General features: G+C 46.5%; 1 protein-coding gene across 6 annotated transcripts; it reads right to left on the bottom strand.

Annotated features, from left to right (window-relative positions):
- Positions 1-14,068: 14,068 nt before the first annotated feature.
- FGFR3 (fibroblast growth factor receptor 3) lies at positions 14,069-70,101 on the bottom strand. Of its 6 annotated transcripts, none has more exons than XM_066995584.1 (18): positions 69,951-70,101; positions 68,816-69,051; positions 49,486-49,749; positions 44,922-44,975; positions 38,803-38,972; positions 34,087-34,210; positions 33,402-33,592; positions 29,572-29,722; positions 25,601-25,794; positions 24,637-24,782; positions 24,425-24,546; positions 23,100-23,210; positions 22,429-22,619; positions 20,969-21,091; positions 19,566-19,636; positions 17,914-18,051; positions 17,182-17,287; positions 14,069-17,102 (listed from the first exon to the last, which is right to left on the bottom strand). In XM_066995584.1, the coding sequence occupies exons 2-18, from the start codon at positions 69,000-69,002 to the stop codon at positions 16,938-16,940; spliced, it is 2,508 nt and encodes an 835-aa protein (XP_066851685.1). In that variant the 5' UTR covers positions 69,003-69,051; positions 69,951-70,101; the 3' UTR covers positions 14,069-16,937. The 6 variants fall into 6 exon arrangements, with proteins under 6 accessions (XP_066851685.1, XP_066851687.1, XP_066851688.1 ...); XM_066995586.1 differs by having other exon boundaries at positions 24,637-24,785; positions 25,607-25,794; XM_066995587.1 differs by having other exon boundaries at positions 25,607-25,794.
- Between the last annotated feature and the right edge of the window lie 60,190 nt (positions 70,102-130,291).

The following is a 130,291-nucleotide window of genomic DNA, read 5'->3' as shown; positions in this document are numbered from 1 at the left end:
GGTAAACTTGTCCTGTCCATTTGCATGGAGGACACCTGGAGGACAAAATGAGTCCCTCTGGGAAAAAAACAAGAGTCCCTATGAGGACAACCCAAGATTCCCTCCTTGGGCAACCCAAAAGCCTCTCCAAAGACAACCCAAGAGTTCACCTAGGACAACCCCTTAGCTCATTCTTCTCCTTTCTTCCACCTCTGCCCCAGGCTGTCTGGTCCCATGGCTCTCTGGTGTTGCCAGCATGCTCTCTGAGCTGCTCAGTCCTAGCCCAGCAGTGAACTGCCCCTTCTTTAAGAGGTAGAACAGTCTTCTAATGGTTGGATGCATTGAACTGTCTCATGGAGGAGTCCCTTAATAGGGAATAGAGTGAAGGTGTGTGGCCAGGAGAGGAGAGGTAGGGTGGGAGGTAGATGTCATGGCCCAGGGTTTCAAAGATCGCGAGTGTTTAAATCAGCTTTGTCTTCTGGCATCGCAACCCGGGAACTCCAGCTTACTGAGAACTCTGTAGACCTCTTGGTAAGGTTTGATACCTGTTACGGGGGAAAGGGCTTGCAGATATAAGAAGGGTTAATGTTAGAGAGCAAAAGGAGATAATTGCCTGCAGGGGCTGTATCCATACAGCCAAATCTTGTCTTTTAATAGCAAGGAATGCAGAGGTTACTTATTTTTATAGGCAGAAAGAATTCACAAAGATTTGTAGAGGTCTTTCTTTCCTGTAGGGTCCACAGACGGGATGGTGGTGCATGGGGAGAGCACAGAGGAGGAGGAGTACACATGAGAAAGCAGCAGCATCCCCTGTGTGTAGGTATTTAGGCAGTGTACTCAGTCACTCCACTGTAGAGGAAAGATGGATTTGGGGTGATGGTCCTGAAGTGATGCTCAGTTGAGCTCCCATCTTCGCTCCTGCATCTACAGGCTCAGTTAGAGTCCATGGTCCTTTATTTGGTTTAGCCTATGCTTTAATTTGCCATCTTTTCAATAGGGTAAGAGAAAGCATTACGCAGAGCTTCTGATGAAGGGACCCATGCAAACACCTGGGGTGGCAGATAAGGCAAAGTTTGAAATCTCTCCTGACTGTGATGGAAAGGTAATTTCTGCTCTATGGACTTCCAAGGCTGCTGGCCAAGGCTCTTTGCCAGGGCAAATCTTTCTGAAACATTGAATTTCATGTCTGATCCCATGGTAGTTTTCCTAGGCAGCTGGGTAGGAGTCAGTCGGTCAGAGCAGCCATACCAGCTGCTCTGCTCCACTATGGCTATGCAAAGCAAACCAGAAAAACTGGCTGAGCTGCCAAGAGAAAGAGTTCCCATGCACTGGGGAATCCTCTGGCAGGGCAGAGTCAGTGCAGGACAATTCCCACTGCCAGCTCTGGGACTGGATTACAGCTGGGGAAAGTGTCAGCAGTGCCTGTATCCAGAGTTTGCATCAATCTAGCTCAGAGCAGCCTTCAGAGGCCTCTGAAGGTGGCATGTGCATTGGTGGAGTTGGCTTTGCATATCCTATAGCTCATTGAGTGATGCCAAGAAGCTGTGATGCTCATCGGTTGGGTCTCCAATGCTGTGCTGATGGACCTATGCTCGTCTCTGCCATGGCTGAAGAATACTTATCTATTTATTTATTTATTTTTATTTTCCCCTGTCATAATGTGCTTTTATGAGCTTTTACCCCTCTCTACATCTCCTGAATGGCTTACAGTGTGTGTGTGTGTTTGTGTATTTGACCTAGCAGACACTTTTAACTTTTTTATGTGTAGAGCATTAACAGCAGCTTGAGAAAACATCCTACAGGCACAGCAATGTTTGCTAGCTCCATCAGACCAAGAAGCTACTCCTGAGTATGTAAGATATTCAGCTGGAGCACTTACACCCCATCTACCATGTCCTTACACAGACAGAGTGCTTGTAACCACTGGAGAGGGAGCATGTGAAAATAAGAAAGCATTTTAAGTGAATAAAGACAACATTTTCAACTGAAACCTTCACAACATCAGCTCTGAGGAAGTATGACAGGAGTGGAAGGAGCGCAGTCTGATGGAAAGTGGGGTGCAGATAGCATCCCTGGGTCTGGGGAAGTCCTCGGAGAAGCGGGACAGGTCCGGATGGGCTATAGCCAGTGCACATAGACCAATCTTGTGTCCTGTTGTAGCGGGTGTGAGTTGCTAGTTCAGCTGGAAACCAGCCTCCAAGAGCTCCCAAGACAGCTGAGAGCTCCCGGCACTGCCCAATTCCATATTCCAGACTTTGCTGGGGGGGTGCAGAGCTCCCGTTGGTGTGGGCGGTGTGGTGCTCTAGGGCTTGTTCCCGTGAGCTGCCATTTCACAGGACTGCCCCTGCTGTGAGAGGCAGCTGCTGGGCTGGGTGTTGACCCATCCCGTGTGTCTAACCTCAGAAAGACTTTCTTTCATTCGGTGACCACTGAAACTGATTCCTTTGCTATGGCTTGTCTGTTGTGGGAGACTGCCTCGTGTTGGAAACTGTATTATCTGACATGCCTTAACTAGCATGATGTTAAATGTTGTTTTGCCCAGATGTCCTTGCTGCTGCCAAAGGCAAAGTAATATTGAATATTGTGGTGGTGTTGATCTAATCATGCTAACGAATGTGTACTCTAAGACGAACTTTTCCACCGTAGACACAATCTGGAGTTCCAGACAAGTAAAAAGTACAAAACTGATTCATCACTGGTTGGTGTCTCTTAGTTATAGTTGTAATTACCATCCACTTTTATGAAGATTTTTGTTAGAGAGGAGAGCATTAACCCATTTATCTCAAAAAAGTTGTTAGTGGGAACAGTGGGGAACCCAGAGAAAAACTTACTGATCCTTCAATTTTTCTTCCAACATCAGTGCAGGTTGGAAGCAGATGGCAAGGAGGTGGCAAAGGCCATCCTGGGCACAATGTGAGAAGCTGGGAATTGCTTACCCTCTTACTTTTGTTGACCTGACTCTGTGCAATTCATATATATCTAAGAGACTAGGTAAATCTTCTATCTTGAGTCAGAAGAATGGGCTTGGAAGGCTGTTCTGACAAACTATCTCCCTATCCAAAGCCAACAGGATGTGATGGCCCCTAGATGCATCTAGAGCCTGTACCTGGATAGCATTTATCAGCCGGTCAGCCCAGTTCATGGCTGAGATCCCAGTGTTACCACTGATAACAGGGAAGCCAGAGAGCACTGTGCATAACCATCTATTTAATCTTATAGAGGAATTAAGCAATTTATGGAGGCTATTAAATGTGGCAGAGATGGAGCTGGAACCCAGTTCAAACAACTCGATAGCAGTTCTTCAGCCTTAATTTTCTCCTTCAGGCCAAGATCAGCACATGGCTTCCTACGGGAGTCACTTCTGGGAGTCACAGGGGAAAAGCATGGCTGATAAGGCACACGGATGATTTAACAGCACTTGCCTGCATGTGGAGAGGTTTCAGGGTAGTAGCCGTGCGATCGCAAAGGGCTTTTCACAAGCTGGTCTGGAATTTGAGGGAAAAAATGCTCAGCTTCTGGCAGCCACCCAGAGCGTTTTAGGAGCTGAAGATGGTGAAACAAGTGAGCAAGGCAGTCTGGTGAGATCTGAGGCACTGCCATCACTTATGCATGGATGTGCTAATTGGTGGAAGACTGGAGGCAAATTTAAATAAAAACGCACTGCACAATTATGAGAGATTAAATCAAACCGGATTAATTGAAACTTCAGGAGCAGAGGGAAGAAACACCGTGCTGCAATTTGAACAGGTTTTGCAGAAACTTTGTCCACCAACTTCCCTGGCACCGAGCATCCAACCAGAGGCAGCTCTTGAGTAACCAGCTCTTTGAAGGTAGCTCCTACAAATGGCCCTTTTTGCCTAACACTCGGACCAGCCATGTAACTCTCTGAAGGACTAAGTAAAGGGATGTTTCTTTTGCATTAGAATTGCAGAGACGAAACTGGAGGGGTCTGGAGTCAGAGCTGGTCTTTTTGGGTGCTGGAGAACCTGCACTCTTCTCCTGCCTTGTCTACAGCCTGTTTTTCTGTCTCAGCCCCTGCCAGAGCAGTCATTTGGAGGGCAGGAGTCGGGTGCCAGGCTTTTGTGCAATGCTCAGTGCCATATCTCAGTCTTGTGAAACTTAACTACAGTAGTGAGACTGAAAACAAGAAGCTGAGGAAAGGCTTTCTGCCTCTGTCTAGTCAGACGGAGAATTCTGTTTGCATTCTGATGAGAAAAACACACAGACTCTGCAAGCTCAAAATGAAGATCCAAAGAAGAGCGCTGGGTCATCGGGGAGAAGACGTTTTAGCAACAAATCCAGTACGGCTAGCCACAAAATATTAAAGTAGTACTCATTTGCTTTCATATGGCTGAAGATCAAGTGTGAAGCACAGGAACAACTGCAATCTGAGCTTTCACAGGGGGTTTTAAAGGCCAGCCACCACCATGTGTTTAAAAGGTCATTCTACTCCCAGTAACACCAGCATTGTCAGAGTGAAGGAGAGGGGGGGACAAGTGCAGTCAGAACTGAACCATTAGCTAGATTTTCAAAATTTACCAAGTATGGGTTTAATTCAAATGGGGTATATGGTTCCTGGGGTGACACTTAACCCAGTAGTGACCAGCATTCAATATAGTACTTGGGTACATTGTCCTAAATGTTTTTTGAAGCTCATTATGGAGAAGAAATGGCAGGTATTTCACCTTAACTGACTCAGTCAGGATCCTTTCCTTTTGCAAACAGGTTTCCTAAAGTACAGGACTGTTAGTTTGTGACTCTTCATCCTGCAGCGAGAATAATTTACGAGGCAAGCATCCTTACCCCACCCCCCACCCCCCCCGTTAAATACTTTTTCTTAGCATGTCAAGTGTGTGTATTGCTGTTGGCAAGAAGCAACCAGATCTGTAGAAAGAGAAATTTCTGAAGAATGTGTGGGGTGTTTGGGTGGAGCACAAATGAGCAGATGTTCCCACAGAACAACAGGGTTTTATGGTGAATGAGCACAGGTAAAGCCCTGGCTCCAGGGCAGCTGGATGTGTTCGGTGTACTCCAGAGTAAGAGTCGCAGAAGCAGCAGGACTGCAGAAAAAATAACTGCTGGGATGTGCCCAGAGCCTTGAAATGCTGCATATGAGGGTTTCCTGCTGCAGGAGCTGATGGGGATGGTTGTACATGGGATTACTGGGATAATCTACATCCATATTTTATCCTCCCTTGAACAACTGTGCTTGGCTTTCTGGGGCAAATGGGAGGTTTAATGGTTTAATGTCAGGTAGAAGAATGGCTCAAACCTGAGCATCTGAAAATGAGACAGCTAAATCCACGTTAGTTGGCAATAGTCAAATGCCTTTTTTTTTTTTTTTTTGTATTGTAATTATTATATTCGTCAAGAGAGTGGTGAAAAAAATGAACTACCTTTGCTGTCTGATCCAGGCAAGGGTAAGGCCGAGGATCCCAGAAGTTAATCCTCCTCTGGATGCCAGTGGTCCTCAGCTCCCAGGGTTACTGCTGCAATGTGTTGTATGACACAATAGTTAATGAAACTATTGCTTTAATTCGCACCATACTGGGGGGCTGAGCTCTCAGCCCTTCTGAAATTGCCCACCTTAATTTTAGTGTCTGTAAACTATGTTAATTAGCTGTAGAATCTCAGCTGTCAAGCTTGGCAGCTTTGGCACCATTCTAAAAGAATTTGCAGGAATCTGAAAAGCCCTTTTTTTTTTTATCCCCCTTGTCACTTGACCCTATCTGTCTCTGCCTAGCTGGGGGACATGCCACGAACTCACCCAGTTCCTCAAGCTTGCATTGCTCTTGTTGAATGAATTTGCAAAAGTCTTTCTCACTTCAGCAGCTTGGGGTGTTAAGATGTGAAAATAGAGAGGTTGATCATTAATGCTTTATTTCACTACTTCTGTGCATTAGGTTTCCCACCCCAAATCTGCTTCATTGGTGCCTGGACTTCAAGGTACCTAAGACAAATGGAGCAGGTTATGCTCCTTGAGTGTCACTGAGAGCTTGGTGATACCTGATTTCCTGTGCCTTGGTTGTATCTTGCTCATGCTTGAATTCTGCAGAGAAATCAGACAAATGCATAGCCAGACCAAACTGAGATGTTTTGCTTATCTGATATTTACTGTGAGCCATTGGCTTCTTGGAGGCTGGAATTAAGCACTCTAATTAACATTTGCTTGAAATGTTAGTGAAATCCATTTTTGGAGCCAAATGAATCACTCAGACATTGAGGAAAGAAAAATAAACAAAGGTCAGATTAGCAGCAGATATGACCACTTGAAACAATGTACAAAATGCACTGGGAAATTTGAAAGGCACATGGATGTGGAAGACCTTTCTCTTCATAGCCATACATTTTGTTTCAGTTTCTCAAAAAGCTCTCACCATAAACAATGGTGCTGTGCTTGCCCTGGCTGTATTGCACAGCTGAATCCTGAAGGATGACGCGAGCTTTGTAAGGGACTCCCTGCAAGCCAGTTGGCTTGGTGTGTGTCAGCCACGAGCAGCATCCTAGAGCAAGAGCCAGAAATCAGCTAATTACTGGGAATAATGAAGAAAAAAGTACTGCAGTGTGGGACACAGCTTCCAGAGGAGATGCTGCATAGGAAGGGCTGCTCCCATGACCTGCTGTGTGCAGGGCTGTGTGTGCAGAGGGATGCCCATGCTGCGGCATCTCAGAGCCCCCAGGCAGGACACCCAGCTCCCCAGCATGCATCTGCAGGAGCTAAAATCAATGGTGATGGTTTCAGAGTCTTATTGGACTGCTGGGCTTCCAGAATGAAATGCTTTGTGGTCAGCTAAGTTATAGTCTTATTTCAGATATAATTCTCTGCTGCTGAGAGTACGAAGTGACCCCTGCACCAAGGCACAGCTCGCAGGGATTGAGCTCAAAGTGTGGGGGCATGAGGGTGGTGAGGTCTCTTGTTAAAGCCTTGTGTTCTAGTTTTTTGTTTTTGGCAGGATAATCAAAGGTTGTCTTGTCACTGAACAGCCCTGGCATATTTCACAGATCCTGCCCTGCCACGGGAAGCCTGCCTGTTGCATCTATCCATAACAACGTACAAGCACATCGCTGCTCAACCCTTTGTACCCTTTGTGTTGGGAGGCAACATTACAGCTGAGCATTCAACCCTAACGCTGCATTTCTCGACTGCTTCATTTCTCAATTTTAATGTTGCATAAACAACTGTTTTTCTGCCCTCTTCTGCATGCTCACGCATGCACGGAGGCCCTGCTTCTCTGGTCCCTCCCACACAAGCAAACCTCCCTTGGCTTTGCTGGAAATTTTGCCTAATAATTAAAATGTCACCTTTTACATGGTTTCTTCAGATTGACTTTGATGAGGAGGATGAGTGTACCCGTTTTGGAGAGCTGCCCACTCTCCTTGGGCTCAGACTGCACTTAAATTCTTCCCCGTTAACAAAATCTATGCAATATACTGATCCAGGCAAAGCAAATTTGAGCTGGTACCACCTACATGAGGACTGCGTCGCATTCAGGAAAATTAACCAGCTTTGGGTCAGCCAAACAAAATTTGGATTCTGTAACCTCAAAACATTTTGCCAATTATTTTTTGCCCTTCCTCAACCTTGTAAAAATTTCTTAAATTCTATATTTAAGCACAAGTCTGACGGAAAAGTCAAGAGTATTTCTCTGCCAACATAACATTGTAGTGTTGTAATGAATACAGCTCTTACCTTTCTGTTTTCTGGATATCCAATAACAGCCTTGCTTTTGGAAACCTAATTCCTGAAAATGTCATTAAAATCACTCTCAATGACTGAAAGTCGATAGCGGGGCATCGTGTGAAGTGGCTATCATCAGTCGTATCTGAGGGCTGCCACTGGCTCAGGTTACTTACCTCCTGTTTATTTTTCAAAAAGAGAAAAAAAAAACGTGAGCCTCACAAATAAATAATAATTCCTAATAAAAGTAAACTGTGGTGTGAATGTGCACATATCTCCTACACTCTGAGACCTTTGTGACAAAAAATTCTTATCACAAGTTAATTAGAAGGGGCTTAAATGGAGGTGGAAGGGGTGTATCCAGCATGTTTCAGCCCACCTAAGACTTCCCTCAGTTTAAGGCAGAGTTCTGACCTTAGTAGTGAACATCAGTAAAAGTGGTAGGCAGTTTTAAAAGCCTCCATTTTACCAGCAAAACTCTTCATGTGCTGAAATTTGTAAATTGCAAGCATATGGTTATAATGATATGTTAATAATAAAAAGGGAGGGATGCCCACCTGGCACAGCTCCAGGTACGCTGGCCTCTCCACAGGCTTTGATCTTAGGTGAAACACCATTTTTTGCCATTCTTGGACTGGAGGAGGTCCAGAGCTTGGTCAGCTCCGCTCACACCATGAACGTCTCTGCTCAGCCTGTGCAAAGAGCTGGAAGCTCCTTTGCATCCCTCACTTACAGCCAAAGACCTGCGCCCCTGTCTGGATCTCCGTGCTCACCATCAGCCTCACAACGTGTGTCGTGTTTATCTGCATTTTTTATCTAGTAGTCACCATGCTGTTCGGGAGCCAAGTATGATGGTTTCAGACCTTGGTATTTGCTTTGCCAGACAAAATTCCCTGGTCATTAGGGGTGTATTGCATAGCCTCTCCTTTTCTCTCCTGGGCTATTTGGAAGGCGATAATGCTTGCAAAATCATGATCTAAATTTTCAGGAGTTTCTGTCACTTCTCCAATTGGGGCAGAAACATTTCATTGGGTAGTTTGAAGGGCTATTTGACAGATGATTTTTATTAGTTGGGTGTTTATACACCCCAGGCTGAAGCAGTGAGGGTTGTTCTGAATGGGACGGCCTTTTTGAAGAGAGAGACTGCAGGGTCTCATTAAGATGGTCCAATTCTGGATTTTCCAGGTGTTCGCTGAGATTTTGACCATAAATGCCTTTGGGAGGTATTTGCAGAAGTTTTTCATGTGCAAGGCATAAACCTCCAACAGAAGCATTAGATAGGAATGTACATACTGACAAGGGTGCTTCCACAAATGCATTTTATAATGCCCAGATCAATCAGCCCTAAAATTCTCCTCCGTCTCTTTTGTGGGGTAGAGTTGGCTACATGGTTTCTGTCCAAGGGAGAATAAACACCAGAGATCTGCATTACTTATATAACAAGAACTCTGAGACTCAGACTGCCACAATTTTGGACACTTCACATGCAGGTTATATATGATTTCCCCTTTCTGACAGTAGGATCGTAGAATCAGAGAATACACTGAGTTGGAAGGGACCCAGTAACACATTCCCAGCGTGTGAACTTGTAAGCACCTGGAAAGGGATTGTATCCACCTCGGAAAACCACTGGGTCCTTTCCCTGCCTGTACAAATGTGACTCAGCTTTCACCATCCTCGTGCCCATCTCTGTTCTTCTCCTTTGGTTTTTTACTGCCCTCACCAACCAGACATCCCCGAGCCTTTCTGCTGTTGTGTTCAGCAGGGCCTGCTCGTGGTGCATGGTCACGGAGTTAATGCTCTTCTGTAATTCCCTTCAAGCTGTGTAGTAGAGGCCAATTTTCTGTCTGTGAAGACAAGGCAAACTCCTCATTGACCTCAAATGAGAGAGAAAGTCCTCTAAAAGACTGTGTTAGGCAAAAGAACCTTAAGAGTAGAAGAGAACTGGCAGTCCTCTGAAGCCACTGGCCACAGTGAGCCACCTACACATTTTCAAGAGTTGTTCCTGTCCAGCTGCCCAGCCTTCACGGTGGTTCTCAGTGAGGATGTGAGCATCTTCCACATAACGTCAGTACCTGAGTGTCTTCCCATGGGGAAGATGCATACAGGTTGCACTGGGACAGGAAGGCAAAGGGTTGTTTTAGGACCCTATAACGGAGGTGTGCAATGAACAGGGGTGACTGCCTACCACTGCTTGTTGAGTCTGCTCCTCCAGAAGGGCCTCAAACACCAAAATGTGTGATTCTGTGATCTTCGCCCGGACAGAAACGGCTGAAGGAGCCAAATGCTCCAGGGAGGCACAAGAGAATGAGAACAGGTATCCCTCCCCTCTGAGCATTAATAACAAGGGATTACATGACGGTACAACTAAAGCAGATTTAATACCAGGGGCCGCTTGAAAACAACTTGTACAAAGACTAGCTAATTTTTGCTTTTGGAGAATATTGCATTTGCCTGCCTCCTCCGTATTGATGGTGTGGAAGGGGGAAAATTGACATTGACTGATTGGAACCAATAAGTAGATTTTCTGCTTTGCTGAGCAGACTAGCTAAGTGTCTGATGGAAGGTCAGCACAAAGAATCGTTTCCTGAACAAGTTATTGTCTATATTGGGGAAAAAATATACATATACCCCTGGTGATACCCAGGAAGGACATGGAGAGATTTCTCTTGGATTGGGTTCAGGATCTTTTGGTAGGACCAGAACTATCTGATAGAGCAAACGTTGGCTCCCAGGAAAGCACAAGCTGCTGGCTGTCTGGGCAGCCTTTCTGGATGTGCCTGAATGCACCACGTGTGGCACGATCGTGCTTCTCCGCAGAGCTTTATGCTCAGATCTGAGCAGCCTGTGATCACTCTGGGGTTGTTACTCTCAAAACTGGATGCTTCCCTGAGGCAGCTTCAGTGAGGGCTTGTAGGAAGACATTTGTTATTTTTGCCCAGCTCTACAAGTCTTGAAGAGGCTTCAGGGCATGTGCTGTGTTTTATATTGCCTTTCTCAGCCTGGATTTTCTCTCATCAGTACGTTCAGTTCTTCTCCTCTCATATTAAGAAGAATGAGTCAAAAGCTAACACTCACCACCCCTGTTTGCAACCTGTAATCCCCCTCTGCTGTCTGGAAGGCTCTGATTAGCATCCAGGCTGACTTTAGCTCAGGGCAGACTGAGCCCAAACACTGTGCCTGCCTGAGCTGGGTTTGATGTCAGGCAGTGCTACCATGCCCCAGGGGGATGCGGAGGGTGGTGAGGGAGCCCCAGGGGCAAATGTGCATAGCATTTCACTAAATGTCTCTAATATCAGCTAGACGGGGTATGTTATCACTGGAGAGGGTTTATCCATGGCATATCTTGTGCTGCTCAGCATCAGTTTTAGTTTGTGCTGCCTGATTTTCTGACCTGACGCATACAGCCATAGCAGGCACACATCCCTCTGCTGATGCCAAACATCCCCCTGCTTTCACTGCTTGACTTTGGTGCCCAGTGCCTGCTTGAATGTAGCCCTCGGTTGGAAATGGGAAGCTGCACGTCAGCCCAGCCCTGTTTGAAAGCAGCACTTGCCCCTTTCCTGGTGTTGGCACGTTCCCTGGGGCAGATGCACTCGTTCATATTCCCTCATTGGTGGGGCAGGAGCTGGATCACCCTCACCCAAGGGGTTTCTTCCACCTCTTGGCATTGCAGTCAGAGTTGGGGACAGGCTCAGCAGAAAGCAGAAGTATCAGTGACTCTGCCAGCCTAGTGCTTCTCCATCTTCAGAGCAATGGCATTTCATTCTTCTGCCTTGTGCTGGGCTTGTATTTAGGAAGGGACACCGAAAAAAAGCGTAATTTCACATTAATCTGTTCCCTAGTCATGCCCAAACCAGAGGCCAAACAGTGGCACTTCTCACGGGCAGAGAACTGCCGCAGACTGCCAAAATATCTGATTTTCCTGCCTGCTTTGCCTATGCCAAGGTGGGGGAAGCAGGCGGATTGTGGCCTTTAGCAAAATCATTCCTGGACCAGTTCCACTCACACATTCAGTAAGATATCTTTCTTCTCCTTGCATGCTTTTTTTTTTTTTTTTTTCCCATCCCATGCTCCTGCATGCTGCTGGCCCCAAAAAAAGTCCTGGGACAGGCACAGTGATTATGGTCTGTTCCTTGGTGGGCACCAGAAAGTTGAGCTGATCCCCCAGCAAGCAGTGTGTGTGGGTACGACTATCCCTGCAGGGCTCAGAGCTGATGGCATTGCTGTCTGCTGGACACAGACTTCTCTCCTGGTTTTAGATAGTGATCTTCTTGGGGCAGGGTATCGTGCTGCTTCTGCTCTGTGTGTTGGCCTACACCCAAGATGCTGCTTGTGAAAGTCAACACGATGGTGTTGAAACAGAGAAATGAAATCAGAGGTATGAGAAAGTGAAACCATGATCACAAGGGTACAGGCAAGCGTGACAAATCCCTTCCCTCTCTTCACGGTCCTGGGTCCAGATCCAGCACTCACCTTTTCTATTCCCTTTTCATATCAACACAACCCACGTCTCCGTCTTCCCTTTCTGCAGGTTGGGTATGCTCTGGGAGGAGCTAACTTGGAGTCCACCAGCAGGAGACACTGCCTTCAAGGGTTTTAGGTGGCACCAGGAACCAGGAAACTTTGCTATTTTAGTTCTAGCTGCCTCCATCTCCTACTGACACCTGCAGGGCTTCGGACTTTTTCTTCCTTTTGCCAAACCCTGCCTGGCTCACCATGAAACCGTGACCAACGAGAACATGTAAAATATGACAATATTAGTCATTTGTTTGAATGTTGCTATGAAACGGGTCACAGGGCCAGCGTGAGGCCCTGTTTGTGTAGTCACCCGCAGAGGAAAAAAAAAGACATTTGTTCTGTTTTGAAAAATACCTCTTTCATGTGGAAGGGGAGCAAGGTTTGGGTGGAAAGCTGCGGCCACTGACGGGGAGGATGAGCTGCGATGGCTCAGCCACGCAGCCGGGGCAGCTTCACAAACGGTCCTTGAGCTTGTTTTGCACATGGCTAAATGCACCTCGCCCGCTGCAGCCAGCCAAAAATTCATCCTCGGCTAAGGGCTGGCTGTGTCGTAGGGCAGTTGAAGTAAAATATTACCCCCCCTCCCTAACCCACAAACAAATAGCTCCGCGCACGGAGGCCGGCAGAGGAAGAATGACATCATGAAACCCAAGAGGGAAAGCAAACATCCCGCCAGCTCCGTGCGCAGGGCAGCCACAGACGGACTTTGTCTCCTCTGCTGTGTGCTCCGAGGACTTTTCTCGGCAGCTATAAAGCATGGGTGCGCTGCACACCACAACCTGCCCTGCTCCTGCTTTTGCCATCCCGGTGGCCAGCGGTGCGCAACACCCTCAACGTGATGAACGAGCTCGTGATGAACGAGCAGAGAGCATCCCTCAGCCCGTGGTGCTCCTGCAGGGCTCGGGGCTGGCCATCATCAACGCGTGTCCGGGAAGCGTGGAAATGATCCACTGCAAGGAGCAAGGCTTCTCCTCCCACAACGCAGCGCTAAAAAAAAAGGTTTTTCCTACAACGGCAAGGAAATGACCTAAATGCCATACAATCTATCTTCAATAAATAAATAAATAAATAGAACGTAAATCCTAGGAAGCAGCAGGAGCAACAGTGCTTCCAGTGCTGTGGATGTAACCAGCAGAGATGCATGAACCCCCCCCCCCCCATGCCACTTTCTTAAAAATAGGCAGGCTACATGCAGTTGGATAAACTTGCATGCAAAAATTGAGGTTTCTGGGAAGCAGTTCAACAAGATCACTCGCAGGGGTATGTTATATGGCTGTGCTGGGTTGGCCCAGTGCTCCCCAAGCTGCAACACCCCGTCTGCTGCTGGCAGAGCGAGGATTTGTGGAGCTCCCTTGCATGCTCCTCCGGAGGTAAAGGAGACAAATGTGGGTCTGCTCCTTGGATGCTGGGCAGGATGAGGTCCCTCGTACCCACCCTGAGAGGTGCTGGGTGCCTGCTCTGGATAAATCCCCATTCTCTTTCCTAGCAGGAGCTTCCCTTGTGCATGGTGGGACTGAACACAATGTTTGCACCACATCATGCTGGGAGACTTCCAGGTCTGAACAAAATCCACAGCTAAGGTTTCATCAGCAAATCCTGCCCTTGTGCTAGGGGCAGATGCTTGGTCCTGTATGGGAGAGGGAGCAAAACGCCCCTGTTCCTGCATGCACGCAATGGCCTGTGTGGACATAAATACACCCACTACTAAAGAAATAATCCTGCCCTGCTAATCCATAACTTTTAAAGTTATAAATATAAAACCTGTGCTGGCCAGGACTTGTGAAGTGCTGTAAAATACACCCTCCTGGCACAGGTTTGGTCACTACAGACCCCACAGACTTTTTTTTTTTTTTTTTAAAGGACCCTCACAACTGGGAATAAACCCCCAAATTTAACAACTTGTTTATCTTTATTATTGTTATTTTTCTTTTGGTAAAAGTAAGTTTGCCATGTTAACAAAAGCAGAATAGTTTTATTTAGTGTTCATCTCACACCTTCGACAGCTGCAGCTGTCAGGCACAGAAATACAGTATTAAAATAAACTGAACACAGTTGCTCATTGAAAAATCACGCTATGCAAACCTGTGGATTGTAACATCAACAGTATAAAATGTAACAAAATTGGAATTTTTTAATTTTTTAAGCTTTTAAAGATAATAGTCCAGGCTATAAAACTATATAAGCATTGAATAAGAAATGTTAAGTCAACAAGTCTACAACAGATACATCTTGTAAAAACTCAATAAATTATATATATATTTATAATATCTAGTAACATTTGAAATCATGCACAGTTTTGTACATTTTCTTTTTTCAGTACATGAAACTCAACGCTTCGAGTACTTGGAATGTACACAATTAGCAGACATTTGTAAGAAAATACCAAAAAATTCTTTTTTTTATTCCAACACAACAAAACAAAAATCTATAGAAATCTACCTTCTCAAACTTCCATCGAAGTAACCTCAAACTATAAATTATTTATTTTAGGATAAGGATTTTGTGGCTCTAAGAAGGAAAAAAAAAAAAAAACTTAAAATGAGATGCTGCCATCCTGGTATTCTGAAACATTGATATGTAATATGCACCAGAGAAAAATGTAAAGAAAATTCAGGATGCAATTATCCTTGCCTCTTCATGGTAGTAGACAGTCTTCTGGACAAAAACAAACAAACAAACAACAAAAAAGCCAACCCAAACCTCCCCCCTTGTCAGCTTGAGCCACAGTAAGATTCTCTAGTTCACTTGTGTGCTTTTAAACTGCTATCTGACGTACAGGAACTAAACAGCACAGCACTCTGAACACAGAAAATTAGGCATCACTGGCATTTTTCAGTGTGTTAGATGCAAAAGAAATATGCAGTCATTGCATCTCCCCTGCAAACAGTGTCACTTCTCTTGCTATTTTGCCCACATGGGTATTTCTTAAGCCCAAAATACAACGGTACTGGCAAAGGGGGGAAAAAAAAATAATGCGCATCATCCAAAGTCAACATTTCGCTTTGCTGCGTACTTGTTATTAACTCGACCACAAAGAATACCTTCATTCGAAAATAGAAAAATAAACACCCACACCCCCCTTAATGCACAGTGGTTAAACTGATGGAAGAATTCTTGGCCCTATTTTTCTGAAATATGTAAAAATCATCTCTCTGCTGCTATTTGTTTGGTTTTAACCACTGGTGATGTATTGAAAAATAAACTTACCTTTGCTCACTGCAATCCAGGATAAACTAATATTTTTTTAACGAATACATATATATATATTTATAACATTAAATGTAATTTGTTAAAGGACTGTACATCTATACATTCTTTCAATATTTCCCATAAACACAAAAGAAAAACTTGATTAATATATTTTTTCTCCATTTTTAATAAGTTAAAAAAAACACCCTTAAACTCAGTGAAATTTAAAGTTTACAGTAACGCTACGCTATTTAAACCGATGAACAGATATGTTAATGTCTATAAATAACTTTACAAATATACATGTTAAGGTACAATTTTTAAAACAAAACTGTGAAGATATAAAACAAACAAAAAAATCTTCTCTTTCACCCAGATCAGTATATCCTAGATTGCAATGCTCATATTTTGAGACTCTCTCTCAGTACTGCTTTATGTTGCATTAGTATTATACATTCTTTTTTTTCCCATATATTTATTTATATATATACAGGATATATTTATAGATATATACACAGATTCTCTGGAATAAACCTTTTTGATATAAGTTAAAGGCTCTTGCCTACAGGTACCCGTAACTTCTTTCTCCAAGTCACTGCACGTAGATGGAGCCAAACCGCTGGCGCCAAGGGCCGGAGGAGCTGCTCCCCTCCAACTCGCCCTTTGCAAGCAAAAGTATGCAAACCCCCATCTCCAGAAAGCAAGGTTCCCCCAAAACGGCTGCTCCCGCAGGTTGGGACAGGGCTTGAGAAGCAGCATGGGTGCTCGGTCCCCGTGGGACCCGGCTAGCGGCAGGGAGATGCTCTCCTCCAATTAGGATGACTTGACTGTTTCTTTTTTTTTTTTTTTTCTTTTCCTTTCTCCGTGACGATTTGCATTTTACTCTTTTTTCTTCTTCTTCTTCCAAAAAAGATTCCTTCTATGTAGCTGGGTAATAAGATCATGAAGCTATAAAAACGACGACAACAAAAATATAGATATTTTTATAAATATATGAATCCCTGCAGGCAACGTGGCTTTTCAGCTCCACCAAAAAGGTTCATGTACAGATTGCATAAGCAAAGAATTTCTACATTCTTTACACTTTTTTTTTTCCGTTAGCTTTTTTTTTTATAAAAAAAAAAGGAAGATTTTTTTTTTCTCTTCTTCGTATTGCAGGCACAGATCGGCTACTCTGGCACTCGGCACACGACCGTGGAGGCTGGAGGTCAGCACCCCCAGGTTTAACATTCTACTTAGGAAAAAATAAAATAAAAAATACCAAAAAAAAAAAAAATCATACAAGATAGATCATCTTGGCAAGAGATTAGTTCCTTCAGGCCAAACAGTGCTTCTTGACTTTTTATACAGCAAATGGGAAAATAAAAAATAAAGATTTTTCTTTTTCTTTTTTTTTTTTTTTCTTTTTTACCCTGAACAGCTCAACAACACAAATCCTCCAGCGTCGCCGAGCAGTTTCACGGAAACATCCTTCACTACGGGTTTGTCCTCGGCGCCCCACGCTCGCGCCGGGGTGGGCGCGCTGCCTGTCCATCCATCCGTCCGTCCATCCGTCTGACCGGGGGTGCCGTCACGTCCGGATGACGCCGTTACAGGGGGGGTGCTTGGGCAGGCAGGGCTCATCGGGCAGCAGGTCATGTGCAAAAACCGAGTCGTCCCCCGAGGAGCAGGTGCTGTGGGTGTCCTGGCCAGCCGGCGAGTACTGCTCGAAGGGCACCGAGAGGTCCAGGTACTCCTGAGGGGGTGACAGACCCGTCAGCACCCTTGGGGACAAGCCACCCCTCCCCGCGTCCCCCCACCAACACCACACTCACGTCGGTGGACGTCACGGTGAGGACCCTGTCCAGGTCTTCCACCAGCTGCTTGAAGGTGGGTCGCTGCGAGGGGACAGCGTGCCAGCACTCCCGCATGATCATGTACCTGTGGGGCATGACAGGGAAAGGGAGATCGTCACCTGCGGTAAAGCTCGCCCCCAAAACCCCGTCTGCCTGAGAGAAAAGCTATGGCAGAGGGGAGCAGCACGGCTCAGCCCCGGCTGCCATGTCAGGAAGCAGCAGGGATGAAGCCCAGCGCTGAGGGGATGGCGGCAGGTCCCTGCTGAGCATGGGTAGGAGAAGCCTCCTCTGCTCACATTGACTTGAGGAGTCACTGGAGCTGAAGTAACGAGGAGGAACTGAGCGTAATTGTGTCATTTTCTGGGACGCAAAGCAGGCTGCGGCCCCAGCTCCTAGGACGGCGTCCCTCAGGCATGAGGTGAGGAGGGTGTGAGGCTGTGGTGTCGTCTCGGGGAGGGGAGGAGGAGGGTTTTGTGGAGCCAAGCCCTCATTACTGATCACCTCAAGCCTATACGCGCTCTCAAAGCAGGACAAGGACCTGTGCTAAAGACGAGACACCAGAGCTGTGCCCCGAATTGCCACCCATCGAATGAGGCAGGTATGTGATGCCCCAGCAGCCCGAAGCAGGCCATTTGTGGTTGTGGCCACAGAGGGAATGGGGAGTGGGGAGAGGTGAGGGGAAAGCTGCTGGGTCACCCTCCTTCCACTCACAGGTCATGGGTGCAGTTGGCAGGTTTATCCATCCGATGGCCTTCTTTCAAGAGTTTGAAGAGTTCCTCGACAGGAATTCCTGGGTATGGAGACCCTCCCAAAGTGAAGATCTCCCATAGTAGCACTCCAAAGGACCAGCTGGAAACCAAAGAAAGATCTTTAAAATTCAATGAGTTTTTTTTTCCACCCCCCATATCCCCTCCCCCCTGCTCTGCTTTATTTCTGTGCAGCCATGCATAGCTAACAAAGTCATCAATAGCATGACTAATTGCCTAGGCCATTTTTACTAGTTACTTGGAGATCTCCGCTGATCCAACTCAATAGCAAAGAAATCCCAGGCACCAAGTCTGAAATTGAAATGAGCATTTAATCAGATAGGTGACAGCCCATCTATTACCCCCAGCTCTTTGTTAGGTCTTCCACCAGCTCCACTGAATGGAACAAATCAAATTATTCATGCACAGCTTCACTGAATTGCAGGCTTGGAACCACAGGCCACTAATTGTGCAAGCTGATACCAAAACTTGCTTGTTACAACACTCATTTCACTGGCCAAGCTGGGAGAAAAATACCCCAACAAAAATCAGCAAAGCACTAATGTTACACACTCCAGTCCTGCAGCTGTGCTCTGGTTAAAAGTCCTCTTTTCAAAAATATCTTTTGCCTTCTTCGTTTTCTTTTTAAAAACAGGGATTATCTGTCTCTGTTTCTCTTTCATGCATGCTCTCTCTCCTGTTCTCTAGCTTTGATTTATCTGTCATGCCCAATGCAGCATTACCTAAGCATGGAAACTATGATTTAAGATCAATAAAGCCAAAGTATGTGAAATTTACAGAAATAGAAATGATTCATTTGTCCAACTGCAAGCAGTGAGCCTTGGGGAGCCGGCAGCCTGTCTGCTAAATTACTGTAAAAAGCTATTATCATCCAAATATTGAAATAAAAAAGCCGGTGTGCATATTGAGCTACTTCAGTCCTTGCAAAGTTTAGATGTGATCTGAAACTGCTTCCCAGACTGCTCTACTTTCTGTTCAAGTCAGGAAAAAGAAAAAGAGATGTTTAAGGTAGCAGCCTGATAGATATACATTTAACATAGGCTCTGCTGTTTGCTTACAGTACAGAGACACTAAAACTGACAAGACGGGATTAGGAAAAATAAAGGTAAATAAATGAAGCAGCAAAATTAATCTGAGAATATATCTGTTGACTATTCTCTGATCACCTCTACTAATGCTGGGCAGAATATTTCAAGCTCATCCCACGTACTCAACTGAAGTGTAACTGTCTGGGTCAAAGTCTGGAAGAAGTCAAGGGTAACTTTTTAATGGTTTTTCTTTTCATGTTTTTTTTTGACTGCAGGATGAATCTCCTCATCTATAAACTGCACAAGAAATACCTGCCTGCCTCCCAGTAATTCTTCAGCAGCCTACTGGAGATTTATCCTTAGTTAAAAGCAACTAGATAACAGAAAAACAAAACCACGTGTGCAAAGCTGCAGCTTGAAATTGAATCATTTGTGTTTTCATCCCCAGGCGCCCCAGCACTGAGCAAGCCCTGCTTGAGTTTAGCAGTACATATGTTTTTGGGATAGTATGGGTGTTTATTTTACTGTTATTTTGTTTTATTTTTTAAAAAGTGTGGGTAATGCTTACACATCGCTCTGGTGAGTATAGACCCGGTCAAACAATGCTTCTGGAGCCATCCATTTCACAGGCAGCCGACCCTGTAATTAGGAAGACAATGGGAACATCCCATCAGCATATTCCCCCAGCCACAACGGCACCATCTGAATCTTCTTTTCTAATCCAGTTTGAAACATTTTCATTAACAACCACATCTGCCTTCCCGGTCACTGGGCAAAGCAGTAGTGGACACATATAAACAGATTACAGCATTTGATCCCTGGATCTTCGCTAACAATCTTTGCAGTAAATGCTCTCTGTGAACTGTATTTCTCTGCCAAGGCAGGTTTAACATATCAGAGCATCTAAATCTTTGTGTGGGAACAGCTTCTATTGCTCATAAATGCAGCTAGCTCAGAGGCAGAGAGCATAGGACAACAGTTTCAATCTCTTTGGTTGGAAGAAGCAGTTTTGATGCTTAGACCAAATTCTGCTTAGGCTGAACCAGAGGGGAAATTTCCTAGAGTGAAATCAAGGGCCAGATCCTCTGAGAATCAAATTCTAATCCCACTGAAGTCTGAAGGAGGCCTGAACCCAGGTTTCCAGGGGGCTATTCTACATCAGGGTCATAAACATGCACAAATGGGATTAGGTTGTCAGCTGTCCAACGCAGCTCAAATGGGAAATCCATCTGAGCTGTAATCAAAATTCCCAATAATTTTTTAAAAATATATTCTTTTGATATTGCATGGGATCATGGTGGGCTTTGTAGGACTGCCTGAGAATTGAAACCCCTTGCAGCTGCAAAGCTGCTGAGCTCCACAATACACTCAGCTCTTCCACTGCTGTCCTCTGCACCACGTTGTAGTTGTGGCTTTTGCTCTTTTGCTGCAGAGCACTGGGACGTGCTTTGTGCTCTGCAGCGTGGCAGAAATCTGAACTGCTTTGGGACTCAGCCCTTGGCTGGGACCCTCTTCTCACCCTTGGTAGCAGACCCATGGAGTTCAGTTGTAAAAAAGAGAGAGAAGTGCATGAAAGCCAGGTAGCTCCAGGAACACAAAAAGTGATATTCTTCACTCAAGGGCTCTGGTGGGGCCAGAGGTTGGCTCCCTGGGACCTTTACGAACAGTAGTGCAACAGGCTTGGAAAGGCTCCTTTGGTAAAAACCTTGGTTTCTTAGTCTAGAGCCTTCTTGGCAGAGCCGGGACCTCTCAACCAGCTGCTAGCACCAGCAGCATCTGTCAGGAAGAAAATGGATGGTGGATGGACTCGTGGGATCAGCCTGTCTGTGGTCCCTCACAGGCGAGGCCAATGGCAGATCTCTTCCTCCTAAGTCCCTCTAAAAAGGGAGGTGGAGTGAGGGCCACTTGCTGCAGGGACAGCAGTTCCTTGCCAGAAGGAAAACTACAAGTTCTTGGCAGTTCTGTACTTACATTGGTGGTTTTCTTGTAATAGTCGATGTTGTGAACGTCTCTAGCAAGGCCAAAATCAGCTATTTTCATCACATTGTCTTCAGTGACTAACACGTTCCTGGCTGCCAAGTCGCGATGAATGCACTGTGAAAGGTGAGCAAGTCAATAAATAAGGGCTTGTTAGCTGCTTGCGCCTGGAACTAACAGCAACGTGTGGTTTACGAGCTGCTGTTTCATTGACTCCCAAGCTCATAAAGCTGTGAGCACTGCCTAATTCCTCGCTCTCTGTGTCATCGCTGCATCATGCATGCTCAGTGGGAGCCACCTCTTAGCAACACCTAATCGGCAGCCCCAGTGCTGACACGGCCATGCAGCTTTTCCTTCTCCAAATGCATGGATGGGTGAGAAATCAAACTTTCCTATTCTGTGGGTGCCTACTGGGACATGAAGCTGTTCCTATCCCCCTTCCTCCACAAAGAGGACTGCAGGTTGATGTTTAGAGTAAAAAAATCGTCAAATTAAGACTCATCAATACACCCAAAACACATCATAGCTGTTAGCAGAGAAACAAGCTAAATTAGCCTGCACTGTGCAGAGGGAGTTGAAAGCTACCACAAAGCATCCACTCTGAACTGCACTCACAGGGCCAACACACCTGAAATCTGGAGCTGAACTTGTTCTTGCCTTTGTGTTCCCTACCCCCAGAAAGAGGTCACACCAGCTGGTGCACAGCTTAGCGAACTCAAAGGCCTGATCGTCCACTTGCTGGTGTCAGGGTAAATCAGGACTAATCCCCAGGGTGTGATGTAAGCAAACACAGCAGCCGGCTCAACGCCAACAAAGTACTCCCCAGGGAGCATCCTGGGCATAGCCATGCCAAATCCACTGCCAGCTCTGCTCTAAACTAGCTTACACGTGCTGGTGACAGCCGCAAACATGTGCACTGCAAGCGGGATCTCAGCTTCCTTTTAGGTGCAATCTTCAGCAATCCCAAAAGAGAGATGGGGGAAAGCCAGGGGTGCGGGGAGCTCCTGACTCTGTCATCTAAGGTAATGCCTCCCAGGGTGGAAGCTCACAACTTTGTGTGATGTCCACCCCGACCACTGCTGGACGAGCCCCAGGATCACACATCTGAAAACCAATTACTTCTACAAGCGGTAGAGGTTGAACTGCTGAGGACATGCACCAGGGTCTGGGCTGCCTGTGTTTTTGCATGTCCCTTTGGAGATGCTAACGGGCCTGCAGGGGACAGCCAGGGCTGTTCAGCTGCACAGCTCACGAATGCAGCTTGCACACAGGGAACAGGCTTCTACAGCTTCAGCCTTCTGCAAAAATACCAAGATCCTTTGTACTGAAAAATCTGGTCTCTAAAGGGAGAAGCCTGTGTAGGTAAATTTGCCTGAATTTGCCTATACACACACACGTCTCTGAACACACAGGGCTGACCAGCATTTTTACCAAATGAGACTTCTCAAACTCACTTTCTGAGATGCCAAGTACTCCATGCCCCGAGCCACCTGGTAGGCGCAGGAAACCAGGTCTTTAAATGTCAGCTGCTCCTCAGGCAGCTTGCAGGTGTCGAAGGAATAGTCCATGCCAGGTGGGCGACGTGCCCTGAGGTATTCCCGCAAGTTCCCCTTCGATGCATATTCCACCAGCACGTAGAGTGGTCCTGCAAGCAAGAACACCATCAGCATCCAGAAGAAAAAGAGGAAGCATGTGCAAGCTGACCCCTAAAATCTTATATTTTGAGACATTTTGGACAGTCAGTTAATAGAGGAGCTAGTCACAAACTTTGCCTCTCTCCAGGACATCATTTTATATCGATGAGAAAAGAATAAAGACGTACAGGAGGACCTCAGGGAAAGGTGCAATCCAGGCCAAACCACATCAGACATAGGCAGGAGTCTGTTGCTGATGCCAGCTATATGGCCGTCAGCAGGGCCTGGCCAGGTCTCACACAGTCAATGTGTGTGTGAGTGAGCCAGAGGAAGGAGGAAAAATCCCTCGGCACTGATCAAATACAGCGGGCAGGTCCTATTTGGGGTGAGATTAGCTCCAGAAAGCCATGCTGAGCACTAAGAGCAATGCTGTGGATGCAGGAGTGTGAAACACAGCACCCTGAGCCTCCCGTCACCCTGTGAGCTCGTACCGTCCTGCGTGCAGGCACCAAGGAGGTTGATGATGTTTTTGTGCTTCCCAATCATCTTCATCATTTCCATCTCAGAGACCAGGTCTGAAAGGTCCTTGTCTGTGGCATCATCTGGTGAAAGCAAGAGAGGAAGAGAAAGAAAACGTCAGGATGAAAATAAGTGTTTTGTAAAATACTGCTGCACAGCCATGCAGGGTTTTAATGGGGAAAAAGTATGCAAAAACTGTCAGTATTTGTTTTTCTTCTACTTTGGAAAGAAGAATCAAAATAAAAACAAAAACTATTATCCAAAAAAGAGAGTATTTGTTCAAAAATAAAAATGGAATAAATTGAGAGAAATATTCCTATGAAAATCAGTAATACCTTTCATCTTCTGTTTCACCCTGATGAACATTAAAGAAAAAAAGTCAGTCTGGGTACTTGGCACCATTTTTCTGTACTGATTTTTTCTCTCCCTTGTCTTCCAGGGAAAAGGGTTAAGGATGGGGGAAGATCAGATCTGGGATATAGGATAGAAGAAGGAATGTAGTTTTTGCACGGAAACCTGTAATTTTTCAACAACAGTAGAAAAATCAGGGAAAAGCTCCCCAGACGAATGCTTTGGTTTGGAGAGATGGGAATGTTCCTGCTTCCAAAAATAACTTCAGAACGGACTGAAGGAAATCTAAAGAATCCTTTTCTGATAAGAAATAGTTTTGTTTAAAAAAATGTCACCCCGTGTAACCTCAGACCTGGGCTGATCACTGACAGAGCGACTGCCCTGCCTGTTCCACCCGAACTCCACAGGGGGATTTCGCTTGTGATTACCAAAAGACTGCATGGGGGCAGGATGGGAAACAGGGACTCTTATGGAGGTGCCCAGTGCATCCCCCATTTTGGCCTCCCTTCCACCTCTCAGCAGTTTTGGATTGATTTTTTTTAAGTGAGGGGTCAGAAGGAGTTTGGCAGATTAATTTCTGCAAGCTCCACTTGAGCTTGCTGAAAAATGTTTGTTAAAATAGCCAGCGTTGGTTATGGGGGGAGTAAAGAGCAGACTGCTTCACGGAGCTGGCTAGAAGTGAAGGTGCTTCCCCTTCTCCTCAGCGATCATATTACCCCTTGGCAGAGAACCGGGTTAATTCCCATTGCCTTTTCCTGACGGGACTTACATCTTTACATCCTCTCGAAGGAGACAGCCCTCCCCCCCAGGCTATGTGGGTGAAGCGGAAGGAAGGCCCCTTTTGCTTTCTTCTATTGGATCTGTTTGTACAAAAGACTTAAAAGAGAAGGAAAGAGAGGAAACCCCAGTGCAACATGCCGCTCCGCCCTCCGTGGGCTCCCCATACCTTTCAACATCTTGACAGCCACTGTGATGGCCTTGTTTGGCTTGTCCTTATCAATCCCAATCGCTTCTGCCATCACCACCTGGCCAAAACACCCCTCACCGAGCGGCTTCCCCAAGGTCAGGCTGGAGGGAGGAATAACAGGCGTGTTAGTGGGTATCAGGATGGTGACACTCCTGGGAAACGTGGGGACCCGGCCCGTGAGTTTGACTGACCGAGAGCGTGCCAATTCCCACTTGGGATCTGGAGGCAGTTCCAGCTCGGAGACGTTGGCCAGCATTGGCCCGTCGCTGGAGGAGAGACGCGTGATCCGGACCAGGGGTGTGTTGGAATTCATGGAAGAGTTGGACTCCAACGACACCTGCTTGGGTAGAGCAAATGAAGTGTTATTGCCAACTGTAGTCCCAGCGGGCAAGCGGGTGGGAACATGCCCTAGGTGGGTCACTGAGGGGTTTTGAGCTATCTCTGACATCTCACTGGTGATTTTGAAACGGGAAATCCCTCCCACCCCCCATCTCTCATCTGTCCCACCCTTGCAGAAATGAGCTGATCTTGGCACACGTGGTCACCGTCTTCGCTGGTGGGAAGGAGGGATGGGTCAGCCAGTGCTCTCCAGCAGGGAAGAGTCCTGGCAGCGGTGATATAAGCCCTTCATTTGCTCTGTATGCTTCTACACAGGTGTACATGTGCACGTACAGGCTGTGGTTCTATCCTGGCACTGCAACTGCCCACCACGAGCTGTGAAATCCACGTACTTCACCATGTGGCTTTACGTGGTGCCTTTTGCCCCGCTGCAATGGCAGAAAGTGCATGGAGAAAGATGACCCTCTTTCATCTCCATGAGAACGGAAGGAACAGGCACATTTAACGTGCTCTTGCTCCCCAAATTACCCCTCTGCCAGGGAGCCAGGATTATACTGCTCCCCTGCAAGACCTGCTTTCTGTGGCAGCCAAGCACTGGGAGCTTGAACCCAAGGCAGATGCCACCAGCTACTGCTCCACTGGAACAGAAACAAGTGAATAAAAGGGCGTTAGACTTCTAGACTGCAGCCAAGTTATGTCCCTCTTGGGCAACATCTTTCTGGTAGAGTTTCTCACCTAGAAAGGAAATCTCAAGGAAAAAAAAAAAAAAAAAAAGGAATGACCATAGGGGGGAATAGGAATCTTGTATCTACTTTCTGTTACCTGTCTCTTAAGTGGAAATTTGGAGACTTTCTGTACAGTGGTGGTGTTCATGGCCTTTTTGTTTGGCATCTTCATCCTGCAGATAATCACAATGACCAGCACCAGGATGAAGAGAACTAAGCCAGTGCCGTAACTGAGAATGCCAGCATACACCGAGCCTGAATCGTCCATTTCCATTAGCTCCTCTGCTGCAGGGTGACAAGAGACAGCAGTCAGGATGGGGCCAGCGGCTGCCCGCACGCAACCACACACACGCAGCACAAAGAATTTGGGGAGGACCTGCTCATCCACACCGATTTTCTGACTGACTTCAGCGAGGGGTCCCTCCTAGGCCAGTGGTTTTCCACCTGTGGCTGTAGCTACAATATTTGCTTGGTTTGCTTTTTGTGGGGGGGTGATTTTACTGCCCTTTGATGTGATCCTGGAGGGCCTTCAGCCACAGGTTGAAAACCACTGCTCTAGACTGAAGGCATCTCCACGTGCCTGTGCTGTTCCTCTGAACCGCATCGTGCTCCCTCTGCACATCCAAACCACGTAACTGGGTGCACCCAGAGCTCCAGTGAAGATCTCCACTGGACCAGTGCCTGCCCTGACGGACAAAGGGGCTCAAAGGGCACCCAGGGGTAAGGTACCACCACAGGAAAATGTCTCACAATAGAAAGCTACATAATTATTTTGTGAAAACTTCGTTTTTTTGGGAGGAGGCCGGAAGGTCTGGCCTGGAGAGGTGGCTGAGCCAGGAGGACAGTGGCATGAGCCCATCAGCAGTGGCCACCTGAGAGCAAGGCGTTTTTGGGACCAGCAAGGCTCGGTTGCAATTCTCCCCTTGTTCCCTTCAGGACAGGCACTTGGACCAGAGGAAGGAGCCATGGTGGGACCGGTTTTCTGTCCCCCAAAGGCAGACCAGCATCAGAGGAACAGTCAGCAGTAGGAAACTTTACAGCGAAGTCACGCCAGCGTGGGCAGCTTGCTAACATCCCATGTCCATCAGCGGCTTCAGCAGGCAGCAGGAGCCTTTCTGCTGGCAGCAGCAGGCTCCAAATCAGGTCTTCAGTGGCTGTTTCCAGGGTGCATATGGAGAAACGGTCATGGGTGAGCACAGGGTTCACACCAGAGCATGTGGGCCCATGTGCCAGCTGTGCAGGGCCTGATCCTGCCAGGCGGTGATCTCTTCCTGCAGGGAAGGGTTACCAGATCTTTCGGGATCAGGCACTAGGTTGGTGCCACAGCTCACAGCACGTCGCCCTCTGCTCCACGAGGACAGGTTCACAAAGTCAGGTTCCCCAGCAGGGTTGGATCCTGCACCTCCCTCCCTTTGGGCAGCGCTTTGGAGCCTGCTGCTGCACAGACAGCTGTACTTTGCTGCACGGGACTTCAATATAAAGTTCCACTTCAGGTGTTTTTCTTTTTCTCCCGTTTGTTCTTTGCTTAAATCGGAGGTGTGAGTTCATACATTATAAAAACAGCGCAACGGTTGAATGAGACAGGATCAGGAGATTCTTAAATAACAGGGATATTAGTGCTCTAACCAAAGGAAGTGATTTGTCATCCAGTGGATGGCAGAAGCAGAAACAGGATAGGATCAGCTATTTTAGAGCTGGCAAATAAACAGAGAAAAGACCAGCAGATCCCACCGGCAGCAGGGTCAGGCATGGAGGAAACCCTCTTGAGCCCCAGGAGAAGTGTTTACGAGCAAATCACCCACACAGATAAAGTCAAGCTTAGAAATGCCAAAGTTCCTGGTTCCTAAACATATCCCAAGACATTTGTGGGATAGAAACAAATGTGGTCTATGACTCGGTGAGCAAAAGCTGTGGGTATGGGATGCTGAACATACTCCAGGTCTGTTCCCGCAGCCTCTGCAAGGCACAGCACCCACTTAGCTTTACTGTAAAACACTACTGGTGCTTTCCTGGGCTGTGCTCATGCTGCCTCCATAGCTGGAGGCAGATTTTGCAGGTGAAGGCACAGCACAGCTTCGGCCCTTTCTTTTGGAGGGCAGACCCCTCCTGCTGCATATTCTGCGCTGGCTTCATTGTCAGCGAGAGCTTTGCACATGAAAGGACCACAAAATTGAGGTCACTCTGGCCTCGGGTTTGAAACCCGTGGCAGCTTTCATCGGTTTCAGCTGGAGCAAGCAGCATTCAGTGCCCCTGGGAGCCAGCACTCCTGGGCTCTGTCCACAGATGACTCCGGTCGACCTCCCGTCCGAGATCGCTCTCTCCGCCTGTTCATCCGTGAAGTGGAAATAAAGCTACAGGCAGGGACGGGGGTACTCACACCGACTACTTGTGCATCTGATTTTTGGTTGAGATATGAGGTTGGACAGAAAGGTTTCTCCATGAGATGATCCACGGTACACGGCCAGTGCAGGTGTCCTGGATTGTCTGATGGGGAGTTTCCTTCTCCCATCGGGTACACTTGCAGCATAAGGAGACAAAGCGACTGATTTTGGCACCTAGAGACAGCCTCCTAATGCAGAGGCTGTGAGCACCTCTGAGTTATTGACATCTAGAAAGATACTGGGCAATTTGTATCATTGCTGCAACAGCAATTTAAATCCCGAGATGAAATGCAAAATCTGCCAGCTGTGAGTATGCAACAGGGGTCTTCTGCTACACCGGTTTGTCACTGGCATGGCAAATCCCAGAGGGGAGCCCTCCCTGGGTAACGTGTCAGCAGGAACCTGGCATTTCTACAGCAAACATCAAAGCACCCTGGAGAAGGAAGGAGAGGCCAGCACAGAAGGAAATACCTGGTAGCACCGTCAGCCAAGCAGAGTGATGTGAGAAACCAATAGAATTCCCTGCGAGACAAGTATATTCCCCAGCATCCTCAAAAGTAACATTTCGCAAGTACAGAATCTCTAGCTCCTTATCCGTTGTGTTAACACCTGCCGTCTACGGGGAAAAAAAACACACACATATAGAAAGAGGGAAAACAGAGAATAAGCCACATTCCCAGCAAGTGTGAGGACACCACAGGCAAATTTCAAAAGCAGATTAAAGTGTTTTTTCTTTTTTCTTTTTTTTTTTTTCCAACGGCCCATCTTCCACATTTATTCATTCATTCCCCTCTGCAACCTGTAGTCAAAAGCAAAAAAGTTCCCTTCACCAGGTTCTTACTCTGTCCCACTAAAGAAGCATGCAAGCAAAAGCATCCAGACGAAAAATTGCCCCCACAATATGACTGACCTTCAGTTAGTAGGGTGAGTACAGGGGGGAAGAGAGAGAAAGAAAAAGGAAAGAGGAAAGAAGGAAAGAAATGAGAAAGGAGGTGAGAGGTAGTGGGGAAAGACTCAAGTGCTGATCAGACGAACGTACAAATACTGAGTTCATTGAAGAATATTGAATTGTCAATTTTTTTTAAGAATTATTTTCAGAATGGCCATTTCTAAGCCATATATTTATCATACAGCCTTTGATACTGCAATGTGACTCTGGCTGATCCCAAGAAGGTGCCAAACCCTCCAGGGGTGCAACAGCTGGAGTCACACCAGAGAGCTCACAACTCTGCACTGCTCTCTGCTTAATGTGCTTGCTCGTATGAGTCAACATTGACATTTATTTCCCAATTACTCCTCAAACGGACAGAAGTCAGTCCGTAACGATTGTATCAGTTTTACGGGCAAAAATCTTGGTTTTCCATAGCACCAAACGTCACAGGTCATTAGCATGCAATTCTGTTATCAGCACTCAATTGTAAGGAAGGGAAAGGAATAAAAGCATGAAGAGTTGATAGCAAAATTTGACAGTCATTTTATTGTGGGAATTTTTCCATGGCAATTGCTGTATAGGCGTTACATTCTTGTAAAAAAAAATTAGCAAGAAAATAAGATAAAGCCATTCAGCGTCAGTTGACAGGGTGTAATACAAAATGAATAGTAATTTTAATCACTAGCTTCTTAAAATGTTATAGCTCATTCTTGCAGTTGCCAGGGCCTTGGGACAGAGTCTGTGGTTTACCTGGTTTTGGTTTGCGAATGTGGAGCCAAAATGGTTTTTCGGCTATGCCTACGAAATTGTTGGCTCTACACAGATATTCTCCTTCATCTTGTTCTGTCACATTGAACAGATTTAGGTTAGCATCGGCTTCAGCGTTTTTACTGATCCAAGACTGCAGGAATAGACAGAAACCTGAACTTCAGTAAACCAAACAATACCTCCATCGAACCTATATCAGCTAGGATTGACTGTTCATGCCTATTTTCTTTCCAGCTATAGCAACATCCCCAGCTCGCCCTGTGGTGATAGACCTACCCAGGACTTGGGTGACAAAGTCCCCAAACCACACATAGGTGACCTCCCACCCCTTCACTGGTGTTCCTGCTGCTGGAGGCACGCGTGCCATTTCTTTCTTAGAACAATTTCCCACTTCTCCATCTGACAGCAGTCAATGGCCCTACAGTTCCCTAATAACTCCGCAGACAGGAGCACCAGAGAAAGGGCTTAAGCAGAGATTTGTGCTTGCAACCCGGCTCAGCAAATACTGTTTCAATTATCAGATTCCAAAATAGAATTTGGAAACAAAATATAAGCAGTGGCGGTCTGAAACTAGCTGCTGACTTTGCCTTTCAGAAATTAGCTGTAATTTTTTCCACTGCTTATAGGAGCCTCTTCTTCACTAAATAAAGTGGCATATGTAAATCAAACAAACTTCAGGCTGTTAAGCAGGGGTTTATTTCTCTTCTTCCAAGCTGCCACAACTGCGTATCAGTTTGTTCCTAAACAGTTGTTTTTATTTTGGTTGAAAACGCACACACCCAAAAAAAACACAACTGTTTTGGGTGGCCTCTGAAGTAGCCTAGGGAAGGTCCATAAAAATATCAGCTTCAATCCTGGAAATGAAAATAAACCGATTGCATTTCTCAGTTTTGTTCTTATGTCCTCCAGCTCCATCTCAGTGCTTTTGATTTCAGAGCCTGATCTTGCCAATGTGACCCTCAGCCCATGAAAATCAGCAGGGCTGCCAGATCTCATAGGTTATCGGAAGCCAAACCCAGAGGTGGCATCAGCAAGGAGCCCTGGTGTCCACGTCTGATGGCAAACCCCGCTGGCTTTGACCTGATCTCGTCTCTGAGGCTCACACGCTGCAAGGTCTGTCTGTCCTGACCAGTGGGGAAATGTGCCTGCCTGCTGCTGCCGCCTTGTTTATAATTAAACCAGGCATTTTTCAATGCCGAACGTACAATTTAGCCTTTGACAAAGCTCGGGCACCGTGCTGCCAGCCCCCTCCAAAACTGGAATGCATTTAGTGCTCTTCTGCAAAGAACAAGGGCTTTCCTTTGATCACAAATGAGCCTGGCTTTCAGGAGCTGACGCAGGTGATGGCTTGGTTTTGTCAGGCTGCTTAAAAAATAGGTTGAAAGTACAGCATTCAGTTTATCCATCTGGCCTGGGGTGGGTTTTGTCCCCATGATTTAGATGTGAGGGGGAATTTCACATGCTGGGCACCTCTCCTTCCCCCTTGCTCTGATGGAGACTGGGATGCTCCCCATATACAAACTGCCCCGCAGCAGCTCCTAGGCTCCACAAAATCTCCTGAAGGCAGGAGGGAAGGACAGGCTGATAAAAAAGCCTTATCTCCCTGCAGGCACCATACTGTGAGGCAGTGGGGAGCCCCTTCTAAAGCAGCAGAGGTCAGAAGGGCTGCTACCAGGACCCTGCTCTGGCAGCACGGCCAGGATCCTGGATCAAAGCAACAGCATCGCACGGCACAAGGGCAACGAGTCCATACAGCCAAAGGACTGGCCCCGAGATGACAGCGAGATCATCTTTATTTTTGAAAAAGCAAACAAGCACGTACACCAAAAAAAAAAAAAAAAGAAAAAAAATCCCTGCAAAGCTGGGCCTGATACAGCTCTGCGGAGGCCCAGTACTGGTGCACAAAAGATGCATCCCAAAATGGAAATGCTCCGTGCCCCAGTGCTGATGCCGGCATTAATACAATTCAAAGCATTCCTGATTAACCAGAAGTAGTAAATAGACGTGTGCTGGTCCTATTCAGCAAAAATAAAACCAAACAAAACTTCTGCTTTCAAACGCCTGCCTGTGCTCCCCTTCGAGGAATGCGGAGCCTTTGCCGTCCACAGAAGAGAAGGTATTTGGCAATTCTAATTACCTAGCCACCCCAGTGCCGCTCAAACGTAATTTTAAAACACTATTTATACGGACTATTTATATGTTCTTCGCCACAGCAAAATGGGAGCTTGTGCTTGTGACACAAGCCACTGTTCGCAGCGGCTCTGCAAACTTCCCAAAGGTAGCACTTTATCCCATGGGGACCACACACAGAGCTCGGAGACTATACGAGATGGCATGTGACACAGCCAGCTATTCAGAGCGTGGTACTGGGCTGTGAAACCAGGGGGAAATTCAAATATGCATAATTCAAACATATTTGGAGACACAGACAGAAAATAAAAAGTTTTATCAACTTGCGAGAAGCGCCTGCTGCCAATCCTGAAGAACTGTCTCCAGCCATTTCTTCCAACCAATCTGTTATTTCAATCTATGTAATTATTTCCAGGGTCTCTGGCTTTTATTATCATGTATCTGGCTGAGTTACAGTTTTGTAGATGCTGTCTGATAAGTTTTTTTTTTTTTTAATTTCATACAAAGAGATAAAAGGGTGCGTACAGCAGGATGTGCACGGGGAATGTCCATGCAGAGGACAACCTCTGCTCAAAAGTGCAGGGACAAAATCTGGTTTCAGACACAGAAAAACTGGATTTGGCACTACGTATTTTAATAAATACAATACAAACACAGGATGCCTTTAATTATTTAAAAAAAAAGGGAGGCTGGGGCTTAAAAGTTCGATTTGTTTTTCAATCTCTGTTCCTTACTTTTATATCTGTACTGCTTCAGAAGAAACCAGACCTGCTGGCTTTGCTCTGTCTGTAAGCTGGAAGATCCCTTTCTAGAAAGCATTTTAACAAAGTGGAGTTTTACTCACTGAGCTTTTGCTCAATAAAAAATAAGCTTTCCTGAGCATGGATAATAGCAATGCTCACAAATGTTAGTGGCTGGAACAACAAGACTGTCTTGGCTCTCAGGTGCTGGTCGTTGAGCATTATTTAGCACATGTGCGCTGCAGTATGTTTACTTGGAAAAGGAAAGAATGTGTTTTAGTTGGGAGCCTTTTATTTTAGTGAGCCTTGAAAATACCTCTTTTGAAGCTGTAAAAGAGAGTTATTTTTACAATTTTAGGTCAAATTCAATCTGACAGCTTCTCTTTTATTATGCTGCATTTCTCACAGTTGCCTCAGCCCTTACAACTACTTTGCTTATCTGTGCCACTACAGTAGTTGTGTTATCTCTGGCAAGCAGAAGAGTCTGGAACATCGACTTCAGGACATTTTTGCTGTACCCCCTCCAAAAGTAGAATATTCCACTGCACAGGCTTTAAAGGAAAGAACATTCCCAACAGGGGCTTACTCTCACTGTTTTTTCTTATAGATGTGAAACAATTACATAAAATGAAACCTGGAGCTCCCAAAGATCTGATTTAAATAATAACCACCCTTCCAGGAGCGGTGGCATTTAGCATATTCTGTTGGGAGTTTCTGGTTTGCACTGCAGGGCTAGTCTAGGGCTTATTTAACAAACATGAAAATAAAAGTTTATGGCTTCCATTGATGGTGAGCACCTCTATTCAGTGCTGATCTCTTTTGCCACAAGACAGTGGGCTTCTTTGAGAAGCATCCCCACAATGTAGCTGCTGTCCCTGTAACACTGAGACCACAGCAGAGGAAAGACTGCCCTGAGGGTGAAAAGAAGGAGCAAGTACCAACCTTCAGCACCGTGACATAGGGTGTCCCATCGGGGCCGTATTTGCTGCCATTGACTTCCACATGTTTCAGCCACTGAATGTGAGGCTGGGCATCGCTGTAGACCTTGCAGTGAAACTCCACATTGCTCCCAACCACCACAGTCTGGTTGGCAGGGAGCCCTGCTTGCAGGATCGGTCGGTGGGGTGACCGTTCTGAAACACAGAGGAGAAGGAAATCTTAATTTACCCGTCCTTCTTCCAGCAAGGTCTCCTCTCTGCAGCCTTCAGCGCTCTCGATGGGAGGGGACAACACCGCTCAGTGGTGGCAGCTCACAGTGACCTGGCAGGAGTTGTTTCAGATGGGGAATCTCCTTTGTTTTTCAGCAGAAAGGGTGCAAACTGGGATTGCCATCCCTTCCAGGTGTCATGGCCAAACAAGCCAAGGGAAGGAGAACCACCCGAGAGCAGAGGATCTCAGCCCCACTCATGCCATTCCTTCTCTGGCTCCTCTCTAGACCAGCTAGGTAATTTATTGATCGCAGATCCGAGGCTGAAGTGCTGGTCAAAAGGAGGCTTCCTCTTGGCTTCAGAAGATGCATGATTCAGCCATTTGTGAAAGAAACCAAGCTCCTGCTTCCTGTATCCCGTCATGTGCCTGTTCAACATCACCACAGATTAGTTGTTGAGGGAAAACAGGGAAATCTCACCTAATACATCAAGCTGGTACGTGTGCCTAATATTGCCGTATTTGTTCTCCACAACACAAGTGTAGTTTCCTCGATCCGACGGTACAACACTCTCCATCACCAGGCTCCACTGCTGGTGTCGCAACTAGAAGAAGAAATGAAACCATCAAGCCCATGGTCAAGCACTGTCGTCACCAGAGCCTTCAAATCAGTGAACAGTCAGGGACCTTCTACACACTCGGCCAGCATGAACAGCCCCCAGAGCTGGCCTGAACATCACAAGCACCCATTTCAAGGGTCATTAAAGACTTAATTTGAAGAGGAATTAAGACCAGTGCATAAACAGTGCCACACTGAGATTGTAATGGGGACCTGTAGATGCTTCCACGTATGAAATCAGCTGACAGTTGCACTGATTATGGTGCCTCTCATTAGAATAATGAGTTTAGAAGACATCAGCTAAGGTAGCTCCAATCCACTTGTCCCCTTTGTGAGACCACTCTGGTCCACAGACCGTCAGCCCAAAACATTGCACTCTTGTCTGCAGATCTTTACCAACTGCTACATATAACACGTAAAGATAACTAGAAACAATACAGATTATACTTCTTATCCCATCTATAAGGTATTTTGAACAACTATGCTATGGGAACAACATGGCATGGCATCTGTCTGAACAGAAATGGTTATCTACAACTGAGTTGGCCCCCTAAATTTTCTGTCAAGAACAGATGAGAAAACATGCCCAACCTCAAGTCCGGTCCTAGGATGCTTGGTCAGCCCTCCTCTTTCTGCCCTAAGCCTCATGCTACTTATTTTCCTGGATGGGGCTTATATCCAGAGCTATTGGTTGTGCAGTAGCAAAAGGTAAAGCACTACCCATGTCTCCAGCCTGACCCGCTGCCCTGCACTCCCCCTGGAACGTTTGTTTCTAATGAGTACAAAGGAAATAACGGATATGGGAAGTAAATCTTGAATTAATACAGAAAGCAACCAACACAAAGATGACTTCAGGATGCATAGCATATAAAAGCTCTGCAAATCTCTGGATATTCGTTTGATGCCTTCTGCTGCCCAGAGCAGCACATTTAACTTTATTAAACATGGTGAAGGTGACTCCAAGGACACAGAAGCAGGAGATTACAATAATGCTGTGCTAGAGAATGTCAAGGGCTGATGGAAAAAACAAGGGTGTAATTGCTCCTGGAGGTTTCTTGCTGCAGCAGGTGAACTCCAATATGAAGTCATTTAACCTCTTTTGCTACACATAAATTGCATCCACATGCTTTCCTTTAAAGGGCCAAGTCGCAATTAAAGCCAGAATTTTGGAAAGAGAAGGTTTGAAGCCATAGGACCAGACAGCTTAAACAACTTGCTTAGTTTCAACCCAAGCAAGCAAAAGCCATCTGACAAAGCCCCCTACTTTGTACATCCCTGGGATAGCAGTGCTGAGCACCCCACTTCTCAGACGTTGTGATTTCCTTTCATTTCAGGAGGCCGTGGCTGTTTTAAACAGCCTGCAAAGCGGTCTCGGTTGCTGCCGATGTCTGGTCAGGTCTGACTGTGCTCGTTGCCCACCCAGGGCACAGATGGAGCTCAGTGCAGAGCCAACAGCTCACCTTTTGTAACGCAACAACCCACTTGGTGCAGCTCTTCAACAGCGCTGCAATTACAGGGTAACAGGAGCGGTGAGAGCTGAGGGCCTGAACCCTGGGTTCACATCTGAACATACCAGACTGTCAAGGAAGTTTGAATGCAAATTTGTGGCTGCTCAGTGGCTCATTTCCATACTGGCTTGTCTCGTAGTTTTGTTTAAAGACTTCTTTTAATCCACTCTTCAGCACTGCAAAGTATTTGCCCGTGGAACCCCAAGGAGCTACTCCAAGGAAATGGGACTCCAGACACCCGATCAACTCCCTAGTCTGAACTGTATTATAAAATCAGGTCCAAATTAGGTATTTTACTTAGCATGTCTTGTATTTACTTTCAAGGAATGTCTCTTCATTGGGTTTGTGACAGGGACTTTGGACCCTGAACAAAGACATGATACTGTGGAACTGTGGGCATAAACTTGGGGAAAACTTGTTTGGGAACTTTTCTAGAAGCAACAGGACTTTTTTTTTTTAGGTTGAGACTGGGTCTAAACTTAAAGGATAATAAAAAGGGATGTTCCCAAGTTAGGATAATTGCTGTACTTGATAAAACACTAGAAATAAGAAGTGACTTAGTGCAGACATTAATCAAGTCAGTGAGATACTGGAAGTCCCTCTGGTTTATTTGGTGTTGTCATTCTTGGCTTCTTGTGAAACAAACATTTGCAGACACACTTGGAAACTCAGTCGGTGTTTGCCAGACTGGTATGTGCAATGGTCTGGGGAAGGGATAATCCCCTATCTCCCCTCCCCCTCGATCTTCCCTTCTAGGGTCATTTAACACACACAGGCTTACGATATTAGGGATTCCAACACGGATTTAACCATTAATGCTCTTTGGGAAATTTCATATGATAAGTCATATGAATTTCTTCTCTCTACCACTTAAGGATGAACTGTAAGAAGATCAGTTTAGCCTGGGCCTTCTCTTTAGCCTGCCCTTCTCTCTTGCAGACTTTACAAAGGGCTCTGACAATCACACAGGATCTAAATGCCATTTGTGAGAGGCAGAAGTGGAACAGTGGTCAGCTTTCATCTGCTGACCACAGTCCTTTCACAATCAATGTTTAAACTCTTCCGCACACTGAGAACAAATGAGAAAATTCCCAGCTCAAAGATTTCTGGGTTAAGACCAGATCTTGAGATGAAGCAAGCCAACCAAACTCTGCCAGATCTGGATCTTGCCCATTCTTTTCAAGCTGCCTAATCCTGTTATGAAGCTAAGTTGTAACAGGGAATTTAAATCTTAAATACATGAAATAGTGAAAAGGTTTTTGATTTATTTTTCTGGTTCAAATCTTGGTTGATATCTATCAGTATTATTTATATTGGATGAGATTTACATTAGACTACTTACATCTAACTATGGCTCAAGAGCAAAAGCGAGCAAATAAGAGAAGGAAAATTACAGAGAGAGAAAGATGTCTTTATATCAGGAAAGGGACAAAGAACTATACCTAGACAGACAGAGAGTTTAAACCAATCTTGCTGTAATTGGCCTGACGTTGCCTTCAACAGCACTTTAAGCATTGGCTTGTTGCTGGAAGGTGCCCCTAGAGAAACAAAGCACAGCGATGCCAAAGACTCACTACTGTGTTGCAGAGGATGAAATGTGTCAATTTAAACTCAAGGATAGATTAAAACCACCGGGAAGTGGGTAGGGGAATTGCTTTCAGCTTTAGATTTTATTCTGCAAGCATAATTTAGTGCAGCTGATGTCACATAGTCTTGTAAAAAGCAGTTCAAACAGCGCACGCAAGCCTGAAAACATTTCATGATGATCCTTACAGCGTGCAATTAGTAAAAGATGCTTGTGCTTTGTTATCTGCTGTAAGACTGTTTACAGACAGGAGTCTTTTCTCTCCTTAAATTTTCAGATCTAAAAGCAAGTGTGTCCTCAGCCTCATCCAGGCTGGAACGGGGACAGGGCTGAGGAGGGACCTTCAAAGGCTTCTCTGAAACAACCACAATAGGCTCTTTCAGGAACAGGCCTGAGCTAACAGGAAAGCAACAGCCCAAAAGCAGCGGGGAGGGAAGACTTTTTCAAATCCTTTTCTGGTTTCTGGAGCCCTGCACGCTCCGCATGCCTAGCCCCCTTTCACAGCATTACAGATGTGGTAGGCATCAGCACAGAGCTATTTAAGGTACTGATGAAGGTGTCTTTTGAAAAACCACCTTCTTTCCTCACCAGCAGCCCAGGGGGACGCCAGGGCTGGCAGAGTGCAGGCTGAAAATGCCTGCTCAGGAGTCCTTCCTGCTGCTCTAGTATTGTTCTAACCAGCTACTGCCAGCTTTATGCTCCCCAGATATGTTTGATCGTGACCTCAAGGGGACAAAGGAACAACAACAACAACAACAACAAAATCAGAGCAGCAGATTTTCTTGTTAAAGTCCTCCCATTTGTCATGTACAGTAGCACAGAAACTTCTAGATAATTTGGTCATTTGAGTGCACTTTTGGTGTCCACTTGAGCAAGAACATTTTCCAGAACACACTTGAGCAAGAACATTTTTCAGAACACCTTATGGTAAAAAGGGAAGAGAGAGAAGGAAGAAGCCAAGGAGCAGATGCTATTACTCTCGAAACAGGGTAATCCAACACTTGACCAAGGGTCAATGATTTATACCACAAGAATGTTAATGACCACCAACACAGCAGTCCAGCTCTTTGGTGAGGACCTTCCCACACCTTCAAACAACACAGAGTCATTTTTCCTTGAAAGCTGGGAGTAGCTATGGCTTGGTCATGCACATCTGAATGCACTGGGCTGATCTCCAGAAGTTAGGAGTATTATTACTTTCTCATTGCTGTCCACAACGCACCCATAAACTCAGCCTCTTTTCTACCTAAGCCCTGAATGGCCAATATAGACAAACTCAGAGGGAATTAAGCCCTGAAACCCGATGGACAGCAGCCCTATCTAACACTTTGGTGTCGAGCAATTGCTTGGACTGCCAGAAACATCCCCATTCCTATGAAGCTGGGACCATGCTCTTACATGTACCGACGTTAATTACAGTGAAATACAATTTCCTCCAGTCAGTAGAAAACTTGACAAAGCCACAGATCCAAACCGAGGCCTTACCTTGATGCCCCCAATCCTATGCTCTCCCTTGAACTCTTTGCCGTTCTTCAGCCAGTAGATGGAGGGAGTTGGGTTGCCACCCGCCGGACATCGGAAGCGAACGGTGTTGGCGGCGGGAACTGCCAGCAGCTTCTTCTCCATCTTATCTGGCCGGGTCCAGAAGGGGACACCTGAGAAAAAGAACAAGCTGAACAGGCCCGTTTCTGCTGTGGAGGATATCAGCTGGTGAGCAGATGCATTTGAGGAGGCTTTGGCATGTGCGGAGTGACAGTTAAATTGCTACCTGCTGCAGTTAAGATAAATGACACAGAAATGCTTTCCAGCTAAATGACTCTTATAGACGTAGACAGGGCGTTTGCATTTTAGGTTTGTGATGAAAAGTTCATGACCAGGTTCTTGTCTTGGTAATGCCGGTGTAAGTCTAGAGTAGCTGCTCTTAAATCAGCGGGGAGAGCTATCCCAGATCAGGATGAGGGTTTGGCCTCAGTGTGTAAAAAGATACAGATGTACCTTTGGGACAATAGTAGTCAGGAAGCATGAACAGCAGAAAGATGTTGGAACTGTAAAAAAATGCTGATGGGCCAGCAAGGGAGCAGAGAAAAAGTATTAGCTGAGTGCTTTGGAAAATTTTGCTCCTCAGTGAGCACAAACATAGTGCAGCCTCCTTAAGGGAAGGAAAGGAAAAAAAGACAGTGCCAAACTGGTTTATCATGTTTATGTTCTTAAAGTTCAAGTGATTTTAGTTTTAAAGATTCATGTTACCTTTGAACAGGGATAAGTTTTAAAATACCAGTGTTAGCATGAGATACTTTTTATAATCTGCCTTGAGTACAGCAATGTTTCTTGGCATCGTTACAAACATTACATATTAACTCCAAATTAAGGCAGCAGCGGCAGCAAACTTATTATTCTGGAAAGAAAGAAAGAGAAAGTTCTAAAAACAAGCCTCCCAAGCTTTCATTTCTGCTTAAGGAAACACTGCAGAGCTGCACTCAGGCTGCTTGCCCTACCAGCTCCATGCCCTGCACCGAGGCCGAAGGGAGATGGGGGCACACAGTGTGTGCTTAGGAAAATAGCAAAGAGGAGGCCAAGGAGTGTAACCAGTGCATGGGAAGGAAGCACCCACCAACACAGAGTACCCAAACCCACTGGCTGCAGAGCCCTGCGTGCTTCTGGCCAAGACAAACCGAAGGTGCTGGTCCTGAAAGACCTGTCTTGGAAAACATGGCGGCCACCAAAGCTGCTGGGAGAGCATCGCTGCCAGCCTCTCCCGCAGTGGTGAAGATCACAGAATCACAGAATGGTTTGGGTTGGAAGGGACAGTAAAGTGCATCCAGTTCCAACTCTCTGCCATGGGCAGGGACACCTTCCACCAGACCAAGTTGCCTAAAGCCCCATCCAGCCGGGCCTTGAGCAGATCCAGGGATGAGAGGCTCAGAAACACCACTCAGGATCACAGCTCCACCTCAGTGATGCCTCTGTAGCCCCTTCCTCTTCATTACAAGGGTGTACAAGGTTCTCCCTCTCCTTTCAAGCCTCTCGGAGCTGCACCCGAGCTGTTCCCTCTCTCCAGCGTTCACCAGCGCAGTCGGCCCTGACACGTCTGGTTCCTACCTGCTCCAGGTAGGGCAGTGGTGACCCCACCTTGCTTTAAAAACCACAGACCAGACACAAAAGTGCAACACAAACATTGCTCAGACAGAAACACGTCACAGCACTCTGTATTCCCAGGGGTGCGCGAGGATTACGGGTTTTGAAGGCATTTGATAAGCACAACCAGGCAGGCCTAGCACAACGAAGCAGGCCCGACGGAGAGTTTTACATCGTCTGCCTCCAATTAGGAGTGGCCTCCTCTCTTCCCAGCTGGAAATTCAATATTCAGTTTTAATGACACATCCCAGGCAGGTGGGAACCAAGCGGGCATTCGCCTGTTTGCTTCTGCAGAACCGGGATTTCCCTCATTTCTCGTAACATAAGCCTGGGTTTAGAGAAGAGCCGAGAGGATGCTGGCAAGCACCAACACCCAGCCCTTCCAGCGGATTCCCCCCTGCCCTGCAAGTATTACAAGGACAATTACAGCAAACACAGAGCAAAATATTGCCTTGGATCCACCCGCACGAAGAGGGGATTTTTTTTGACAGCCCTTGGGGAGGGGTCACAGAGGGGGCTGCTTCTGCTCGGATGAATCCCATAGATGTTTGGTGGCAAAGCTCACTGCCGTGCAACCCACCTCCGCAGCTCAAAGGGCTCAAGGGCTCTTCAATTCATGGCATTTCAGCCCCAGAGACTTTGCAGGCAGGCTCATATGGCTCAGCTAAAGCATGCACCATTTTAGCACCTGCTAACACACTCCACGTGGCCTGGTTTCCCTTTGGCGTCTGGGTGCGTTGCTGCTGCATCTCACGCTTTCACACCTCTGCAGCTGGATGGCTGGACACAGGTGCCTCAGTAGTGTCACAGCCTTTCCAGGGGGCAAAAATGAACATTAAGGGCTTGCATCTGCCCTCAAAATGCCTTGCACAACATGCTGCGACTCCTGTCAGTCAGCTCCATGTATCAGAGGAATGTGGTGTTCAACCGTGGCATGTACACCTAGGCATCTTTTAAAAAACAAAACTGTTTAAAGATCTTTTCTTGCTGGGCTCACACCAGAGAGGTGTGCAGCTGGCAGAAACGAAAGCAAAAGGAGTCCACGCAACTGCTCCTGCAAAATTCCAGGCGCAGCAAAGCTTGCTGTGAACAAACTGCACATCTGGGGTGGGCCTCAAATACTGCATGATAACATGGGCTAAACGGGAGCAGCCATTCACTTTCCAATATCTTAGAAAAACAGCCAAGAACTGCATGTCTCACACACCCGGACTTCCTGAGGACTTCACACACTTTTCCTGGGACTGAGGAGAGGGCTCAGGGAGAGGCCAGAAAAGTCCCCACGTGTCGCTGCAGAGAAGGGCAGCTCTATAACCTGCTGCTTGTTTTCCTGAGAATCTGGGGATATCCTCCATATGGAGCAAAAGCAGGAAGCGCTCCTCCCTCCTGCTGTTAGAAAAGGCTTCTTCCCTGAGTGCATCCCCTCCGTTTGGGTGCTCTCCCGTGCGACTCGGGGCTTGGCACCCTGGGCTAACATGCCAAGCATCCAACAACCAGGGCATCACGCACAGCGAACTGGAACTGGAAAAAAAGTGTCTGTGCATTCAAAATGGTGCCTTTGTTCTCACGCTCAGGAGTGGCGAACAAAAACATCAGCGCTTTTGGTTTACTGTGCCCTCTGAGTCCTTTCATTACCACTTTTTAAAGGGGGTGAAATTTTTTGCTCAAATCTTCTGTTCACACAAAGCTTGCAAAGCACCAGAGAGTTTTGGGAGTGAGGAAGGATGAAAGACAGCAAAAAAAAATAAATTCAGAGCCACTCTCTCTAAATTAATTACCAGCAATGATTCTGCATGTGCAGGTGTGAAAAAAGGGATCCGCAAACATTGTTGCCGGCCCTTTCCCATCATCAAGCACTAAGCCCGACCATCCGTTTTGTTTGTCAAAGACACCGGCCACCCATCCGCCTGGAATGACCAATTAAAAAACTGAGAGCGATACTTGGAATAATTAATACAGCCGAGCGCTCATTTAGCAATTAGGAGCTGCCATAAAATTCTGCAGCAGACAGAATCAACTCTAATTGTGTAATTTCCCCAGCTGACACCTCCGAGTACACAGCCAGATTTAATTGGAGATTATAGGGGCTCTTTGAAGGTGCTGGGGCTACGCAGCAGGGGCTCCAAACAAACAGATACAGAGGAGTAGGGAGCACTGGGGCAGAAGAGCACTGTGTGAAAAGGGAGTTTGGTTTTTGTTCCGGGGCCAGGAAAAACAGCTGTAGAGAACAGAGGTACTGGAAAGCCTCTTTTTGCAAAGGCGGATCGCAGTTCGTGACAAGGCTGCAACAAATGGGATGATGATTTGAAGTTGCTGAGGTTCCTCTTTCTTCTCTTTGGCCACCCATCTCTAAGGGATGCTGTCTCCACGCTCTCCAAGGGCTTCTGGGCCAAATACTTCGTTTCTGCTAGGTGAAACTTCTTCTCATCCCCCAGCTTTGATATTTCCAGCTTGGATTTCAACGATCTTGGGTGAAATCTCCAAAATTAATGAGATTGGCTTCAAACTCATACCACTACTACTGTTGTCTCTCCAAGTCCCTCTCTGTAAATATGAGGCTTAAAAACTCTTGAACAACACAAGCAAGCCAGAAAATTCACATAGCATCACAAGGGGCCTGGAAAAATTATTACTCAGTGATGTGCAAAACGTGGCAACATGCAGTAAGACAGTCCTGGACACATTATCTCCCTCTGCATAAGAATAACTCTTGGTTGTATTTTGCTTTTGCGTGAGAGGCATGTTTATTGCTCTCAGTGCTCTAACTCCTGACTGTGGGTATGTCTGATGGCCAGGCAATGGCTCGCACACCTCATTAGGGTACTTTTTGCCACAAGAAATGGAGGACACGGGCATTTGAGCAGTCCACAGGACATGGCACCAGCTATACCCACGCATCCTGCTTGGGATGGTTGAGCAGCCCCTGTCCCCAGTGAGATGTCCCAGTGGTGGTGCTGCTGGGGTTAACACACAGCTCCCCACACTCAACAGAAGATCTGCCAATGTTAACTTGGGGGGTCTGACATTAAACAAAGCAACATAAAGTACATTCATGTCACTGCACACCATGAGGCTTCATCGCTCTGGCACTTGAAGCTAATCAACTGTTTTTAAAGCAAAAGAGAATCCAACTTTTTATAGCAAGACCTTTAAGCAAAGCCAGTGGTTACCTTCGGGTCTAAAAAAAGAGACAGCCTTGAAGTCAAGAAGACCCAGAATACAGGCTATAAATACATGCGGCAAAACGTGTGTTTTCCCTCTCTGTGAAGAAAAACGTGTCTTTCTGTACCATAAAACAGCCCGTGTTTTGTGATACCTGTTGCTAAGAGATGAAGTTTACTACAAACCACATTAAAAAAAGCACAGAGCGATTAATTGTGCTCATCAGAAGTTGCTCTGTAGCAAGAGCAAACCCTGACCAAAACTGACCCTTCCCATGTCTCCAGCAGGCTTCAACAGGCATCGGGAGCGCTGAGCACCTCTGCAAAGGTGCTCTTCAACATGCGGGATCCAGCCCGTAATTAGAAGCTATCAGAAAACCACTAACTGCTGCCGATGGGTTGCCTGGCACCGTACCTCACAATTACTGTCCACATACTGCACGACACAGCGGCACAAATTTATTACAGTGGGAGACCTGTTTTAAAGAGTCCTCCAACGCTATGGGCAGAAGAAATTTTCCAGTCATGTTGAACTTCTGCCAACGTACATAGCTGATTTGGAGTTCAAATGCAAGACATTTATTTATTAAAAACACATATGCACAGGCAGCTCTCTTTGCAGAAATATAAAGAGCATAATAAAACACAACACTAACGCCTATGAAGCATGTAATGATCCTGATTAATGATATTGCACTTAAAGAAACAAGCACTGGGATTGAAAGAGACTCAGTGTAAAAAGCACTGAGGCTCTGTTCTGGGGCTCCCTTCCCCATGCGAGTTAAAGAAAAAGCCAGGAAAGCCAAAGGGGTTGCTCCTGCTTACGGCAGCAGTAAATTTGGCGCTTGGCTAGCATGAATTTTATTCTCCAAGCTGCCTCTGCCTCCAGCCAAGATGCTTGTAAGGACCAGAATTAAACCTGCTAAAAATAAAGCAGGCTAAGGTTTGCGATGTGTAACTGCAAGGTGTAACTTCAGCACAGTGAAAAAAGCAATGACAGAGAGGGCTTGGATGGATTTTACATGCAAGGAGAATTTATAGCTAGAGTTTGTCAAGTCAAACTCACAGAATCAAGCATCTGAAAAAATCAAATATCAGTAAGATACTGGAGCAGCTCTACCACTCTGGCATCTATTTCTAAATTTCTGCTGCCTGGTCCAAAGAGTTTGCACCCCTGTCTGAAGGACACCAATTTCAACGTGACAAAGAGCTGCCGTCAGTCTAGGCATATATCCAGGTGAGCTACTCCACATGGCAGCCACATCTCTTTTAAAGGAAAGATCTCTGTATCTCATAAAAACAAATTACCTGTATCTTCTGACTCATCATCGTCATCTTCATCATCACCTGATGATGGCGAATCTAGGAAGAGAAGAGGAAAGAAATGAAGCAGAAAAAAGATGGCACATGGGGATACTGCATTGGATGAGGCTGCTGGTGCCAGTCCTCTAGTGAGGGAGGACACCTGAGTGATGTGTCTCCCTCCCCTGTACCTCCACCAGCCTGGGATGACCAGCCAGGAGCTTTCCAAACTAGGAGAGGGGGGCATGAATTTGCCAGTGCTCTGCCACTGGAGAGCAGGGCTCCAGTGCCAACTACTGCTCCATGTGCAAAGGGCTCTCTCCTCCTAAATACAAAAGCAATTCCAAAAGGGGAGATTTATTTTTGCAGAACAAGCTCTCCCCGCTTTTTTTTTTTTCCCCAGCGTTCACTCTGAAGACTTTTTATTTCACCAAGTCTCAGAACGACAGGTCAGCATTTCTAATTCACTTTCTCTGTACTGTTCTTTTAGCTCAGCATATCCCTGCTATATCTCCCTGTGTTAATTCCTTGCTAAACTACTCAGACCAAGGCTTTTAAAACTTCCCCCTGTAATCAAAGCTCTCTCCAGATAGATATTTTGCTGGCTACTCCTTGACCCAGCTGCCTTCAGTTATATTCCTTCTACAGAGGCACCTCAAGGCTGTAACTGAATACAGGTTAACAGGTGGGAATTTTCCATCAGTATCTCTCTAAAGCTTCCTGTACCCATTCTCTTGATGTGGTCTAACATCTCACCTTCTCCAAGCTGTCCACAATGAAGCCTCCAACCCCCTCCATGCCCCTGAACAACTACTGTAAATGTAAATCCCATGATAAAATAGCAGCTTAGTGCTTGATTTAGTTTTACACAATTTAGTACAATTCAGTGTCTGGAAGATTTAGTGTCTCCGACTTTATATAATCTCCAGGAATTTATTTTTTAAAAGAAAGGCAAAATGCTAACAATGCAGCAGCCTTTATATTCTGAGACAGAGGTAAAAGCACTTGGCACGAAGCACAAGAAAACAGGAAACTATGAATGTACGACATGTGGCCAGAAAAGCAAAATACCGATTCAGACCAAGACTCCTTCCTATCAAGATGCACTTGATTTTTCTGCCATTCTCTAACCGGCCCAGCGACAAAAAGCTCGGAGGTAAAAACCAAAAGGGACAGGAAAGGTAATAACAAACATCACTTCTCTGCAGAATCTGGAAGGAACTTCCAAAGATACTCACTGCACATAGCAGCAAGTAACCCAGGAACCAGCTCCCTGCACCAGCCTGCAGTCGCGCATCGTGCTTTGCACCCTCTCTTTGGCATGGACTCAGGGCAGATGTGAAGCACGTATCTAACTGCAGATCCACGGCTAAGGTCCTGCTGGCAGCAGATCCAGGGAAATGCCACGGGGCTTGCTGAAAGTCAAGTGCCTCTTTAGGTGTTTCAGCAGAACCAGCAGGTTTACTCAAGTCCTGGTGAAGGCAGAAACCTTGCCAAATACCCACCAGCATCGACAGATGAACGAGTACATTCTCAGCCCCACACTCTGAGATTCGGTTACCTGTATATTAACACGTGATTGCAGTTTACTTCTGGTTTCAAATGAACCAATCGTGACCAGAGCAGCAGAATCAATTTTTAAACCAATTCAAAATGTTTGCACAAGATCGAGGGAGAGCTTTTGACCTTGCTTGTGTTTCATATGAGAGCTCTGCAGCTTGGGTTTTAAGACTATCCCATGCTCAGAGTTACGCTTCTGTTCAGATTACTAAAAAACCACCTTCAAAAAATGACCAAAAATGTGTCAGCTATTTGTTAATCATTCACTAAACCTGTAATCCTTTCCATAAGACAACACCTACTGGCATCAGCAAAAACGGTTAGATGCTATTCTAAAAGGGCTTTCTTTATGAGCAGGAAGGGCTTAACAGTTTTAGTCACTCGGCTTGAGAAGCTTGGTGTTGAGTACTTTGAAAGTTCTTTTTGCTGATACCAGCCTGCAGCCCGTGCTGCTCATCCCAGGGGTGCTGCTCGGCCACTAAATCCAAAGGGCGTGCATGAAATGGCTGCAGAAGCAGAGCTTCTGCCAACAGGCCTGGAGATCAGTTTGGGCATGCACTCTTCAGTTGTGATTCACATCAAGTGCTCGTGCTTTAAGAGGGCAGTACATTTCTTCTGGTGAACTAGTAAAGCAATCAAGCCCATGTCTGTCATTGGAGGCATTTTAAATAAACCAAAGCCTGTTACTAATCAGACTGGTTTTCAGTTTAGAGTAGCAGCTTCTCCCTTCTCAGGTACCTGATGCTTCCTAATGCTGCCACCAGCTCTGTGCAATAACCACCTTGGTTTGTACCCGCCAACTGAACACCCCCCAGAAGGGTCTGCAGGGACAGAAGTGTGTCCTGCCAGCACGGCCACACAGCGTGCCCACCTGGAAAAGCCCTGAAATGCCAGCTCCAGCATCTCCTTGCTCTACCTTCAGCATCAGCCATCTCACTGGGCACCCAAAGTTGCAGCAGAAGAGCTGGTTTGCTGTGAACTCAGAACTCAAGGTCCCAAACCAGAAAATCCTGATAGGATCTGGAAGCAGCTCTCAAAAAGGGACTTAGGTGTCTATCAGCTGCTTTGAGTATTACATCTTGTCAAGCCAGCCTCCTTTGCTCACTTACGGGTACAGATCAGAGCAATTCCAGTTCATTAGTACGGATTTAACCCAGTTTAACAAAGAGAACAACTCCAGCCCCGTACATCAGATATCCACATAAACACCCAACGAGACATCTGAGCTAATCGCTGGTGTTACCTTTAAGAAGTGGGAACGCAAACCACAGATCTCAGATAACAATCTCCTCTCCGCAGCGGAACACTGAGCAATCAATAACAATTATGAAGAAATATCTGAGCGTATGAGAGGCGCCACTATTGCCACACCGAGCAGGGCTTCAAAGTTTGAAACAAGTGCTGCTGACAACTAAAATGGAGACTCCCACATTACCAGCACTTTGGTGGTAATGACAGTGGGCTAATAGAATCAAAGACTCGTAATGCTGTCAGAAAGCAGGTTCAGGTTACTCGCTTGTTCTTAAGCTGTTATTAGCTATTATTAGAGAAGAGGAAAAACACAGGGGCTTAAACTTTCTAAAAGCAGAGGATTATCAGCCCTTCCACTATTAAAACAATTTCTCACTTTACAAACTTTTGGGGCTGGCAGCTGTTTCATTTGAATGTGTAACCAGCTGCCCTCTTCTGCCTCCCTGCTGCCCCTTGAACTCAAAAGCATTTTAATGTCACTTAAAAAAAGAGAGTAACATTTCTAACAACCTGCAGTTCCTTGGATAGTCCCAATAATCCTACCTAGTTAAAGAAAGCCTTTCAAGGGCCAAATACTTCTTTAACCATTTAATTGATATGACCTTGAAGCATTCACAGCAATCTCCAGTAACGTTCAATGAAAAGCAGATGTTGGTGAAGGCTTGCTGAAACGAGCTTTTATTCTCACGATGGTTTGATTCTCTCACTTACACAAAATCCTATTTCTGGCAAGAGAAAGACCTTTATGGAATGGATGTGATTTGCTATCACAGACATCTCTGTGTTTGGTTTTCAAATGGAGCCCCTTGCTTTTTGAGGGAACTCAGTTTTTGGAGGCAAGGACCTACTGTGTTGGGAATACTTGAGAAGGTTCCAACAGCACACAGGGGAAGAGAAGTTTTCAAAACCTTAGATCCACAAGGAGTTAATTCTTCTGAAAATTCAGGCCTTTAGTCTGTGTGATTAGGAGGCTTTTTATCAGCTCTCAGTGACAGATATCCTTCTACCAGTGCAGCAATGTGAAATCATGAAGATGATCTTAACGTTGTTTGTTAGCTATCTGGGAACAACATTTTTTTCTGGCACCCTCTGTTGAGTGATCCAAGCTTGGACAGCTTGTAGCTGTTCTGTCCTACTGTCCCCATCATGGAAAATATGGCCAAGCAAATGACAGCATGTGCTGTGCTAATGCATCACTTGCTTGCAATACATGGTTTGCAGTAAGTACCTCTGATGAAGCACATATTCTAGATATGCAGTCTGCAGATAAGCTACTTCTGAAACAAACTGGTCACTTGCGATACGTGGGGTGGAGGGAAGTGACATTTATCAGCTAAAATAGGGATGCAGTGTTCAGGAACCTCCAGCTTTGACATCCAATTTTGCCACTGATTTGCCACATAAGGTAGAAAAAGTCACTGAACTTCCCTGAGCCACAGTTCATTCACTAAAGACTTCAAAGGCACATGTAGCATTGCATCTATTTGAGTGTTAAGAAGAATCTGAGGTTTAATCTGACCAGCACCGTTTCCAAGTCTCTCTCTATCTTAACATCAAGTTTTACCACTTGGTACAGACGCGCAAGCATTCTTTGATTGTTTTTTTTGTTTTGCTAGACTAATTACTACCAGGAGTTGCTGGGGAGGTAAAGAACTACCAAGTATGGCAAAACACTGCAAAGCACCAGCTGCGCTGAACATGTGAAGGGGCAAAAATATAAAAAAAAAAAAAAGTGAAACAGCTGTATTTCTGCACGTACCTGTAACTCTGACTGTAAAGTTTCCCAGGACCTCATTGGAATGCCTTGGCTTGCAACTGTAGAGCCCCGAGTCATCATAAGACACATTGATTATCTTCAACAGTTTTTGTCCAATATGAGTTCTGTTGGTAGGTGCAATCCCAATACCATCTTTAAACCAGAAAACTGACACAGAAGAGCCTTGGGTGTTGCAGGAAAGTTCAATGGTATCTCCACTTCCAAACACCAACTCTTCCAGAAAGGCGGTCTCACTCCTCAAGTATTCTGCAAAGGGAAGAAGACATGGAAATGAGTAAAAGCGGGTATCAGAAAACAAAAAGAGCATGTCAAAACAAAATTTATCTTCTATTTGCCCTACAGATGCTTCTATGTACCCAGAGCTCCGTCTTGACAGAGTTGAAACTTGTGCACCCCTCCCAAGCAGGCAGTAATGCAGAAACACAGCTCTGCACAACACAGTCAGGTCTCTGGCTGATCTGTAGATCAATGCTGTAGGGACCAGAACATGAACACTCCACCAGGTGCATCACAAAATACAGCACAGATCTCTTTGCAGGGTCATTGCAACATACAACGTTGCATGTGGGTAGTGATCTGGCAGAAATAAGTGTGTGAGAAGAATAGTTTGGTCTCTGGATCTTGACTTCTCTACTCCTATGAGACTATCCACAAGTGCTGTAGGACTCAGCAAGGAGCAGGAATAGGGATTAACCCAATTTCTCAAGTGACTCTGGGTGGCCCGAAAGCAGCCTCTGAGGGCTGAAGGAAACGAGGGAGAAGGGTGGACAGCAGACAAGCTGGAATAGCTAAAATAATGTTCCCACCCACTAGCTCTCTGCTCTGTGCAATGAAGGTGTGCAGAACCAAAGACTGAACATGAAAGGTGAAATCCTTCAGATCAGCCTACCTACCAGCTGCAGCAGCCTGTTACACTAGGGATGACAGGGAATCCTGCTGTGGGCTGGGGAGTTTTGTAGAGTAACGACAAAAGGAAAGGTTCAGACTCAGAAGTCTTCCTAAGAAGGAACACGAGACATGCTGAAAGTGTGATTCCTCTGTTTCATGGTCCTCTGACTCACTTTGCAGTGACATATAAACTCACTTTAGACATGTAATAATTTCTTCCTCTTTTACACCAGTTAGAAAAAGAAGACATCTCTCTCCAGCTGCCCTCAACCCCCCTGTATGAACAGCATGAGCACTGGTTTCCTGCTTTGTCTATGCTAACCAACATTTTCACTTTGCAATGCTCCATCTGTTTCTTTCTGGCTTCTACCAGCTCTGAGATGTTGTGCTCCACCACACACAAGTCTTCTTGGTTTTGTACACTATGTATTGCACAGGATCCTAATCCACAGAGAAGACTCTCTGGTGCTAAGATTACCCAATTAACAAGTAAGAAGTAATGCAAAACAGACCAGTCTGAGCCTATTCCCATGATCCAAATTCAGGCAGCCCACAGGTGGTCCAACTTTACCTCTGATAGTAATCAGATATGGATAGAAATCCTAATTTTGCAGCTCAAGCACATGCATAATTAGAGTTTAACTGTCAAACCAACATTTCAGCAGCTCAGAACACCTGATTATGGGGCACTGTCTTCAAGTTGCTCTTTGCTATTAAGTGGAAGAATTGGAACAGGTTATAAAAGAAAAATGTATTACTTTTCTCCTCTTGTCATGCAGGTTTTCATACTTGTGGAACTTTAAAAATACAAAAATGCTTCAGTTGATAGTCTTACATGGTAAGATCGATGAATTCTAGGGGGCTGCAAATGTGGTATTTCATGGGAGGTATCATCCCGCAGTAGGCAAAGCCCACACACATTGGGGTCACAAGGCACCTTTCCCTAATACCCTGGCAGCAATTCCAACTCAAATATTTTTGGTTTTGGCCAGAATGCTGTGGTCTTCATACAGTTAAGGGTTTCTTTTTAATATATATTATTTTTAATGAAAAGATTTTCCCTTGGAAATACACACTGTTAGTAAAAAGAGAAAGACGAAGGAGCACCAGCATCTCTATCACCCCTGCTATCACGCTGAGTGTTTGCCTGCAGTCTCTTCCCAGCTGGGAGATCCTTGGAGAAATATGGTTGAGAAAAAGAAACGTGCAGCACCAGGTAAACAGGAATTTTCTGTTTTAAATGTTAGTTTCAGGGTTTTGCCTCCCTTCTTTGGGCTTTTTCAATGGTACCAACTTTGGCTTCCGATAAAAAAGCCCCGTATACAGCTTTGTACTTGCATGGCTGGCTACTGATCTTTATTTGTTGACTCGGATGGAAGCTGTTCCTAATTTAATCTACTGGAAAACAAACCCCACACAGCTGCACCATTCCTCCATACAAAACACACAGTTTTACCTGAGCTGTTTGCCCAATGATCAAGACTTGTATATTTTGGCTTTTGTATCGTAAACCTCTCAAACAAGAACAAGCCCAAACCAAACTGTACTGTTTAGCCATTTAAAAGGAAGTCATTCTTTTCTTAAAACCATAATGAACCCGTGCTAATGACAAAGTGACAAGGTAGCTTCCTGTGGAAAGGAGCCTCACCTCTTGTTCCTGACACCTTCATTTTGACATCTCTGCCCTCAATCTCCCCATGTGTTCTCCAGCAGATATCTGATGCCTGTTAAATACACACTTCAGTCTTACTGACTTTATTCCCATCAACTGTATGTAATATCTGGAAATTTGAAGGACTGGCAACTTAAAAGGAGAACGTTACTGATGGTTTTAATCTCAATTCTTTAAACAGCTTTTGAAGTTTCAATTTATATACCCATGGCTAAACAATAAACAGGACCTAAACTGAGGACCTCTACAAAGTACTCCCAACGTGCACTGAAGTGCCTGAGCCCTTTGCCTAACTGGGACCTTGGACAATGATGTTTTACTGTTATTATTCCTCAACTGGCCATCAGGCTGGCGGGCAGAAGTCTACATCTCCAACCCCATCTTGGTACAGGGTTTAATGCAGAGAGGCTGAGTCCTCCTGGGGACCTGGGGAGGGTTTGGCCTCCTTCTTCACCCTGGATCTCCCACTGCTAGCTGATAAAGAAGCCAGCAGGGGGAACAGGCACCGAACTCTCCCGACACAGTTGCTTCTTGCATCTGGACACGCACCTGACGTAGGCACTCACAAAACGTCCTGCTGCAAAGCGGCACTGCTGGGAAGAAGCTTTCAGACTTCAGATGGGCTTACAACACCCATCACCCGAGTATCAGTCCTGCGTCCTATGAAAACCATCCTCACTCTTGGCAAACAGTTATCCCCTTTGAACCTAAAGCGTTTCTACTGCAAGTCAGGTTATGAAGGTTCCCCCAAGCCGCCCTCCCAAAGCAAACTCCTATTGGGATTAAACCATCCTTAAGAGCATCTTTTCAAACCCCGCAGCAGAGAGCTGTAAGCATGGGCTTCCACAGGTAGGAAGGACTGGGGATCAGCTGCTGTGAGGGCTAAGGGAGGCTGCTCTGCCTCTTGCTAGCAGTGCTGGGATTAATGAGTTTGCAGCTTTAATGGATTCGTAGGGAGGAGGAGGCAATTCAGGCTGTGGGCTCCCAAGGTATGATTCAAATTCAACCACTTATTAGTTTAGCCGAAGCAGTAATGAGTCGAGAGTTACCAAGAGACACTTCCGAGGAAGATCTGCACTTGCAGCGTTACTGCTGTTGCCCATAGCACGCAGGCTGCAGAGGAAGAGGCAATTTTTGGACCTTTCACTGGAGCAAAAAGGCAGTGACTTGCTGGGAAGCACCTTCCACAACGAGAAGCAGCTGGCCCAGCTACACTAAAATGCTTTTGTGTGGATTCACTTATAAGGATAAGATACTTCATCTCTGTAGCTGCTTGGCTCATCCCAGCGATAATTCACTTTCTGTGTGGTTCAGAGCTCCACGTACTTAAGCGTGTCAGTATTTCCATCAGATGTCTGCTCCTCTTAGACATCAATACTTGTTTCGGGCTGAGCCTGGAAGTGTTTTATTTTGGTTTGAACGCAGGCACCTCTCAAGAGCTGAAGGAAGATATACTGGGATTTACTTCTCAGATATCAAAGGATGAGGAGGTGGAGGGGGGATACTCCTGGGCTGCCTACGGCTCCCCAAAAACTTGAAGCCAACCTGCACCCTGGCTCATGCCCCCCCTGGTATCGGGGACTATTTCCAGGTGCTGTGACAAAGCACCACAGCTTCTCCGGGCAGTGAAGGACGATGGTACCTGCGGGATGCTCAGTGGGGTGGGGGAGCCCCGGGATCTTGGACAGACTCAAAGCTCACCACCTTCAGTACCATGACCAGATATTCCTCACCCCGATCCAGAGCTCTGAAAACCCCAGGGAGGTTTTTCTGTGATCGTTTCACAGCTCAGCGGTGACATCAACCAAGCGGCTCCGGCGGCTCATGTGTAAGTGGAGAGCATTTTCCTCTGTTCAAGCTGTATTTGCTATGTTAACAAGCAGAAAGATAGCAGCACTCCACTCGTTTCCCTCTGTAAGTTAATTCAAAACTGTTTTCTCGTTCTATGTATTTTATTGCGCTAAATCCACCGTGACAGGATATATTATAGGATCACGGGGTAACAACCACACCGAGCTTTCTCCTGCAGAGGCTGGTGTCCTGTTCCCAGGGAAAACTGATTGCAGCCACCGAGCCTGTGGCTCACTGCTGTAGGGACATGGAAACTTCTCCAGGCCCTGTACTGCTGGGATGAATGAGACAGGTTATCCCCAGGCTCAGATCAGTGCTGTCTCCTCCTTGTGGGGTCAGTCCTGGTCACTACATAACTGTCCCGTGCTGTTACTGGGGGCCATGGTATTATTATATCCCCCCAACAGTCTGATGGAAAAATGCAGAGGAATAAAAGCACTTTCTGCTTTCAACTGTCCCACAGTAAAATCTGAGCAAAGAATCCTTTATTTTTTCTTTTTCCCAAAACCTACACCATGTTTTTCCCTTTCCCTCCATGCGGGCTGGCCAGTCTGCACCACGGCAAGAAGCCAGCTGTGTTGAGCCCAGTTTCTTCCAGCTGCAGCCCAGTAAGTCCTAGTATGAAGCTTCATCAGCCTGATCCCTCTGAAGAGGGCTACAGCTTGCTAGCTACACTGTGTCCCCCAATATATGTATGTCCTCCCCTTAGGGGCTTCTGTCCCGGGAAGAGCAAGCCCCATGGATGACAACGGGAATAAACCTCTCTTTTCTGGCTGCGCATTGTTCATTTAGGGATGTGCTATCATTTATAAGAGCAGCCAGGAGGGCTGGCAAGCAGTGACAAGCAGCCAGTGTGCCAACCCCCATGCCAGCATCCTGCAATGTTCCCAAACCAGGACATGCCGCCCCCTCCCCAGAAAGGCAGACAGGCCCCAGGGAATATTGAAACTCACGCAAAAAGCCCCAAACGTGGCATCAAGCAGCCCCACAAGACCCATCCTCCCGGCAAGGCCATGGGGGGCAGCAAGGAGCAGGGGCACGATAAGATGGTGGGGCTGCCTGCTCACACCATCCCTGCTTTGTTAGGGCAGAAAAGATTGGTGGAGTGGCAGGAAAGTGAGCCCATCTCTGGTCATCCTTACAGCACCGCATTATATATCTATTACATATATATATTATTATTTTTTGGCAGCATTTTATGCAAGGTGAAGCTTCCCCTTTTTCTGCAGCATGTGTGACGGCGTCAGTGGAGCATCCCTGCCCTGCCACAGCCCCACCAGCCTGCGCAGAAGGGGCACCAGCGAGCACATCCCCAAGGGATGCTTGGCCAAAACATCATCATTTCCAGCAGTGAGGCACAGCCGGGTTATCTCCCCCGCTCAACGTGGCTCCTGAGGGCTCACACCTCAGCAAAACCCCAAAGCCTGTTCACTTCTGTAAGTGAAACGACTTGGTCACTTCTGTAGAAGCCTAACCTGTGATTTAGAAATTTGCCTTTAGGAAATGACGTCTGAAAACAGTTTGCTTCAGCCATTTGAAGGGGTTGCTTTATCTTTCACCTGCTGTCTTTGCTCCGGGGTGTGAGGGGGGTTCTTCTGGAAAAGCCTAAAATAGCTTTCCTAATAATAAAGAAAGGTAAACTGTTTATACAGTATTACCACTGCAGTGCCTGTGCAACTGCTACCAGACAGCCTTAACAAGTGTGCTATGCTCTATTACCACCAAGGGATTTTTTTTTTTTTTTTACTTTTTTTTAGATTTGTGTATTAGGAGGAAAGCAAACTTTCTTCCTAGAGAATCTCCAGAATGATAACCAGGTTTAATTCTCAAGTCATATGCATTTTTTTCATAAACAAGAGATTATGGGAAAAAAACCCTCTAGTGTTTAGCTTGGCTATCCCCAACAGCGACTTTGGAAGGGCTTCTCAAATGGAAAAGCAGATGTTGCAAATCTGCCTTATCTACTGAGCAACTGTTGACTCTGTTGTGCAAATCCTAATTTACATCTGCATGAAAGGTTTCAGAGATTAAATGGCATTCAAGAAGGAATATTAGCTTTTCTCCCTCCCTCCAGCCCTCCTTTGAATGGATTTACTACTGGCAATTAGCTTTCTGTTCCACCAGCCAAGTAGAAAACAGGATTCATCAGGACTCTACAGTATCCTCCTTTTAATGGACTGTTTTCTCAAATCACCCAATTCAGATGCTCAGAGTTAGAAGAAGAAATAAATTGTCACAAAGCTAAAATAGTTACAAAAACACTTTGGCTGGGAGGATTTCCCTGTGGCACTTGGAAAGCCCTAAGGAGTAAAAAAAAAAAAGGAGAACAAATCAAAGGGGTCTCCTGGCTACACCCAGGAAAAATGGGAATGCAAAACCCCAGGAACACAAAGCTTTGGTTGCTGCTGAGAGCAGAGTGCCTGTCCCAAAGACAGCCTTCAGCTGGGAGTTTGCTGGCTTAAAGGAACAGACACTGATGGGTATTTTCCTTAAAGTTTGGCCAGATTTTCATTTGTTCCTCTAATGAAAAAAAAATAAGAAGAACAAGAAGCAACTACCACCCATATCTGTCTCACAGTTTTGCACTTTTTTTTTTTTTTCTAGAGTAAAGAAAAAAAACGAATGAAATGTCCTCCACTTCAACATCAGTGGTTCCTGAACACAGGGAGTGGGGATGCTCATGTCCCCAGGCCGTGCTGTTCCATGCATCCCATGGGAGCTCCTGGCTTGTGCTGAAGCACCTCAAGGATGCCCACACAGATGGTTCCTGTTCTGGAATAGTCCCTCCTGTTCTCCTGGGTACCAAAGGCTTCATGTTGGTCCTGCTTTACTCCAAAGGAGGCCAGTAACTGAGCCCACACTCAGTTATACCCAGCCCACCTCACCCCATCGTGGTGGCCAAACACGGTCAACCTGGACCGCTTCCTACACAAGGCAGAGTGATGGGACACCCGTTGGGCTGATCCTAGGGGAAGCACAACCATGGGCTGTCTGTTTGGTGTATGCTTCCCGTTGCCTCAAGAGTGGTGGCCAACTCAGCCCCAGCTTTCAGATCCGTAGAGTGACAAGCTGGTATGGGAGAAGTGAGGTCAAAATCACTGGCTGCACAGGGTAGCAGTGGTGTCCTGGCTTGGTCTCAATAGGCTGATCCTGTCACAAAATGGTTGAGGTTTTACATTTCTGCTCCTCATGCCCAAGGAAATTTAAAAAAATCATCGCTGTAGTGAGTAAATGACCACCAACAACTGGCTGAAGCCAGTGGAGGCAGTTATGGAAACTGAGGCCTAGACTGGAGCTTCCCAGCTTCCCAAAGGCCTGAGTAAAGCTCGTCCCCAGCCTCCACTCAAGCAGGACTGGGTCCCAGAACCACACCAAAGTACACACAACCGACCACAGAATGGAGGTCCTGAGCAAACCCAAGCTCTTCAGGCATCAGCACACCACACTGGCCTTCCCGGACCAGGCCGCTCAGCTGGGTCCTCCTCTACGGTCTCATTTCCTTCCTAAAATCCTTCAAAAATTCATCACGTTGAAAGTTCTTGACCTCAGGATGGGCTTTCAGCTATCTGGTGAATGCTAGCAGAACATTCAGCACCTTTTCAGTGCCTTTGCAGACTTTTTTTTAAACAATACGTAGTCACCAGGTCCAACAGTTGAGGTTCACCTCAGAGGAAGTTTCTACGAGATGGAGACCCGGAATAGTGGGAATACAATTCCCAGGCTGGTCCAGGCGGGTGCTTGTGATGCTTTCCTGAAGCGGGTTTTGAGATCACATGGCGCTAGAAAAAATTTGCCATAAGGCCCCAACCTTTCCCCTTTGGTTCACAGCTATGCAGCCACCAAATCCCAGCGCCTCTGCGTTTCCCTTGCACTTCTCATGTGCGCTCCTCTAATCTTCATTTAATGCAGGCAGCTGGCTGTAAATACCCCAGAACAATGACTTTAATCCTAAGTATCCTGAAGCCCCCCTTCCTCCCTGCGCCAAAACTGAAGAAAAATAAAAAGAACAGCCTCATGACAGCAAGATGGAGAAATCCAAGCTAGCCACTGGGCCAAAAGAGCAGAAAGGCACAATGAGCTAAATTTTGCCTGGCCCGCTAATTAAAAACGGAAGCGACCATACTCTGGAGCCAGCGATGGGAGGTGGGGGGAGTTTTCATGCTATTCAAAACCCGGCTTCCAACTGGGACCATATTCACTCCACATTAATTGTCATTCCAACTACGAGTGTCCTAGTTTCAAAATGAAAACTACTCTCCAGCGTAGCTAGTGAAAACCAACACCAGTTTCAAGGCATTAAACAAAATTTATTGATTGCATTTTCCCACCCACTAAAACTTTAATAAGCATTAAACCTCAAACTCCTGGCCCTGTTTCCTCCCTCTACCCTCTCTCTCCATAAAAAGGGTCAGGCCCCTCTATATGGAGATTAGGGCTTAATGTTTGGTATTTGTTTATGAGCCTATCAATTGCCTCTATTTCAGGGGGGAAAAAAGCACATCTGAAAAAAAAAAAACTCTGGTACACACGGATTAAGAGAGGGCAAAGGTTTAGGGTAGTTTCTTTTTTTTTTTTCCAACTGATTGTGGGTTTTAGATATATTACTGATCACGTTTACATGAATGAAAATAAGTAAATATTACCCTCTTTGCAAGCTTCCCTTGAGTTACATAAAATGGCATTTTTCAAAGATCCCTATTTCTCAGTAATAAGACACAGAACTTCAAGGCTTCTCTGCTAGCTGTTTTCAGTTGTGTAAAAGGGAAAAAAAAATAATTTGGGGGCCACTCTGTCTGCATACTTAGCAAAGAAAACAAAGGCCAAACATTTGAAATGCAAAGGTCAGTGATTAAGCCCAGAAATCCATATCTAGGCACCAAAATGAATAGCCAGATTTTAAGAGTGCTTAAGTGCTTTAAATGCGGAGCCTGACCTGGCTCAGCATCTTTCAAAACCAAGCCTGTTATTTCAATGCCTCAAGCGAGATGGAGGTGCCAGGTACCCAAATTGCAGAAGTCTAATCTCCTTTTCGTGAAGGCTGAGCCGTTGTAATCTGAAGTCGCAAATGACAAACCAATATTTTATTATTTAGAAAGCACATCTCACTAAAGCTGCAACACTTTGCCCTTCTGCTAAACTCAACGCTTACCCTTCAGCGTTACGAGAAAGAGTTTTGAGAGATGGTAAAAGAAAAAGGGTTGTCGAAAATTCTTTTATTTCTCGTCTTTAAAGAAGGCTGCTGAAGGGATTAGACAGCTTGGAGTTCACTGCTCTGTTAAATCAACCTTACAGTATTTTTTCAGCTTGTTTGACTTGCTGTTTCTGTATACATTTTGTGTTTTCACCTTTCTGCATTCAAATCCCATGCTAGCGTTTGTTCTGGGCTTCTCACAGGAAACTTGGTCAGCTCTTTATTTGTATTAAGTCTACGGAGTTATAGAAAACAGACTTGGAAAACAATCCCTAAATTAGCAGGACTTACCGGCATACATGCCTAGGCGCACACACACAGAGTGCCGCATACCATCCTACCCGAACGCGGCGTTTTATCATTTCCAGCAGCAACAGCAGGGCATCGGGTTCAGCAGCACGGACCTTTTAATGGTCTCGTGCAACCGTATCTATTACAGCGGGTTTCTGACTGCACGTAATAAATTAAGAGAGAGTTCAAGGAAGTCATGCGTGTCTCAGTTCCCACTCCCTACAAACTGCTTTAATGCTCCCAAATAATCATCCTCTAGGAACTGAACCACGGTAGGCTCCAGAAATGCCAGCAGCAGGTTAGACAGCTCCACGCGCAGCTATTTTAATGCATCCATAAGGAAAGGCACTCTCTGCGGAGCCTCCTGCAGCAGGACACTGCTGGTCCTGCCTGCAGGAGCCTGGGACCTTCCACAGGCTCTCTCAGGCACCTGCCCCATCCTCTGCGGTCTGACCTTCCCAGCTTTTCCCTTCCTTCCCCCCCAAAAAACACGTCTAAAACCTCTTCACTCTGCAAACGAGCTCCCACACATCCCTCTGAGACGGATGCCATTGTGACAGCAGGGTTGGTCATTGCAACGGGCAAGAGGAAGGAGGAAGCAAAGAGCCATTTCTCTTCTGCAGACAGAAACCGTGGGACATAAATCTGAGGCCAGTGGCCACACACGGGCTGGATTTGTCTGTAAGTCAGGCACCGATGGCAAGCTCCAGTGGGGCTCCCTTGGGTGGGATGGGTGGACGAACCACCACCTGGCAGCATGAGCCAAGACGTGAAGTCAGACCCTCACCACATATTTAAACCTATTTCTCAATGTAGATGCATGTATCCATAAGAAGAGTGAGAGCTGCCCACAGCAGTGAGACCATTGAGCAGTTCAGACCCACAAATGACCCAAAATCTGGGCTCTGGTCTCTTTGCTCCCTGTTAGAGGACTGGCATCTAATCCAGCATCATTTCCTCTTCCTCCCAGCCCCGAGACACCGCGTGCTGCTCCTACAGCTCCTCCTCACCCCAAAACCAGCCAGGCTCAAGCAGCAGTGGTTGCCATCCCTGCAAGACTGCACCACTTGTCCATGCCTCATTTGCTATGCACTGGGAGCAGGGGGGCAGAGGGGACGAAAACCTCCACTTCAAACATTTACGCATATTTTGAAAGCACCTGAGAAGGCTTCAGGCGCCTTTTGCCAGGACTAACACATTCCACCGACACGATTACCTTATCCAGAGGGCTCCTGGTAGGAAGCATTTGCGTTGTGTGTGGGGTTACGATACCCAGAATCAGGCGGGCAGCCCAGTTTGCAGGGCTGCGACCCACCACGGAAATCAGAGCAGCGGGGACAAAGCTGTCCCTTTTTCCTGCACTGAGAGAGAGAAGGGCACAGGGGAACCCTGCTGTGCCCCCCAGCTGCCTGTGTTGTTCCTCTCCCTCCATGAAGACACCCCGATGAAGATGCCCACTGCCTTCTCAAATCCATCGCTGCCAGCAATGAGGCAGGAATCTCATTTCTCCACTAAATATCACACAAGTTGGAGTCCCTGTACAACTCAACAAATGCATGCAAGGACTGGTTTTCCTTTTTTTTTTTTTTTCTGGGCTGCATGCAGGTGGTTAAACCAGGGGCACATCCCGAAGCATTTCTGGGGCAGGATGCTTCAGATTTGGGTTTCCTTTGCCTCTGTGTCTAAATAACAGCAATACTAAGAGAACCACTGGCCAAAACTGAAGTGCTACCCCACACTCTGGGGGCTCCTGTTTGCTGGAGCCACTCGATCTCTAACAAGGGGTAGAAGAAACGATGGCAAGAGAAGGTGCCACAGTCAAGGTGCCTCTCTCTGAGATACCCAAGGCAGAATGAAAGATCTAGTATCTGTAACGTAGTATCTACACTTAAATTCTATGGTATTTACTGTATTTATACAGTATTTCATCTGGGCTGGGAGCTGGGGATGCAGCTGTGTGAGGACAAGAACATGGTTTTACCAGGGATCTCCAAAGCAGACATCATCACGCCCCAATAGCATTTTTCCCTGCCTCCCTAGGCAGGGAAATCAGGAGCCTGGAAAGCCTGAAACTTATTTTTATGCTTAATTACAGTTCTTGAGTGCTTGACACCAGGCACTCACTCATTACACTTTTGACACTGATGCCTTTGGGCTCACGGGGAAGGAATGCTTCACGCTCGGCCATCACTCACTACATTTGCAAGCCCTTAACGCAGAAGAAGGTGGCTGATGGATTTGTAGCAATTTCGAGAAAGGATGCAGAGAGGACACCATCTGCTCTTTCTTACTTTTTTTGCCTTCCTTTCTGCAATTTATCAGTTCGCGGACTGGGAGGCCGAGGTTTCTCTTCCCCCAGCCCTGGGAAGGAGAGGCAAGGACGAGGGGGGCGATGGGCAGGGGGAGCTCTGGGCTGCCCGCTCACCAGGCACCCAACGACCGCACGCTGCAAGAAAGAGGCTCTCTGAGTTTTCCCTGGAAAAAAAAAAAAAACAACAAAAAAACTCTTTCATGCAAAGCTGCGGGAGCGTGCGTAACACGCCGGCTGTAAAATGAATGTATTTTTTATTTTATTTTGCAAGTGTTCCCCCCTGTTCCAACTGCATTCGTTCGCAGTCCGTGCCTTGCGCAGGAAATACCAGCTAATTTATGCACCTCCATTTACTGGCCCCCCTACTTCTGCACGAATCCCCAGCTATTAACATAACTATTTAAACTGGACATGTTTTCTTAAACATTCCTCCTCTTTCATAAACTGCCAAGTGACAGTTGTTTACTGTCAACAAGCCTGGGTACTCCAAGACAGGGAGAAATATGCCCTTTCAAAAGGCAGACATATCGGCTACCAAAAGAAGATTAAAATCTGGTGTTTTTCTCTTCTCCCTCCCCAAAAACGCTTTATTCGTACGGGCTCCACGTGACACAGATCAGCAGAGATAATGCTATGTTTAATTCCGATCATTCTTTTAATTAAAGATTGGCTTATGGAGGATTTATCTTTGGTTGCACATGCTAGTTGTCAGCGCACACTCCAAACTCCCTAATCTTCCCACTGCAAATGTTGCCCCCCCACCCCCATTTTTAGCTCCGATACCCCCAGCACATTTCGGGGAACCCGCGTGCTAATCTTGCACAGACCCTGCTATCGGCCACAAATAAAATGCTTGCCCTGGGGATCTATAGAGAGAAGTTAAAAAATTTAGGAGGGGAAAAAAAAAAAATCAAATCACTGTTTACTTCAAGACCTACAGTCTCCTAACAAGCTGCTGAAATATTTTGCTGGGAGGGAATTTCTTGCATTTGAGTCTTGCACACGAAAGCAGACAATAGGAAAAAAAATACAGCGCAGTTCTCTGAGAAAAACATTTTTCCATGCCTGCGAAGTGCTGGGGAAGCTCCTCCAGGGTTTCTCTGCTGTACCACAGCGGTTCCTGGCTGAGCGCTGCTGCTGTAACCCACATCACGCCAGCTCCTGCTCTGGTGGAAGCGGCCCCGTGGGGACACCACGGGGACACCCCAGAGCACCGTGCAGAGGGGTCCGGGCAGCGTTGGTCACTGAGATGCCACCAATTTGCATCCAGGCCGGGTGGGGGGCATAAAAACCTGCAATCGCTCAGTGCAAAGGCAGCCACTGACCGAAAGTGAGATGGAAAGCGAAGGTCCCGGGACAGCTTGTTCCCAGGGGGACGGGAGGGCCGGGGATGGCCCTGGAGCAGCAGAGGCAGGCACCTGCCCACCTCCCTAAAGTTTCCTCTGCTTGTTAAAATGTTTGGGTCATTAGAAAACTTTGCGAACAATCCCCGCTTATGCTGAACAGTCGCTCCCACCACGATCTGTTAAGGGCTCCAGCCTGCTCCCTTGGAAATCAATGGGGGCTTTTTTGCTTAGGATTCAATAGGCGCAGGATCAGGACCTCATTATTATCTTTACAGGACTACAAGCAGCAGGGAACGGTGAAACCCCCGAAACAAAGCAGCAACCCTCTGAACTGGGAGCCAAAGTCACCCCTGAAGGGCCTTTACAAACTCTGCCAAGCATCCAGATAAAGTGAAAAATCCCAGTTCTCGGGAGCTTTCAGTTGTTTTACAGGGAGAGCGGGAGGTTGACGAGGGGCGGTCACATCATCTGGACCCAGGAACATCTCCCGTACCTCCCTGCCCTCAAAAGAAAAGCCTGGATAGATGTCTATTTTGCTTTCCCCTGGGAAAACACTCATCTCCCTCCAAAAACCACACAAATCAGCATGTTGCCGTGGATCAGCCTGACGTTTTAAGGCAGCGAAGCAGCTCGTGGGATGACCATCGCTGGTGCTGGTGCTGCGGTGCTCCCGGGGCGCGCTGCCTCCGGCACGCAGGGCAGCCTGCGCGGTTTTCCAGCCGCAGATCGCAGCAGCCCCAGACTGCGTCCTTCCCTCACCCGAAAACTTGGAAGCCTTCTCACTTCTGAGTCATTAATACTTTTAACCCCTCGCAACCTGCGGAGATGGCACGGCCCCAAAATCCCACAGATGCTCGACGTGTAAGCACATGGTAATTGTTTTGCATACGGTTCTGGGCGATAAAGAGACTACAGCGCGCTTCCAAGTTTCAATATAACCTTTTTATTGAACCGAGTCTTTATCTTCCCCTCCTCTCTGGGCTTTGAGGAAGCAAGGCCAGCTCACTGAAGCTAGCTCCCCCTCTGCTACGAATACCACACCTTTTTTAGATGAATACATCTGAAACTGAAGCGGTTACTGGAGAAGTGCTTTCTCGCTTTGCTGCGCGGCGATTCTTCAAAAATAAAAGCTTTGCTAAGTTGTGTAACCTGAGTGTCACAGCAAAAAAAACAAAAACAAGGAAAAAGAGCAATTTAACTGCTGGGCTTGTCCCTGTCCACCTGAACGCTGCAACCCCCCCCCAGATAGCCTATCAGAATGATAGGGCAGCTTTACTTCTGATTACCTTTCACATTTTAACTACTAAGTTTACCAAAGGTTTTACTCGGCTCGTATCTCACAGTTCTTGTTTGCTTTTGATATTACAGAAACTTCCTGGTCATTCAAGCCAAGGAGCTGATACTTTAGGGGGAAGCAACATCAGGAATACCGCATTCGCCGCAGGAGTAAAAGCCCTTCTTCACACATCCAGAGCTTTAAATCATATCTATGGCACTTGGCAACCTGAGCTGCGAGCTATCGGGAAGGGGGCACTGGGGCTGTCAGCTCCAGTTCAGGGAAGAAGCACATTTTTTTGCGAGGTCACCAGATAAACAGCCCAAAGAGGGGCAGACAGTGAACTATGTTTAGCTATGATAAGCTATGTAGGAGGCCTAGTTAAAAAAGCCTGGGTGTCACAAGGTAATTTAAGGTGCTTTCAGCATCGAACGTGTCTTCAGACGCAGCTTTAGCCTGCATTTTGCCCAGGGGGTGCTATGGGATTTACTCCTCCAGCAGCCTGGGCTGCCCGCTTGCAGGGACCAGGCATGGCTCTGCCCAGCTCCAGCCCCGTTTGCTGAAAAAAAAAAAAAAAAAGGGGGGTATATGGAGAATTTGTAATGAGCCACCGTCCCCTGGCACCCGGCCTGGTACGTGGAAGGGAATGAAGTTTATAAACCAAACAGTGTTCAGAGGGATGAAACAGCAAACGCTGAAGCCCGTCCACCAAACCGCGCTGCCGAATGGCTTGGAGGGTGCTGAGTCAGCAGGCTGTTTCAAGCTGCTTTTCTTTTCTGAAAAAAGCAGAAAAAGGTATGCAGAGCCAGACGAACTGACTCCCGGGGCACAGGGAAAGTTACACGCACGCAGCACACTAGGAAAAAGAGGTAAGTCCTTTCAAATGAGGAAACAGAATAAAATTAACGTAGGTTTAATCGATGCCTGTGCATCAGGTTCAGCCCAGCTGGGAAAAAGTCGCTCAACTAGCAAGGGAATTTCACCTGCCTTCCTAATAGAAATATCTGAACTTGTAGCATTCCTGATCAGTATCCATGTACACTAAAGACTGCCAAAAGCTAAACTCTTGGGGGACAACACGACCACTTCTTCACCTCTTCTGAAGCCTCGGGGCTCGTGCCCAAGCTCCAGCACCGCATCCTGCCCCCTCCAGTGACTGCCAGCAGAACGTCCCGGCAGGCACAGACACCGAGCTTCAGCTACAGCCCTGCCACGGCTCTGTCTGACAGGGCACTGTCAGAAACGTGTTGGTCTAACGCTGCTGTGAACTGGAAATTTTGTTAACTGGTCGGAAACCACTGTCACCCCCCGCCTTTTTCGGTCCCTGACTGAAAGAGCAGACACACGCAGTGAGCGTGCCGAGAGGACAGCTCTCTGAGCACACAGTCGGGTATCAAAGTTCACCTTTACTGACTATACACGAAGGGGGAAAAATTGTTTCCCGGCCTTACAGAGGCGGAAAAAGCCCTCCCCAAAATTTCACGTGAAATTTCACTTTGTCCAGGCTGCAGGACTGGGTCCCTCTGGATGGGAACAGCCCTGGTGCAGCAGGGATGCTGCACCAAAACTTCAAAACCCACGCTGGAGAGGGCTGCTGGACAGGTACGCTTTCCCCAACAGCACCGAAGATTTGTTGGAGAGAGTCATAAAAGTTAACGTGCTGGTCAGAGTGGCTTAGTTTAATTGCATGATTTAATTAGCAGATCAACACTTCGCTAACACAATCTACAGATTTACTTTCATCACATTCCCTACCCCATGGTTGTTAATGAAGTCTTAATTAAAAGAAAAAAAAAACCCTTGGATTTAATTGGAGTGACCCTTGCCAATACGTGTAGAAGATGTGGGGTTACACAGCCACTGGCGAGCATGTTGGTGAGTCAGCCTCTGCCCTGGAACAGACTTTTTTTGCTAGGTAAGGGATAGACAACCAAAAAAAGCCATATTTCATCATCCTTCACTCGTGTCCTCTTATTTTATTACTCAATAAAACATGCTAGTCTCAACTTCAAAGGCTTAATTGCCTTTTTTAGCTGCTATTCTTAGAGAACAACTTTTTATCTCATAGCTGCCCACTGAATCTAAAGGGTTTCAGTTCTCGGACACCAAGTCGGAAGCACCACCAATTTACAAGGGGCTCTTTTTAGAGGGTTTTAAAACACTTCCCTGAAGGGACCACGTGAACCCCGAGCCCTGCTCCAGTGCCGTGTGGCACTCGCTTCAGCACGAGGGCAATTTCAGGGTGACCTTTGGAACATTTAGGTACACAGAGCCAGGCCGTATGCAGCGTGCACCTCGCACCCACCGCCGGGCACAAGCTGGCGGGCCACCAGAGCACGGCTGCCATCGGCTGCGTAAAGCAAATCGTCCAAACCCAGAGCATCTCCTGCCATGTCCAAGCAGAGAAGTGACAGGAATCCGTACGTGCCCCGGCTCGGCTAAATCCCGTATTGGCACCTCTTCCGCCCTTTTGGCTCTCTGTACAACTCTTTCAATGCGCATACACAGCTCTGGCTGCTAACTCCCAAATGCTAAGGAGCCCCAAAATTCCCCTTTTTTCACGTATATTGTGGGCAGACAGACACTTACAAACCAGCTACAGGAGACAGGCCAGTTATCAGAAGCTTTTAAAAGCGAAACGCTGCCGTTTCAGTCGGTCTGCTCTCTAAGAAAACAGCCAGCGTTACTTGACATTCACAAATCGTACGGAGTAATATCTTTATCTGAATACTAATGCAAATTGGACGGGCTTTTTTATATTGATGTCTATTCTGTGGCTGCTGAATAGAGTGACCGCATGCTCAAGGCTGCAAAGGAGTTCACTGACCTCCCTAATCATCTCTGTCATAGCCCCTGAATGACATACACATTCAATCCTGCCTCGCCTCTCTACTTTCATTCATAAAAAAAGAAGGGGGGGGTGGAAAAAAATTGACATTGTTCTTCCTGCAGCAGCCCCGAGAAAGGGAGAGAAGAGAAACTCGGCCCAGATGAGGCCCCTGGTGTTTTTAGTTTAGCTTCTATTCAGCAACAGCCCCGCCATCTGCCTCCTTCCTGCCAACAGCCGAACACCTCCCTGCGGAGATGTTAAAACCTGCACCCCCTCCACCTCCGCTAATAGCGAGTATTCATATTAGCAAACATACACATACCTCGAGAATGCCTCCCTTCAATGTGTGTTTTATGTAGCTGAGTATAGGCACAAAGCAGTAGCTGTTATAGCCTTCACAGCCCCGTGTGGAGAATTAGATCACTGGGGAAAAATCCTTCCAAGCCCCTTTATGGAAAATAAGGCCTTAGACTGTAAATGCAAAGCCCAGCGAACAACAACCCTCAGTAATGAGCCAATACCCCATGGCCCATTTGACCAGGAGAAAGAATTTGCTTTTTTACCATGCCGTTCAAAGGCTGAAAAGCAAAACGTGTTTTTGCTTGGCGCGGAAGGTTTATATCCTTTACAGTTGCTTTTGCACAACCTCTCTCCCTCCCACCCCGGGTCGGGTGCCGCTGCCCGGCCGAGGCGCCGGGCGATGCTCGGCCGCCGCTTCCCCGCGCACGTGGCATCGCGGCGCCCGCCCTCTCAGCCCCCTTTGCCCGTGGCAAGCCCCCAGTGCTTCAGGTTCATGGGACAGCCTTGGGGACATCGCTGGGCGGCAAGGGGACCCTGGAGCCCTCCGCTCGGGGGCCCGATCCTGGCTCCTGGGGGGGCTTTGACAGTGACTCCGCAGCGAGCGAGCCTCATCGTGAGGATTTCCGCGGGAAATCCCAAAGCATGGCCGAGCTCCCCGCTGTCCCAAACGGGATGTTGTCCCCCTGGTCCCCTGGTACAGCCCCAATGCTGAGACCCGCAGCAGGCTGTGACACCTGGGTCCCGTGCGAGCGGCACGGGGCTGCTCGCTGCCCGCGCCCACCTCAGCCGCCCTGACACGGTGGCGGAGATGTTTGCCCTGTAAATCAGTTCTTTTGGCTGTGAAAAATGAGCCAAACGAGTTACACTAAGAATCTGGTGTTTTATTAGGACTTTCTTGAAAACAAAACCAACCCCCGGTGTGATTTATAGCTTTAACCAAAAGGGGTATGAAAGTAATGCCCCCACCCCCAGCCTCCACGAAGCCCATTTATTCCCCTGTCACTTTTTTGGCAACCAGGCTTCAAACCCTTTCGTTGAACAATGGAAACTTTTCTGCCGGGTACATGCAAGCTGGAAGACGGGGGGCTGCGAGGGGGCTCCCGTCCATTAAACAGCTTCGAAAAATAAACAGCGACTCAGGTAGCAGCTGAGGCGTATCAGCGAGAGGCGGCGTTTCAAACCGGGGGCGATATATATAAATTTTTTAAGACTCGGTGACTTTTTTTCCCCCCCTTTCAGGCCACTTGGGGGGGGGGGGGGGCAGCCACCCCCTGCGCCACCTCCTCGCCTCCCTCAGCCCGCCCCCCCCCCACCTCTGCCCACCGACCCCCTGCCCAAGGGAGGCGAAGCCCTTACCTGCCGGCTGCCCGCCGCTCCTCTCCGCCGCTCCTCCGCCTCTCCGCCGAGCCGAAGGCAGCCCTCCGACGGCCGCCGCCAGGCAGAGGCACCAGACGGAGCCCCAGGCCGCCCCCATGCCTCCGGCGCGGCGCCGGGGGAGCGGGGCCGCCGCTGCCTCCCCTCGGCCGCCTCCCGCCTCAGACATCCCCCGGCCGCATGCTGGGCGCCGCTCAGCGCTCCGCTCCGCCGCCGCGCTGCGGGGACAGGCAGGGGGGGAGCTCGGGGGGGGCACGGAACCCATCCCGGCACAAACACCCCGACATACACACCCCGACATCCCGGCCCCCGGGCACACACGCCCCAATGCACGCACACCCCAACGCACAACCCCCTCCGGGCACACACACCCCGACATCCCCCCCCAGGGGAGAAAGGGAGGGGGGAGAGGTGAAACGGTGAAAGAAGTAGGAAGGGAATAAATAGGGGGAATGGGGCAAGTAAAAGTAACGAGACGAGAGTAATGGGATAGTAAGGGGAATGAAATAAATGAGAGTGATGAAATAAGAGTAATGAAATAAAGCAGGATAGTGAAATGAGAGTAATGAAATAAGTAAAAATGATGAAATGAGTAATGAAATAAATAATAATGGAATAAATAAAGCTAATGAAATAAGTAATGAAATAAATAATAATGGAATAAATAAAGCTAATGAAATAAGTAATGAAATAAATAAGGATGATGAAATAATTAAGAGCATATAAAGTATGTAAGAGCATAAGTATGTAAGAGCATATAAAGTATACAAGAGCATATAAAGTATACAAGAGCATATAAAGTATACAAGAGTGAGAGTAACTAAGAGTACATAAAGTATACAAGAGTAAATAAACAAGAATAATGAACCAGGCAAGAAAATAAGAATAATAAGATGAGAGTGATGAGCTAAGATCAAGAAAATAAATAACGAAGCACGTAAGAACGCTAAAGCAAGGACAAAATAAATAGTAAAAGAAATAACGCCAAAATGAGCGATAAGGAAGACGAACAGTGACAAAATGCGGGACCCTAGGACAAAGAATCAGAAACTCGCGAAGCACCGCTCCCGCGGCGGCGGCGGGCAGGGCGCTGAGCGCAGCACGGAGCGGCGCCTACCTGCGCAAGCCCCGCGGCCGGCCGCGCACCGCGCATGGAGCCGCTGCCGCCTCCTCCTCCTCCTCCTCCTCCTTCTCGTCCTCCGGGTCCCGGCCGCGGTGCCGGCCGCCCTCCCTCCCTCCTTCCCTCCTCCGCCGCGGCGCTCCGGCGTCTGCCCGCCGCTGCTCGGGCGCGGAGCGGGGCGGCCGCGCTGTCCCCGCCCGCCGGGCCCCGCCGCCCGCCCCCGGCCGCCCCCGCTCCGCCCCGCAGCCGCGGGGGGCCGCGCCCGCCGCCCGCGCTCCCCTCCCTCCGAGCCCGGCCCCAAAAAGGCGGGGGGGGCCCGGCCCCAAAAGGGAGCCCTGCCCCAGAAGGGAGCCCTGCCCCAGAAAGGAGCCCGGCCCCAAAAGGGAGCCCTGCCCCGAAAAGAGGGGAGCCCGGCCCCAAAAAGATGCCTTCCCCCCCCCCCCCCCCCGGCCCCCACCGTCCTGGGATGTGAGGCTGGGGGAGGTGGTCTCTTAGGGAAGGCGGGGGGTTGTTAACGTGGGGAGGGCAGGGGGTGAGTGTGGGACCCGGCGCTATGTCGTGGCACGCTTTTTATGTTTTATTTTTTAAATTTTTGTTATTTGGGCTTTTTCTTCTGGAGCAGCAAGAGCGTGTTTTGGGAGCTGCTGCACTTTGGGTGAACTGGGTGGTGGTGGTAGGGGGGGCCCAGGTGGGACAGGGCTTTGGTTTAACCCCGGGATGGGTGCTGGGAAAAGGCACCGTGCCCGCAGGGCTGCCCTGCTGTGCCCCATGGCGAAACCCGCGGTGTGCTGCCAGCGCTCCCAGGGACTCCCTCCAAACACCCAGCATCGCTGGTTTCGTATGGATGGGAGTAATCGCGTCCCCCTTGGGCTCTGCCTGCCTGCTGTCTCTAACCCGACCGGCTACTCCAGTAAAACCTGGTTAAATGTCGCTTGTATCTGAGCAGCCCTGATTTTGGGTGCTGCGGTCATCTCAGACACCCCCAGCCACAGCGACACACACCAGTCACTGCCAGCGAGCCACCCGAGCTGCTTCGCGCCGAGAAGTCACAGCTCTGCTTTAATCCCCTTGACGTAGCAGCTCGTTCACCAAAAATAGATGCAAATATTATCGGAGCTGAAAACGCTTGGCATCAGGGGCCCAAAAAGACCGAGAGCTCGCGTTAGAGCTGAGCTGAGGTTTTTTGGGTCCCGGCTCTGTGCTGAAATCCAGGGGAGTGAAGAGGTTTCGCTCCCAGCCCCGTGGAGAGCTTTGGGCTTGGCGCTGTTGTTGCTGAGACTGGGATCCGTCCTGACACCTTTATCAGGGGCAGGGAGACTCTGACATCTCAATACTGCCGCATTGTGTGGGGAAGCATTGAGACGGGGCCGCCGCGAGGAAATCCCTACATGTCAGCGGAGACCCTCGCCGGTGACACCAGCGGTTCAAATGAAAACAATGGAGGGAAAAGCAGACGGGGAAAGGAAAGCGCGGTGGTTTCACCGTCACGGAGATGCCTTGGCAGCATGTCAAGCTGCACGATGTTTGCTCTCGCAACTGCTGCGCTGGAGGTGCCAGAAAATCGATAAAAATAAAAACAGCAGCAGCGGCGTAATTATAGCGGGGACAGCACCGCGCGCGGGGTCGTTGCCGTCGTTGTTTTGAAGATGACTTTTCGGAAAAGCAGGGCCAAATTCTGATCTCGTGTGAAGTCGGCAGGGTAAGAGCGACACCCGTTATTGTGACTATTATGAGCTCCAAGAGCGGAGCTGCAAAGAGGATCAGGAGCTTCCTAAGCCCACAGCTAAAGCCGAAATGTGATAATTCAGGGCGGTTTTTATATGCTATGACTGTGCCGCTGTGTCAGGTGAAGCCAAAGGCATTCATGATAGCCCTAGAGCAGGGTAATAGGATGGAAATGGCCGATCCCAACCAGGCAAGTCCTAATGTTGCGGAGAGATGAAGGTCCGCATCTCAGATCAAGTCCTTTAATGGTTTTGAACTGTTTTTCATTTGGAGGAAAACTAAAGGCTTATAACATTTGGAAGCCCTTTACAACAGGAAATCAAAGAGGGATTGGGATAGTCCTGCACGAAGGACTTCAAGGTTCACAGTTTTCCCCAGAGTGGGATATTTTTAGGTTTCCCGTTGGGTAACCTCCGGGGCAGCACGCGCAGACCCGATTAAGCGCAGATTTCCTGGTGTTGCTTTGTCACTGTGTGGCCACCGCAGCGCAGCCCGGGCTGCAGTGCTGTGTGCTGGAAACGACGGCTCTGGACTGCATCTCAGCCACTTTCTTACTATAAAAAGTCCCGTGTACTAGTAAATCCTACACAACACAATTGCATTTTTTTAGGACTACTACACTATAAGCCGTATATTTAGCCCCAGCGTTTTTCTTCCACCTCAAGCTAGGAGCGTGCACTCCCCTGCATGCTGGGGTACTCTCACTGCTGATGTTTGTTCTCCTTTTCCCCTTTATAAGCTTTCCATGCCCAGAACTTTATATTTGGTTAGCCTCTTAATATCCAGAGCTGTCAGTGATGAAAATCAACCCCCTTTCAGCAGCTCAGGGATGGCGAGCGGCTGCTCTCTTCCAAGCGAGCAGCTGAAATACGATGTGATCAGCGATGCTCTCGGTGTCTGAGCTGATCACCATCGCCTCCGCCTGCCCAGATCCCACCAAGGTGGCTCTCTTGGGAAGGGGCTTTGGGAGCTTTGCAGGCTCTGGGGGCACTGGCATGGCTAAAACCCCTCTTTGTGCCTTTCCAGAGCCCTGCCCAGAAGGAGGCTGCTAATCTCTCAGAAAGTGCGACCTGCTGATGGTCTCAAAACAAGTTAAATGCAGGCTGCTGTCAGCAAAATTGACAGCAGGTGTGAGTGCTTTGAGCAGTTCCTTCTGCCTCCCTCCAGAAGAAGGGGACGGGACAGGCTGCGAGATGCCTGTCCAAAAGCCCTTGGCGCCAGGGCTCCTCATGAGTCACCTTTGGTGACGTTGCTGGATGAGAGCACGGGATGATGTGGGTTGGGATGGCATGAGCGTGCTGAGGGCATGCTGCAGGAAACGGTTCCTGCATTAATACTGAGAGCAGAGCAATGAAGGAGGTTGAGCTTTACTACAAGTTTTACTATGCTGAGCGAGACTGACCAGAATTACAGCAAAATGTGGTCACACGAGTCTGAATCATATTGGGTTAGGTACACAGAATAAACATCACCAAATATTTCTTATCAAAGCTAGGACCCGTGAGCCAGACCGAGAGCTGCAGCCCTGCTTCAGCAGCTCTTTAACAAGCTGCTCCTTCATCCTGATGGACTGCTACGAGGTTACATGAGACTGGATTGAAATATTGGTTAAAGTGTGCGTGGGTAGAAGCCCAAATTGCCCACTCCTTAGCACCAAAGGGTTAAGAGCAGCAGCGGAGGCAGACCCCGGGATATGTTTCCAGAGCTCACGTCACTATCCATTTATATCAGTAAGGTGCATTGGAATGGCTAAACCGGTTTTTATTAGCTAGCCAGCCCAAAGGACTGTGTTTCTGAGTGGGTTTATTGAATTTCCAGCTGACTGTCCTTGTTGCTAAGATTAAGGGTCCAAATGATTGTCAGGGAAAACGCAGCACGGGATTAAGCCACCCCATGAAGGCTTTCTCTGCGCCTGCACACAGTCCCCCTACAAGGTGGCTGCAGCACAACCTCACCCCGTACAAGTCGTGTCCCACGGAGCAGCATGCAGAGATGAGAAATAGATGGTCCCCGCAGGGGCCGAGCAATTTGAAGTGAAAAAGGAACGAGTGATCCGGAGAGACGCACCGTGCCTCTTCTGCAGGAGCTGCGTGCGGGGAGGTGCTGGCAGAGGTAAGATCATTTGGCAGCCTGGTGAGCGAACGACTGGAGGAAGCGGAGAGGGAAAAAAACTGGAGAGAGCCTGTGGAGGGTGTGAGAAGCACAGATTTCAAGCTGATCTTGAAATACCGCTGACTCAGCAGAACCGCTGCGCGTGCAGCGTGGGGCTGCTGCGGGGTCCCCTTGACAAACATCTCTCCGAGGTGCCATTCGCCGCCAGTGCAGGCTGGGTTTTCCCGGTCCTTGGAGTGAATAATGCTAAAGCTCTGGAGCCTGGAGAGGGAGGCAATGATCACTTCTGCCTGCCAGATCTGCTCGTGCCGTCACCGCACAGGACGGTTCAAGCAAGCGTGGGGCTGGAGCAATGCACTTACAGGCTAGCAGGACACCCTTCTTTTGGGGGGCATTTGAAACGAAGCCACAACCCCTTTATCCCTCCGCCACCCACAGAAAGACGCCTGTGGGGCAACATTAGGGCATTACCACCCCAGCTTTCAGGCGAGCTCTCTCTCAGCGGCACGTTGTCCTGCTGCAGGCAGAGGCTGGAGCACAGGGACAAATCAGGCATTCTTCGCACTGCGTTAATACTGCCTGTGTGCTCCGCAAGCAGTGCTGACACAGTGCCCTGCCTGCCTCCTGCCTCGCCACATCGAGAGGTGACTTGTACATCCATCTCCTTGCAATCCCTGTGGTGGCTTTGTTTTTCCAGGGAGCGCGGTGCAAGCTCTGCTCTGGGTGTATTCAACTGCAGAGATAGTGTGTATTGGGTGTGTATTGCTGTACGAAATAAATGGGCTGTGCTGCAGAACTGAGCAGCTCCCTAACTTGCACTGCCCTTTGATATAAGAAGCAACATGCACACACATTCTGGATCCTACGTGCACAGCCATCAGCTTTGGGGTGGAAAAGCAGCACAGGGTACTTTATAAACAGAGATAACTCCCGCAGGAGTTGAGTGGTGTTACCCCCACATCACGCACGATCACTGCAGAGCCCAAGAAGGCGAACAGCCTTCCCAAACGCCACCCCCCTGTCTGCAGCTTTCAGTCGTGGAACCACATCCAGCTCCATCCGAGCAAAGCGATAGCTGTGCTGCTACAGAAATGCGACTCCCCTCGCGCAGCACGCTGGATGTCCAGATCAAATGCGACGAAGAATGCAACCAGTGGTCGGGGAGGTTTGGCCTCCGTCAGCCCCGAAAGGCCCCTGCATAGTAATTGTGGCATAAATCGTTTCATTCATCATTAGGAGAAAAACATTTGCGGTGTGGAAAATGACAGTTACATAAGAAATTGGATAGGAGGCAGGTAGGTATTGACTTTAAGATGTTGTGTGGAGCCAATGCCTTTAATCAACAAGGGAAATGTTTGAATGTTAATAGAACTAACAATGAAATCGGAGTCGTGTTTTGACAAGTATTTCCAAACATTCCAGGAACACTGCGATGCTCTAGCAGCGGCTTTCCCGGGGAGGTAATTGATTGCTCGAGTTATAGCAGTGTTTGCAATGTGCGAGCAGCCTTGCTGGCGTGTGCCGAGCCGTGAGGCTGTGGTGGGCATCCTGGTAGCACTGCTGGAGATGGGCAAGTGGCTGCGTTTAATAAATAAGAGGGCTTTCTTCCCTGCAAAATAGCCAGCAGGCTTCTTAAAGAGAGGTGAGGTCAACGTTGGGAGCTCTTCCCAAGAAAGAAATTCTCTTCTGGATTACGCTTTCGTCGTATGAAATTGCTCATCTTTCATTCATCGAGAATTTGGTGGCCAGGCCCCCCTTACCGGTTGGATTTTGCCCCATTTTTTCACGTGTATTGCTGACACATCTGAGCTCTATCTGTTCTGAAAGTAATCCCTGAGTCATTTAAAATGTGACCAGGGTAGTGCTAGGGGACAGACGTATTGTAGAGATCAGCCCTGCAAGGCCGGCATGGTTTGCCATGCTTTTCTCACTGATTTTGTTTTAGGTCAATAGATCAGATGAATCATTTATGAGCGTTTAGAAACACTGGATGCCAGGTACCGCTCGTCTCGAGAACCTTGTAAACGATTGACCAGCTGGTCAAAGGTGTGTGGGGTTTATTTTTTTTTTATTTTTTTACAGAGAAGACCCACGGTTTACTCCCAGATTTGCCATTAACTGCATGACTCCGGAAACTTCCCACCCTCCTTGAGCATCTCCTGCCTTTGCAACAGTTTGCCACCCTTGTCTGCATAAGTTGAAAAACCCACATAAACTCAAGTAGCAATGCACCTGAGTTAGAAATGTAATGGACCTGGTCTGTCCCTGTGGCCAATAGAGACAGATGCTTCCAAAATACGGGGTTTTGAACTTGATCTACTTCTCATGGTGCTTGTCTATGCAGATAATGGAGGGGTCCTGGGTGTTCAGCAGCCAAAGAGAGAGAGTTTTCACCCCATTTTAGCAGCTGTGGCTCTCTGGGTGGAGGTGGGCTTCAAGGCTTCACTGTGGGGCTGGCAAGAGAAGCAGCATCCCTCTGAGTCCATGGGCAGCAGCTGACGGGAGACCCGTGGTGGAGAGCTGTGTCCCTGACAAGCTGAGCACTGCAGGATCTGGCCATGAGCGAGGGGAAGAACTGGGAACAGCAGAGGCAGATTTCACCTTTGTTCCCTCCGATTCCGAGCTGTCATCACTGAAGCCTTCATTTCTCCAAACCACCACCGTGCCTGAGGTCAGGGTCGGCACCCGCCGCTGTTTCACATCACTGCAACAGCTTTAAATCTGAAAGATCTCAATTTCTACCGAAAGGCACATAGGTACTTCTGAAGGCATTTTTACAGCATAACCCTAGTCTTCCTTAAAAAAAAAAAAAAAAAAAAAAAAAAAGCAGCCAGAATAACCAGTGGTTTTCAGTCAGTGGTTTTCCATCTTTTTCATTTGCAGACATCCACATTTTTTCCAGCAGAGGTTCAGACCCTTGTATACTTAAATTGAAGACTATTGACAATAAGCTCATTTTTCTTGTTAAGTTTTGTAGACCATTCAGAAGAAGTCAGAGTACCCCAGAGACCCACAGACTACAGTGAAAACGATTGAAAACTGCTATATATTTATTCTTCTGTAACTAAATATGATTTTTTTTTGGCCATATATTTATACAGACTGTCTACTTCGGCCTCTATAGTGTCTGGAATCTGTGGGTCTGCTGGTGAGGGGGGACAAGGGTTTGCTCCAAGGATGAATCTAAATATTGTTTAGGTATTTTCAATTGTTTTAGTGATATCCCTATGTGGACAGTGACTACGACATTAGCTGGGAACATTAATGGATAAATCAAGTTACTCCTCTTAATCATTAGTTGCCAAATTTGATGCAAGGAGTGGAGAAAAGAGTTCAAATGAATCAGGAAAATAGCAATAATTGCCAAAAGGCTTAATGTAGTTTACAGAGAAATGGCTTCTTAATTGCTTCTTAATTGCTCTTGATGGGCTCATGGGAGGCAGGATGCAAACACTGCAGATCGTACAAATGTCTCCAGCCGTGCACTGGAGTGGAAGCCTTGTTTTTTTGGGAGGAAGAAGGAAAAGTGTATGAAGCTGGGCACTTGAGAAACAACAATGAGTGGGCAGCTGCAGTATCCACTGTGGTTCATCCAAGTCACTCGATTGAGACAGTAAATTTGTGTTGTTTTCCGAAATTCAGGCATAGTATTAATAATATGCCATGGTAAAACAAAAGGGCTGCTTATTGCCAGGAATATATTAGCTCCTCTTTCAATTGAGAACACAAGTAAGAACTTGGTTGAAAAGGGCATATTTTCTCTGTGGCTGTTGATGCCTCAAACCATAGAAATATGAAAATATTTGCAATAGTTTGTATCTGACTATGCAGTGCGAGGGGGATAATCCACCGTCAGCTTGATTTCTCTGGGGGCAGTCGTGCAGCCAGGCTACAAGGGATATCTGCAAATGTAAAACGTTTACCCAAATCAAACAATCTGAACTTTGAAAATATCTTCCTCCCTGCAGCTGACAGTGCTGGAGTTAACCTGGGAGCACCCTGTCTGCAAACCAACAGAATGAGAATGGTTCTGTGCTTCCAGCAAATTGAGCAGCTCGCAGGGTAATAAGGAAGACAAGGACACTACAGAGAAGTTATCATTTTTTCTTGAAGGTTGTGTGACAAATTTCCAGTCCCTTCTTTGCCAAAATAGTTCCATAAATACTGGAGATACTTGATTTTATCCACCCTGAATTCGTAGAAATGTCGAAGCGTGTTCTCACAGGTAGCCGCAGTTAATCTGAGCAATCTTGAAATGGCTTCCAGCTTTCTGAAGTTTACATTAAGTAAAGATTATCCAATTATAGTTTTCTTTAAAGATAAGGTCGATGGAGAGACATGCTAGATGACTAAAGTATGCTACTTCTACTTCATACATTTCTTTCATGGCACTCTGTGAGACAGCTCTAAAATTAAAACACAGGTTTTGACTATGCAGGTGTATATGACATAACAATGTAATTGAGGGATAAGCACAGCAAAAGATGACAATTGTTGGTGAAAAGTATTACTACTATCTAAGAACACATTGTGTCACTATGGATTTCATCCAGATTTATACATTAGCTTTCAAAATACCTGGTTTCATATTTTGATTTCAGCCAATAAATTACCTGTAGCCTGACTCAACCGGTTGAAAATAAATGTTGACTTTTCAGGAAACTGTAAGCATTACCAAAAGGTTTGAAGTCAGACCAATGGCTGGTGATGGATTATTTTGTGAGAGGAATATTGTGTTCAGAGAAAGGATAAGGGAATATGTGAGTTTCGTGTTCGGAAATGGAGTCATATTCTAACTTTAAATTCTGGTTCTCTTACAATGTGTGAAATATATCATATTTGTTCCTACCTCACTGCAGCCTTGAAAAAATATGTTTTTCTTAGGTAAATATGCTTGGGCAGATTTCAGAAACGTGGTGAATATTGGTCCTGTTAAGGTCAAACGTGAAATTAATATTGTTTCAGTGTGTATCAGTGTATCAGTGAAAGGTTTCATGGAACAATTTGAAATTAAATATTAGTGTAATGTGTCAAACTGGTAATAAACACAATTTAAAATAAGATGCTGTGGCTTATCATAATGGAGCTGGGTGTACCTGCTCAGGGCATCCAGGAGGAAAGCTGCGTGGATGCTGTCCTGAGCCCACCCTGCCCTGGGAAGCTGTGTGGGTGACCACAGAAAATATCTACCTGAATTACTTGAAGGAAACAGCTTCTCCACGTCATCAACAGCTCAGTCAGTTGGAAGCCAACGTGTAGATCATCCATGACCTCAGGCCAACCGGGGTCTAAAAGAGAACATAATTGCTTGCCATTGGATTCCTTCCCCTTTCATCTTCTTTTTTTCCAGTTCTCTGGCTTTCCTTTCCGACAATGCCGAATTGAGGAGGGCCTTTCCTTTTGCTATGTATTTTGCAGGTGGAAGTGTTGAGACATGGCTGCCCCGTTGTTTGCAACCTCAGCTGGTGCCTGCTGAGCACAGCCAGGACAATCCCACCTCCAGCCGCGGGTGGACGTCGAAATGCTAACCATATGGTTGGGCCAGAGAGTGAATGAGGAAAATTCCCCAAATCAAACAGGCTCTTGCAGCACTTTTAACATTGTGAGTGTTTATTTTTTCACTTGGTGATGTTGGAAGACTTTAAAAGATCTGTGAATTTAACTGAACAGGGTCGGTGAAATTTTCAGGGTGACAGTTATCAGGGCAAAAAAAGAGAAAGGTTTGGGCTTTAACTGTTGTCCTGTCAAAGGTGCCTGATGGAGGGAGACTAAAAAATACTACTGCTCCCTTGGGTGGTGTGTGCAATAATCACTTGTCCTTATTCCAGTGCCTTTTATTCTGTTGCACTCCATCTTTTTCACAGCCTGTGTTTGAAATGTCTCCCACTCGCGTTGCCTTTGCAATGACCCACGTGAAAGGGAATCAAAGGCTGTACCAGCGTCATGCCTGCAGACCTATCTTTATTTCTATAAAGCCCCTGTATTATGGGAGCTGGCTGTGCTCTGGCATCATGAGTCACCGTTGGTAAATCCAAGTCAGAAGACACGGTGTTGTTTGGGTGAAAAAAATGCTGGAGGGTATTACAGGGAGCACGAGGGTGTCCTGAGGGCTGTTATGAGAGAAGACCTGGGGTAAGAGGGATAAGAGGTCCATGCTGAGGTCTGCAGAGGAAGTTGGTGAACTCTAAAAAGGTGATGTCTTGTCTTGCCAAAATCACCTGTTGTTACTTTGTGGGTGCTTGCCATTTTCTGTGTTTTCCACCTTGGTCTGTGATGTTATTTTTTGCTTCCCCAGGATGCCAAAACCTTAAAGGGCAGAACCCGAGGACTGTGCCTCTGTGGCTAAGCAATGAAGCTAACCGTTCTCTTCACCAAATATGTTTGCACAGCCTTTTCACTCAGGCAGAAAATACGCGAAGTGGGATCCTTGCAATCTGGGCCAGAATTGGTGGAAAACTAGATTTCACTTCTCACCTCTTCATATTCACATTGAGTTTAGGAATTGCCGGCACCAATCCCATTTTTACTTCCAGATGAAAAACATCACAGATGGAGGGACTGGGCCTGGGGCAGGTTTCTCAGAAATGGGAGAAGGTGCAAAAAAGCAGAGAGAAGCTGAGTGGGCAGAGGGAGAGGGGGAGCAGAAACAAATTCCTTACGAGGGCTCACTGCCACCCACCAACGCAATGCTATGCTCCGGTGCTGCAATGTGCCGAGGGGGCACCAGCTCATAGTGGAAAGGCCAGGATTGCACGAAGCTGGGGGGAAAACAGCACTGGCATCAAAATGTCACAGCACAACACCTTCACAGTGGGCTGGAGCCAGCGTGGGTGTTTGGCAGGTTGGGGGCTGACAAAGCAGCCAGCGATCACCCCTGTGGCACCAGGTGCCCCGTGCCTACAGACCTTCCTTCTAAAGCAATGAGATGGATTCAAATGCTGTCTCTGCCTCGCCGCTGTGACTTCCTTGGGATGCTGTGAATTTTCTAAGTGAGGAGAGGGTTTGGCCTCGTGTGTTTGCAGTTAGTTTTCTCCACCGCCCATCCTCAGGATTTTGTTAGCATTGCAAATTCCCATTTCACAATCAGCTTTCTTCCAGCGCAATGGACAAAGGCATTTGAAATGGGCTGCATTTATCACTAATGCTCAAGCTGGATGAAAGACAGGGCTGGATCCTCCACAGGGGGGTTACACCATAACTCCATTGACCCAAGGGAGCCGCACTGATCTACCGCATCTGAGGGTCCGCCTGGTGGAGTTTAATCTGGCAAGGCTTCGGTGAAGCTCTGATCAAAGGCAGCCTCTTCAGAGGCCAAATTCAAAAGGCTGAGGACGGAAGCACCGTGCTTTTGGGGTGTGCTCTTCCTGAGGAGATGGCTAGAGAGTCCCGGCTCAGCCTGTTGCACAGCAATGCTGTTGTAGATAACAACCATCTGCATACTTGGCAAGCGCTCTCCAGTTGCATGTCCACCCCTGAGGCAATCGCTGTCCCCTGGATGGCCTGTTAGACCAGGTTTAGGCAGCACTGATAAGATTAAAGAAGTGAAAGAAAAGATACAGCATTTGCCCTTGAAAGCACGTTTGCTCAAGGGCCATCACGCAGAGTAGTGCCGTCCCCCCTGGCCCTCTGAGCTGCAGCTGCTGGGGAAGCCCTTTGCTCCCAGCTCAGCATGGCTCCATCCACACAGACGTGTCCTTGGGTGTCCGGCAGGTTTTAAATTCTCACAGCGTAGGCTCGAGCATCGAAATAGTTGCAAATGAGCAGCTAGTGGAGATATTTTCAAATAGCAGACTGGTTTTTGGTTTGGTTTGTGTTTACACAGCTGAGCTTCAGTCACTTAGTTTTAGCTCTGAAGGCACTGAAGGATGGTAGTGGAAACAAGCTGAAAAATGAATTATTTCCTTTTGTCTTCAGTGCTTCTGCCTACCCACTTACAAGACTTTGAAGAATCTGAATTTGAATGTTTCCCTCACCATCAGAGGCTTAAGGCAACTTCCCAGTCATCCCTGTCTGGCTTGAGCAGCTTTTTGCACGTCCTCTGAGTTGCTTAAGTCCCAGAAATGTTCCCTTCCAGCTTTCTTTGATGAGTGGCATGTAGCTGTCTCCATCTGGGTTTCCTTCCAGTTGTCTGGTGGCAGGACGGCCTCTGCAGTTGCTTTGATTTCATTTTTAGCACATACTGGCCGTGCATTTTTCCCTTACTGGGTGATGCTGGGCACTCAGATCTGATGAGGTCTTTGGGCTCACTCTGCCAGCACAGTTGTGGCCGTAACGCCGAGCAGACACTTCTACCTTGGATTCAAACCAGGTATCTGTAGCAGCAGGTGCAGAGCAAAATAGTAGCAAAACCCACCCAAAGAACATTATAAGTATGTGGGTAGTCACTCCACTGTGCTGCTGGGTTAGTCTGCTGTTGATGAAGTGATTAGCAGGTTTAAAGATGCTTCAAGGTATGTCTGTAGGTTATCTCCACTGCAGAGGAGCGTTTGATCAAGTTCTGCACTTTCTGCAATAAATCCATTTAATCAGGTACATCGTTCTTCCCAAGGCATTTGCATCTGAAGTCGTTTGTCTGTTTGGACCTTTGGAAGGTTTTTCTGGTTTTCTACATATTTGTTAACAAGGGAATAACATCCAAAGTGGAGCCTGAACGATGTGACTTTAAGCTGTGGATCTTTAAGGCTCAAATTTTGGTTAACACTGCTGTGCTGACTACAGATGTGATTTCCTTCCAGACATTCCTACTGAGCTGCACATTGCTGCCAAGATATGTAAATTGCCTCACTGAGATTCCTTTGCTTTCTAATATCACATTGAGTTAGGCATTACCTGGCTTCTCATTAGGTTTGCTTTTTTTATACAGCTAATTACTTAACCCCCTTTTTTGCTGATCTGGACAAGATTTTGAGCTCTACTTATATGTCAGTACTGCTTTCATCTAAAAAACTGCACTGCTAGTAAAAACTAAGTGATGGAGGGTACTGCTGGTGAGCCACGCAAGGCCTGTGTTGCATCTTTGTACACTTTTTCTCCAAGTGAAGTCCTGGGCAATGCCAAGGAGGAGAGGTGAAGAAAAACATTCTTGCATGACGTCAGTGCCTGTATGAAAGCGTTCACCCAACTTCACATTTAACTAAGCACTCTGCACCTTCATTTAAAACATTAATGATGCTCATTCATTTTGCTGGCATGAAGAAACACTGTGAGACGTTCCAGGGTGAATCACCACACTGACATTAGCTGAGATAAATAAAGCATATTTAACAAGGTCTTCAAAGCCAAGTGACCTCTGTAGGTACACTAAAGTAAGCACTGCTGGTCATGTTTTACTAACATCGTTCATTAGGAGAAGCACCTCTTGCCTTAAATAGACCAGATGACTTTGAGGAGAGCAATTGGAAGAGCAAAGCCCAGGTAATGGTTTGAGGGTGAAGCTCACTCCCACCGAAACAACTGAGCTGAGCACCTCAAAGTCGCAAATGGGAACCGCTTTAAGCAATCTGTCTAAAGCTGGCCCTGTGATGCAGACATGTTAGCTTTCCTTAACAAGTGGAAGGTGGACATTTGATGACAAAGCTTTTTCTCAGTTGTTTAATTAAGACAATTAATGATTAATTTCATCAGCAGTTTCTATTTTCTTTGTCAGTGGCCCGTGGCTGAAAGACAGCAAAGCTCCTGCTGGTTCAAAGTGTCCCAGTGCTGGGCACACATGTAGTTTATTTTGCATTTAGCTTTTGTCAGCATTTCCAATAATTTGGTCAATTTCTGAAAGAAATTATTCATTCTCATTCTCCCCCTGATATTCAAAGCAGCCTCTGTTTCCTTTGGGTGAGCTGGAACTCTCTGGTTCATTTGGGTGCCTGTGGACTATGGTGGGGCCACTGTGGTTTGCTCCACATAAGGAAATCAGATTGCACATCCCAGGATGAACAGATCCATCTAAAAGCTTTTGGGACTCTCTAGTCTCCAAAGGCCATGGATTTGCTTAGAAGATTTGTCCATCTGCCATTTTTTCTTCCTTTTAGAAGTTACATGCCTAGCTTCTGGGCTTCCAATCTCTATTTTACTTTAAGTGTTATGTCCAGCTTTCAGTACTTTAGAAACTCCTCACTGAGTAAAAAGTGAAGGTGAAACATTCCCATAGGAAAAGGTACTCGGGAACTCAGTATCCATCAGTTCACGGCTTTGTCAAACCCCATATCGAAGATGTGTTTATAACAACAAGCCATACCCCATCGTGGCTGCAGGTTTGTTTTCATCTGGGGGTGAAATGGATGAATTTGGCTCTAAGTACTACAGACATGTACCCCCCAAAAAATGCATTTGAAGTGTGGGATGTATTTCATTCAATCTTGAGTAACTACAAGTTCACCTTCCAGTAGTCACTTTGTGCTTGATGGGGGTAGGCAACCCCACCAAGGGGAGCAGAACTGGTGTCTCCAACAGGGTGAGCTGCAGAGCCCAGGGACCTGCTGAGGGGGATTTTCAGACTCCATGGATACTTCCAGGAATGTCCTTGACAGAAACATTGCTGGCTTGAGGTCAAAAACTTGATTTCAGTAGAAGTCTGAACTTCTGTCCTTATGGTGTTTGGGAAACATCCTGATTTACTTAATTTAAACAAAGGCAGATATCCGGTTAAAATCCCTGGAGCTGCAGCCAATAAGTGCCTCATTTCAGCACTGTGCTTGCAGCGACGGCTATCCACCATAAAAACATGGTTCAGGGAATAAAAGTATTAAGAAAATAAATGGATTCAGTACTTGGATTAGATGCAGATTTAAAATATGTGAAGAAAGATGGAGCAAGCATAAAGAGCTGATAAAGAATAAATAGACAGACCCCAGCGACAACATGCTTAAACCAGGCTGCTGCACAGGATGTGTTTTTATGTTGTATATTTGACTTCTTCCCTCCTACCAAGTAGGTGGGAAAGAGACTTGCACTGCCAGCCACCCCTGAAAGTGGTTGTGAAAGGGTGATGCCGGCACCGAGCAGAGAGAGCACAAGGAGCTGCTGGAAAGGACCTTGCTGATTAGGGACAATGATGAGGTGTGTTTAAGACATTAATGTCATCTCACGTTACTCCTGCAAATTGTCAGTGCTTGCTGGCCAGCCAGATACTTCAGTCTCCAGCACAGTTATCTGAGTGTATCAGTAACATGAATGGGTCTGTCAATGTGCATTACCCTGCCTTTGTGAAGGTGGGGAGAGGTTAGACATCTTGCCTGGGCTCATACAGGAAATCTAGCATAAATCTCCCCAAATCTCCCCACAGCCATGTCTTGATGAAATAGGTTCATAAAACTGTTAAAAAAGCAGGTTATAAAAAACCTTGAGAGGTCATTGAGTCCTTTCCCCAGTCCCTCCATTGCCTAATGAAAATCATCTAGCTTGCTCCTCTCCTTTACCCGCCTCTGGGTGAGGGAAGTAATGGGTATTGATTCCTGCAGCCTTTCTTTCTGTATACCAAGTACACTCTTAAGCCTGCAGCTGGCCATCTACCTACCTGGGGAGAAATGAATCTCCTTTAGCTGAGTTCGAGCAGAGCAGCAAGAAGATGCGACTTCTGTGGTGGGGCTGGAGCTGTCACAGCTTCACTGAGAGATGCTGGAGCTTCGAAAGGTCTTGTGTCTCTAGGCCTCCTCTTCAGATACAGACCAGGCTTTGCCTTTAGCCTGGTGTTAGCAGAGAGGGCAATCATCCTTGGAACAACTCCTCCGTGTTTTCAGAGCTGTGGACATGGCGCTGGTTTGGCGGTGGGGTAGGTGGAAGATGGTGGTTTCTTGTTTTTTTGTCAGTCTTTTTCTAGCAGCTGGGGTTTTCCGGAGCACTATCCTAGTTAGAAAATCTGTGTGTGTGAGCAAAGCAGTCAGATTGCAGCCCAGAATCACACCCTTTTTTGTTGCTGTTGTTGGGACTGAGCAGAATGACAGAGAGCCAATGGGTCTGGATGGATGGCAGGACCAGACTCGGTGTCCCCTGCTTGGGCGCTTTGTAGCGACTCTAGTGTGTAGACTTGAGTCATGTTCTTTTCTTCACTTTGGGGTAATGATACTTGCTGGAGTCATCCTGACTCTGAGGTTAGACTCATCTGGTATAAAAAAAGGCGAGTTCAGAACAGGCCACCCTCAGACTCTAAACAAGAATGCTGTCGCTCGGTTTATGAATTCAAGATGTCAGTTTTTACATCCCAAGATCTATTTTCTGCTATGGTTTCTATTCAAGAAGGGCTGTGCCTGAGTAATGAATAGCAGCTGATGAGGTCTTACAGCGCAGCATTACGCAACCGAAATGAATAACATGTATGCAGGAGTCCCCGGCATGGCACAGCAAGGAGTGCAACCTGGGGCTAGGTCTCATTTCTGGGGCTTCCACATCATCCTGGTGCCTGCCTGACATCTCCCAACGGGCTCAACAGGGATGTTTTTTATTCCCTGTTTTCCCAAGCACAGGGCAAGCCAAGAAACTTGGCTCTGCTGATTTTCGTTCCAAAAAGTCCAAAATCTGTTGGTCAGGATGGTACGGTGCCCTCTGGGACAGAGCTGTGCTTCAGCAGAGGCCATGCCTCATCCTCCAGGCAAAGTATGTCTGGTGGTTGCAGATAATATTTTTTATTAGATCTTTTATTTTGGTCTAATAAAAGATCCCACCTCTCCCCACTTTGGTTCATGTCCTGAGGGCACCGTGGTTACCACAGCACCTAACCACCTTGACTGTGATCAAAAAGTCCAGACCCACAGCAACAACCTCTTCACAGCCAGCTCGATGTGGTCTTCTTTAACCCTCTTGATCTTCCTAATTCCCCCAAGAAAAAGGTGTCAGGGAGCTGATGTGTTGATCTAGGTAAACAATGGATTTCGGGTTCCAAGAATGATAAATAAATTGTTTTGGGCCAAACCAAAACAAATTATTTGAGTTTTCTTGGCAAACTGAAAAAAAAAAAAAAAAGAAAAAAAAGGAAAAGATTCCTGTAGGGTCAACCCCAAATAGTTTCTTCAATCCAAACCCAAAATATTTTATTGTATTTATTAACCTTTTCATTTAACCTTGTTTTCTTTTGATTTATATTCATTTTTAAAACAAAAAAGCTGTTTTGAGATATGAATGTGAAAATGTTGAAATGAAACATTTTGGTATTTCAGAAAAAAAAACAACCCATTTTGTTTAGAAGATGTTGAAACAATGTGTTTCGAAATTTTTTTCAGAATTCCCCTCCCACTGTTTTCTCTCTCTCTCTCTCTCTTTTTTTTTCCCTCTAGCTGAAACTGTTAGCTCAGATGACCCTGAATTTGCAAGGAATTTTATGTTCCAAAATCATCCATTTCTGGCATTCTTGGTGTTAGTCAAAAAAAAAACCCAAAACATACTCACTTTTGGAGGTGAGTGTCAAATCAGTGTTGTCTTCTTGTCCCTCTGCTCAGCACTCCAAGCCTCCAGCAAACCAGTGGGTGAAGGAGATCACTCACTAGCTCAAAGCCAGGAGTCCCAAGGGACATAGGAAGGGGGATGCAGTTGGTGAGATAATTGGTTGGTCTCGCTGAGGAGCAGCAACTCCATCGGGTTTGGTGGTGTGATGTATTTACACATAGAGTTTTGTTGGCCGTTGGCAGAAGTTGGGGTCATTCCAGCAGAGCCAGCTGCTGCCCTGCAGCTGGTGCCTCGTGGTTTGCAACCCAGCACAACGTGTGCTTCATCAATAGCAGCAATGGGCCCAGACACAGGTCAGAGGTATTTGTGGTTCAATAAAAATTCTAAATTGCAAGACACATGCTGGTGGCAGATGTGGGACAAATGAGGGTACAATAATTATGGTTATGAACCCATTTCCACAAGCCTTGTAGCCCTCAGACCCTGTGTTGCAAGCTGCTTGGAGATGATCCTGGACATGCTAATGTGCTGCTTTGCTGTGTGGCCAAATGCATCTTTCCAGCAAGAGGCCCTGGGTTTTTACCACCTTGGAAATTGTTGTCCAGGATGCCCACAAGTATCATAGCAGGCTGAGAGGTGCAACTGCAGGCTGTATTTTTCCAAACAAGGCAGCTTCTCCTGGCAATACCCAAAAATGGGAGGAGAAGGAGAAGGAGAAGGAGAAGGAGAAGGAGAAGGAGAAGGAGAAGGAGAAGGAGAAGGAGAAGGAGAAGGAGAAGGAGAAGGAGAAGGAGAAGGAGAAGGAGAAGGAGAAGGAGAAGGAGAAGGAGAAGGAGAAGGAGAAGGAGAAGGAGAAGGAGAAGGAGAAGGAGAAGGAGAAGGAGAAGGAGAAGGAGAAGGAGAAGGAGAAGGAGAAGGAGAAGGAGAAGGAGAAGGAGAAGGAGAAGGAGGAGAAGCAGCATAACTCTGGATGAGATCACTGTGTTGTATCATACGGGCTATGGGAAACGAAAGCCAGCTTTGAAGATTATTGCTTTCACTCATAACCAGCTGCTGCTCAGACCTTTCTCTCTTCTGCTCTATGCTGCTCTTGCCTCTGCTCTGTTCTTGCCCACAAAAAAAATGAAATGAAAAATGAGTTTTTTTTTTTCTTTGAATTAAGCAACAAAGTAGCCAACAAATTGGTTCTTTGAAACTGGTGGGGTGGAAGGAGTCAATTGGAAATAATTTTTGCTATATAGCCCTAAGACCTTTTCCCTGGCAAATGAATTATGTTTTCTTTTGTATTTATAAACTCCAAGTTGCCTTTTCATTTCAGTAAGTTTGAGCAAGTAAGAACGGATTAGTCTCTGGGGCAAAGGGTAGTGGCAGTGGGGGCTGTAAGCATCGTCAGTGTTTTCGACTGATGTGAGTGAGAGCTCAGTAAATGCCAGCAGTGCATACGTGTGTCTGATGGGAAGGGGATGCAGTTACTGATTTGTGTGGCTGGTGCTGCGTGCCCCTCATGCAGGTGGAAACCCAAGGTGTGCAGGGAAACTTCAACAGCCTGCAACTCCCCTGGGGAAATTTTGGGGCTGCACCTTTGCTGCTTCCAGATTTTCACCTTCCCGGTCACAGCATGGGCTGCAAGCCCTAAGCACCCGTCCTTCACCAATGATGTGGAGCTCTGGACCCCTGCCAGAGCCCTGCCAGCCCACCTTTAGCCAGAAGTAGGTGATTCGACCAGGATCATTCAGGAAGCTTGTGGCCAGAGGGTGATCCCAGAACCTCCCCCCTTTCCTAGCCACAGTCCTGGTACTTTTGCTTTAATCTGCTGATTTGCACGTAGAACAGTGATACTGGCATGCACGCAAGAGGGAAAGAATATGACCACAGGAAGGTACAAGGAAGAAGTCCAGTTTCAGTAGCATTTTACACTCACTTCGCACCACTTGGAATAACTGCATGCAGTGCAGAACCGTGGAGAAATAGGCTCCCTTACCCTGGGACTATTACATTACACTTCCCATAAAACAAGCCCTTCATTTTGCTCATTAAAATCAGGCATGCTTGTTTGTTGGAGTTTGAGTGTACAGTATTTCTTCTATTTGTGGGTTTAGCTATAAAACCGAAAGAAAACTTTTCTTATAGTTAATTTTCCTTTTAATTGCTCGTAGTGGAGTCCTTCTGACTCCAGACTATTTCTATAATTACTGGACCACATTCTTCCCCCCTGTACCTCTTTTATAGGGTAGGAATACTATTTGCCTCCCCTGCATCCAGAGTCTTTACTGAGATGAAGCTGTAGAAATGTAACCGCAAATTAAGGCTGTCAGCTCTCGTACTCATGTGTTTGTTATTCTTGTTGCCAAGTTGAGAATGGACTTTTCTTCTTTTCTTTTCTTTCTTTCCTTTTTTTTTTTTTTTTTTTTTAGAAATAAAATAAAGAAAAAATAAATCAAACCAACTTTCTCAACTTTCTCATGATCTGGGTCTGCAGTTGAACACAAAGGTTGTGCTGTGGTTGCATAAGTAGTAGGGTGAAAGTCTTACCTTGGCCACCAAATTATGGTCCATAGTCCTTGGCAGCATAGAGAAGCAATACTCAGCTCAGCTCAGCAGCCTTCCCAGGCTCCCCATCCCAGCAGAGGTCCTGCTCAAGGTCATAAACCCCAGATGCATTGTCAAACCATCTGGGCAGTGTTTCGCAGTCCTCTGTAGTTCAATAAACCCAAGCTGGTTTCCAGGGTGGTTGGAGGAGCTGGTTTCTCTTTGGGGCAGTTGTAGGAAGCCAGAATTTGGGAGGGTTTCAGCCTGCACCCCCATTGCAAATGGAGAGGAGGACCTCAGCTCCAACCTGAGCTGTCTGTGCCTCTGTCTCTCATCAGCCTCCTTTTTCACTGTGGGCTGTTGGTGCCTCATTTTATTTTTCCCACACCCCATGTACCAGAGGCAATCCTCCTCTGAAAGCTGGGCTCACTGCAGCTATGCAGGGAATAAACAAAAATTGCATTTCACTCTCCACCCAGTGCCTTCACGCATTCTCAAGGCATGACTTCAGGATCAGACCAGGCCAGCCTGCAGGACCTGCACCCTCACTGTGATCAGTCCAAACTGCACTGAACCAAATTCCCCTTAGTTTAGCTGAAGGTCATGCTCTGCTGGAAGCAAGGTGGCAGAGGACTGCCCAGGATGGACACATTCCTGTCAGGTCTTAGATCAGCCATGAGCAAGCATCATTGACAGTAACTTGGGTGATATGAGTTGGAAAGTCCAGACCTCTGTATTGATCTGCACCCATAATTACCAGAAATGAGCAGGTCTGCCACCATGACATAGCAGGGGGGCTGTTAGTGAAAGGACAAGATGCGTGAGGAGTGTCTGAGGTCCCTTGGTTGTTCAGCCCAGAGCAGAGCAGGCCGAGGGGAGGCCTCATGGCGGCCTGCAGCTCCCTCACGAGGGGAGCGGAGGGGCAGGCGCTGAGCTCTGCTCTCTGGGGACAGCGACAGGACCCGAGGGAACGGCATGGGGCTGGGACAGGGGAGGGTCAGGCTGGGTGTGAGGGAAAGGTTCTGCACCCAGAGGGTGGTCGGGCACTGGGACAGGCTCCCCAGGGCAGTGGTCATGGTATTGAGCTCCTGGAGTTCAAGGAGTGTTTCGACAATGCTGTCAGATCTATGATCTCATTTTTGGGTGGCCCTGTGTGGAGCCAGGAGCTAGACTTGATGATCCTGGTGGGTCCCTTTCAACTCAGGATATTCTATCATTCTGTGAAATGCCATGAGGAGCCACAGTGTGGCCTCAACATTTACTCAAGTTATGACTGCATCTAGAGACAGTAGTCACAGTTTGGATCCCTGTGGGATTAAGCCCTGGAGGAACCACAGACAATGTCTTTGCAAGAAAGCACAGCAAGCGTCCATGGGCAATTTACTGCAGAGAGGGATCTGATGGGGCATGCACATTACAGCTGTGCATTTCACATGTGTCTGCCCCAACCCGATGGAGCCTAGATGTGGCTGATTCTGGTGAAAAGGAGAGGAACATAGTAGCCATGCTGGCTGGGCTGGAGGTTGGGTGCCCCATGTCTTCGGGCAGCAGCGGCTACAAAACCCTGCTCACACCCAGCCAGGGTGGGGACTGGGCTTCCACACCAGGAGATGTCTCTGAGGGTTTCCATTTATCACTTCAGTCGCCTGCATGTCTGGTCTCAGCGGGGGATCTCCAACCTCTTTGCTTGTGCTTTCGCCATATGTCTCAGAGCTTGCGACAGCTTGCTTCGTGCTCCAAGGTAATGCTTATTTACTGGCAGTAGGTTCAGTAATTGCCTGGGTCGGCAAGTTATTTACAGAGTTCCTATTTCCTAATAGTCTTATAATGCAGTCCACTGTTGACAGTTTGTTTGAAAAGTCACTTTTCATATATAAACATGTTCCAGTCAGTTATTATTTGCTTTTCTAACTCCTGTTATCAATAGAATTTATTATTAACACCCTTCCCCACTTCATTAGAAAATGTTGTTCTGGAATATTTGTGTGTCTGCAAATGATAAATATTGAGATTTCTGCTTTTTATATATTTGTGAAAGGGCAATTCATTTATTCAAGCACTCAACTTTTGACCCGATCTTTGGAGTAGTCACTTCTGCTTGAATTATTCATTGTGAATAAATTATCCCATGAATTTATCCCCCCGTTTTTTTTTTTCTTGTTTGTGAGGCGTATGTTGAGCGATCCTTATTTCTGAGAACAGAACCATCATTTGCGAGAATTCACTGAATAGTTGCATGGCCAATGCTTCCTGCAGCAGCTGTGGTCTAGTTGCCTCCTTCCCTGGCTGCTCAACATGGAGACCTCCACATGTCTCTTTAGACCTGTGATGGAGGGAGAAGGTTAAATGAAAACTTTTTTTTTACTGGGGGGAATAAGACTATTTTACCTGCACACATAGAATCATGGAATCATCTAAGTTAGAAAAGATCTTCAAGATCACCAAGTCCAACCATCAACTTGACCTACCAAGTCCCATCGCTAATCCACGTCCCTTAGTGCCACATCCGCACATACCTTAAATACCTCCAGGAATGGGGACTCCACCGCTTCCCTGGACAGCCTTTTCCAGTGCTTCCCTCTCCATGAAGAAATTCTTCCTGACATCCACTCTAAACCTCCCCTGGCACAACTTGTGTCCATTTCCTTGAGTTGTATCACTTGTCACCAGAGAAAAGAGACTGACACCGCTCTTGCTACAATCTCCTTTCGGGTAGTTCTGGAGAGCAATGAGGTCTCCCTTCAGCCTCCACTTCTCCAGACTAAACAACCCCAGTTCCCTCAGTTGCTCCTCATAAGTCTTGTTTTCTAGTCCCTTGCTCTTCTCTGCAAACATTTGGGACACTCAATGTTCTTCTTGTAGTGAGAGGCCCAACACTGAAAACAGTGCTCGAGGTACAACATGTCTGGTTGAAGGGGATTGCAACGCTCAGCTGGTGGAGAAGACTCATGTCCTAGTGCTGCAGAGGGGAGCATGAAGCCACCTTTGCCTGCAGCTGGCCTACCTCTGCATTTGTCCCGACATGTATAACAAATCCTAGGGGTGTTGGGGGGGGGAATAAAAAAAGAGCAAACCCAAAAATATAAATCCGTTCTCCAGACAGCCATGCTTTCAAGCGAGGTCCTAAGGAATGTTTTTCGTCACTCCCAGTGAAACTCTAGGACTTTCATCTTTAAACGCTTGCAGAGCTGCAGATGAAAGGCTCCTGACTGGAAGCACTTGCAGCTCAGCTTTTGATCTCTGTCGTGCCCGTGTGCTTGGCCCAGGAGTGCTGCTGCAGCACCGCTTCCCTCTGCTGAAAGACATCAAGTGTTTTCTTTCCCGCTCCCTGTTTGATATTATTGCAGCCAGTTTACCCAGGGGATGGATGTTCCTATTTTCTGAGGGTCAAATATTATGACAGCTTTGGATATCAACGGTCTCGCAATACCTCCGGCAGTTGTCTTCCAAAATAACTTCATCGGTCCCTTTTAAGAAATAAGCTTTCCCGGATAGCTAAGCTCTTTGATTCTCCCTGGGTTTTGGGAAGGGTTTTTCTCTGAGAGGTGGGGAGAGGAGCTTTATTTATTTTTTCAGAGGAAAACCTTGGCTGTTGCGAGCGGGTTCTTGTAACACAGAGCACTGCCATTCTCCACGGAAGACAAACAACCTGGGAGATGCTGAGCTATCACCCAGTGTTGGAAACACGGAGTTAAAAAAGTGAGGTGGCGAGGGTTTGCAAGGAAAATCATGTGTGGGCACATGACCTACACTGCTGAGGACAGGCTGGGAAATGGGGACTGCTCCCTGTGTTAGAGGTCCTGTGGGCAATGTTAGGGAAGGAGGAGCTAATTTTCCACAGTTGTAGGGTATCCTTTACAGCTAGAAAAAATGTATGGAAAAGCTGCCATGCCAGAAGTCTCAGCTCAAGGGTTGGTATTGATTTACACCCACTTAGCACTCAATTTGTGCTGGTATAAACCTCTGTGAAAGGCAGTGGCAAATCAGGATAATTTTCTGATAGTCCAGAATTGGGTAATAGTGCAATTAAGAGTAACGACTAGGAAGGACTGCCTAGTTTCGGGCATGAACTCACTCCTTCTCCTCAGTGGGATGCGAGTGAGGGGGTGTCACCCGGTGGGTGCTGGGACCCCCAGCACAACACGTATCTCCTTCACAGCGGTGCTCCCAGCCCCAACGCCAGACAGATCTGTCATGCGATGTTCTGCCATGAATTAAATCCATTACTAAAACAGACTCTCTGCCTGTAAAAACTCTGACTCCAAAGCAACTGGCTGCAGCGAGCTGGTTTAAATTAGAAGGAAAAGTGTATTTTTAAAACAGTTTGGCTAATGCATCCTAGAGCCTCCTGGAGAGAGAGGACAAGTTGTGTTTTTGCACTTGCTATGAGGCGAAACTCCCAGGGGCTACTCTGCCCAGTTGATGTTAATATACAGTGTTACCTGTCTTAATTAGGGTTTTTGGCAATCCTCACTGTTAGATGCATTTTTAGGCCCTGTTTAGTCACACCCTATGCCTACTGCGATGGAAGAACTTACCGAGTTTTAAGAGTGGTTACAGGCCAACTTGGACAAATACTGCAGTGCTGTGACACGAATCCCTCCCTTTGCCAGGATACATTGTGCAGAGTGGTTAAAGAAAAAAGGGATAATTCCAGTCTTGCATTGGTTGGGACATTCTGGGATCGTGCTGGGAGCAAGTCTGATTGCTCCTCCAGGGCTCCCACCTGACCCTCACTTGTTGGCAATGGCCATGGGTTGTGTCTGTCCTCCTGAGCATCAGCAGCTTTTCTCTTTATTTTCACACTGGGGCTCCCAGGGGCTTCTCCCAGGCTTCCCAAAAGTCCCAATAAAGGCTTGGGGCATTCAATAATCTCCAGAAGAGCCAATGAAATACCATATTCAGTAGGTCACCCTTGCACCACTCCAGCCCCAAGCAGCTGGGTGCAGGCTGCATCCATCCTGTGTCCTCCTGCACTGAAACCAAACCCCAGCCCACCTTTGGTTCCCTTCTTTAACGCAGGAGCCTCAGCACAACCTTGGGCAGCAGTAAGGGCACTTGTGGGCTGCAAGAATGCCCCAGGAGCTCTTAGATGCTGCTGTTATGGCACCCATGTAACTCCTTGCTCCCTCTGTGTGCTGGAAGCCCTGGATAATTTCACTGAGAGAAAATACAACTCCAGAAATTAATCACATCAGGTGCTATGGAGGTTTTGTTGAACTTTCCTTTCAGATTTGCAAGCCTGATAGATATTATTATTTTTTTAGCAGCTTGCTGGCCATCTGCTGATCCTCTATAAATATAGCTGATTTAGTGCTTTGTCTTATAAAAGGAAGAAGATACATATATCCACACACAACCCAGAAGAGTGTGATGCCAATGCAAGGTATTGGTGAATATTTCAGCTGGCCAGGAGCCATGAATCATGCAGAAAAGGAGGAGTATAGCCAGGGGTGTGTGTGTGTTTAATTTACTCTGCCAGGGGCTGAGCAGTCTTCCAAGACAGTCCATCTTACCCATCAAAGGCCACACTGGTGGCATTGCCTAGGTGTCTCTCCTGGTGGGATCCAGCATCTCTAACTAAAAGAGAATGGTTTCACCCATCCTCACTTTCACCTTTCCTACAGGACAGAGAGGTTCCATATGGCTGAATATCTTGTACTCCAAGTTAGAAGAAAGGAGAAGGAAGTGAGGAAGTAAGGAAGTAAAGAAGGAAGGAATGAAGGAAGGAAGGGAAGGAAAAAAGGAAGCCCTCATCTTATCAAGGGGTGACTCCTATGAAACAGGACAAGAAGGTATCACATACATTCTTCTGAAGGTTGCTACATGTTTTAGCAATTCGTGCATGCATGGGAGATGTCTCATCTCTGCAGAGATGAATATTCAAACATCCTGGGTTTTTAAAATGGCCCGTTAGCTGGGAACAACCCTGTCACCACACAGACACCCCATAGCCCTGCTTCACCTAACTCCAGGCTCGCAGCAGAGTGCATTTTCCCCAGGCAGGATGCAAGCCCTTAACATACAGATGCATATTCCTTTTACATGGCTTACAACTGGGAGCTGCGACTTTTGGATGTGGATATCTCCTCCCCTTCTTCTGGCCATTGGACCTTTGAATGCATTTGCTCTTGTTCTTGCAATAAAGGAAGTTCCTGGCATTTTCTTTCCCTTGTGAATCAACCTGTTGGCTTCTGGGGAGTCCCTGCAGCTGGGTGCATGCAGGTGAAGGGCACAGCACGCCAAGGGGGTCATCTCCCCAGGGGATGGAGATGTGGCCCTTGGCTGGTTTTGTAGCCTATGGAGCAGTGGCCAGATCCAGCCAGAGGATGGGTAGGACGGGACAGATGTTTGTGTCTTCTCCCCTCATGTTCCCTTCCAGGCATGCCCTCTGGGGAGCCAGGGCTGTGAACATAGCCTGGTTCTGCAGCTCCTCTCCCCGGGACTTGCCTGAGCCAAGTGGGCTTGGTGACAGATTCCTCTTCCAAGGGCAAGTGAGGAAAAATCCTCCATCGCTGCAAAGCAGCTTCAGAAGAGCAGCTCCCTGGCTGCTCCTCCAGGCCTTTGACTGGGAACCTCAGCAGCTCTTTCATGCCTCTGTGTGAAGGTCAACGCCGGCATCTCTGAGCGGGGAGGATCCCTCGCCCCTGACCTGCCCTCTCCCCTCGCCTTCCCTCTCTGCATAAGCCCCTAAAGCACGCGAGGTGCTGGTGGCTCTGACAGCACTCTGCAGCATCCCAAAACCCCATGGGCAGGGCCCTGCATGCTGGTGGAGGGGGAGACATGGCCCATTGTGCATTGACAAGGACTGGAAGACAGTAAACGAATAAATCAAAAATAATTGAAATGACACCATGGGAAATAACTCCCTGGGGCTTGCAAGCAGACAACTTCTTCCCAAGGAAAGTTACTGGGGATGCTGCCTTGGAGATGTCAATGTAATGAAAACAAAAACAAAACCCACCCCAAACCGGGGAGTGTTTTACGTTAACTAACGGGTCCCTTTCAAGTGTAGGATATTGACATTGTGTTTGAATGGGGGCACTGTAGGAGCCCAAACTTGCCATACATGTATTTCCAAACCTACCACCTTCTGCAGAAACATCAAGGGAATACATTTGAATGGAAATAAATTCAGCTAACGCCTATTGATGCAAATGGGTAATTTCAAGTGCATTAAAGAATGCGGTCGGAGACGCTTCAGCAAACAATCCAGATCAAGTCTTAATTAAGGTGTTTTCTTTCTTCTTCTTTCTTTTTCTTTCTTTTCTTTTTTCCTCCCCTCCATTTGTGGGCACAATAGCAAGGAATCCTTGCAGTCCCTGAGAAGACAAAATTACACCTAAAAACCAATGCAGCCTAAAAACACGTGCTTTGATAAACATAGATGGACACGCATTTAATTGTGTCCATGCGCTTTCACTCCACAAAGGTGACAGCTGAGCCAATCAGCTAACTAATTAACATACACTGCAAACAAGATTCCTCTTTTCTCAGGACCGGGACAGATGGCCTATGCCACTCAGCCAGCTTCCTGCACCTAATCCCCTGCTCCTATTTGCTCCAGTGGCTGCAGATATTTGCATTCACTCAACAATAACCCATTGAAACAAATCACTCCCTTTTTTCTTGCCACCTCCAAGAAAGCATTACACGCCACTGCCAATGTGGAACCATTGCCATAAAGGAGCCAATTATTATTTACAGAAAAATATCAGGAAAAAAAAGGAAAAAAACAGGATTGCTGCTAAAAATAAGACAAAGCCCTTAAAAAAAGTAACAGGAAAGGAATAAAACAACATCCCTGCAAAGGGGCTCGTTCATAAGGGCTGCATTCAGAGTGCTTGGGGCAAGTTGTCATAATTTTCTGCCTACTCCTGTTGCCATTAAATCCAATAGTGCACTTGCTTGTTAACAAGTTTTATGCTTGATTTTGGACAATAGTTTTACCCCTTGGCCAACAGTACAGATTCTGATTTGTTTTCTAACAGTCCCCTTTCCAACAACCCATGCATTGCCAACAACAACAACAACAGCAACAACAACAAAGGATGTAAAGCAAGATTTATTTTCAACAATATCTTTTATCTAAACACGTCCCTAGATGCTCTGCAGAGAAGTCCTGGGTGCGAGCAGGCAGCCTGAGACTGCATTTGCTGTGTTGGAAGATGCTGGCGCTGCCACATCCCCAGCTGCCTTCCTGTAGCTCCTGCTCTCCTGAGGGGTCCAGGGTGGTCTCTCAGAGTGGTTTGTCAACGATGTACAGTCTGGAGAGGAGGGTAATGCAGGTGTATTTGCTCATAATGATGGTCTACGGTATCCCAGCACTGAAGAGGTCTTCCCGGGTTTCTCAAAGATCAGGCTGCAATATTTTATTTTATTTTATTTTCTTGAATCCCATGGAAAGAGAGGTTTTAAAAATACTGTCGCCTGTTGTGTGATGCTCTGCAATGCGTTTGCCAAGATGCAAAGGCTGTGCCACGACTGTGAGCTGAACCCTCATCCCTGGCCAAGTGCTGGAAGGAAGCGGCTCCCAGAGCAAGGAGGGAACAGCAGTGGGGAGCAAAAAAATAAACCAGCCAGGGATTTCAGAGATCAAGGAGGAAATCTGCTGGGAAAATCCTCCAAACTTCATTGGGACAGTTTGAAGAAAAGACTGTGAGGTTGATTTTTTGACGATGTGTCCAGAAGGGCTTTTTCAGTCACTCATTACAACTTGGGCAAACCAATGCTACAGCTAGCAAATGTATGACTGAGTGGTCCCAACAACACACCTGTAACGTGTCTCGTTGGTAAAATGCATCAGTAGCTGCTTAGATCAGGTATGAAAGGATTGCTTTGTAGTTCTCATTAGCAAATACAGAGAAGATTCAAGATACTTGACATCTAAAATAATTCTCTGTGAGCATCATTTTTGCTGTAACATTAATCAGTTCCATTACATTTCTGCTGCACTTTATTTCAGCTGACTGAGATGATCCCAGACACTGGTTCAAGCGTTGCTTGCTATGACCAAGTAATTGAGTCTTCTTTCCTAGGTTGTGAGAAGTGGCCAGGTAAGAAAATATTTGCTCTTGGGGGTGACACAGTTGGCTATTTGGCTTCATGTTTGGTTATTGCTGCCTTGACTCAGCCTTTCTGGGAAAGGAGCTAGCTTTCCAGTTCCCATTTGCTCTGATCCAGCAGTTCACATACTGGGCTCTTGGTCCGTGATGGGTTAATACCAGCATTAAAACAGTAGTAATCACACTCAGCAAGGAGTGCTCAGTGACAAACTGCAGATGGAACAGCCTGCTCTCCTTCTTGCTGCCACCGTTCAGTGGGAACACTTGCATTGGTTCTGGGGGGGTTAGAAAACTCAGAACCTACTAAGTAAACAGGAAAACAGAATTCCAGATTCAATTCCAGACCGAGGAATGGCAGGGAAACTCCCCAGCAAATAATTACAGATCCATCAAAAGACTTGAATGCATGAAATTTTCATTCTAGTTTGAGAAAATCCTTTACAAAAGCCTTGTGGCCAGGCTCTCAATACAGCAGTGCCCAAGGAACCAGGGAGGTTTGGGATGGACTTGCCAGAGGCCATGGGGTGTTGTGCACTGCAATTCACAGTGTGCCCTCCCCACATGGATGAGAAGAGGCGAAACCCCTCCTTGGGACCGAGCAACCTTGCACCAGGTGAACCAGGAGTGCATTTTAACACAAAACAGAGCTTCCCAGACATCCAAAAACCCATTTATTTTTACTTGATTTCCTGAGATTTATATTTTCTCTCTGCCTGTTGCCAGATTCACATGGAGATGCCAGAGTAAAATAGGAGAGACTCTTCTCCATATATCTACATTTCCACCGGAGCGATGACAAGCAGCCAACAAACATCTGAGTGGGCTGATGAAACTTTCTCCTCGGCTGTGCAGCCTTACTACTTTCACATCAACAACCCTGCTACAGGGTCCTCATTTGACCTGCAGCTCCACAACCTTGATCCTCAAATGTTGGAAAGCCCTAATTAAAACCAACAGAGAACAGGAATGCAATTTTGCATGCTACACCTCAGCCTGCAAACTGGTTCAACCACTACTGATCCCTTCTCCCCATCCATCCAGCACAGGAATGGCAGCAGGAACATTGCTACAAAGCCTCTTTTGGCAATGATGAGCCCACTTGCTGTTCCCACCGTTTTCCTCTTATCTTTTCGGCAGATCCAGCCCTTTCACAGAGGCAGGAATCCGGCGCTGCTTTTTGACCCTGGAGCAGTCTCCTTATCCAGGCATTGAAATGAGTATGCAAGGTGGAAAGATTGCAGCCTGGTCAAAGGCTGTGCTCTCTTTTGCCTCTTAAATAACCACTGATGTCTCTGCAAAAGTGACTTCTCAAAGAACACAAGCTCACTAGCTGGTTTGCAGGCAGTTAAAAGAAACCCAACAGCAACCATCAAATCCTCTGTATTTTCGAGACAAAGTTATTTTTCATAGCAGAGCCTTAAAAGTCCTTATAAATGTAAGATGCCAGTGGTTTCTCATGCAAACAAAAGATCCTGGGGCTTAGCTCTCCGCTGAGAGCGGAGGAAGCGCCAGGGTAGGAACGAGGGAACATTCACCCGGGCTCTCCTCTGACAGCTTTATAGCCCAGATACAATGGGCAGAGCCTCTATACTGATGAGTCTAATTTCGGCAGCTCTGGCACCCGCCCCCCATGGCTCTGCTGCACACTGGTGCTGTCTTCTTCAATTCTTCTCCCCAGCCCTACCGAACAAATCGGCGTATCGGTCACAGCGGCCCCACGCACCAGGCCCCTGCACACCTTTGTGATGCTCTGTGCAGAAAAGCTGCTGTTTAGCAAAACAAAGGCAGTCTCATAATCTACTTATTGTGCCTCATTAAGATTGTGGGCGCCCTCTTCTAATGGGAAAGTTATAGGATCAAGCAGCCGGTGCACTTCAAGGTTACCATTCTGGGTAATAAAGACATTTTTTTCCCCGTTCATGTCCAAGCATGACAAGACACAGCAGCTCGCTCCCGAGAAGCTTGACATCTTCATTGTTCTACCTTCACCGCCAAACGTTTTCACGTGTTGCTTGAGATGGGCATCGTGAAACCAATGCTGGGGAAAGAGATGTGTTTTGCCACTTTTTAAATTTTTTTTTTCTTTTCCAGTTTTGACTTGATTTTCATTCTGCAGGCTCCAGCGTGGAGCTGGGCAGGATCTCTGCACATTTTCAAAGGAGGGTCCTGGGCAGATGTTATCATGGGCAGTTTATATAAATCCAAGCCTGGGCTAATTCAGAAAATATGTAGTTCCCGGAGCAGCTCTGAACCACACAATGTTATCGTGCTCCTGATATGCGGGAGCTTAGATAACATGACAGTCCCTAGATGATAGGGTCGGATTCACCTTTGATGCTAAAACACATGTAAATTCCCTTTAGAGTTGGAAATGCGGTGCTTCGGGGCTGCTTAGGGGAGACATTGTTCAGATAGCCTCTCTCCCTGAAACTGCAGTTTCTTATTTCCAAAGGAGAGCAGCCAGCTCTGTTGGATATTACAGAAGTCACTTAGAAACGTTTCAGAGATAGCTTAAAAATAACCATTATAGCTCGGTTTAAATGGATTTATGGAAGATAAACAAAACCAAACAAAAACTTGGCTGGTTTAAGGAACCGTAGAGTCAGAGATCTGATGTGCTCAGTAAATACAGCAGCCAGCGTCGTTCTGCAGAAAACATTTGGGAAATATTGAGCATTTGACTTCTACTTCATGTGTAATTTAACTCTAATGTGTCATCAGTTTCGAAGTGAGAGTCCCCGATGAAGCCTTTCAGGGAAAGGGCTTAAAAAAAGTGAGGAGACGAGGATTTCAAAGCCCTTCAGCAGCCTGGAGAGGTCTCAGTCTCCAGCACTTTATTTAGGCTAAACACAGACATTTTCAGCATCACAACTCAGATTAATTACACGGATAGTTTCAACCAACATTAAAAATCAGAGCTCCCTCATATGAAGCACATTTATTATTTAACGGTTCGTAACAAAGCTGTGTTTCAATTTAACAGCAGATTTAAGAACTATCACACTCGGGAGAAACTGTAAGGGAATTTTGAGAAGAAACTGGGAAGAGAATTTTGGGAGGTGCAATGTCATTCCCTGTTTTGCCTGAAATAATCCTCCCCCTTCTATTTCCCTAGTCTTTTCCTTATAGCCCAGTGGTTACAGAGAATCTCTATGGCCTCTTTAAGTCAAGGAGCAGCCAATATTTGGGCTTTACATGTCATCAAAGATGAATCCAAGTCTATAACTTCATCTGATGAGGACATATAAAGGTATCTTTATGGAGCCAAAATAAAATGATTAGACCATCATCCTATTGATATTGCCGGTATGGTAATATCAGTGTGTGCATGTGGGACTTCACTTTTTTCTTTTTTTTTCATGCCTCTCCAAACCATTCTGTGCACCCACAGCTGCTGGGAATAGATGTGATGTGGTTTCCAGGAGGAGTTACAGTACCAAAAAGATTTGCTGTGGGTGACGAAGAGCCAAGGTGTCTGCCAGGTGAAGACGACACACTCCCCGGTTCTCCTGATGCTAGCTAATTTTCCTCCTGCCAACTTTTCTACTCCACCAAGTCTAATTTCAAACACAGACAGTGATTAAATGCATAAGATGTGTCAAGCCATAGAACAAAATACTGTAGCCAGCAATACAGCAAGGAGGCATGAAGTGCAGTCACTGGTTTTTGGAAGCAGTTGCTGAAACAGCCCAGCTAGGAGAGAGAAATAGATGGTGAGGAATTGCCAGGGAGTACAACCTGGGAAGGCGCTGCCCTTTAGGACAAAGCAGATGTATTTCACAGGGCTCTAGGCAATGACAAGTCTTGGAAACTCGTAGCTAATGTTTCACCCAGTAGCCTGCAAGGAGACCAAATTTCTTGGAAATAAAATGTTTCTCATGGGTGTCTCATAAACAAATTATTCTGGCTCCGCTTGCCGAGCTGTCCCTTTCTAGGAAAGCAAATACACGATGAAGCCCAACCCAAAACGAAGCCAAGCTACCCTGGCACTGAAAGAGCAATGCATGGGCTGAACCTGGAGCCCTGCCATTTTCCTTAATCTGTTTGTAGGGAGGTAACAAATATCCAGTTTCTCTCGTGTATCAGCGGCTTTGAGGCCTCTTTGTCAACAGCGCTGAAGTCAAGTGCATCTGTAATGCCTGGTATTGTGGCAGGCACCACAGAGAGAGCATTAGGAGCGCTCCCTCCTCACCCCCGAACACAGACCAGGGTGTGTTTATAGCCCAATAATTGCTTGTTTGTGTAAAGTAATGATGTCCCTGTTTGGCTTTTAGGCCAATTAGTAGAATAAAGGTGGTAAAAACACGGACATAATTAGTCTAATGACTATAAAACGCTGACACGAAGTGTAAAATCTCTAGCCTTTTTGACACCTCGGTTTTATAGTGCAATATAAGGAGGGCAGTAACATTTGGATGCGGAGGAGTCCCTCTGCTTTTGTGGCTGACTTTTGAATGTCCCTGCACGATCTGATGTGCTTGGGTCGCCTGGGGTAGCTGACTGTGGTCTCATATTAAAAGAAAGTTGCCTCCGCTAATTACTTCTTGCACTTCTGTTTCCCCTTGCTAATTAAGAATGGCAAAGAGACTCGATTATCATTTTTCCCTGGTAGTTTAAAAAAAGGCAAAACCCCCAACTCCCACCCCAAATCGCCTGGCTGAGGACCTTTCTCCCACGGCTGGGGTTTCATTCCTTAATCAATACGCTACCAGCCGAGATTGCTGGGGACTGGCTGCGAGAAGCAGCTGAAGGCACCAGAAATCGGCCTTTTAGTGTCAGCCACAATGCCAGGGCTGTGCTTGGTGGGTGAACAGAAGGGGAGTTATCTGGACACGCAGCTCTGCCTGCAAACATGAACAGCATCATTGTGGTCCTGCCGCTCCCCTCCTGGTGCGGTTAAAAAGGGACTGTCAAGGCTAGGAAGGCCAAGATGCAACCTTAGGGTAATTATTCACCCAGAGACTCCCTTTGAAACAGCAAGGCAATCCCTTTGGAGGGTTTCTGCTGCTGGCGTGAAAGCCCCCTCAGTTAGCTGATAGCTGCTCTTTCATGCAGGAGTCCAGCCTGTGCTGGGAGGGCTGAGTTGTTGGACGGCATCGATGTGCATCACGCTTATAGCTGCAAAGCTGCTACAGCTGAATCCATCCCTGTCTAGTGAGCTACTTACTGCTGGAAAAATCCACTTCTCAGTGCACGAGAACAGCACTACAGGGAGGCCTTATGTATCACCTGATGGCACTACATGCTTACAGCAATGAGGTTGTCCCACGTACCTGTCACAGGAGTCTGGTCCAGGGGCTAAGCCTGGGCAGACTTCACCACAGCATGCGTTTTGCAGCACAGGGGGATTATCTGATGTGTTTTCCAGTGTTCTGGCTGATTGCAGGCCGTGACAGTCTGCAGTTATTTCAGTTTTTCCTCACCAGTGGGAGGAATAGAGAGGCATTGCAACTCCAACTTCTCTCTCAAAGTCACTACTTTTTCCTCTACTGTCCTAGAAGTATTTGCCCTTATTATCCCTGCTTTTGCCCCACTTCCACACCACTGCACCTCCCTCTGATTCCTGGCATGGGTCTGTAAAGCAGGAGACTCTTGAGTATGTAAGGCTATAGGAGAAAGCGTCTTATCCCATTTCAGACCTGTGTGGGCATAGACAAGGCTCATACCAACCTGGTATGTGTCTGCCCACTTGCCAGCAAGGTTAACTTGTTTCAGGACACCATCTCCTCCTAAGCCATCAGAGGAGGTGGGCAGCGGCTGCCCTTGCGCAGGAGCAGACTAACGGGTGTCCTTTGGCTCAAGGGAGTCAAGGGCAGTGAGGATAAGAGCATCCTAAACTGCTCCAGTGAGGTGTCCTCCTTCATGCCCCTGCACTGAGAGTCCTTAGAAATGCACAGGCAGATCAATAGGGACCTGACTTGTGGCAAATGACATTGTCTGATGGGCTGAGTGTGATGCTTGAGAGGTATTTTTTTGTTTTTCTAAGGACACAGTTAATAAAAATGAATTAAGGGTGGTAGCACTTTGACCTTAAGTTTGAACTTCTTCCTGATGCTTGAGACTCCAAGCAGAGCTCTACAATTCCCCAAATTCACTTTGTTCTACTGTGTTGTGTTTTTGTTTTTGTTTTTTTTTGATTTTTTTCTTTTCAGCTTTTAAAATTATTTCAATAGATGTAAAAATGTATATCTTGTTGAATTAAAAATGTGGATAGAGAAGATATCTCCTGCCTGGGGAGCTCAGCCGTGGGGTTTTGGAGCATTTATCTTTTCAAAAGAGATTCCTCTTTCTTCCAGCCTCTGCTGAAGCTCAGCCTTCATGCTCTGAACTGCTTTCTTTCCACGGGTTATCTGAAAAAGATTCTGCCTTCCCTCACTCTTCTCAGATCAAAGGGAACACTATCGGTTTACAAAGCATCCTGTCTCCTAGCATCTCTGTCTGGCGTTAACCTTTTTTCCAGGGGTAGGGGACTGGGACCCATGCTGCTGGGTCTCTGGTGTCTACAGAGGTCTTCTGCTCTGTGAATCTGAAAATCGTATCTAAGTTTCCTATTCCCAGAAAAAAAAAAAAAAAGAAAAAAGAAAAAAAGTTTTACATTCTGATGATTTGGGCCGCCAAACTTTTCTGGTGGAGCACTACTGAATGCAGGGAGCTCCCGAAGGGATCAATTTGACCCCCTGTCCTTGATTTGCACTGTGGGGAAGAAAGGAATAAAAGGCATAAAAATGTAAGTTAAAGATAGAGTGTCACCCTTTGCTTTGAATTTCCTGCCTTTTGTCAAGCTAAGTGCTCAATGCTATTTAAATGCAAGTTTTCTATAGGAGAATCCTCCCCCAGCCAGGCTTTCATGGAAAGGTTTGCAATGCCCACTGCTTCCAAGGCTGCAGGTTTGGGGAGAGTTCATCCAAAATCTGCCATCAGAGAGCTCTCCCTATCTCTTCGTTGTCTTATAACTGGTTGATGCTTTCTTCACCATCAGAGCAAAGAGATGGGCAGAGTTTTTGCCTTTACCACTGACAGATTTTGTCCTATGCTAGTGTTACCTAAACCGTTTTTTACCTCAGTTTACCTGTCAATTCAGTGGTTATAGCAGTGCTGATATATCTATAACATGTCCAAATGCCTAGATTTCGCTTTGTGGGTTGCATTTCAGTTGGAACAACTTCTTCAGAAAGAGCCTTTTGCTAATGGTGCATCTTTTCTCCTTGCCAAGATGGCCAGATGGCTCTTAGTTAAAAAAAAAAAAAAAAATTAAAAATCTCTCTTTTTTTTTGCTAGACTCTCATTACAGTATGCTGCTGATGGAGCACTTGCTTCTTAAATATTTCCTCCTTTTTATCTATCCCACCCTTATCTTGCCCCTAAACAGACACTCAATTAACCATGGGAACAGATTCTCAATTAGGCGTGGGCAAACCTCACAAGTTCATTTCCACATATTTATACGGTTGGTCAATGTTTTTCTGCCTCAGCTGATATTTCTGATTGGTTTTCAATTAAATAAAAGCATCTGTTCACTGGAAAAATGTTTCAGCAGAACTGAAGCTACAAGCCACTCTTGTTCTTCGGTAAAATATGTGTTAAGGAAAAGTCATTTTCTGTTGGTGGTGAAAATAACAAATCTCTGACCTTAATTTCTGCAGAGGTATCGAGCCCTGAAAATTTCCTGCTGATTTAGTAATGCATGACATAAGAAGCCTCTAAAAATGAGGCGAGTTGAAACAAAGTGAGGATTCAGTTATTCAAGTAAAGGCATGCCTCCTCCGAATGCTGTGTTGATCAGCTATACCCCAGCGTTACACCTGCTGAACAGGGGGGTTCTCCTTCGGCTTTTGTGCTTTGGTGGAGATCTAGACCAACACCACCAGGCCAATGGCAAGGTAAACGAGGATGGCCATGTGGCCGTGTAGTTCAAATGCTTGCCTGAGCAAATACACTGTGAATGATTCCGTGACTCAGAAATCTGGCGATAACATCAGATGTGTTCAGATTATCCCAGAAAAACCCTAGATTGTCTCCATTTCAGTCACTGGTTTGTTCTAGTAGTGACCCCGAACACACTCTGGGTAGGACAAAGAGAGGTGGATTCATCCTCAACATTGCTGAGCTCATGCAAACCCCAGGAGAGGCTTGGTTCCTTCACAGGTTTAGGCAAAAAACCTATCTTTATTTGCCTGCCCAGGTCAGGCCATCCCTCCTGTAATATTTTTGCACGTGAAAACAGGGTTCTGGTCTCCAGCCTCGTTTTGGAGTCTTGGCAGCAAAACCCAAGGCACCCGTGGAGCACCGGGAAGGCAGGACAGCCTCCTGCTTGGTGCGGGGACTCACGGCTGGGCTTAAGCACCGGATTAGCCACAGAATAGCTAAGCTCCTATAAGGCTTGGGAAAACATGCTGCCCTTCCATGCTTAGTGGGTTTGCCAGGCTCTCCTGTCACTTGGAATGAATGGGGAGAGAAATCATTATTTAATTATCTGGGAAGCCCTTTAAAAGACTAATCAGCAAGGAATTTCACTCCAGTAGTAACAGCTGGCTCTCACACTATGAGTCACAAAGAGAGATATTAAAAGGCTGTGTTTTTCTCAGTTAGTGAACTTATTAACTGTGCTCTCCTCTTTTATAAAAATGCTGCATTGTTCTCTAACAATGGACCCCAGCCCTTGAGAAATAAGACAGTAGTGGCCGGGGGGCTGCTTTACTGTAAAGTTGGGGTTTACCCCATTCAGCATCTCAGGCTTCAAATCCCTGGTTTGCTTTTTTGGTCGGGGGTTCAGGTGAGGATCTTCTCTGCTGCCTGGTGAAAATGGGGTCTGCAATGAGTGGAGTCCTTGAGGAAGGCAGTGAGAGCACAGTCAACAATGTGCTTCCTCACTGCCCTTACAGGCAGAGAAAAGCGCATCCCAGCTGTTCTCCTGGTGCTGCAGAAACAGCAAAGCTGAGCCAGGCTCAAAGCACGGTGATTTTAAGAAGGGACGGGCAGGACATGCTGCGACAGGTCTTCCTGAAAGGGATCAGGAGGTCAAGGATGGAAAGGGAATGGTCCTCCTCACAGAGCTGGGACAATCATCATCCTCTGTGGCTGCTGCATGGGGCTTTGAGTTGTCACCATGTCCAGAAGACCAGACCTGCCTCTTCTGCTCCTTCTTCATGAGCATAGCTTTGAGCCCCAGCGCTGTGAGCACAGCAACAGCTTGAAAAGCACTTTGCCATCAATTTTGGCACTGACCTTTCCAACCAGCTGTGCCATAAAATAGAATAGGAGCCAAAATCCAGGGTAGGTAGCCTGGAGATAGCCCACTTCCACAGCCTCAGCCCCTCTCTGCTCACCTCCATGTGAGCTCAGTGGCTTCCAAAATGCTGCTGAAGAAACTTGGCTGGCACCTGCCTGGGTGGATGTGGTGGCAGGACCATCGGGGGCGAGCAAAGCACCAGTCTAGCAGGTCTCTGAGATCAGATGGAGCTGCTGCATGTCCCCCGCGAGCATCTGCACCAGTTCCCCTGGCGCCAGTGGCCAGCAGTGGACTGGGGAGCACCAGCAGCCACAGTGCACTGCCTGGGGACAGACCAAAACTCAAACTGAAGAGCACCGGCTTTGCTCTCTTCTGAAACCTGCTGCTGTGTAAGGAACACTTCAAACCCCAGCCAGTCTGCTGGCTCTGCTGGGGACTGGGTTGCTGGGGGGGGGGGGTGTGTGGGAAGGAAGGGAGGAAGGACAGAAGGGGTATGGGATTACATCTTCTGAAAAACTATTTTCCACATACACAGTGCTGTGACATTTTCGATTTTTCTTAAAAAAAAATAATATTTGTGTGTGCGTGCACGAGCATATAAACTCCACTCTCCCCAAAAAATCCAACCCAGACCAAACATTTAACTGTGAAAGTCATTTACAGGGTCAAATTGAATTCCTAGTGTCTTAGCACAGCAGAGCGGAGGCATCTCCATCCAGAATGCTCAATAATATTTACCTTGCAGACAAAAGTGGTCCAAACACAACCGTTCCCTCCTCTCCTGGGGCCCTTGCCGAAGACAGACAGCTCAGCAATCTGGCAGCCGTGGCCAAATCTCACAGGGCAATATTTCAGCTTATATAAGGGATGGGTCTCCCTGCCAAGAGAGCTCCTACAATTTACATCAGGGAGGATTTGGCTGGAGATAAATCAGGCAGTCCTTCCCCCGGAGGAGCTGCGGTACCAGCAGCGCTCACCTGTCTGCCCGGTGTGGGAGACAAGCCTGTCCTGCCTCGGGCAGCCCCAGGTACAAGCTGCACATTTGGGGTGCCCTGGGAGAGGCAGACACTGATGGTGGTGAGGAGCAATGGCAGATCTGGGCGTGCTTAAGCACTGGCAAAATGGGTGCTCAGTGAGAGCGCTTTACTTATGGGGGGGTCTCCTTCCCAGGGGGGTGAACTGGGATTCATTCCCAGGGATGCAAGCTGAGCTCCCTGCTTTGTCACCATCTTTTTGTGCCATTGTCCCCTTGATCTTGGTCTCCTGCCACCTGTACTGTACCCCTGGGTGCTGTAGGTGTGGGGTAGGTGTGAGTAGGACCTCCTGTGCTTGTCCTCTGTATGCAAGGAGTGGGATGGAAAGGATGATGAGCCTCTAGAGACATGGTTTCAGTTCCCCATGCACACCTCCTCATGCAGCTGCCGTGGGGGAGCACACACCATCATTTTGGGGCTGGTGTGGGCTTGCTCTCCACTCCTGCTCCAGGAGGAGGCTGGGAGGACTGCTGAGTCAGAGCTGTCTGAACCAGGGCTTCCCAACCCCTCTGGGTTAGCAGAGGGGACGGGAACAAGATGAAGCATCACTGAGCCGTGGGCAGGGTGAGCTCCACCTGATACCCATGGCGAAGTCTTCGGCAGCCTGACCTGGGGCTTGCCTTGCCCCCACGTCACACGCCCATCAGCTTTGTTGTGTAAATACAATGCAATTTGCTTCTGGTTGTTTGTATTTGGTTTTGCTAGTCAGTAGGCTCACTGCACCCAGAGGGGGCATGCACAGGAGCTCGCCAGACTCCCAAGGAAGACCAACAAACCTTCAACTGATGTGCCAGGACAGGGCTTCCCTGTAAGGACACAACACTGAAGTAAGGACACTGAACTAAGGACACCGAAGTCCATGCCCAACAGCACTAGATGCCCAAGCATATAATAGCCATGATAGGACCTCTTAAGTCCCTGTCAGAGGGAAAGAATGGGCCAAGATATTGTGTAGCTTGTGCCTGTTTCTGTAAAGAGCTCTCCTGTTACTGGATACTGTGCAATATCACAGGGTTTCTGGCCTAGGCTGCTATGAAAGCTCCTTAACAGATAAGAAAATATGCCTTTATATTATATTTGTCATTTGATTGTGAAAGGAGACATTTTAATCAGCATTTGTCAGCCTGTCTGATATATAAATAGTATTTTTATTCCGTTACACTGCTCTTATCAGGGTCCTCCAGTCTGTTCACTCACAAAAAACAGTGATTATCTTTTCTGTAGGGAAATCATGGCTTTCTTTTTCTTAATTGGGCAAAACTTCTACTAAAGTGAAGTTCTGTCAAAACCAAGCTGAACGTCCTGAGCGAAAAGAGGAAAAGGGGGCAGACAGAGAAGTTTGCCAGAACCCGAATTCAGAAAAGGGAGGACAGGGTTGCCCATGCAAGGAGACCAGTGGGCAGTCACCAAGTAGGAGGTTCCCCAGGGGTTGGTGACCCCAAGACCAGCCAGGCAATCCTGGTGTAGCTGAAGAGGCAGCAAAGAATTTGCAGATGATGGTATTTATGAGATATACAGGGAAGAAACAGACATGGAACATTGTTTCCAGCAAGTCTTTCTTCTCCCTCCATCTTCTTTTGAATTGCACAGTGAGTCTCTGCATCTCCCCATCCTGTCTCTGCCCCTGTGCTCACCTCCTGTCACTGGCACCTACAAACCCTTTTTCCATCAGTTTGTGCAACAAATCCCTGCACATCCTTCAAATGGGACACGCAAAGTCTGTGACACCTCAAGTTAAAACCAAGTGAGCCCCAAGTGGTGCTGCGGATTGCACTCCTCTGCTATCACAAATAGAGACTTGTGATATCCAGCTGCATTGGTGCTGCCTGAAGATTCCCTTCTGCTTTTCCTTCTGAAATCTGCAGTGTGCCCAGGGCCCTTCCTATGCTGCTGATGCTGAGGACGAATCTGCCCTGTGCTATGAAGTGCCATAAGCAACGGGCACTTACACGTCGGTGCTTCAGCACAGATATATAAACCTAACCCCAGTTTGAGGGATTTCCAAATTCTGAATGAGAGTATGTGCCTGGTAGCCCTGTTTTCTGGGAAAAAATAAGAAAAGAAAAAAAAAAAAAAGGAAAGAAAATAATCAAAAAATAAACAGACTCCAAAGGCACCTGTTTAGGAGCATTCAAAGCACAGCGCAAAATCTAAGGCCATGGCTTGATGCTATGTCTACGCCTTCTGCAACAGCTCAGTTAAAAGGCTTTTTTTTTTTTTCCAGAGGAAAATGTGACACTTAAAAGGTAACATATTCTTTTCACCTTCCAGTTTCCAATTCAGTTTGTAACTTAGCCCCAAGAAGTGATCGGGGGCAGCTTTCCTTTCAGCCCAAAATCTCTTTTTCATGCACTGGATGTCAGCGCTCCCGAAAAGATTAAATAAGGCAGAGGTAATGTAGATTTAAAGGATTTTCCAGATGAAGTGCCAGGGCACTTTGAACTGAAGAAGAAAGGGGTTGCTGTGTGGGGAACTGCTTGGTATGGGGGGAAGGCGCCGTGCGGGTGAACGTGCCGTGTCCGCGGGGCCATGAGGGCTGGAAGAGCACTGCTGGCTCTGCTCCGTGGGGCACAGTGCAACAAAAAAAATGCATAGAGGTCCAGCCATGGATCTAGGGAACTGTTCTCTGGGCCTCACCAGGAGGTACCAGGATCTCTTTTCAGGATTAGAGAGGTAGAGGGACTTACCCAGCTGCCCTGGTGCTACCACGTTGAATTTGATGGATGTGCAACCATGAGCAGCACTGCTGGGGCAGAGGGGACCTCCACCCCCCTTAGTCTTTGCCCAAATATTCAGCTGTGCATCAACAGCAAAATCACTCCAAAAGGGATGCCAGCGTGGAAGGAAGAGTTGTGAGGACAGTCCATGGGCTCCCTGTGTTTGTTCAGCGGCCATCTCAGCTAGGGAAGGGACATCAGATGTCACCGGGGTCAAATGTTTCTGGCACCACCAGGAAAAGAGGCACTGGGGCAATTTTTCTTGCTTGTCCTGTAAGAGGGAGACTCCTCCCTGCTTCAGCACTGGGAATGTCTGGGCAAGAACATGAACTGCTTTAAAGGATAAATTATTCCTGTTATCTCCAGATGGATCAGATCTCTAACAGAATCTGATACCAGCCGTTCAGGAGGAAAGTTCAAGGGAGATTTGTGGAACTGCTCACTCTGTAAGGAGCAGAGATACCTTCTGGCCACAGGCAGCGTGGGGAGAGAGAGGCAGGGGGAGGAACAAGGTTTAATAATAAATAAATAAATATATATATATATAAATATATATTAAAAAAATCCCCTTCACATTTCAGTAGCAGCTCTTCCAAGCATCCCAAACCAAATTAACTCATGAAAAATTCCTGGCAGATCGGCATGAATTCCACAGATAGGCGAAAAGAGATTTGGAGGCTGAGTGAATAAACAGCTTCGAGTCATGCAAAAGGGCAGTGGAGTGCACAGAAAGAGAAGCCAGGAGTCCAGCTCCGTTTCTCCTCTCTGGCTGGCTTTTTCTTGTGCCACTTGACCTTCGGGAGCACCGCTTGTGCCGTGAGAGTTTTTTATCTCTACTCAGGGGCATCTTTGTCTAATGAGCTGCAGAGAGGCATGGAGAGCAGTCAGGAGGCTGAAGCAGTTCAGGTATCTGATGCCATTGAGCTGATACTCATCTCTGCCTGTTCAGGCTTGTTCACCCTTCGGGAGATGTGGTTGTGTAGGTGTGGGGCAGTGTGGGATTATTTGGGAGCAGCAGGCAGCATCAGAAATACAAGTCTTGACAGCAAATCAAGGGCTGATTTTTGGGTGCTCTGTGCCTGCAGCAGTCCTGCTTCTTCTTCCAGAGCCCTTCATCAGTCTTCTGGGCAAATTTTCAGTGGCTGCTGACCTGGTGAGCTTTGGTGAAAAACATTTATTTTGAAATCTGACCATGGTTTGAATGGTGAGTTCTTCGGAAAATTGAAACTTGATGCATAGCCAGATCAAATAAAAAGCCACCGGGCGAATGACAGCAGACATCCATACCCCGCTTCAGTAGACATTCATAATACGATTGTTGAAATGTCTTTAGATTCCTCTCATCTCTTTTGGGCATCGATTTATTTTCCCTATTATTAAGGGATCATCCTGTACTATTTATTTGTTAGCAGCATGCTGGTTTGGCTTGTGCAGATCCTAGCACGTTGGTCCCGGTCCTTAGTGGGGTAAATGGGATGGAGGCAGGTTTGGCAGTAAGTGCCCTGATGCTGAGCCCAATTCCCCCACCACGGGCAGCTCTGCAACACATGTTCAGTCCCAAAGCCACCACTGAGTAGCTATTCCACATGCCTTCAGTAGCTATGCCCACATACCATGGGTATCTCCCCTGCTCCCCATAACAAACTTTCAGTAAAAGACCCAAACCCTTGCTATAAGTTGCAGGAGAACTCCCAGGCGTCCTCAGCCATGCAATAGGAGGAAATTCATTAAGTAAAATTCCCCCTCGACTTTATGAAAATGGTTACAGCCGTTACTGCAGACGAAAGGAAAGAGCCCCATGGCTCCTGCCCGTCTGAGCTGGGGGACACTCATTCCTGGTCTCTAATCTGGTGCCAAGTGCAGCCCCAAGTGGGTGATCCCAGACCATCGTCATTTAACACCTCCAGGAGGACCAGACCACACATCCTTCCCTGCCTTCCCTTTCCAGTCTCAGGTGCCTCCAAGGAAGGTGAGGAAACCCCAGCAAAAACAAACAAACAGGGAAAGAAAATCTGCTCCCAGGGTCTGCAGGCACCCAGGAACAGCCCTGGGTGATGGCACTATGTCCTGTGTGGGCAGGGACGTGGTCCTGCCTGGTCGTAAAAACTCAACAGCCCCTCTCGAGTGGGATGATTGTGGATTTTTTCATAATTTTGAGGCTTGATTTTTAGAGTGCTGAGCATCAGCACCTTGCCCAGACCTCTGAAACTCCGGCCTCAAACCCTCTGGGCATCATCTACCCCTATGCAAGTGCACAGCAGGGAGCATTGGGCAGGCAAAGGCAGGGTGATTTTCAGATACAGCCTTAAAAACTGCAGCACAGGTTGCTCTTTACGACTCACGTGAGGCATTGCACATGGCTCTTGGGCACCCAGGACCGGTTGGTCACATCCTGCTTTCTCTGTGTCACCCCCCCACCAGACCCTTCATAAACACAGATGTTCCTTCTCCTCTGACAAAAATCATTCGTGAAAAATTCAATGGGACGTTTCTTCCCCTCTCTTTCTCCCCCTCGTTTTTGTTGTATTCTTGACAAGCTTGAACTCCATAGGGGGGGAAAAGAAAAGAGCAGCCCAGCCCCTGGTTCTCCCGCATCCTGCAGCAGTGCCCATTTTACATGGTACAAAGGTCATTTAGCATAGCATGAAGCCCTCAGCGACTTGCACAAGGCAATTTCATCTGATCCGTGATGGAATTCCACTCAGCCAAAGTCCTTATTATTATGCATTTTTTACACATTAGGATTTTCCTTTTGTTGGCAGCCAGATCTCTTCATGAGGTGTTAAAAAGTGCAGAGGGGCTCTCTGCTCCACTTCGGGGAGCTAATCCTGCCTTTAAGGCTGGGATAACTGTTTCATTGCGGGTCGGGATCAGCTTTAGAGCCTCTGACGTTTGCTGACAAGGATCTCAGAAACCAGCACAAAACCTGCGGTGGAAGAAAAACCATCCCCGTGTCTTGCCCCAGTGAGGGCCATGAGACTGTAGTTTCTTCCCTTTCTCTCGTTTATTTTTTTTTTATTTTTTTTTTTTAGTTCTAGCTCCTAGTTTTTTGAATGCTTTCCAAGCTGGAAAACATGTGATGACTCATTTGCACCTGTGAAAAGCAATCCTCCTGGTTTGATGGATGATACAGCAAACCTTAAAAAATAAAGGTTAACCGGTAGAGTTAAATAAATAGATTCTCCCCCAGCAGTGAATGGAGCAATGTCGTAGGCAGAGCCAGCATCTGCTTCATGCCAATCACAGCCACACGTCTCCTGGGTAGCCAGAATAGCCACTTCATTAAGAATTTTGGTCCTTCAAGTACTAATTAGATTATATCTGAATCTGAAAAAAAAATGGCTGCCTTTGTTTATAGCTCTTATAATATAATATCCAAGCCTATTGTAATGTTTCTGGCTGAAAACTAATCAAGCCCAGTGCTTCAGTCGGGAGGATGTTTCGGTGATTTTAAACTGTTTTGACTTTATCAGAAGAGATGAATTCAAACAAGAACAGGTGCAGAGAAAAGCAACAAGGATGTCGCATAATCAGGGCCTGGAAAGCCTGTTTTATGAGAAGGGACTAAAAGAGATTGGCTTGTTAAGCCTAGCAAAATGAGGGGAGCATGATTGCTGTCTATAAATACATCAGGGAAGTAAATACGAAGGAGGGAAAAGCGCAAAAGGCAGGGCTGGCACAAGAACAAATGGGTATAAGCTGGTCACTAATAAACACGGTCAGGAAATTAGAAGAGGTTTTCCAGCCACCTGAGCAGCACAGCTCTGCAGCAGGCTTCCAGCAGGAGCCAAGGGAGGGAAGGCTGGGCATAGCCTGAATGGTGCTTGGGCAGTTTCTGGCAGGGATGGCACGTCCTGAGATACGGGAACTGAGTGCAGGGAGATGCCTGCTGGTCCCACCCTCATCTGTCAGTGAAAATATCTTGTAACGAGGCGGGGTGGGAGGAGGAAAGATGGAAAATTGTCACAGTGCTGGCAATTTGTTGGGAAAAGGCGACTTCTGGGGAAAATCATTTCTCAGGGAACAGAAATAAGCAGTGAGAAAATTTCAGCCAGTGAGATAAGGACTGATAATGAAATGTGTAGTGGCAGTGAAATGGTTTTCCTGGATAATACAGGAAGCAGATAGGAGAACTGGGAATAGCCCTAAGCCTGTTTTCTTCAGGACAATACATGCTTTCTTCCCTGAAAGGTAGGGAATCCCAGAAAAGCTAGATGGGACCAGATCCTGTAAGGGACCACTCCAGCTGCTAGCAATGAGCAGTGTTTGGTAAGTTATGAAAGGATGAACTGAATTTTGGCTTTTTCCTCCTACCTTCCCATGACCAAAATTGTAAACATGGGAAAAGACTTCCCTTCGGCACACTGCCTAAGGAACACGGGGTAAATTAGCAGAGCTATTTAAGTCCCTTGCTGAAAGTGGCTTTTTTTCCCCTTCTGATTTAGGCAAACTGAAGTGTTTAAGAGAATTCACCAGTCTGGCACAGTCCCTCCGTCTGAAGCTGGTCTGCTGCATATGAAATCCTTAAACAGTCTTGGCTCAGCAGAAACATTAGCTGTTTTTGTTTTGTGACTAGAACCCAAGTGTTATTTGGAGTCATCCCCTCACAAACGCAGGCGCAGAGCACAGTGTTTTGGTCAAGCTGATCCTGCTCCTGCCTGAGTGAAAGGCTTTTGGCTAATTGGTTTTTAAGGGCTCTGACGTTCGGTCATCATCCTGCGAAAGATAAGAGACAAGAAGCTTTCTGGTTTTGCTTATAAACCCGGAAAATACACAGCAATAAAAAGCCAAGTGTCTGGGGGGGAGGTCTAGGTCCCAATCTCAGCAGCACCTCTACTGGGTCACCCGTGGCTTTGTAAGAGCAGGATGGTTTCCTCAAGATATTGTTCCTATCCTGTTTTTCTGGTTTCTCAGGTACATTTCCAACTCTTTTTTTTTTTTTTTTTTAACCAATTAACAACGTACTGATCCCCCTTCACTAATAATAAAGGCAAAGAAAGGTAAAGCAAATAGTTACCAAACAGCCGAAGGGACTAAACAAAGAGTGACGCCTCTACACAGACAAGTAACCCCTGGTACTGTGGCTGTAGCATATCAACGCAAGCACACATCAATATCAGTCGATACTCTACCGTAACCCAATACCATATGCACTTCAGCCACCCAAAAGCGTCCCAGGCATCCACCCTGCTCAACACATGCTGCACCTTGCTCTCCTTTTCCCCTGCAATTCTCTTTTTTTTTTTTTTTCTCCCTTTTTTCCCCTGCAATTCTCCTTTTTCCCCTGATTTACTTGTTAACTCTGGACAGGTCACTCAGTCCCAAGGTTAGTAACCAGGTAATAAGCTGGCCCTCGAGGTTCAGATGCAAGATTAAAGGTGGTTGGAAGGGCTTGGACAAGGAAGCTGCTGTGTTAAAACATGGTTACAGGTGCATGACAACCGATTGCTCCAAAGAGACACTGCCAATATTAGCCAGGATAATGCAGAGGGGATACATTCATTACTTGGGTAATGATTTTACTTGCTTTACTTGATGCTTGCCTTCAGTGGACTCACTCCAGAAATGATTTGTGCATTGTCCATATGCACATGCTATTATTTGTCTCTGCATTTATCAAGCTTGGGTCTGCACTGAGACTTGAGAAAAACCTGACAAGAGTATAGAGATGCAGTAATGGCCTTCAACTCTCTATTTGTTAAAAAGGCAGATGAAAAAGCACTCTAACATGCTTATAGATTGGTTGGCTATGAGGACATCGATGTTATAGATTTGTAGGCTGGGCACAACCTCATTGAGGTTTTAAGGGTAAGGGGTTCAATGACTGTGGTGCAATGAGAGTGGCGTAACACTTGTTTTTTCTCATTGCTCTCCCAGACAGTGCCTTCAAATGAAAAACATCATCCATGGTGTGTACTGCAGAGAGGAGAATAACTGCCTGGCTCATGAGTTTCTTGTTGAATGTGTTCACTGAAACAATGTCATATGAATAATTAGGCGGACGCAGAAATACTTACTGATGGGTTTTGTAAAGTACATTTTCTTTCTATCCCAGAAATGCCCTTGCTACTTTTGTTCTTCCTTTAAAGTGAGAATGGAAGCTCTCAAACTAAATCATCAGCTAGTCTTGAACTTAGGCTGGTGACTTCGTGTTACTTAGACTTTCTGTGACAATTGTATTCCAAAGTAGAAAAAAGGCATAGTCTAGACAAGTGATGGTGTGTGCAGTTTCATTTAGAAAGATGGACAGAAGAAGGGCAAGATGGAAGGAAAGAACCTGTGCAGACGTTGCTCTGAACTCCCGGAGAAATGGAAGTGAGAAACGCTTTGCTGCCCAATCTGTGCTTTGCATTCAAATCCTGCTGTGTGCTATCTTTACTACTGCCCCGTGCCTATATGGACTTCCTTTCTCCCAACCTCTTTGCTTTCCCATACTGAAGAAAAAGGAGGATCTTCCTCTTTTAGCCTTCATCCTGTAGCCATTTGTTTGGCTTGTGCTCAAAACAAGAGTGAGATGATTGCAAAGGAAGACATGTTAGTAACTACAGCTTGGCTAAGCACCCATCAGTGAACAGATGATACAACATATATATACGTGTGTATACCAAGAGGTGGGTGTCTTCTGGTTTCTTCTGATCCCAAAGCAAAGCCTGTTTTTGTGTTTGAATCATCATAACTCAGAGGTCTTTAGGTCTGAGACTCCAGTTTTGTTCTTTTTATTATTTATTTATTCTTCATATGCACTTAATCGTTTCTAACAGATGTTAAAGATCCTTCGTGTCATATGAAAATTACTAAAACCAAACTGAAACGTGGCTAATAAATACGTATATGCATATTCCTGAATCATGTCTGCCTGCTCCTGGATGATTATTGCAGGGATCCCAGATTTCATGCTGCTGTAATGTATTTAAACATGAATATCAATTTGAGACTTCAGTTCTGATCACACTAGATGACTCTTAACAACCATGACCAACCTCTCCTCAAATCATTACCATTCGTATAGCCACAAAAGGCAAACTTGATGAGAGAATGAGAAGCTAGTAGGGTCTCAGGCTAAGCATACAACGGTGGGATAGCTATAAATGAACCTTTTCAACCATAAATTACATGTGGCCAGTAATTCCCTTTTCTCCCTCTCGCCCTCCCTCCCCATTCCCCCCTTCCACTCTGAAAACCCTGGGACAAAGGCTTGCCTCTCTGAAGGATGCCTTTCTGGAGGATTAAGCAGCTTTTGTTGACAAAATACAAATTACAACTCCTTTGCTTGGTGTCCCGCCTTCTCAGCTGGGCTCCAGTCCCTGAGGGACAAGGCTCTATTACCCCTGCGTAGATGAAGAGCTCAGAATAGGCAGATGTAATTATTAACACCATTCAGTGGGGTGTCTTTCTGAATTATCAATTAAAAATCTCTACTGTTTTTCCTCACAGTAAATAGAAAGCCGATGGCAGTTAATCTATTGTGCAGCAGAGCTTTATATGCATGTTTAAACAGTGTGCTTCTCTGCTTTTTTATCCCAAGGGCAGTGTGGGGTGAGAGGGACTCCCATGAGGTAGCACAAAGACCCCTGTCATTCGACAGAGAGAAGATTCTTTGGAGAAATATTGTCGCCTTCCACCCTTGCAAACAGGTCCTGTAGAGATGGCCAAACAGGCGAGAGATGTCTGATATTGTGGAAGATGACAAATGAGCCTTCCCTGCTCAGACACCAAAGTGCATCTAAACAGCTCTTTTGATGCACTGCTATTAAAATGCAGAGTTCATGGGCAACAGACACACGAACATGAAGTGAAAACAGAAATTAAGCAACGTGATTAAAACCAACAGCCACACTGAGCCAGGCTGCCAAGAGCTGTCAGTTTTTGGCAGAGGGAGAAGACCGGCGAGGCAGGTTTTGGGGAAGGGGCTGCGAGGATGGCTCAGGAGCAGGAGTCCATGTGTAGAGATGTGTCAAGTTACTTGCTGATCTGTCAGTACGTCGCCAGCTCTCACAGGAACAAAATTCACTGCAAACTTCCTGAGATGGGTTGTTTCAACTTAAAGCTCTCCACTGAGAGCTTTAAAATTTCCAATGGAAGTTTTGGAATGACGGTGTGGTGTGGAGCTACCACCTCCATCTGACAGCTCCAAGCCCAGTCCCAATATTTCTAAAACGGCTGATATTGCTCTCAGATTCTTCTCCACTTGTGTTCATGGTCATTTTCTTCTTCTAAGTAACTTCTCTCTGGTCATACAGTTTGACCTATTGCATGCACAGAGCAAAGTCCTGATTTATAGGTAAATTAAATCCAGTTTTTTTCCATGTTGTATATACTGTATATGTTGTCTTTTCTCATAGCTGGGATTTCCACTGAATTCACAGCAGAGTGAGAAAGGCTTTTAATATTGAAAAAGTAGCATTATGCACAACAGGAATGGCTGTTCAATAATTTCAATTTCCAAAGTGGAGTCAATTAAAAAAGCACCCAAAGAAAGACAAAACAAGAAAGATTTGGGACTATGTCTGTGCTTGGTAAGTAGAGCTAAAAATGCCATATCAGACAATAAGAATAATAGCTGTTAAGGAACTGGAAAGCATTCGGGGCTGGACATGTGCCTTCAGCAGTTTAGAAGCTTATTTTATTAGCACTTAAGACCTAGAAGTAGCACTGAACTCTTGACATGTTGGACCACTTCCATCTATTGCCTAATACAAACCCTATTCTCCTTTCCTAGCTCTTCAGAGTCATGATTACCTAATAGCATGCAATACCTGGGTGCAGTCCCTCCCAATCTCTCTCTCTCTCTTTTTTTCTCTTTTTTTTCATTTTAATAATACAATTCTCCATGCCCCGAAAGCTGGCAGACCATAATGGACCATAATGCACATGCAAGTGTTCCAAGCTGCACCGCTCTGCTCAAAAGCCTTTCTCCAAGATGAATAGCATTTGAACTTTGTCCAATTTTTCTTATGTGGTATGTGCCCTTTATTTACTCTGTCATGTATATCTCACTCCATTTAAAATATTCACAGTTTGTTTTCAGTGCTATCTGGCTGGCCTTCAGTCTGGGTTTAACAAATGTTAGACGTTACATTCACTTGCGTATTTCAGGTTTTGTCATGAACCAGAAGGGAAAAAAAAGGAATAATAAAAAAAAAATTGCCTGCACCGTGATTTAAATAACATGTTCAGATCCTTTATTTTTTTGTTTTAAATGCCTTCATCTCTTGGCCTTATAAGGTGCAGACTGTCTCATGCTGAACTCTAGCTGGGTGGCCTCAGTCAGCCAACAGCCCCGCAAGCTCATCCCATTAAAGTCATTATGTTTACTTCTTATTTCAACAAACCAACCTGGATTTTGAGACAAGAAAAATTGAGGGAAGGAATCCTAGGTCCATTTCAGAGTGAAAGGGTGCAAAATTCTGTTGCCAATAGGCTGCAAAATGGGATCTTTCTGCGTTTGCTGTTAAAAATGCTTTTTTTTTTCGCTGCAGGGAAGGTGAATTTCTTTCCCTATGAAATTTGAGGAAGCCCTCAGCTCATGGACAAGAAGTTAAGAGAAGGTAATTGCTGGCAACCAAAGCAATTTTTTATCGGAGTAACACTGCTTAGATCTAAGAACACTTTTTTACCGTTACTCTGGTCCCATTTCCAATAGGAGAGCGTGTACCCCCATGGATAACACCAATAACCTTCCTGAAGTGCTCTCAGTGGTTGGGGAAACTGAGGCACAGAGCCTTACTTCAGCTTACACAGAACATTGCTGGACAAGCCAAGAATCAAATGTGTGTGAAGTATACACCAAAGAAGGATTTGAAGCCCACGCCCACTGACAAGTAGCATACCTTATGCTGGGAACGCAACTTCTCCATGTGCCTCTGGTGCTGTGCAAAGGAAGTGAGCCCATGGTCTTTCTCCCAGGAATGTGTGGTCTGTGATGCAGAGAGAAAGGACAAAAAGTGGAAGGCAACAGACCTTGAGGCCAGAGGTACCAATGTGAATGATGAAGGGTGATCAGCCATGTACAGGGGAGTGAAGCCAGGAAAAACAAATAAACACAGGTTCCTGGGTGAGTGCTTTGGATTCTGGGCTGGGATTATGGTCCTCCCTCTGTCACTGAGAGGCCATGCCATCATGGCACTTTGTTTCTCCATAACACATCCCACATGCTCTCAGGGCAGGGATGGGTTCCCAGAGGATCCTGGAGTTGCTGAAGAAAGGAGCCCTCACCAGGGTGGTTCCCAGGATCTCCTGGATTGAAAAAAAAAAAAAAAAAAAAAAAGAATGATGAGTGAACCTTGCAATGTGCTGGGTTTTTCCCTCCAGAGCTGGACACAGCCCCAGGTACCTGCGATTTCCCTGGGGCAGTCACCCTGTGCTTGATTTCCCTCTGACCCTCAGATAAATAGGACAATAAAAGGAAGACTGAAGGATGAGTTGCCTTGATTAAGTGTCCAAGTACATTCCAGAGATACCGGGCACTACAAGGGCTTTTCAGATTCAGCCAGATTGCAGCAGAACAAGAACCAGTAAGAAGAAGCTCAGCCTGGAAGTTAAGGGCAGTCAAATTCACAAGGCATGCAAAAAAATAATTAAAACAGCAAGGCTGATTAACACATAGCACAAACTATGGAGGGGAAGCAAGACATTTCCAGATCAACACTGAATGCCTTTCTGGAAGTCGTGCTTTGATGAAAATAAAAATGATTTGGCTCAACAGAAGGAAAATAGAGTGAACCCGGTTCCTTGGGAGGGATTTCCAGAAGACTCCTCCAGCTGAGCAAAAGGCTCTTCTCTAGTTTAACAGTCTTCTGAGCTTTTTATTGTGGAGTTTTATTTTTACAAACTTAGTCCTATCAGTTGCGCGACAAGAAGTGTCAGCACTCACCCAGCAGTTCACAGGAGGACTTTTATCCTTTTGTGTCTCACAAATGTCTCTGCGCACAAGGGAGAAAGAAAAGAGGGGAGGTGAGCGTGCTGGAGTGACTCACTGCAGAACTGGAGAAAAGTCCCAGCAACTGTCTGGTGGAAGGCTGAGCCATGCCAACACTCACAGCCCCGGAGAATTGCTTAGCAAGCTCTTGTGAGACGAAACAGCAAAGCAGCAAATGCAAATGGTTGAGCTGGATAAACAAAAACATCCCGCGAATAAAAATCTGGGAAAATGGATTCAGGCTGCTCCATCGCAGGGCTGTTGACTGCATTCCTTCTCAGCAGCAGGATTTGGCCTTGATGCTGGCAGGCCTGTGGCCACGCGGGGAGCTCCAGCCTGCGTTTGAAGAGGCTTCGAAGCCACGCTGCAGCTCAGAGGAATGTGCGAATGCACCAGCTCAAAGACAGAACAAGTCCCAGCACTTCTGCAGCCTGGAGTAAAAATCGATGCGCTGTTCACAGCTGTATTAAAAGCCACGACCTCAAGACTCTGCCCTGTGGAGGGGCTGCCCATCATTCATCCATTTGCCATCTAAGCTAACAGATAGTTTGTTTGAGGTCCTTGTGGGAAGAGGTAGGAGCTGAGCAAAGGTCTGACCTTCCGTAGGAAAACTCATCCACTTTGTCCTACGGCTTTCAGAAAGCACGGACTGAACTTTCTGCCTTGGGAACCTGGTTCTGGACTTTTCTTTTGGAGCTAGGCTATATAGACACATTCAGACCCCATACAGGTTGATGAATCTGTGATTATGAGAGAAGAGCTTCAGGTTGTGTTTGCAGCTGAGGTGATGAGGTGCTCACTGGTACAGGAAAACACTCCCCAAATCATAGTGCTCGGTACCCTATTGCATCCTGCAAATACTTGTGCATGTGCCTAAGCCGTCCTGTGCTGGTGGGAATGATGGGGACAGATGTGACCTGCACCGTAAATCAAGGAACAGGCACTTAGAGTGGAGGAAGTGAAAGGCTGCAGCTTTAATCCTGGTCAGTGACTAATATGAGTGGTAAATCGAAACAGACGTCAGAGATCGTGAAGCACTTGTTGTGACTGTTGAATACAAGTCACAGAACCTCAGCTATCCTGCCCAAGGATGCTACGCTGCCTCTGTTCCTTGTTGTTTTTACAGTGTGAGATATTTTTTAAAGACCTGGGCTCAGGACTCAGCTGTGATACATATGTGTGTGAGAGGTGATTTTGTCTGGGTGCCCCTGGATGCTCTGAAAGCGCCAAAACTCAGCTTCTCACAGCCACCTTCCTAACAGCGAGGCTCAGAAGTGTGTGACTTTGATCTTCCTCTTCAAGAGCAGGATGGCTTTGAAGGAGGCCCAATGAACTTTTAGCTTGGGAGGACCAGTGTGAGTCCAGACTGCTTTGTTTGGGATTCAATCCCATCTGCTGGAGCTTGGGGACCCTTCCTTTGGTGGGAAAGAGAGTTTGCTGCAGCCCCAGTCCTGCTGGGAAATTTCTCCATGTGATGGCTGTTAAACGTTGGCTTTAAGGTTAACCTCACAGCTGCCTGAGATGAATCCAGGTTGTGATGCCTCCCTGGTTTGGGACGGCTTCATGGTGGAAAACCTTGCTCAAAACTATAGAAACCAAATAATTCTCAGTGCTCCTAGTACTTGCTGCTGTTAACACTCAGGGTTTTTTAACAAGCATGGGCAGGCCTGTGTTTATACACATAAACCTGTAACAGGAGCATGTGTATAAGCAGGGGTGTTGCCTGTGCACCTACCTGCAGACCAGATTTTCCCCAGGTCAGCTGAACATTTTGGAGTCCTGCTAATGTCCCAACCCAAAGGCCTTCATTTCCAAGGGACTTGCTCATAAATTTTGACATCTTGGTATGAAAGTCATGCATGTAAGATCTGAATCACCTCTCAGTTCTCAGCTTCACACATATGAGTATCTCTCTGCAATGTTAATGCCGAGAATTTTTTTATTTTTGACCGAAAGTTGACTTTTTTCATACATATCTCTTTATTCTAGCCAATGGACCTTTAGCAAAACAGAACATTGCAAGGCCTGTAGTGAGACCACAACATTTTAGTCTGCACGTATCTGGGTAAGCATTTGACTAAAGTGAAATTACTAGCCTCTATGAATTTTTTATGACTGTTTTCCTATGGGCAACTACACAAGAATTCACCTTTCATGAAAGCAAAAATACAAACTGTTGTTGCAAAAAAGATTCTGAGAAATATGAACCGTGATGCTTTAATCATTAGAATTCAAATTAGTAAAAAGCTGTTGATAATTTTTCAGCCATCTTGTGATTTTTTAAGGTAATCTCAGGTTTTTGAAGGTTTTGTATACAGTTTTTCAACTATGTAGCTGGCAGCTCACACACCTCGAAAATACCAAGGTTATGACAGCACCCAAATGATTATATTAAGCATGTTTTCTTGCTATTGGATTCAATGGGTTCCTTTGCGTACACACACACACACATATATATATTTTCAAAATCAGACCATTCATGTAAAAGATATTGGAGACAGAAAACAACTTTCAGTATGGGTGATGGAAAAATGACTATGCTAGCACAGCCAGCATTTGCCACTTCTGTTTCCAAGTGACTGAGACTTTCCAGAGGCAGAGAGTACCCTTGTGCTGCAGAGAAATAACTTCTTTATACAGGCAGCTTATGTGGTAAATTGAAAAGAACAGTTGCATTGCCTAGAAGCTGCAGATCAAGTGATGCACGCCTTGACTATATCACTCGTCTCCCATCTATACTCCCATCCGGGACCTTAAATGATTTTTTTACCTCCTCATAAATGGTTTACTAATTCACTGGCATTTGTGTGCGTACAACCAAACACAGGCAGCCTTGTGGTCATGGAGTGTCACATTCAGGAACTATACTCTTCCATCACCTTGGCTTTTAATTCAGAGGGAAGGCTGTTTTATATATAACTCATCTTAGGCAGTTCCCTAACTCTTCAGTGTCCTGAATTCTTCCTAGGAGACATTTTGCATGATATTTACTGAAGCGAATTGGCCAAGGTCAGGAAAATATTGTTAGTATAGACACGCATATTTTTCATTAGAAAAGAAAAATATATTCTTTTTTTCCTATTGTTATATAGATCTCTCATGATTACATGTTGGTAGTCTCTCAGCTGGAGGGGACGTTTGCCATGTGTCATTTTGTGCTAGTCTTTTATAGTTTGTGCAGGGCAAAACGGAGGACTTTTGCCAACCCTCCATTGTCAGAGTGGGGAAAGAATGGGTGAAGGGCTGCTTCAGTCTCCTGTGACTGCTCAAAGACATCTTGATGTCATGAAGGATTGAGTGTTTTTCGAACTTCAGGGCTAAATGTTGCAGTCCTGTACTAATGAAGCTGTACAGCTTCAGCAGGAATTCAGTCTTTCCAGTGTCTGTAGCCTGAGTGAAGTTTACACTCAAGAGACAAACTTGTGTATAGAAGTGTAGAACATCTTTGGCCATTGAGATGCCTTTAGCTTGGGCTCACACTGGGCATCATGCTTGGGAAAGCAGGATACTTTACACCAAATTATGGAGTAAATTGCAGTAGTGGCAAGGACCCCATACGAACTCTCCTGGGACCATTACTCTTGGTGCCATTGCTAAAGACAGTGTCACCATCTTGTCAGTGCTGTTGTTAACAGCCTGATTAGATTGAACTATTGCAATTGCAGTCACACTTTTTGCTGAGAAGACAGTCCCAAATTCACTTCCTTTGTGAATAAGACACAAAGGATAGCTTATAAAGACAGATGGATCCGTGCTCCACCTAAAAGAAGAAACACCCTTCCTGAAAATATACAGCCTTATCACTTGTTCAGACCTACAGTTAATGTAGGATAGAACAAATGATGCACTGTAAGAGTGCAAGAACATGAGAATGATTGTACAAAGATCCTGTTAACCCACTGTCCTGTTTCTGAGCCTCAAGTAGTAGCAGATGCCTAAGAGTGTAGAAAAGAGTAAGCATAGAACAGGATTCAACAGTTTGTGGCCCAGGGACTTCCTCAGCCAGGCTGAATCTTTCCAAATATGCTATGCACAAATAGTCACAAATGGATGGTTGGGGGGTGAGGAAAATGACTTACAGTTGCTAAAAAGTCAAAAGTAGCTTGCCCCCAATGAGTCATGAGGTGAAGAAAATAAGCTTAATGTTAATGAAACTCAAGGTGGGCGTGAGTATAGCTGGGGACCTGCAGCGGAGGCAGGACATTGACTGCTCTGCTGGGAAGGAGAGGCAGCAGCAGGGGAAGAGCTGCAGCCCAGCAGGACTTCAGGTCCCACAGCCTTGGGAGATGGCTCTGCAAGGGAGGAAGGCCAAAGTGAATCAGTGGAAAAATTGTGTTGCGCTTAATTTGGGTTTAACAGTCCTCCCCCTTTCTAAATCACCATAGAGTACCATATGGGGAACCTCATCCAATTAGGCAAATCTAATTTAGTTGCTTCTTGGACTCAGTGATCTTCCTTGTTAAGATTTTCAGCTTTAAACTGAAGCATGTTGGCCCATTTTGTTAATTGCGCCTGTTGGGCCAGGCCTCCTGTCCTTGTCTCTAAACAACATTACTAAGAGCTGGTGAAACGCATTGATCCTCCCTGGTCTAGCCATACACGATCAGATGAGCCAAAATAAACACAAACTGGGCAACTTTTCCAAGAGAGAAAACACCTCATTTGTTGAACCTCCAGGTCTCAAAGGCGCTTTGTCCATTTTTACTTCAAACTTTCCAGAAAGAAAGGCCTGTTCTTCCAGAAGATCATGGATGTAAAATTCCAGATGGATTGTTGCAGACTTTGAAATTTAGGGAAAAAAAATGGTTGGAGACTGGGAAACTACTGTAATATGAATACTGTTTTAGACTACTGTCTCTCCACAAAATACTCCCGAATATAGCAGCGGAGGGCAATATGATGTATTGGGTAGCTTGAACAAACCTCCAAAGTGACGGTATTTTCAGGATTTAAACCATCCAAATTGCATTTGAATGTAATAGAAACACTGAGTACATTATGGTACATTTAAATAAAACATTTTACCAAGTATTAAATGAGGAAGCATTCAGCTGGTTTTGGCTGCAGATCGAGAGGCATGCATTAAGAAAACCTGAGCTTTTTCACACACTGTAATATTAGTTACTTGGCAAGAGACTCTCTAAACCCTCATTAGCAGGGTTGACACTTTGGCAGTGAAGAAAAGCATCTGTTTATGAGTAAACCCTCACATTATCTTCCTCAACTCTTTTTTTTTTTTTTTTTTTTTCCTTTCCCTTTCCCATCAAGGATGTCTCTCTGAAGCCATCCCACCACTGTTTTTCTCTGATAACATATTGGCCTGTCCATATGCAGGACTTCCTACAGGTGATGAATGGCTCCTTCCAAAGGTCATTAGCTACACAAAGCTTTGGAACCAGTCATACTAAGGCAGATGTCTCCTTTCCTTATTTAGTGATTTAGTGTTTCAGGGAACAATCAAACCAAGACTGGTATCTGACACTCTGTGGGGAGATTTTCCCTTTACAAAACTGTGTAACATTTCCCTGTATAAAAATGTATAAAATTTACTTGGTTTTATTCCACAATGTTCCTTTTTGCAATGAATATTTTTGTCAAAGTTCAACATTTGAGTTCTGTGTTCAGGAATACAAAATGAACTATTATTTGCTTCTGCCCACCTCTTAGAGTACTGCCTAAGGAAACTGGGACAGCCTCATGTGAAATCTGGACCTCTTAGATGGCTGCTTGTTGTGGGCTCAGTCATCCACCCACTTCTCTCCACTCAGGTCCCTTGAGTGGAAAGCTGGTAGAGGTGAAATGTATCCATCAAAAAGCCTTTGAGAGGTATGTTCTCACTTCTAGAGCAAAGTTCTGTGATTCAAATGTGTGCAATTTAGGAGCACTGTTTACTCTCCCACTCTGTCTGAAAACTATAAGAATAATTGATCTAAAAATTAAGTAGAGGCCATGCCAGCTAATGTGAATTGCCATTCCCTAATGTATGAATGTGAGAAGGGGGAGAAAGCAAAGGTCATCTTGACCCACTCTACACCAAAAGCTTGGAGTCTGTTCAGAAAACTCCTGCCTACTAAGCCCCACTGAAAACAGTGCTTTGATCTTTGTACAATGCGCTCAATTAGAGGGAGGGAATTCTCAAACAAAAGCTTTTTTAAATTTCCTTTAGAATGAATATTTTTGAGGGTGGTGGAGGATGGCAGCAACAATTGAAGGAAATCATCGCTCACTATTTGACCAGACATTTTGCTAAAACATAAAAAGCCATGAGGAAACACACTTTGGAGGGTGGGTACAGGTATGAAACTGCTCACAGCATGCTGCATGTGGTGCAGAAGATGATAGATGGCCATAAACATGTAGCTTTATATGGTTCTTTTCTCAAAGCATTTCACCCCATGGACCTCACTTTATTCAGTGAAGCTAAGGCATGCAAGAGGTGACCTCAGATAGAAATCAGAGTTCCTCCTCCTCTAAATGCTTTCCTCTGCCATAGGTTTCACATTAGCTACAAAGAGAGTCAGAGTTGGAAATGCAGATCCCATCCCTGAATGTGGCATCATTTACACCAGGACAGTAGAGCAGAGCTCAGCCTGCCCCAGTCCTCAGAGCCCCAGGTCTCAGGCTCATCAGATTCGTTCATAACACTGTGAGGAGCTGTGCCTTGCAGCCTGTACTGTGGGATACATGAAAGACCTAGACTATCCACACAGCTCATCCTCTCTTTTCTTAAATCCTATTTAAATACTGCCTGACACTCTTCCTCATTTCATCATCTCCGGTTGACCATTGAGCCAAGACATGTAGGTTTAACTGTATTTTCCATATCAGAGAATAAAATCAATATGTTGAAAAGGGGGGAAACTTCAGAAACAGAGCACAGAGTTCAGATTAAGGTTTTGGCTGAAAAGTTTTGCATGCAAGTCAAATGACGTTGTAGCCGATTACAACAAAAAAAAAGTCTGGGACAGGAGCAAGGCTGTGGAGATACGTGGCATCCATGTCAAGTCTTCTTAGAGAGTGTTTTACAGATAGGCCTGTGAAAAATTTTATTTATGAGTGATGAAAATGCACTCAGGGAAATCTGGGTCTTAGAAATCCACCTACAGCTCATGCAAGGCCTTGGATTTCTATGAGAAAATCCATGTGTGAAGACCAGGCTGGTGGTGGTGTTAATGGGGAACAGCAAACAACAGCTCTCCTTCCACTCAGCAACTTGGAAAGAGAAAGACATGATCTGGCACTTGCTACATTTCAGGACATGAGAATGCAAAACTCAGACGGTATTACTTGCTGAGATTTGTAAAGTTTTAAAAGCGTACTTGAATGCAATCTGCAACTGGTTTACTATACGTTTGTAAGGGCTCTTTTTAAGTAGTCACCTTTTGAAAGGTACCTGCTATCAGACTGTGTTTAGACATGGTGTTTCCACCCAGTCAAGACATGAAGCAGAAGAGGACATGCACAGAATTGCAGGTAGGGGCAGTTGCACCCAAATCATGAAGAACATGCCTTGATCCCCTGACTCAAGGCACTTGTCACTGGGAACCTTAACTCTCCCTCCAGCCATGGAGAAAGTATAGCTTTTCTAGGGTCATGCCCGTGACATCTCAATTGACCTCTGGGGCCATATCCTTGGGT

The sequence above is a fragment of the Anser cygnoides genome, chromosome 4 (genome assembly GCF_040182565.1).
Source record: "Anser cygnoides isolate HZ-2024a breed goose chromosome 4, Taihu_goose_T2T_genome, whole genome shotgun sequence".
Lineage (NCBI taxonomy): Eukaryota > Metazoa > Chordata > Aves > Anseriformes > Anatidae > Anser > Anser cygnoides.
Note: the sequence above shows the minus strand (reverse complement) of the source record. Positions and strands in the feature narration are given on the sequence as shown.

Coding starts and splice junctions, on each gene's coding strand:
- FGFR3 (XM_066995584.1), bottom strand. CDS start 69,002: ATGTCTGAGGCGGGAGGCGGCCGAGGGGAGGCAGCGGCGGCCCCGCTC. Junction 34,211..38,802: donor ATAGGATTGGGGGCATCAAG/GTAAGGCCTCGG, acceptor TTCTTCTTCTAG/TTGCGACACCAGCAGTGGAG. Junction 17,103..17,181: donor TCACCGTGACGTCCACCGAC/GTGAGTGTGGTG, acceptor TCACCCCCTCAG/GAGTACCTGGACCTCTCGGT.